At 44.3% G+C, this 144,179-nt stretch overlaps 1 protein-coding gene across 1 annotated transcript; it reads left to right on the top strand.

The window, feature by feature from the left end:
* Positions 1–57,970: 57,970 nt before the first annotated feature.
* Foxo1 (forkhead box O1) lies at positions 57,971–132,612 on the top strand. The gene is made up of 2 exons (XM_032898429.1): positions 57,971–59,000; positions 131,142–132,612. Exons 1-2 carry the CDS (start codon positions 58,389–58,391, stop codon positions 132,477–132,479), a joined length of 1,950 nt encoding a protein of 649 aa, XP_032754320.1. The 5' UTR covers positions 57,971–58,388; the 3' UTR covers positions 132,480–132,612.
* Positions 132,613–144,179: the final 11,567 nt, after the last annotated feature.

The following is a 144,179-nucleotide window of genomic DNA, read 5'->3' as shown; positions in this document are numbered from 1 at the left end:
CCATACCATTTCCCAAAGAGTAAGTTTTCCATTAAGTGCTAAGTGAACAATGGAGAAGTCAGGAAGGAAGAAGAGTAGCAGGTAGGGAGTGCTGGGTAAACTCATCAGGACTCAGCTAGGTGTGCTCTACGTCAGAGATAAATACGGAGTCCCGCCCTTCTCTTTGATAGTCTGCAAAGAGCATGTGTTCTCGTTTCCCCTTCTTTCTGCTACTGAGAGCAAAACAGTACTATCTGCTAGAAAAGAGAAAAGGCTAGAACGTATGTCAACATCAGGACCATTGGATGCTCAAATGCATAGGCACTGCAGCTGGGGAGCAGCTGGGTGACCAACTCAAACTGCTAATGACACTGTCAGAGCGAGTCAGTGGGAGCCAGTGGGCTGCCAGGCATCAAGTCAAACGGGAAGAGGACGATCCCTTAGCTGTAAGTTAGCCGAGATCATAGCTCTGAGCAGTTGGGACCTTTGCGGGGAAAGCTGTTCTTAGCCAGAATTGCTGTGGGAGCTGAGGTATGTGAGAAGCTGACAGAGACCTTGGACTGGAGGACATTTGCAGGCTTTTGGAGAGACCACAGAAATCTGAGGGAGATTTTCAGATGCTAGCAGTGCCCATCTTGGCTGTTTTCCTCAGATTTGTCCCCTTGTGGTGTCGTGAGCCAAGGTGGAGTCTGACTCCATAGGTCAGGGCAATGGTGTGAAGCAGGAAAAGGGAAGAGAAATAGGAGACACCCACCCCCTTTTCTCCCTTTTTAGCTGAACATCTCCTACTCCTCCATTGGTTGCTAAGCAGGGTGACGGTAGTTCCAGATTCCACCAGATGACACCGCAACTTGTCTCCAAGCTCCACTGCCTTGAGCTCACTCGAAGCTTCCAGCCCTCCAAGTCTCTGGATTTTTCACTGTTCTCTGGTGAGCCTCTTGGCTCTCACAGATTTTTGGCTCTCATATCCCCTATGCAATCAATTCCTTTGCATTAGTTATTTTTCTTGCCACTAAAACAAAATACCCAATAGAAGCAATTTAAGTGAGGGGGGATTTATTTTGATTCATTCTTTGAAAGGATATAGGCTATCGTGGTGGGGAAGGCTTGGTACAGTTCACGGCAGTGGGAGTGTGTGGGTGGGACTTCTTACATTGTGGAAGAAGCAGCTGAGAGCTTGCACCAGAACTGCCTCACCCTAACCCTCAAGGCCCACTCCCCAGCCATCTACTTCCTCCAGCAAACTGCCGTCTTCTAAAAGTTCCAAGTCTCCCAGAAAGGCACTGCCAAACTGTGGCCCAAGTGTGCAAACGTGATTCCGTGAGGGACAGTGAGCATTCAAACCATAATCCCTGGAACAAAGGACCTTCTGTTCCTAATTCTCTGATGGCTTTGGTTTCCTGGTTAGGACCTTAGGAAGTGGTCAGCTCTGATTTGGGGAGAGACAGAAGGGCTAGCATAGGGCTGACATTGCTGGGAGAGAGAGCTGTTGGCAAGCAAGACAGCTGAGCATGTGACTGGCTTTGGAGCTACAGAGTCATGGCTTCAAGGGAGACTATGAGGGAGGAATGGCTGGGGATAGGTCAAGGTGAAAGACTATAGGGGCAGGGGAACCATGGTTACTTCTGACCCAGTTTAGATGGGGCCAGCAAGAATGCTCAGTGAGTAAGGGGGCTGGATGGGAAACCTGATGACCTGTTTGATCTCAGTATGTGGGAAAAACCCAGGATGCCAAAAGAAGTCAAAAGGAAGAACAGATTCTAGACTGTTGCCCACCCCCCTCCCCCTTTCTAACACACACACACACACACACACACACACACACACACACACACACACATCAAATTCATAATACTAATAAGTGAAAACATGGTGGTGTCTGTGAACCACAGAATCACTACGGCACACTTGAGCTTTGTCTTATGCACGTACCATGGACCTGGCTTCAAATGAAACAGAGAATAATGTGGCAATGCCACTAATGTAATATTCCTTTCACATTTCCACCACACTGAATTCCCACTAGGACAAATGTATACAAATGACTCATTATAATTTCCCCCATTACCCGAGCCAAGCCACTAGGGCCTCTGCTAGGAAATGGTAAGTGATGAACACGGAACGCAGCCTGGCACCGTAATGCCATTTTTAAGCCATGGAGGATTTCCGAGAGAACCTTTGCTGTGCCGGAAGAGCAGGCTGCCTGTTTAAGCCACTGTGCTTTCCGCTGTAGAGCCTGACAGAGTAAAGCAATGGAAGTAAGCCTTAGTGACTGCTGAGGTCATCGCTTGTCCCCCACTGAATTGGTCACAGGGCTGAAGACATGGAAGAGAGAGAGGACAGCCCTGGAGACTCCGAGACACCAGTATCCCCCTGTTACTCTGTCCAGCAGAGACAACAGGGACAGAACACTTACATCTGGTAGTACCAACTCCCATCTCCACGCTGAGACTTGTGTCACAGGCATCAGAGATGACGGTGTGAAAAGAATGTTGTGTGGGTTCGGGTCCTGGGAGGTTGTGAGTTTTTATGCTGCTGTAAGAAAATGTTTCGTTGCGGGGTTTACCTTGCCAGGCACCACAGATGTGTGGATGCTGATACCAATCCTGTAGAACACCAGAGGGCAGTGATGAGGGTGCAGCTTGGCTGGCTGTGGTATGTGGGAGAAGAGAATGGAATGGTGAAGTCGGTCTCGGCTCCCCTTTCACCAGCAATATGGAGGAGCTTAAGAACACGCCATTGCTACCTGCTGTGAAATGCAGACACTTCTTTCTCTTTTCACTGATGTCATTAAATCCCTCACAAAAAGCAACTTAGCAAAGGCTACTCATTGGTGTTCTCAAAGCTATAAAGGCAAAAGGAGTGTTTATCTTGGCTTAAAATTTGAGGGTGGAGTTCCTCACGGTGTGTGTGGTGGGACGTGCTGGCAGGACTTTGAGGAAGCTGGGCACAGCATCTCTGCAGTCAGAAAGCACCCACCCAGCCTACATGGCAGCTCACAGCCATCTATAACTCCAATCCCAGAGGATCTTTTTCTGACCTCTGTGTACATGATGCACATACGTACATGCAGGCAAAACACTCAAACACATAAAGTAAATATAAAGAAAAAATAGAAATATCTAGTTGGGAATCCATCCTAGTTAGTCATGGCTTCATAGTCACACTAAAATCTGGTGGCTTCAAAGAGCAGGCGTTTTATTATAGCTTGTGGTTTAGGGGGTTAGGAATTCAGGCAGGGCTGGGCACTCGATGTCAGGATGTGCCTTACCTTCTCTGTTTTCCAACTCTGGAAACGCCCTTCAGAGATAGACAGTGTCACGTCTCCTAGATGGTTGTGTTAGAGGTCCTGTCAAGTTGACAATGGGGATTAGCCATCATAACATGGCCTCTAAAGCTCCCATCAGTGAGCCTGGATAAAGGCAAGAGTGACATGTGAGTGTTCCTACCAACTGAGTTTGGAGGAGTGGCAGAGTAGAGACGACTCCATGAAGCTGGTCACAGCAGACCCTCTTGCTAGCCAGATACCCTAACCTGCATAGGCATCTGTTGACCCTGACACCACGACCACACTGTAAAGGCCATGGAGAGATTCAGAGTCCTGGTAGAACGCAGCCTTCAGACAGTTCCCCTGTGGATCAGTGCCCTGGATAAATCAGCCCATTGGCCAGGAAGGGTTTTGATGGCTTCCAGCAATACCTCATGAAGCACATCAGTCAGTTCAGCCTCGCCTGAGCGCCTGATCCACAAAACCGCGAGCCATAACACAATGGCTGCCACTTGGAGCCACCTAGGCTGGCGTGATTGGTTACGCAACAGTGGTTAACTGGAACACAACCTAACTGGTATATTTTTTCTAATGTGACTTGATAAGTGGAGCTTACCAGTTCATCACACTTCCGTGTCAACAGCGTCTCGTAGCTACCGTCTGTGGGGAACCCCCAGTAATGTGGGGATATCACACACAAAGGCTACTCTGAGAACCTGAGACTCTGATAGAATAAAGATGGGATGGCGGTAAATTAGGTCAATGCCTCACAAAGCATCGGCCACACCTTGGTATTTGTTAGGAACGCAGGCTCTCACATCCTAGGCCAGACTCCAAATTAGAAGCTCTGGGAGTGTGCCAGTAGCACACATATAAATAATTCCAACACACAGGATAGAGAGAAAACCCTGCTGGAAAACATAATGGCACATTACCTCATGCATCCCCGTGTCGCCTAGCATTTCTGGGCATTGACATTAAGACGTGGTAATTCTTTGTTGCTTTCCTGTGTATCTTGGGACATTTAGCTTCATCCCTTGCCTCTACTCACTAAATCCCAATGGCACCATTTCACCTAGTTTCAACAACCGCAAATCACACCAGACATTACAAAAATGTCCCCTGGAGGTCTGAAATCACCCCCAGTTGAGAATTGGTACCATGACCCCGTGACATAAAGTTGTAAAATGTCCTCAGGATTTGTGGCACTCATACAGGCAGACATGTAGAGGCAAAAAATGATTGTCACAAGAGAGATATGACAATTCAGCTCCCCTAGATGAGGAGTCCCTAGATGAGGGACTGTATGTAGCAAGACAAGATGGAGCTGGGGTATGAGTAGAATGAGCAAAAATAACTTGTGAGTTAGGGTTACATGTGACAACCAGAACCTTCGTGTCAAATGTCAGATTCATTGTTATGTTATACGTGTGAAAATATCTAGGGTTTGGTGGGTACAGGAGCCAATGGTACCTCAATATACAGCAGCTCTAAGAAGCACAGGGGTCAGTGGATAACAGTAGGCAGCTGTAGAAATCAAACAGTGCAGGATGGAGCCAAGCTATCCTATGGGCGGGCAGTCAACTTACCCAAAAAGACTTCTTCAATGCAAGAGAATGTTCTGGGGGTGACTGCATTGCTGGGGCACACCCTGCATACCACCATTAAAGAGTTTCAGCTGAAGGGGCAAACTGTGAGGATGGTCAGAAGGGGAACTCGTAATGTTTCCTACTATAGACTTCCTGTGTACTATAAGAAAATTACAGAGACTCCCAAGTACATGGAAAAGGTAAAGACTGTCAACAACTGATACAAATGATGCGTCTTTCTGTGCTGCTTTAGTCCTTGGTAATGTATTTTTTAGCATCCCCTTCTCTAATGGATACCATGACCAATTTCCATTCATCTGGATGAGTCACCAGGGTACTTGATCAACGATACCTTCACTGCCACACTCCTGGTCATATGATGACAATACAGGACCTTTCTATGTGATTGTGTGTGTGTTACCATGTCTGTGAAGGCGTCTTATTACATAGATGACATAGTAATAACTCTTGAGTATTTCACAGATTTATAAAAGCATCTAAAGAAACAGACAAGGACATTTAAGTGATGAGATGGGAGATGAATCCAGCAAAGGCTGGGGCGTGTCAATGAAATGTACAGTCTTTTCTATCAAAGGGTTAAATAGGACAGAGCTTTATTTAAGAACTGAAGAGACTGTCAATAGTTAAGAGCAGGTACTGCTCATCTGAAAGACTGGTGCTCAATTACCAGTAACCATACCAGGTAGCTTACAAGGTGGCATATAAGGGTCAACACCTTCTCCCGGCCTCTGTGTGTACCTATATTCACACACACACATATATAGCAAAACATACACACACACACACACACACACACACACACACACACACACACAAAGTAAGTATGCTTTTTAAAATTTAATTTTAAAAAATTATAAAGAAACCACCTAGCAAAATTAAAATTCCTCCAGGGTTAACCCTGCTGGAGACTAGAGCATGTCTCAGGTTGCATCCAATTCTCAAAGTTTGGGGGCAGCACATTTTCAACCAACATCGATTAAGTGATGTTACTTACGTGGCTTTCAAGAAGCAGTGAATATGCTTTCATTATTATCATTTTTACCAGCTTAGCAAACTAGGGCACGGTCAAAGCTGTCACCTTAGTTAGGGTTTTATTGCTATGAAGAGACACCAAGGTAACTCTCATAAAGAACACACTTAATTGGAACTGGCTTACAGTTTCAGAGGTTCAGTCCATTATCATCATGGCGGGAAGCATGGCAGCATGTAGTCAGACATGGTACTGGAGGATCTGGGAGTTCTATACCTTAATCCAAGGTGCAGGAGGAGACAGAAATCCACACTATGTGGAACTTAAACATAAGAGCCCCCAAAGCCCACCCCACCCTCACAGTGGCACACTTCTTCCAACAAGGCCACACTGTTACAACACATTCTTTGGGACTGTCAGCTCCTGAATAATGACACAGAGACTTATATTTGCTATGAATGCCCAATCCTTATAGCTAGGCTTGTTCCCAGCTAGCTTGTAACTTATCATCCCATTTGTTCTAAGTTCTGCCAAGTGGCTCCTTAGTTAGTTACCTTGCCTCCTTAGTCCAGTCAGGCTTCTTCCTCTGAGTCTCCCTGGCGAGTCTTCCCCTGTCTGACTCTCTCCCAGAATTCCTCTCTTCCTGTCTGGAAGTCCCACTTTCCTTTTCTGCCTTTTCTATAGTTCATCAGCTTTTTATTAAAACTGATCAGAAGGTGAGAGAGAGTGTGTTTACAAAAACACTGAGACAGGTGATGCTTAACAAAGTCTGGCCTGTAATCAGATCTCTGCTGGTTCAGGAATCAGCATTACTATAATACAGAGACAATCTTTATACGGTGCATAGAAACATCACCCAACATACACCTACTCCAGCAAGGCCACACCTCCTAATAGTGTCATTCCCTGTGGGCCAAGCACTCAAACATATGAATCTATAAGGGCTAAACCTATTGAAACCACCACATTCCACTCCCCAGACCCCATGGGCTAGTAGCCATAACATTATGCAAAAAGCATTTAGTCCAACTTCAAAAGTCCCCATAGTCTATCATAGTCTCGACAATATTTAAAAGTCCAAAGTTCAAAGTCCCTTCTGAGATTTATGTAATCTCTTAACTGTAATCCCCTATAAAATCAAAATCAAAAAGCAGATCACATACTTCCAACATCACGGGATATACATTACCATTCCAAAATGTCATAATGAAGAAATACTGGGCCAAATCATGACCAAAAGCCCAGCTGGGCAAACTCCGAACTCCCCACCTCCACGTCTCATACACGACTCCTTTCAGCTTTGTTGACTGCAACACGATTCTTTTCTCTTAGGCTGCTTCTGTCCCCCCTTAGCAGATTTTGTTGGCAGTGTCCCGCAGCTCTGCTATCTCTAATATCCTGGGGTCTTCAAGGCAACTTCATCTTCACGGTTTTTTATTCCAATGTCTGGGATCCACCCATCTTCTTCTGGGCTCCTCCAAAGGGCTTAGGTCACTTCTTTAGCTCTGGGAGTGCGGGGGGGTGGGGGTGGGGTGAGGGGGGAGTGGAAAGTTCTATATCTTGACCCAAAGGCAGCCAGGAGGGGACTGGAATTCCACACTATGTGGAGCTTAAGCATAGGAGACTTCAAAACCCACCCCCCAGAATGACATATTTCCTCCTACAACACCATACCTACTCCAACAAGGCCACACCTCCTAATAGTGCCATTCCCTGTAGGCCAAACATTCAAACACAGGAGTCTATGTGAACTAAACCTATTCAAACCACCCACAACTGGTTTTGTATGGGCCCATGAACTAAAAATGACTGTTAAATTTTAACATGTAAAGTATAAATGAGAACTAGGTAAGTTTTTAAGGTGAACAGTTACTCATAAGGTTAAACATAAGATATTTATTGTAGTATATAGCCCTTTGAAGAAAGGGTTTGTCAACCTAGTGATCTTAGGTCTCTAAGGCTAATTTCTTGTATGCTCTAGCCTCCAGTACACGGTTAGGGGAAGGCCTCATTTTCCTAACAGTATTTCAGTAATATCAGCAGCTAGCCAATAAATAATGTGGGTGGTAACCAATCACTAAACTAAGGGAACTTTATAACTTAATTATTTGAAAAAGGTTATGGGTCACATGCTTTTACCATCCTCCAGATGAGAAAGTTGGACCATAAACTCATTATTAAAAATTAAACATGTACATGATACTATATATTCTCTACTCTCTTTGTAAAGATTACAAGTTAGAAAAATTTCAGATTTCATTATGGAATTATATGTTGGTGTAAAACTTTAGTTCTTCGTAGAAAAAGGAATAAAAAGACCAGTGCTGTGTTTGTAAGTCTTCTTGTAGGTTTTAAAGCCTGAACTGCTACTTCCCAAATGAGTAAAGACGGGAAAATCACATGCTCATTCTCCGCTATGGAGTGAGGAGAGTCCTTGGGCAGGAATTGCCCAAGCCACTGCCCATAAGGGCCATAGTTACCTGCACATGAGGTCCATACAGTCAGAAGCTTGGTTTTAGTTTTCAGATTCTTTGATATTAATGTGCAAAAAATCTTTCGCAGATACTGAGACAGAGAGTACAGTGATTCATGATGACTCCAAAAGGCACTAGGGGGAAGGGGGCAGGGGCAGATACACATGTGGATAAAGTGGTACAGGAAAAAGATCAAGTTTATCCTAATGTGGGTGTCGTAGTCAGGGTTTTATTCCTGCAATGAAAATAACATGACCAGGGATGGGGAGATGGCTCAGTGGTTAAGAGCACTGACTGCTCTTCCAGAGGTCCTGAGTTCAATTCCCAGCAACCACATGGTGGCTCACAACCATCTGTAATGGGACCTGATGCCCTCTTTTAGTGTGTTTGAAGACAGTGACAGTGTACTCACAAACATAAAATAAATTAATCATATATATTAAAAGAAAGAAAGAAAACGCCATGATCAAAAAGCAATTTTATTTGGCTTATGCTTCCAGAGCACAATCCATCATTGGAGGAAGTCAGGACAGGAACCCGGAGGCAGGAGCTGATGCAGGGGCCCTGGAGGGGTACAGCTCACTGGCTTGCTTCCCCTGGCTTGCTAAGCCTGCTTTCTTATAGAACTCAGGACTACCAGCCTAGGGATGGCACCACCCACGATGGACTAGACCTGCCCTCTTTGATCACTAATGGAGAAAATGTTTTAAAGCTGGATCTCATAGAGGCATTTCCTTAACTGATGCTCCTTCTTCTCTGATGACTCTAACTTGTGTCAAGTTGACACACGAATCCAGTCAGTAGAATGGGCAATCATCCCACAGGAGATTATAAGGAGTATACTCCTCCACCACAGGAAAGAGCCCTAGTAGTAGATATGGCCAAGGCACACCTTGCATACCACCACTGGGGAGTTGCTCTGATGGTTAAAATTATGAAGACAACCTACTTTTGGGTGACAGAAATGGGGACCTAAAAAGCCTATCTCCAATAAGTTGGGCAATATTAAACAGTATAGACTGCCTAGGGACCATGACACAATTATATAAACCATCAAGGAATCAGAAATGGTAGAGATTATTACCCAGCCCAAAGCCTAAGATCAGGAATTCAAGGCCCATATCTAAACATAATAAAAGCCATATACAGCAAACCAGTAGCTAACATCAAACTAAATGGAGAGAAACTTGAAGCAATCCCACTAAAATCAGGGACTAGCCAAGGCTGCCCACTCTCTCCCTACTTATTCAATATAGTACTCGAAGTCCTAGCCAGAGCAATCAGGAGGTCAAAGGAATACAAATTGGAAGGGAAGAAATCAAAATATCACTATTTGCAGATGATATGATAGTGTACTTAAGTGACCCCAAAAGTTCCACCAGAGAACTACTAAACCTGATAAACACCTTCAGCAAAGTGTTGGGGTATAAAATTAACTCAAACAAATCAGTAGCCTTCCTCTACTCAAAGGATAAATAGGCTGAGAAAGAAATTAAGGAAATGACTTCACAGTAGTCCCAAATAATATAAATTATCTTGGTGTGACTTTAACAAAGCAAATGAAAGATCTGTATGACAAGAACTTCAAGTCTCTGAAGAAAGAAATTGAGGACGATCTCAGAAGATGGAAAGATCTTCCATGCTCATGGATTGGCAGGATTAATATAGTAAAGATGGCCATTTTGCCCAAAGCAATCTACAGATTCTATGCAATCCCCATCAAAATTCCTACTCAATTCTTTATAGAGATAGAAAGAGCAATTTGCAAATTCATTTGGAATAACAAAAAACCCAGGATAGTGAAAACTATACTCAACAATAAAAGAACATCTAAGGGAATCACCATCCCTGACTTCAAGCAGTATTACAGAGCAATAGTCATAAAAACTGTATGGTATTGGTACAGAGACAGGCAGATATATCAGTGGAACAGAATTGAAGACCCAAAAATGAACCCACATACCTATGGTCACTTGATCTTTGACAAAGGAGCTAAAACCATCCAATGGAAGAAAGATAGCATTTTCAACAAATGTTGCTGGTTCAACTGGAGGTCAGCATGTAGAAGAATGCAGATCGATTCGCTCTTATCACCCTGTACAAAGCTTAAATCCAAGTGGATCAAGAACCTCCACATCAAACCAGATACACTCAAACTAATAGAAGGAAAAGTGGGGAAGAGTCTCAAACACATGGGCACTGGAGAAAATTTCCTGAACAAAACACCAATGGCTTATGCTCTAAGATCAAGAATTGACAAATGGGACCTCATAAAACTGCAAAGCTTCTGTAAGGCAAAGGACACTGTCATTAGGACAAAATGGCAACCAACAGATTGGGAAAAGATCTTTACCAATCCTACAACAGATAGAGGGCTAATATCCAAAATATACAAAGAACTCAAGAAGTTAGACTACAGAAGCCAAATAACTCTATTAAAAATGGGGTACAGAGCTAAACAAAACATCCTCAGCTGAGGATTATCGAATGTCCAAAAAGTACCTAAAGAAATGTTCAACGTCCTTAGTCATCAGGGAAATGCAAATCAAAACAACCCTGAGATTCCACCTCACACCAGTCAGAATGGCTAAGATAAAAAACTCAGGCAACAGCAGATGCTGGCAAGGATGTGGAGAAAAAGGAACACTCCTCCATTGTTGGTGGGATTGCGAACTGGTACAACCACTCTGGAAATCAGTCTGGAGGTTCCTCAGAAAATTGGACATTCCACTACCTGAGGACCCAGCTATACCTCTCTTGGGCATATACCCAAAAGATGCTCCAACATACAACAAAGACACATGCTCCACTATGTTCATAGCAGCCTTATTTATAATAGCCAGAAGCTGGAAAGAACCCAGATGCCCTGCAACAGAGGAATGATTCAAAAAATGTGGTACATCTACACAATGGAGTACTACTCAGCTATCAAAAATAATGACTTTGTGAAATTCATAGGCAAATAGAATGAACTAGAAAATATTATCCTGAGTGAGGTAACTCAATCATAGAAAAACACACTTGGTATACACTCATTGGTAAGTGGATATTAGCCAAAAAGCTGGAATTACCTAAGATGCAATCCATAGGCCACAGGAAGCTCAAGAAGAAGGATGACCAAAATGTGGATGCTCCCACTCCTTCTTAAAAGGGGGAAAATATCCATAGGAGGAGATATGTAAGCAAAGTTTAGACCAGTGACTCAAGGAATGGCCATTCAGAGCCTGCCCCACATGTGGCCCATATATATACAGCCACTAAAACTAGATAAGATTGATGAATCTAAAAAATGCATGCTGAAAGGTACCGGACATAGATCTCTCCTGAGAGACACATCCAGGGCATGTCCAATACAGAGGTCAATGCTAGCAGCAAACCACTGAACTGAGAACAGGACCCCCTTGGGGGGAATTAGAGGAAGAATTGAAAGAGCTGAAGGGGCTTGCAACCCCATGAAAACAACAATGCCAACCAATCAGAGCTTCCAGGGACTAAACCACTACCGAAACTATACATGGACTGACCCAGGGCTCCAACTGCATATGTAGCAGAGAAGAGCCTTGTTGGGGCACCAGTGGAAGGTGGTCCTGCCAAGATTAGACCCCCAGTGCAGGGGAATATGGGGGGGCAGTAAGGGGGATGTATAGCAGGAATACCTGTATGGGGGAGGGGGAGGGGATGGAATGGGGGCTTATGGACAGGAAACCGGGTAGGGGAATAACATTTGAAATGTAAGTAAAGAAATATATCTAATAAAAAAAAAAAAAAACCTGAAAAAAAAAAAAAAGTCTAGTATGACCTCTGAAAAAGTCATGTGACTTCTGGGGAATTATGGTGGATTAGAGAGTTAAGTAAAGTAGCCCCAACCCATGCCTTTGTGTCTAACACCGCTGTTTGACAGAATAATTGACACAGTAGTAGGGTCTTCTCATGCTATATTGGCCTTGCTGATGTTTTTTGGTTTTTGTTTTGTTTTTTTTTTTATATCACCTTAGCTACTGAATCCCAAGACTAATTTGCATTCACTTGAAGTCATCAACAGTGGACCTTCAGAGATCTTACCTAAAGTTCCCTCCATGGTGCCATGATTTGTAATGGGACAGTGTCCTAGGACCTGGCTTCTAAAGTCTATAGAAATGTTTCTTCATGTTGATGACATAATGCTAACCCGGGGGTGTTTTCTCAAAGGCAGATAGGTACACCAAAAGGAAGGAGGATAGGGGATGAATCAGATGAATCCACACAAGGTGCCAGGGCTACGCTCTACTGAAAAATTCTTGAGAATATGATGGCTTGGTAAAGGTCATAGGATGCTTGACAAAAATATTTTGAAAATTCTTTAACAGCCGTGCCTATAAATATAAAATATAGATATAATAAAAATCAATACAAATTTAAAAGGTCCTCTTCGGTCCCCTTGGAATATGGCAGACTTCTCTAACACACCTCACCCAAGTCGCACATCATCTGGATAAGTTGATAAACAGGGGTGCCATGTTAGATTTGCCTCAAAAGGTTCAAAAGGGTTTTGAACAGGCTAATACAGCTGTGTGTCTCGTGGAATCAGTGCCCCTTTTAAGTTAGAAGTCCGTACGTAGTAGCTCACAAAGCTGGGAACTCTGGTGCACACACACAAACACACACACACACACACACACACACACACACACACACACACACACACACACACACACGATGATTGATCCAGTGGGTTTTCATTCTTGATCACGAAAGGGTGCAGGATACAGTGTTAGAACAGCCATTATTGGCAATATATAAAGCATTACAACAGACAGGATAAATACTGGCTCTACCCCTTCAGCAGTAAAATCCGTTTATCTAGTTAACAGTTGGGTTGAAAGCCCTTTGGCCAAACTTCTTTCTGGGGTGGCACAGATGAAACCCTATAAAGGTGGCCAAACATATTCACAACAGCATGGTATGGTGTCTGTAAGTCCCGTCCCCAGTACCATAAAGGCTGTTCTAGGTCCTGCCAAGTTTGAATTTGGTGTGATTGTTAATATAAAAACTTCACACAATAATGTCCTATCTGAGTGAGTAGACACATTTCCACAAGAGGGAAATAAAAAAAAAAAAAAAAAAAAAAAAAAACTTGACACAACAACCTCTAGCCCTAACCCTAACTTTAACTCCTAACACCAACCTAACCCTTAGCACACTGGTTCCCTCCAAGACACCTGTGTGTGCTGTGTGGGTTGATTCCCAGGGACACTAGGCGATGACAATCGTACATGTGACTGGAGCTGGAGGCCACCGATAGAAATGGACTAAGTCCCACGCCCAGGCTTCCACTGTGGAGTCACCTGTGCCCTCTGCAGTTGAAGGACAACTGATGCCCTGTCACTCAGAACTGAGGATCCTCCCCTCCGTATTTCAAGTCCCGCCCCACAGACACTTAGACTGATTTGCTTGGTTTCTGGTTTGATTTGTTTTTGTCATTTTTTCCCCCAAATCAACTGCAAGAAAAGCACAAGGAAGGCTTGAGGAACTACAAAACCCAGCGCTCCCTGCCCCTCAAGAGGTAGGAGGGGGAGGCAGAGGGAGACCCCAACTTTGAGCAGTAAGTTAGCTATTTGCTTTGCCTCTGACTGGAGTGGAAGCTCTGACCTCAGCACTGCAGGAGCGAAGTGAGGTGGGGCGGATCCCTGGGCTGCTGAGGAAGTGGCTATGGGGTTTCTTCCAGCAAAAGTTTCCAGTCCATCACACCACATCCACCAGCTTCAAGCTGCCTCAGCTGAGGTTACACCAGGTTGGCAATTGTCCACAGGGCAACTTAAACATTTGCTCAAGGATAACCACTTGCTCAAGGATAAAATAAAGGACACACAAACTCTGCTACTTCATTTTTTTTTTCCAAGGGCCTTGAGCTTGCTAGGCAAGCGCTCTACCACTGAGCTAAATCCCCAACCCCTACTCTGCTACTTCAATAAACTTACTATATATACACATGTATTTGCACACATGCACATATACATATATACACATGTAATTACACATACATATATATCACATATACACGTGTATTTACACATACATATATATCACATATACATGTGTATTTACACACATACCACATACACATTTATACCACATAAGCATGTGTATTAACTCACATGTGTATCACACACACACATTACACACATACAGACATACCACACACATTCTTATACACAAACTCACATACACACATACTTACACACAGACACACACACCACACACAGATTAGACACATACACAAATTTACCACACACATATACACGCATACATATAGTCACACATGCTCACATACAGACACACACACTATACACCATACACACACACCTATCTTGAAAATCAACTTTCATAATACAATCTCAACCCACCACACATCCTACCCATACAAGAGCCCTGTCGCTAATATTATACATTCCATTCAAATGGCAGTTAAGAGAGGATGACAGTCAATGCTCCAGACTCTCTGGTCTTAGCTGACACAGATCTGTCTAAATCAGTTCAGGAGAAAGCTCCTATAGGGCATGTGTCCTTGCCATATTTATCTTTCTGGTTGTGCATCCATTTCTTCCTTTCTCTAAGATTGAAACATTACAGTCTAGAGGGATGCTTCTTTAGCCAGGAAGTAAACAAGTCAAAATAGCTTCAGGAAGTCCCTGAAACTGACCAGATTCTCTATGCCCTTCCTTCCCAAGTGAAAACAATAAAGATTGCTGGAAGTATAGGCAAGCTGCAAAGAAGTCTCTGAGACCAGACCAGTTGCTTAAATAAAGCAGAAACCAGCTGAGCATCCCAGAAAAGAATTAGACCAAGTGAGTCATTTGAAAGGGACACTCTCCAACCTGTTGAGCTGCCTACAGGTTGTATTCCAGGTCCCCAGATTTTGTGAGCTCGTAAGTTTTGGTGAAACATCTGTCTTTGAGTCATTTCTGTACCTGCAAGTAACCTCAATAATACTCATTGGTTCACTGAGATGGATTTTGGTGGTATCTGTAGTTTGGTCCAGCCTCGGATGAGTAGATAGATGTGCTGTGTCTCCTCAGGAAAAGCCTTGTCACACAGTACCCCCCACAATGATAACATTTGTAAACCATGTGTACCCAGTGGGCACTGTACTGGAGATGCTGAACAAGGCTGGGGAAATTACATATCGGCTTTAGGAAAAGATCCATACAATTCCATAAACTAGTCAGAAAAATTTCTAATTCCTGACCTTTCCCAAGAGGATGAAGACTATACAGTTTAGTAGTCACAGGCACATGCATCACCTTTTAATAACGGGTTTATGGTCCAAACTTTTTCATCTGAACAGGAACAATAAAAAGCACCTGATACAAAATTTTGGAAAGATTAAATTATAAATTGTAAGGTCAATGGTCTGCCACCCAGAGCACTTAAGGTCTGCAACTGCTCTCGGTGAAAACACATGTAACAAAAAGTTCAGCTGAAGGGGAGACTGGTGTCTGAATGAAAATAACCCAGGGAGGCAGAAGGACCACTGGGTTGACAAACTTTCTCTGTAAAGGTCTATATACCAGAGCCTTATACTGTAAACATGTAAACATGTTAAAATATGCCAGCCAGGGCTATAACCTCATCTCTTCACCATGAAAGCTGATAAATAGTGTTTGCTACACTTTACATCTGGAAATCGAAACACTATTCTTAGGTGACAAACCACGTGAAGATAGCTAGTTTGCCCGCCACCGAAGACGATGCTAACACAGCCAATGCTCTCTCACGGCAACATAAAGTTTTTATGTCGTCTAAAACGGATTGGAAGTGTGCTTCTTGGCTAACTGTTCCCTTGATAGTTCATTTGGTGGGTCACTACAGAAATGCGCTTTCCACGTCCGTCAGATGGAGCATTCCATCAATAGTCGTCAAGTTACATGTGAGTTATGGTGTGATTTAACTCTGGGGTTTCTGTGTTGATTTTGGGGGCAGGGGGAGTGTGGAGGGCGGCGAGCATTGAGTATCACAGCCATTCACTATTATTGTATCAGGCCTGTGGTGGTTTGAATGAAAACGGCCCCCATAGGCTCACAGGGAATGGCATTATTTGAAAGGATTAGGGCTTGGGGCCATGGTGGAGCAGGTGTGGCTGTGGGCATTGAGGTCTCAGAAGCTTAAGACAGGTCTGTCTTCCTAACGGCTGCCAATCTGGTTATAGAACTCTCATATACTCGTCCAGCACCATGCCTGCGCGTACGCCACCCTGCTCCCCACTGTGAGGACAATGGACTAAACCTCTGAAACCATCAGCCAGCCGCAGTTAAATGCTTTCCTTTATAAGAGGTACAATGGTCCTAGTGTCTCGACACAGCAATGGAACATTCACTAAGACAAGGGCCAATTTGACTTTTACGCTCATTGTTTGTGTTACAAGATTTGGCGCATATGCATTTACATCTGTAAGATCAGCCTAACCCTTTCCTTTATTAAAGTGGCCACCTTTGTCTCTTTTGACTCACCGTAGTTTGTAGTCTGTTTCATCACATATAAGAATAGCTAGTCTAACTTTTTTTTTTTAACTTCACTCACCAAATAGTTCAGTTTAGAGCATTTGAGTTAATGTGTCCATCTCTTTGCTGATAAATATTCTTACTGGAGATGCGGAGAGTCAGATCTTGATGTTCAACCTGGTACTCGGTGCCTCTTCATTGATAAATTGAGACCATTTATTGTTAAGGTTATTGTTAAGAAATGTCTGCCAATTCCTGTAATTTTGTTGCCTTTCTTGTTTATTATGTTATTGTTTGGTCCTTTTTTCTCAATAGTATTAAAGGATTACTAATTTTTCTTACTATACATGATGGATTGATTCCTTCCTAGTTCTCTTTTGTTCATCTGTTCCTCTCCTGAAATTCATTTTCTTTCCCTGTTCTCTCACTATTGGGACTTTGGTTTTTAAATCTCTGGTTATAGTGTTCCTTTAAGTATATTCTGACTAGTGATCATGGTCTATAGTCATTTGTTTGTCCTTAAAATTAACCTTATTTCTCTGACAATTTTAACTTTCAGTTTTGAGCTAGGAAGATAACTGGCCTTGCAAGGACTGAGGATCAGATTGATCTCCAGAACTCACATTAAAAAGGAAAACAGCTGTGCGTGGTGGTACCTGACTAGAACTCCAGCATTTGGAGGCAGACATTGGCAGATCCCTCAAGCATGGTCTTGGCAATTTCCAAGCCAAGTCAGAGACACCTTCTCAAGAAAGTGTATTTGGAGGAGAGAGGGTTGGGGGTGGATTTGGGAAAATGAGATATTGACTAAAGGTTACAAAATTTCAGACAAATAGGGAAATTAAGTTGTGATGAATCATTGCATTACCTGGCAATGTATTTTATCTTTTAAAATAGAGAAAAGAGACAACTAAGTGGAAATAGTTAAGGTTATACTAATGGAAGTGTTTATTAACCTATTTTAGTCATCCAACATTGTAAACACATAACAAACAAAATTTTCCACTCCATAAACATATAGTCTATATCTATGAGGAATAAAATATATCTGTGAGAAATAAAAAATTCAAAGAAGTAACAAAACAAAACAAAAACAAACACACACACACAAAAAGGTGTGTTGGCTAATCATGTCAACCAGACACAAGCTGGTTATCTGAAAGAGGGAGGATCAGTTGAGAAAATGCCTCCATAAGACCCAGCTGTAAGGAATTTTTAAGATTAGTGACTGATGGGGAAGGGCCCAGCCCATCATGGGTGGTGTCACCTCGTGCTGGTGGTCCTAGGTTCTGTATGAGAGCAGACTAAGCAAGTCAATGAACCACACTCCTCCATGGCCTCAGCATCAGCTCCTGCCTCCAGGTTCCTGTCCTGTATGAGTTCCTGTTCTGACTTCCTTCAGCGATGAACTATGGAGTGGAAAAGTCCAATATACCCTTTCCTCCCCTACTTGCTTTGTGGTCATGGTGTTCTGTTACAGCAATAGAAATCCTAAGATGCAAGACTATGATAATATCTTTATTAGAATTTGACTGTTAATATTTAATGATAATATGTCATATATAAATAAGCACATATATCAGACATGCATTAAAGAACTCTGGAAGTGATGCATAACAATGTAGTTAAAAAAATTAAATAATCCTGTCACGGGGTTTCGAACCACCTTAGATCATTTATGTTTCCGGATGAAAGACACACACACACACACGGCCTTTAAATTTTAATATGTCGTAAGCAGCACAATAGCTGGGTAGCTGCCTACCCTCCGTGCTGTTAGAATCTACCTCCTATCTATAACTCGTTATTAATTACTATGTTTCATCTGGGCTGCCCTTAGCTCCAATTAGGCTCCGTAGCCCATGGTGACTCTCTCTGCTTCTCTATCCCATGGCAGCTCTCTTCTCTCCTTCATGTTCTTCTACTTCCATGGCGGCTCCCTTTCTCCCCCTTCATGCTCTTACCCTTTAATGGCTGCTGCTTCTCTCTCTACCTCTCTCCTGCACCTCTTCTTTATCTCAATGGCCGCTCTTCTCCCTCCCATTCCTCCTCGTGGTCTCTTGCCTGAGAATTCTAAACTCCGCCTATTTCTCTCCTTCCCAGCTATTGGCTGCTGGCATTTTTATTTACCAATCAGAATTAACTGGGGGCAGGCTCCCTCAGGCTCCATGCCGACTCCAAATCTTGTAGACCAGCACTTAGCGTTACAATAAACAGTAAAAGACAAAACCTCAACTGATAACTTTCAGTAAATTTGTCTGGGGAGGGAACGAAGAACTGAATTTTATCAGAATACAATATTATGCTCATTAAAAATCAAATAACATAGATATCTTTTCCATATAACTTTCCCTGTATACAGAACCATATGACTTATGTGCGCCCCTATAGTTTACTAACCCATTGCAAATAGTGGATCTCATTTTAGTACTACAATTGCCCTTTAAAATGTTAATATACCACCTGTGGAGTATACATTGCCCTTGTTTTATATTTGATTGCTATAAACTACATTTGATCTTGTTCTCCTGTATACATACAGAATTAACTCATAATTAATGGAAGTATAGTTTTATATTAGCTAATGAGAAATGCAAATCATGAAAATTTGGTTAAAATAACATGTAATAATATACAAAGATATAGTCTAATGTTTTGAATTCACCCAAATATAAACAGTACTGCTAGACCGCAGTGAATTTCATTTTTAAAAAATCAAAAGGAGACTCAGCAGGCAGAAGCATTATCTGGTTAGAACAGGAATTTGTTAGTGTAGTCTCTAATCAGGTATTTCTAACCACATTTCTTTGTGAGGCTGTGTTTATGTCCTTATTCCTCAGACCATAAATGAGGGGATACAGGGATGGGAGGTGCAACTGTGTAGAACACAGCCAGAAGAATATCTAAAAAGGAGAGAATTTGAAGCTGTCTTTACATGGGCAGCGCTACCTGACCCCACATGCAGAATGCAAGTGGAAATGGTTTTGATCTCTTGCCTTTGGTTGGAAACCATGTGGTGGTAGAGAGAATGTGCATGCATGAGAGGGTGATTGCGGCCATGGTTATTACAATGGCTGTGATGGAAACCTAATCTCCTTGATTGCCACCCTGGGCCTAAGAGCCTTGAGCTGTGGAGTATCTCAGAAAAAAAAATGGTGAAGTCTATTGGACCCATGGCATGGTGATGAGAATGCTGCAGCTACATACAGGAACCCAGACATCATCGCACTGAGCCAGGTGTCTTAGTAAGGGTCTCTATTTCTACACAAAACATCACAATCCCTTGGGGAGGAAAGGGTTTATTCAGCTGACACTTTCCACATTGCTGTTCATCACCAAAGGAAGTCAGGACTGGAACTCAAGCGGGTCAGGAAGCAGGAGCTAATGCAGAGGCCATGGAGGGATGCCCTGGCTTGCTCAGATTGTTTTCTTATAGAACTCAGGACTACCAGCCTAGAGATGGCACCACCCACAATGGTCTGGGCCCACCCACCCTTGATCACTAATTGAGAAAATGCCTGACAGCTGGGTCTCATCGAGGCATTTCCTCAAGGGAGGCTCCTTTCTCTGTGAAAACTCCAGCTTGTGTCAAGGTGACACACAGAACCAGCCAGCACACTATAGCATAGCCATTATCTGGATTCAAGCACCTTATAATGCAAAGGCCAGGAGATGGCCACATAGCAGTCATAGGACATCACTGTAAGGGTGGCCGTCTCAGTAGAGTCAAGCCCATGAAAAAGAAGACTTGCAGAACACACCCAAGGAAAGAAATGGAGATGTTGTGAGTACAAAGGTTGAGAATCGATATGGGAAATGAAGCAAGTAGATCCATGTTCCTCCCCACCGCTGGGGTGTAGGACATGCTGCTGAGGAGGCAAAACACAGGAAGTGCTTAGCCATCGGGTGTCGGGCTTTAGGGAACCACTCAGACACGGTTCAGGGGAGTGGGAAACCGGTCTGAGGTTGTGGGGCCAAAGTTGGGGTTTCCTGACTCTCGGACATCTAGTTACTGCTGGAGTGCCACACAGAGGAATCAGGAACAAAGGATTGAGGTCCACAGACAGCGACTAGGAGTCCTCTCAGCTCAGCTGTGAAGGTAGCCACAGTTGTCTGGAAGTTCAGAGAGGCTTTCTATGGGAGACTTAGGCTGCAGCTCTGTAGGCAACGACCTGCTCCATGCTCCCTGTGGCAGTGGTAGATGATAGAGACAGTCTCTGGATCCAAACTGTTTATTGGTTGTTCATCATGGAAAATGGATGCATGTCAACTTCTCAGGATGGACCAGAGATTACATACCTTCGCAGGGAGGAATGTCTGGGAAGGGAAGCTTATTGGCTAAACCCTCAGGGTCTCTAGGTAACTCATTAGCATAGAGAACTCTGTTTGGGGCTATGTGACCAATGTGAGGAGTGTGGACACATGTTCCAGGCCGGGAATCTGACAGGAAGCAGGGAGGTGCCTACCATCTCCGGGATGTACCTGAGTGCTGGGGTCTCAAACACATTCTACCTTACCAAGTTTCCTGGCATGGTCTATTGTCCCACACAGAGATGTAACCAAAGTCCAACATAATCAACTTTCTTAGGAGTACATTGGGGCTTGGTATGTGTTATTCCCAGATCCAAGGATCCCCAAAGACTGCCAGGAGTTGAACTTGTATGCAAAAGCAAAGAGTCTTTATTCAAGGCCTTGAGCTCAGACCCTCAGGCCCCTCTGACACAGCTATGAATGCAGAAGACCCCAAACACCTAAGGTTCAGCCTTTTTATTGTGGTTACAGCAGGGCGAGGGGCTTTCAACTTGGCAGTAACATGATTGGCTAACAGAGATTTCAGTTGGCTTAAGCAATCTATATCTATCTATAGCCTCTGGTACGTTAGGTATTTTCCTGCGGGTGGCCCATGTCTAGGGTGAATCTTTCCTGGAACAGTTTGTGGTTTTTCTAGTAATCAGAGTTTAACCTGAGGACAGGGCCTGGTGTCTAAAATAGAGGCCTGGTTACAAGATGGAGTCTGTCTTGTCAAGTTGGGACCCTTTGTTCTCCCCTTCACAAGTACCTAAGGCAGGCCCAATATGGGTCCAAGGGTTGATGTTGAGACCTAAGGACCATGAATTGAACTTCACTAATCCGTTCTCTAACAAAGTTAGTTAACATGTAGTATTCAAGGCCCAAAGGTGAGTGTTAGTAAGTGTACTACTAGTAGACAAGCAAAGGTAGATATTAAGGTAGTCAGCCAAGAGACCGGTTAAACATGCTTTTACACTATCCTTGATTTTGTTCCATCTCTAATTTTCTGTCCTCCATTCTCTTTCTTAGTTCTGTCACCTTTTCCCTAACTTGGCCAGTCTGGTCTGCATAGACGCCACATTCTTCTCCTAATGGGACACATAGTCTACCTTGCCATAAGAACAATAGATCTAATCCTCTTCTATTCTGTGACACAACTCCAGCCGGGGAAGAGAGTGATTTTTCTAAGGCAGACATTGATTTTTCTGGTCTCTGAACATCCCTGTCAATAGCCAGCCTCAACGACCTGTAATGAGCACCTTGCAATACCAGAGCAGTGCCTACAGCCCCAGCAATACCTATGCCTCAGAGGGTGAACAGGACAATGGCAGTTATAGGTTCCCTTTTGCATCATACATGAGGCCCAGGAGCAAGATGATTAAGACATTTTCTCCTGAATGATACATTATCTTTGGAATGAGTTGAACCAGGACACAGAAATAAGGAGAGGAATTTAAGACTTCATTGCAGATGCATGGAGTTAGACCAGTGGAGCATGCCTGTCCCATGTTATCAGGAGGAACCAACTTCCCTGAACCTGTCTAAACTACTGGGGTGTTACAAAAGAGGGAGTATCTGGGGACACAGAATTACCTATGCAGAGCCCTTGTCTCAAGAGCAACTGCAAAGTCCCTGACATTCTGTTACAGAGCGGTTAAGGGCTACTCCATCATACTGTGGAGGGTTGGCATTCAATCATAGCTGACAGTTCTCGTTAGATCTGTGTGAGAGTGGGTAAGCACTTGGTAGGTGGCTTTGAGATGTAGTAGGCCAGGGTCTATTAGGGGACTCTCTGTGGGAGGTTCGGACACGGATTTGTCCATGCCGTGTGGTGGTGCATGTGGTTGGGATTGTCTGACTGGCCAAGGCCTAGGCCTATAGGTGCAGGTTTTGTAAAGTATTTGCTTATCTAGTTCGATTGTAAAGAGGCTGCCATAGTCCCTGCTTCCCAATCTATCTTTATCATAAATTTGGAGCCCCCAGGTCTTTCCCAGTTCCCATCTGTCAGCCTCTTCTCCCAAGTCTGTAAACCTAATGAGGACGGGGTTGCACTGCCCAGTGTCCGTGACTAATTTGGTCATCATACTTTCAGCTTTCTCGAATGAAGTCCGTCCTGACAGAGGGATCCCACCAAATGTGTCCTACCAAATGTGCAGAAGAAGGATTCAGCTCCCCCCACATTGTTGCTGCCAGGTCTTGTCATGGTTTTTGTACCCAGGGCAAACATAGAAGTGGTGTGTGCTGAGGAATCTATCAGCCCAGGAGAATCCAAGTATGTTAGTCAGGTTGAAGTGGAGGTTGGGGAACCAGGTACAGAGGGGCGCAGTCTTGCTCTGCTGGTGGAGAAGATCACTGGTAGATTCATCACTCAAAGTCCAGGTTCGGTTACAGGGCTGGTGAGGGCTAGAACCAGGGAAAGAGAAGCAACTCCTGAGAGCAAGATGCAGACAACCCACGTCAATGGGCATAGGAGCGCTGGAACGTGAGTTTTAGTGGATTCCGTTAGTCTCAGGAAATGCTCCATCGTGGGGAGATGTCCTCTGGGTCTGGATGTGGGTCTGCAAGACTGGCATGCATGTGATGTATCCAGGTAGCAATCCTGTCAATCTTGAGGACGGTGGATGTTGTTTGGGCCATTGACGTAGGATCCTATCCAGCTAGGGCTCCCAGTTAGGGCTCTAGGGTTTCCTCCCGGTGCCTTCATAGGAAGACCCAGCCAGTCTCCGGGGCAATAGCGGTAGGGAATAGAGGTGGTGTAGCCTCATACATAGCCTTCGGGTGAGGCCAGCGTTACTTTGGGTGTGGGCTAGAAGTTCAGGAGAGTCAAGTAAGTGGCCATCATCGATTTCAGCAAACACTTCAGATTTTTGGTTAGGTAAAATGGGAGGGGGGTTGTCTTCCAAACTAAATTTCATAAGGGGTTAAACCCAATGTACAGGGTATGTTGTAAACCCTATTAAGGGCAAAGGGGAAGAGAGCCATCCCATCCCTTCCAGTCTCTATGGTTAATTTAGTAAGGGTCTCTTTAGAGTTCTATTAATCCTCTCTACATTTCTTGAGATTTGGGACCTGTAAGCACAATGTAGTTTCTAATCCGCCCCAATGGCTTTAGCCATCCCATGTTACCTGAACAGTGAAGGCAGGTCCCTTGTCAGAGCTTAGGAGGGCTGGCATTCCATACCATACCTGGGAAGCACCTCCTCTACTATCTTCTTGATCACTATTTGTGTCATTCCATGCCTGGCGGGGTAGGCCTCAGTCCATCCTGAAAAAGTGTCTACAAGCACTAATAGGTACCTGTAACTGTATTTCCTGGTCTTACCTCAGTAAAGTCCACTTCCCAGTGGGTGCCAGGTTTGGCGCCCTGCAGCTGGATCCTTTATCCTTTGGTTGACTCTCTGCATTAGTGAGCTTCCAGGTCAAGCATTTGGAGGCAGTCTGTCCCACCTAGGACCTGAGGTTGAGGATCTGAAGTCTGCCTTTTTATCAGGTCCTCAGTTTTCCTGGTGCCCAAGTGGGTGTCCATGCTGGAGCAGATTGGCTACCAATTGCTGGGCAGGATTCTTTTTCAGTCTCCAGTGAGCCACCAGCCCTCAGGCTTATGGGAGTTTTCGAATAGAGACAACATCTTCTTTGGAGGATTCAGGCCTATCTGGTAGGATTGGAGCTCCTAGGGTCAGGCGGTTGGAAAGTCAAAGCTCCTACAGGATTGAGAGCTGCTGCCTTGGCTGCCAAGTCTGCCCTGTGATTACCCTTTGCCTCAGGCATAGCTTCCTTTTGGTGGCCTGGGCAGTGTGGAATAGTCAGTTTCTTTGGAAGTCAAAGAGTCTCCAACTGCTTTAGGATCCTCTGTTTGTTTTTAGTACTCTTTCCTTCAGCCGTCAGGAATCCTCTCTCCGGGCCCCACACGGGCTGTAGCAAAGGCATGTGAGCTATCTGGATAAATGTTGAGCCTTTTGCCTTTTTCCAATTTTAGGGCTTCTGGTAGGGTTATGAGTTTGGCCTGTTGTATTGGAGTGCCGATTGGCAGAGCGAGCACCCATATAGTTTCTGAGTCTGTGGCCAGTCTTTTAGTTGTTTTCTGAGTCTGTGCACCTGGCTTAGTATCCCTGGACAATCATGTAGTGGGGCTCCAAATCTGGGTCTGGTAGCAGAGAGGCTGGGTTCAGGACAGCCCTTGGTAGGAAATGGATACACAGGGTGAGCTGTGGGGTTAGTAGCTGACTTTGGTAGAGAGTCATACATGCATTGCTCATCCATGGTCTGGGAGTTGAGAACCCCTTCAATGGCATGGGGAGTGGTAATGTAAAGTTCTTGCTCCAGAGTCAATTTGTCCATGTCCTTGACTAGCAGGCTGTGTCGAGATAGTTTTCAATCAAAGAGTCCGTGCAGCGGCTATGGGGTCTAATTTCTTTGCATGCCACTGGGCAATTCCAGGGGCCTAATGTTTGAGTGAGCTATGCCTTTGCCTTTAGCTATGGTTTGCTTTTATCTATATAAAGCTGGAAGGGCTTGGTGATGTCAGGTAGCCCCAGTGTGGGGAGCCATTAGTAAGGTCTGTTTGAATCTACTCAAAGTGCCTTCCTGGACTCTGTCCATTGGAAGGGCTCCTTTTCCTTGGTTGCCTCATAGAGGGGTTTTGCCAATTCTGCAAAATTAGGGACCCAAAGGTACCAGAACCCTGCCGACCCCAAGAATTCTCTGACCTCCTATCTTATGATGGGTATGGAGATCTTCAAAATGATCTCTTTTGGGGCCTCCAATAACCACAGTTGGCCCCCTTTTAGGATGTATCCCAAGTATGTTACCTCTTGTGGACAGATTTGAGCCTTCTTAGCTGATGTCCCATAGCCTAATTTCCCCAGTGCCATTAGCAGATCCTCAGTACTCTGTTGACATTCTTCCATGGTCTCTGCTGCCACCAAGAGGTCAACTACATATTACAAGAGGGTGATATTGGGGTGTTTCCCCCTATACTGACCCAGATCTTCATTTAGAGCCTCCTTAAACATGGTTGGATCCTTATGGAAGTCTGATCTATATTGTCCATTGAATTCATTTTCTGGGTCATGCCATTCAAAGGCAAACAAAGGTTGGCTCTGGGGGATAAAGAAAGCATCTTTGAGGTCCAATAGTGTATACCAACTCTTGGAAGTTTATGACAAATTCAGGAGAGTATACAGTTTGGTACTATGGGGTGTATGTCTATAACTCTATTTACCTCTCTGAAGTTCTGGACTAGTCTATAGTCATTGGAGTTGGGCATCTTGATGGGGGAGGAGGGTCATCTTCCATTGAGATTGGCAAGGTACGGTATGCCCTGAGGCTTCTAATGTTGGTTGTGATACCTGCTTTGGCTTCTTGGAGCATTGGATACTGTCTTATTCGGGCAGGAGTTGCCCCTGGTTTCAGTTCAATCCAAATGGCAGACCTCCAACCCCATTCCTCTAGTTTCTTCCCAAGCCGGGGGGAAATTCAGTTAACCAAAACTGAGATCTCATCTGGGAGAGAGCTTGATCTTTGGAACAATTTATATTTATTTTCTAGAGACAGGGTGAGTATGTGAATGAGGCACCCCCTGTGATCTGTGACAGAGATCCCTTTTTGATCAAAGGAGATCTGAGCTCCTATCTTGGTCAGCAAATCTTTTCCCAAAAAGGGGTAGGGGGCAGTCTGGTATGATTATGAAGGAGTGGGATACTGGCCTGTTGTGAGATGCACTGTTCTTTGGGTGGTCCATGTATACTGATTCATAACAGTGGCCCCTTGTACCCATGGTTTCCTTGAGGTTTGCGATGGGATTGGATTAGGACTGAATGTTGTGCCCTATGTCTACTAAGAAATTAAAGGGTTTTCCCGCCACTTTAAGGGTTACTTTGGGTTCGGAGAGGGGTTCTGAACCCTGTCCCCACTCATCACTAAGTTCTTCCAACTAGAGGACTTACAAGCACTCCTGGCCTTGGTCCCTCTTTGGAGGTTTCTTGGGGCCTTGACCCCAATGTCCCATCTCCTTATACTTCTTTTGGAGCTTTCTGCTTCCCCTCTTGTTGGGGGCCACTTCCTTTTCCAGCCTCGAGATGGCACAGTTGGCAGTGTTTCTCATCAGGGGTATATGCTGACATGGCTAGAAGGATCTTGGCCAAGTGTCATTCGCTGGTGGTGGTCATGGCTCATAACTGTTTCTTCTCGGGTGTTTCTCTGTTGTTTTACACTTTCTACCAGCATTTCCTGCCAACTCTTATCCCCTAGCCAACTGTTCTCTACAATTTGCACCTGGTATCAAGGGCAGCCTGCTTTACAAAGGCCATAATGACTGCTGACTTCTCAGCTGCCTCTGGGCCTAGGGACGTGTTGGTGAGATAGGCCTCCATAATCCTTTCTAAGAAGGCTTCAGGTGATCCTGTCTTTTCCTGATGCACATTATATACCTTGGCCACTTTGGTTGGTCAGTGTGCAGCCACCCTGAGATTGCACCCATTAGAGTTTGGCAGTGGAGCCGAAGCTTCTTACCTTCTGCAGAGTTAAAAATTCCAGTCTAGTCTGGTCAAGGGACAGCCTACAACAATCAGAGCTTGGTTAGTAGTAGGAGCCCCATTTGCTCCCCGGACTAATTTCTAGGCCTCATTAAAAACCCTCTGTTGCTCCTCGGTAGTGAAGAGGCTCTGCAAGAGCTGTTGGTTGTCATCCCAAGTGGGCTGGTGGGTGAAAAATGACAGAATCTAGTAAGTTGACTAATACAGCTGGTATCTCTGAGAACTTAGGGTTCTAGAATTTCCAGTTATATAGGTCACTGGTGAAGGGCCAGCATTGCATCAGTTGGTTCCCCTCATCGTCCTGCATGCCTTTTGCCCTCGAGGGGAGAATGGTGAACTTAGCCTCGGGCAGTGGAGGCAGCCTTCATTGGGCTCTCCCTCAGGTATGAGGTGGGCTCACCAAAGAGGGTACTTGAGCCCCTCCTGGGGCCTTAGATTGAGGCATTGGGTGATCCCCTATTGGGGGTCAGTAAGGCAGGGGTAAAAAGAGAAGGTCTTCCTCAGTGCCATCCTTTAAGACAAGATAAAGATGGGCCATGGGGTTAGTTTCAGTTTTTCATTTCTCCCTCTTTTCCAGGGCAAGGATGGTGGCTTGAGCCATTCTGGTGGGTCCTGGACCAGATCCTGCTAGGTGGTTATGTAGTCTGGGTGTCCCAATTGACCAAAGATGATGTCCTTGGTCCTAAAAATCATGGGCAACTGCCAAATCCCCTCTGGGGGTCAGCCAACTGATGAAGGTTAGCCATTCATTCCTGCAAAACGCTGCTGGTTTGGCCTTCTTAACATCTAAGCCTAGAGTCGAGGACTAATTTTAGAGTCCTTGAAATGGTCTAAGAACAGCGTTAAAGAATGGTCTAAGTCTGTCCCATGGATCGGTCACAAAGAAATAAGTCAGACAGAGAGCAAACAGAAGGACAAAAGACAATAAGTTAATCCTCTTGGCGATCAGAGGTAAAAAGAAAGGGAGAAGACCGTCTCACATTGCATGATTTGGGAGTGACCAGCTTTGTCTCTTCAAGTCTACGTGGGGGATCCAATCCCCTACATGCAGGTCTGGGATGTCTCCCAAGTCCTGTGGCCCATGGTTGTCCAGTGTGTCTGCTTAGACTGCTTACAGTAGTATTAAGGGTAGAGTACTGAGACAACCAAGATGGAGGACAAACATTCAGACACGTACCAGCTAGGTTTTGACTCAACAGTTCAGGGGTTCTTGGGGGTGGGGCTTGGGGATCCTGGACAAGTCCAAAGATATTATGCCCAGATCTGAGGGTCCCCAAAGGCCACCAGAAGTCAAATTTATATGCTCAAGCTTGGACCCTCAGGCCCCTCTGACACAGCTAGGAATAGAGAAGACCTCACACACCTAAGGTTCAACCTTTTTATTGTGGTTACAGCAGGGTGAGAGGCTTATCAACATGGCAGTTATATGATTGGCTAACAGTGATTTCAGCTGGTATCTATCTATATCTATCTATAGCCTCTGGAACATTAGGTATTTTCCTGCTGGTGGCCTGTGACTAGGGTGGTTCCTTCCTGGAACAAGTTTGTGGTTTTTCCAGTAATCAGAGTTTGACCTGAGGACAGGGCCTGGTGTCTAAAATAGAGGCCTGGTTACAAGATGGCGTCTGTCTTGTCAAGTTGGAGCCCTTCAGTGTGCATTAACTGGCTGTGCCCCACGTTCTGAGGGCCTGCTGTGGTTCTTCATCCTCTGCTTCCTTCCTCTCAGGGTGACCAGATACTGTTGCACACTGAGTGGGCTGGAAGGATGAAGAGAGTCTGGAATGGGTGGGCTTCTACAGGATCTCAGTCTGGCTGGCGGGAGTTGGGGGAAGCTTTCTTTGAATATTACAGCTCCTTTAAGAGAAGGCCTTCTCTGGTGGTCTTCTGTGAAACAGCTCTCTTACACAATCTCAGCTTGTGTGCATACCTGTTTATGGGGTGGGCTTGCATGCATGCACTCTATTCAAGGTGAATCAGGGATATATGTGGACCTTGGAGAGTGGGAAGGAGGAGTTTATGGGGTAAATGAAAATGATTGGTTAGAGTTTTAAAGTTCTGCAAGTGCCTCATTTGTATTGATTCTAAGAATCCTAGGTGCTTGCTGGGTGGTTCTTGTGGAGAAAAGAGGAAGAAGAAAAGAGGAAGCTTAACACATGGGTCGGTGGAGAACTACTTGACCTTTCCCAGGAAGAGGGTGTAGAGATTTGAATCCCTAGACAAGGTCAGAGAAGGGTGAGGCCTGCTGGTAATGGGAGTCCTCCTTTAGTGCCAAGCCCAAATGAGCCAACTCGTCATGGCCGACTTCAATCTTAACCAGCAGGGTTAAGGCCACAATGGCTCAGTGTTTAAGAGTACTTGCTGTTCTTCTAGAGATCCTAAATTCAATTCCCAGTAACCACATGATGGTTCACAACTATCTGTGATGAGATCTGATGCTCTCTTCTGTCTGATGTCCATTTCTATCACGCAGACATAATGCAAATGAAGTACTAATATACGTAAATAAAGAAAGTACCTTGGGGTTTACAGATGAGTGGTGAGCCGAACCATTAGGAGGCTCCCTGTGAGAGCTGCCACATAAACTTGCATGTAAACTAGTAAAAATAGGGGGGAAAGTGCCATCTAAACCTTCCCGGTGCCTGGGAATCCCATAAGGAGAAATCCAGGACTGCTCCCCCCATTGGTAGTTATTCCATTTATTCCTGAGGAAGGAGGAGAATAGATTATAGGGATCAAATGCGGCTCCCCGAAGCAAATCAGTCTGAGATAATTAAATAAAATTGTGCATATGGGAACATAGAATTCTAATCAAATTCCAAGGATGTAACACATCTCGGTAAATGCATTCAGTTATTTGAGGAGGATACAAGAGCTATACACAAAAGGAAGATAATAGGAGTCAATAAGTGTGCCTGAAATGATCAACAAAAATATATGGCATTAACCAAAGAATACAGAAAGGGACTCATAATCTGGGGAAATTCTTAGAATTATTCCCACCTGTTGAATATGCACATTCCTTTATTTGGCTGCGTACTGCTTGTCCAGAAAGGAGTCTAGAGTATGGCAAATGCCTTGTTACAGTTCAAAGGTTCAGTAACAACACACGAGAGCTGGTATTAGTAGTACGTAAACAGTCTTCATTTGTGGTCACCTTTCAAGCGAATATTGAGACACTTGCCACAAGCATACCAATATGAGCCTAGAATCTCATTGTAGGAGTAGTTATGGGATTTAAAACTTAAATGGAGGATCTAGCTGAATTCCAGGTGGCTTCTGGTGTGATCTGCAGCAGCAGAGGGGCCGAGAAAGTATGAGGGTGGGTGTAGTAGAAAGACAAACTGGGGGCTGGAGAGATGGCTCAGCGGTTAAGAGCACTGACTGCTCTTCCAGAGGTCCTGAGTTCAAATCCCAGCAACCACATGGTGGCTCATGACCATCTGTAAGAGATCTGATGCCCTCTTCTGGTGTGTCTGAAGACAGCTACAGTGTACTTATATATAATGAATAAATAATTTAAAAAACAAAAGGGGCTGGAGAGATGGCTCAGAGGTTAAGAGCACTGTCTGCTCTTCCAGAGGTCCTGAGTTCAATTCCCAGCAACCACATGGTGGCTTTCAACCATCTATAATCAGGTCTGGTGCCCTCTTCTGACCTGCAGGTGCATACATGCAGGCAGAAAGCTGTATGATATATACATAATAAATAAAATAAAATAAAATGAAAAAAAAAAGACAAACTGATCTTGCTTTGCATCGTTAGAAGAAACTCATAGAGAACCATTGTGAGCTACATTCAAAGAAACACATATCCGAGTTAGTTTTCAGACTTGCACTTTTCTAAAAAAGATCTATTTATTTTATGTACATGAGCATATTGTCCCTGTCTTCAGACACACCAGAAGAGGGCATCGGATCCCATTACAGATGGTTGTGAGCCACCATGTGGTTGCTGGGAATTGAACCCAGGACCTCTGGAAGAGCAGCCAGTGCTCTTCACCACTGAGCCATCTCTCCAGCCCTAAACTTGCATTTTAAAATCATCTACTAAAAAGCAGTGGGATGAAGTGATCCACAGTGTGGTTATGGTCAGATGTGGGTGAGCTGGAAACGTACTCCAGGCAGGGGCTTGTTCTGGTTCATGATGTGCAACAGTGAGACTATGTAAGATTGAGCGTGGTCAGGACACCTGGTGTGTGAAGGACCCTGTAACTGTTAGCATCCTTCACGCATTTTGTTGTTTTTTGTGTAGTCCTGCAAATGGTATCTGAACTTAGTTCCCAAACTGGAAATGTGAGTAAACCAAAGTGTAGAATATATTCTATCTCATTAGCTTATAAAGCAATAATTTATGTACAAGAAACAGTGCCTGCTTAAGTTATAAAGTCATAGGAGTTTGGAAAGTCATATGTGCGTATAAACCTACCACTTCAAACAGCATAGACACGCTTCTTCGTGCATATCTCCCTTGGTCCATTTCTACTCTGGGCAGCCATGGTGTGCCCGCCTTTCTAGAGTGAGTCAGTAATCAAACAGTGAAAGAACTAAGGAGGTGAGAACTGGTGTCATCACACTGGAGATCTTTATTTCCACTGGTCGCAAGCTCCCTTGTGCTGTTCATCTAGGTACTCGGTTGTACCCTGAGGCAGATGCAGACAAAGGGGAGAGAAATGCCTGCTGTGGCAAAGACTAGCCTTAACGCTTTCACTGACGTTCAGTAGGCCTCACTAAGTCACAACTGTCTACACAGCGTTTGATCGGATGTGATGAATATTATAGTGACATTAGTAAAGCATCTGTGAAACGTGTGCAGTTGAGAAAAGGCATTGGAACTACTTAACTTATTATGAATCTTCTCACGGTTCAGTCAATACAAACATTTTAATACGATCACAGAATGGTCCTTTTATTAATGTACACACCCCAAACTTTTACTGCTGAAAAACTAGCATACAGACAAGGATGTAAATTCCCATTTATCCACGCTGACACCAGTAGCCACTGCTTATTGTCAGGCTCCACACCTGAAACTCTATAAGGGTAATCTATTAAAAATAAATAACATGATTATGGTTTTCTTTACTGCACATAGAATGGTTTCTGTTGACCTGGGTCATCAAATAGTTCTGAATGTTCAAATTTCAAAGTCCTGACCTTTTGTCAGAGAAGTCTCTTTATCTTTTTATATAGCAGATATTATCTATAACCTATAGAATCAATCAATCAATCTATCTATCTATCTATCTATCTATCTATCTATCTATCTATCTATCTATCTATCAATCACACCCAAACAAACACACACACTCGAATGACTTACAGGCTGTGGTCCAGCTAATCCAACAATGGCTGCCTATGTACAGAAGGTCCAGGAATCCATCAATTGATCAGTCTGTAAGGCTGGATGTCTCAGCTGTCTTCAGCGTATGACAGAGTCCTGAGGAAGTAAGCTCTAATGCCAGTGAAAAATGACCTTGCTAGCTAGGCAGGAGCAAGCAAGCAAAGAATAAAAGCTTCCTTCTTACATGTTTTTGTAGGCTCTCAGCAGAAGGTATGGGCCAGATTAGAAGTGGATCTTCCTACCTCAAAAGTGGATGTAAGATGTGTCTGCCCACTTCAGAGATATGGCTTAGAAGTGGATCCTTCCACTTAAAATTAGGCAAAAATCCCTCAGAGCTGTGGCCTCCATTTTTGGGGTCTAGTTAATTCCAGATGTAGTCAAGTTGACAACCAAGAGTAGCTATCACAGTGATGTCAAGTCTTAGAGTGAGATTGAAAAGACCCTGTCATTCTCCAATCCAGAAATATAATGCAGTGTCTAGTTTTTACCTTTTTGTGATTTTGTTTATAGTCTTTGCAAAGCAAGAATGGTTAACAGCCAAGGTCCAGCAAGAGGGGTTTTTCACAATTCTGAGGTCTCTAGAGGTTAAGATTCCTGTTGTTTACAATGCATTCCTTGGGAGAAAGACGCAATTAATCCCAGAGAATAGAAGAGAAGAGAAACACCTTTTTGTGATGCAAGCCAGAAGAACTGAAATTAATTGAACGGTACAACATGCCTCATACCTAGAAGGTAAATTAGAAAAACTACTTATAATGGGAATAAAAGGAAATGTAGTTAATGTTGTGGTCTGATATCCCTCCTCCCCAGAACAGCTGTAGCCATCTTGTTCCATACCTGCCAGCTATTTCATATTGTTGCTATAACATGCCTGCCAGTCACTGACACAGAGAAGTCACTGGCTCAAGGACATGCTGACCACACACCCTGTTTTGGTCTGTATGCTCTGACTGTTCCGTATGAGATTTGCTAATCTTAAAAAATTCCACAAAGCTTTACCTAGGACCCATCACATCAAAGGTCTATATGAACTGTTATATCTAAAATATCTTGAGTCAGAGCTGACCACTGGGCAACCTTTCCTGCACCTGTGAATGAGCTCACTATGGTTTTTATGGGTGACACTGAAGAATGTTCCTAATTAGCCAAAAAGTTATGATTATAACACCCATACTCTGATATCTCAATGTTCTGAAAGTCCCCTGTTCACCACCCATCCACCACCTCCCTACCTTACTCAGGACCAATCAGCTTAAAGGTCAGCTAGTAAGACTTTGCCCACTGCTCTTCTCCTTGCCCTTTAAACATTTGAGCCTGGTTTTTCCTACAAGAAGTCTACTCTGAGAGCAGACTGTACTGCAATTCGGCTACCATAGTCCTTTTTGGGGTCCTGGATGTCCAGTATTAAGGTGTGCATTCAATAAACTATTCTTGCTTAACTGCGATCCGTGTTTATTTGGTCTGAGTGGTGATTCCTGAACCCCAACAGTTAAAAATTATACTTGGAAAATGTTATCTCCATATTTGGTATTTTTGTATTCGTTATTCTCTGCTCTAACATTACTCTGTGCTCTTTCCATATCCCTTCCTGTCTCAAGTCTAGTACATGTTAAGCATGAGGGTTTGTTTGTTTGTTTTTGTATGGAAATCGAATCTGTCGCTTTGTTTTTAGACTTCTCTATGACTTTCTTTGATATTGAAGCCAACACTCGACACAGCCTACATGTATGGCTCTAATTTGACTGTCCATCTCATTAGATGTTACTCCTTACCCAAATGAACAGGGAAGACACAGCTACCTTTTGTGTGAAGTGCTGCTTAAATATTTTCTCATTGTCGGGCATGGTGGTGCTGGTCTTTGATCCCATCACTTGGAAGGCAGAGGCCGGAGGATCTCTTTGAGTTTGAGGCCAGCCAGATCTATGTAGCAAACTCCAGGCTAGCCAGGGCTACATAAAGGTCCTGCCTCAAACACACACACACACACACACACACACACACACACACACACACACACACTCTCACACACACACACTCACACTCACATATTCACACACTCACATTTTGCCTGCATGTATGTATGTATGTATATACCCCATGTTTGCCTGGTGCCTGAGGAGGCCAGAAGAGGGTCAGATCTCCTGGAACTAGAATTATGGATGATTATGAGACACCATGTAGATGCTGGGAATTGAACTTGGATCCTCTGGAAGAACAACAAGTGTTCTTAAACACTGAGCCATATCTTTAGTATTCTAAGCCTTTAGCCATGTGTTCTATGTGACTAAGAAACTCAGACTTACTGTGACCTTGCTAATCTCCACCACAGCCCTCTCTTGATTGGCTAACACGAACTGGGATCATGCTGAACCTAGACAAGCAGGTTTCTTTATTTCTTCCAAGCCAAGATAATTATAAAGAAATTTCACACTATCGTTTGAAAAGAACCATGAAGAAGTTCTGGCCCTTGATGTCACATGATCGCTGAGTTGACCATGTGTGACTTCTTTATGAAATCTCCAGAAGCTGGTGAAGACACTCAGCATCCAGATACCTCAGAACAGGAGCAGGGACCGTTTACTCTCAATGTTCAAGGTCTTTGATCTCTCCAGCCACAGGTTCCAATCGGCTCCTAACACTCTTCTACGTGTGAAGGACCCATTCTTTGTCAAGTGTTAGGCCTCAGATATTTTCTTACGGCAACCAAGAGCAAATGAAGACATCATCTTCCACACTCTCGGCCGTGGTCTTTATGTGCTCATTATATCAGAAACAAAGACTCAAACTTCCAGAAGAGAAAAGGAAGGGACAAGTCCGGATGTACTGCACCTCCATTAGAGATCGTTCTAGAAGTAAGCATTTCACAATCTGCTTCCACGATAACTGCTCTAGTATCCTCTACTACCGTGAAAGGCAGCCTGGTTCCTGGTTGAGCAGGGGCTTGAAACCTGGTGACTTGAAGGGATGGTAGGCATTTCACCTGACTCCCAGGCCCCTGTCACTAGCCACAGCCCTCCAAAGATTCATGGCCATCAGTCACATAAGGGCAATGCTCCAAACCCCTCCATAGGTAGAGGATGTGACCACAGGTCACGTAGGCTCAAGACAGAGACAGATCTACATTATAATGAGGTACCCGAAGGCCTGGAGGCTTAGACAATAAACTTTCCTTCCCAGACACTCCTCCCTGCAACAGGTATTTAATCTCAGGCCCACCCTGAGAAGTGGGGTACTGTTTTACTCATCTACTTTCCGCCATGACAATAAACACCTTAAAATCTGTTTTCATCCGGATCCACCCTAGGGAGCTCTCGAGAAGGCCTTCACCTACAAGAGCCCCCATCTAATCTCCCTGTGATCCCAGCCACCTCCACCGGCCACTGTCCAGCCAAGGACTCTCTCCCTCAGGACCAGCTGTAGCTCCGTCTCTTTCCCCCAACCCAGGGCTACATCCAGCCCTGTGGGCCCCCACTCTGTTCTCAGCTCTTCCGTGGCATCCAGGCACCGCCTGAGAAGCGAAGGCCCCGGCCTCCTTGCAGGCCAGGGGACCCCCGAAGTCAGCTCTTGCTGTGTCCTGCACTTAGACTGTGCTCCCCCCCCCCAAGAGCGATGTCCCAAGGCTTCCCATAGCCCAACACCCACCTGGTGACAGTGTGGGGTAAGCATGGTCAAACTTCCTGCCTCCCCAAGCGTCTGAGCCCTGTGGCAGAGTGGACATGGGACAGCACTAACCTACACACAACCAGCATCGTGTACTTAAATGTGGGATGAGCTTGACCTAATTAGTAGCAGCGAGTCCCTGCTGGACATTTTGTATCTGTTGAGCAGTCATATCCAGGTTAGGTGTGGTGGGTGGTTGTTTTGAGTTTTCTCAGGCAGAATCTTACTTTGCAGCCCTGGCTGCTTCTAACAGTCACTGTGTATCCCAGGTTTGCTTCAAATGCACAACAACAGTCCTCCTCCTACCTCTGCCCCTTACTGGGATTAAAGGTGAGCACTACTGTAGCCAGCAAATATAACAGTCTTTGCAGTGCTGGGGATTGAACCCAGGGTCTTGTGAGTGGAAGGCAAGCATTCTGCCAATAAAGCCCTGTCCTCAGCCCCAAGTTAGTACAAAAGACAGAATTTGGGTGGTGGTGCCCTGTCATTCTTAGGTGTTCTCTGGGCTTTTATATCCATCAGTTATGGTCCAGTTTCTAACCAGCAAGCCTTGAATTGTAATTCTCTTTGGCCTATCCCTATCTGGTACCATAAAGATAGGGGCAAGAAGACAGGTGTGGTGGAAGACAGGTGTGGTGGCACATGCCTGTGATCCCAGGACCACAGAAACTTCTGGACCAGTCTGGCAGACATAATTAATCCGGGCCAGCTGTCTTAGTTAGGATTTCTGTTGGTGTAAAGGCACACCATGACCATAACAGCTTTTATAGAGGAAAACATTTAATTAGGACTGGCTTGCAGTTCAGAGGTTTAGTCCTGGCAGGAAGCATGGTGACACACAGGCAGACTTGGTGCCAGAGAAGTTGCAAAGAGTTCTGCATCTGGGTCGGCTGGTAGCAGGAAGAGAGCCAGTTACTGGGCCTGGCTTGAGCATTTGAAACCCCAAAGCCCACCTCCTAGTGGCATGCTCACTCAACAAAGCTGCATCTCCTAATTCCTGTCAAGTAGTACCACTCCTTAATGATTAAACATTCAAATATATGAGCCCCTGTGGGCCAAATCTATTCAAAGCACCACACCAGCCAAGGCTACATAGCAAGAAGAAAAAAAGGTTTAAACCAGGAATGGAGGAAGATAAAAGAAAGAGGATTAGGAATTCAAAATAAATCTTCAGTTGCATAGTGAGTTTGAGGCTAATCTGATCTATACACAGAGGCCTTGTCTTAGGAAAACAAAATAAATGGATGAGAAAGCAAACTAAAGGTAGGTAGGTAGGTAGGTAGATAGATAGATATCAATAATAAATAGAAGATAGGCAAACAGATTATAGATAGATGGTTGATAGATAGATACAGATCGATAGACTGATCAACAAGAGTTACGTGGTAGGCAAACAGATAAAGAAATGATAGATGATAGATGGCAGGTAGATAAATAGTTAAGGTCACAGGTAGACGATAGATGGGTCTGTGCCTAAGTCTCAATATAAAGAATGAAGTGAGAGCAAGTGTCCCACGGGAGAGGCTCATGAGGTCCTGTCTTTAGTGTCCACATCCTGAGTCACAGCCACCCTGGCCTGATTCCTTCTGTGTGGAATCTCAGATGGCTGGGCTCAATCATAATCTCACTGAAGCTGGTCCTTGCCTGATTGCTGCCCATCACGATGATCTAGTCCCAGGAGAGGAGGAGGAGGAGGAGGAGGAAGAAGAGGAGGAGGAGGAGGAAGAGGAGGAAGAGGAAGAGGAGGAAGAGGAGGAGAAACAAAATGAAACAGACCTTTTTAATTTTTAAAAACATTGCACTATAAAATGTGTAAGTTTTTTTTAAAGAATACTATCATAGTGCCAGTAGAGGGTGATAAAATACTTGTTTTCAATGTTACAAAAGTTGTTTTTAAGCAAAATTTCTTTCTCTTCTTTCTCTCCCTCCCTCCCTTTCTCACTCCTTCCTCTTTCTTTTTGCCAAATAAATTGACTAGGGCATTGGGTGGGAAAGAAATAAAACTAACAATAGGCCATGGGGAGTGGTACACAACTGTAGTGCTGGGATTTGGTAGGCAGAGGCAGGTAGATGGATCTCTGAATTTGAGACCAGCCTGGTCTATGTAGTGAGTTCCAAGTCAGCCTTGGCTACTTAGTGAGACTCTCTCCAAACAAACACCAAAAACAACCCACAAAGTAATAGGAGGAGGAGGAGGAGGGAGAAGAGGAGGAGGAGGGGGAGGAGGAAGAGGAGGAGGAGGAAGAAAAGGTAAAACCAACCACAGAGCCAAGGTGGTCTCACAGCCTTGGGGTGGTTAGAACAGTGCATGGTGCAGAATTAAAGCCATTACTGGCTACGTTGATTCCTTATCAGCTGGCCACCTAGGAATATCTCCGAAACAAGCCACAAGTTACTGTGACCTAAGTTTGCAAAAGAATCATGTTCTTTTCCTTCCTTCCTTCCTTCCTTCCTTCCTTCCTTCCTTCCTTCCTTCGTTCTATTTTACATATATGGGTGTTTTGCCTGGATGTATGTTTGCATGCTACATGCATGCAGTAGCCATAGAAGCCACAGGAGGCCGTGAGATAGCCTGGAACTGGAGTTACAGACAGTTAGAATGTGGGTCCTGGGACTCTGCCATCTAACAGAGGAGTCAGCACCCTTAGCCACTAAACCACCTCTCCAGCCCAGAATCAATCAGTGGGACAGCAATGGTCAGTATGGGTGTGGGTGTCGTGGACACTCTGGTCCAGTATGTGACCATTTATACGTCTGAGGATCTTCCAATTTCAAACAAAGGGCAAGCCATACATGACTGCCATACATTTTGAAATTCACAAGAAATCTGGGTTGAGATGGATTCCAGAGAGGTTAGGGCTTGAGTGAGAAGCACCTGTGGTGTGGCCAGAAGAGCTGTCATGAGTTATCAGACATGGACAGACTGGGAATAGAACCCCTGCTTACTAACTGGCAGCTCCGATCAACCCCGTGAGCCAGTGGACTTTGCTCCTTCAAAAGATGACTATTTGGAGCTTGGACGGCTAGCTTGGTAAGAGAAGTGCTACATAAACATAAGGACCTGAACTGGGATCCCCAGGACCCCGTAAAACCTGATCGGGAGGGGCCAGTGCGAGGGGCCAGCTTTGTAATCTCAGAATCATCGGTATCCTAAAGCCAGACAAATCCCAGGCCATGCCTGCCGTGCAGGCCAATCTGTGAGATCCAGGTTCAAAGACGACACTCACTCACTTGAAAAATAAGGCAGTAAGAGATAGAAGGCATCCTATACTTGACATGGAGCTCTGGCTTCCACACGTACACGCACAGGCAGTGCAGCCCACAAACAGATGCACAGACACTGTACACACACACATAAAGAAACAAATACTGCTGTGGGAGGTAGTGCAGGTGTATGAGTGCTTGCCAGTAAGCCTGGAGTCCTGGATTCAGGCCTTACTTAGCGGTGCTACTGCAGCTCACGTGATAAAACACTTGCCTACATAACGTGCCGGAGACTCTAGTCACCATCCCCGGTACCACAAACAAACCAACAAAAAAGTGAAGCAACAAAACCGAAAACCAAACCAAACAACAACGATAAAAAAACCAACCTTGTGTTTACAGACCAAAGGTACAAGAAGCCTCAAATACACTTTGGAGACCACTAGATGGCAGCCAAGCCCACCTGACCCGCCTGGTCTGGCATTGAGGCGGCTTACAAACGTCGTGCTGAGAGGTGGGGGGAATCTGACCCCCCAGGTATGGCATTGGGGTACCATACTTCAAACATCGCGGTGGGAGGTCGGAGAGTGCAGTTTGGGGGGATTGAATGTGGGGAGCAGAGCCTGGTGTATGGAGGCCTTGCAGCTTACTTGCTGTCCTGGCTTGAATCTGTTTGGTCAGAGGGGTCTCTTCCCAAGTAGGGCGGCTGCTTCTCAATGGGCAGGATAGTTTACACGGGACAAAGACACTGAGCCGACTGGGAAAACTGTGGGATGGCCTAGCCTTGAAGTATTGTAACTTAAAGCCCCGCCCTTGGTTGGCGGAGTCCACGAGAACCGCCTCTCAGCAGAGAACTTTTCTATCATTTAAATGAACGTCTGACTTACAAGATAAAAGACCCTGTAAACAGGCTTGCTAAACCTGGGGCTAATCCTCCACGCAAGCGTCTGTTACTCCATTTTCGGCTTCGATCCCTCCAGCAGGTACCTATTATCGTGATAGTTACTCTCTAAGAGAACTTCCTGGGGGGTGGGGCGGGGAGAATTTGATTGTGAATTTAAACCTCTTGACTTCAGGTCTAATAGCTTGCTGAACTGTCTAGTGTCTGGCGGGTGTGTGAGCGGTCAGTAAGTATAGGTCTAATAATTAAGAGGTAGCCTGCACTGGGAGCTGTAAGTAAGCAAAGACGCCATGGGGTTTGGAGCCCAGCTCTGAGTTGTTAACATGGCCTTGTTGATAGGCTATTTCTCCACAGGTTAAATGAGCCAAATTCAAGCCAGGTTTGAATGTATTAAGGGCAGGTTTATTGGGGAGCTGTGCTTGGGTGAATTCACTGACCCCAAGGACCGAGGCCAGGGAAGTCGTCATGGGGAGGTGGGGGGCACACCGGTGCAAAGAGAGAAGGAGAACGAGGGAGAGGCCAAAATGTCAGAATTATATAGGGAAGAGCCTCTGGAGGAAGGGCAATCCAGCTCCTGAGCTGGATATACGAGATTGGGACTGAGGGATGCTGGGAGACCTGGATGCCAGGTCTGCTTTCATATGTAAAATATGCACCTTAGTCCCTTGTGCCTGTCCAAAGCTTGTAGGGAGAAGTCGGAGAAGTCAGTACAGCCTCTCTCTCTCTCTCTCTCTCTCTCTCTCTCTCTCTCTCTCTCTCTCTCTCTCTCTCAAAATTTGATTTCTTAGTCTCTCACTGAACCTGGAGCTCACCCATTGGCTAGCCTGTCTAGTGAGCAAATCCCTGGGACCTTCCGACTCTGCCATGCGTTGCCATGACCCAGTTTTTACATGGGACCCAGGGATTTGAACTCAGGTCCTCATGCATAGCAAGCACTTTACCACTGAGCTATTTCCCTGTCTTTCATTTTAAACTTACCTTGCCTTGCAAAGTGGCTCACACACTTGATACATTTAATAATCAGCAGGCTTAGGCAGTGAGTCTGAAGACAGCTTGAGCTGCAAAGGACACACACACCCTTTCTCAAAAATCAAAGCCAATCGATCTCCTTAGCTTTATTTTATTGCATTTTTTAGTGTATTTTGTGAATCTGGGGGGCTGAATGCGGCCTTGCTCATACTGGACAAGGGCTCTCTGCCACTTAGTGACACCTTCAACCCCCTTAGATTTTTTTTTCCCCCAGTAAAATAGCCTCTACTCTTATGAAGCCTAAGAAGCTTTATGAAGATAACATGTTTCTGTAGGCAAGTGTTAGGACAGTTCTGATACGCTGTAAGAGCTGTGTAAAAACATTCTTCTATGACGTGGACCCCAACACTGGATACCCTACTCTTAGGACAAAGGACTCTGAAACCTTGACAGATGAACACTTTATTTGCTTAGCTGCCTCTTAGGATCCTCTAGTTCTTAAACGGAATGTGAGAAGTCCACCCAAACCCTCCAAGCAGCTGCTGGCTATTTGGCCACTGTTTTAGCTCAGCTAAGGCTACAATAACAAAATGTCACGGAGTGGGTGGTCTAAACAAACAAAATTAACTCTCAGTGTTTGAGCTCAGGTCTAAAGTGAAGTTGTCTGAAGTTTGATTTCTTTGGGGGTCCCATCCCTCACCTGGACTTGCAGGTGGACCCGAGTTCACTCTGGCGTTTTTTGTCTTTGCAAACGTATCTGTTTACATTTCCTCGTGCAGAGACAAGTTGCTCTTGGGACTACCCTAATGATCTCATTTTAACTTACCTTCTTCAAGGCCCCATTATTTCTATCACCGAGTGTGCTGGCTGGTTGTGTGTGTCAACTTGACACAAACTGGAATTATCACAGAGAAAGGAGCCTCCCTTGGGAAATACCTCCATGAGACCCAGCTGTAAGGCATTTTCTCAGTTAGTGATCAAGGGGGAGGGCCCAGCCCATCGTGAGTGGTACATTCCCTGGGCTGGTGGTCTTGGGTTCTCTAAGAAAGCAAGCTGAGCAAGGCAGGGGAAACAAGCCAGTAAGTAACATCCCTCCATGGCCTCTGCATCAGCTCCTGCTTCCTGACCTGCCTGAGTTCCAGTCCTGACTTCCTTTGGTGATGAACAGCAATGTGGAAGTGTAAGCTGAATAAACCCTTTCCTCCCCAACTTGCTTCTTGGTTATGTTTGTGCAGGAATAGAAACCCTGACTAAGACACCGAGGTATTTGCGGCAGTGGAGGTGGGAAGCAGGCCTTCAGCATAGCAATCTGAAAGGGAACGACTGATTCTTCAAACAGTCAGGTTCCCCAAGCAAATGAAGCAAAAGATAAAAACAAAATCAAAACAAGCACACAGAACAACTTACGTATGCTGTGTCCATCAAAGGATGGAAGGAGCTTTTGTCTCCTTCCTGCAGAGCTGGAGATTGGAGCACGTATGTTAGGGAAGCCTCTAGGAGAGCTGTATCCTCCAGCTCTGATAGATACCGTGTGACGGGAGAAGGCAAGGGAAGCAGTCTTGTCACTGCTGGGTATTAGTGCGCTGTCCTGACATCACAAGAACCTGCACAGACCATATTCTACCCAGGACTTTAAATTAAATGCATCGTGATCTTTAAATCTTCATCATCATTATCATCATCATCACCGTCACCATCATCATCATCATCATCATCATCATCATCATCATCTATAAAATTTTTAGCTGCTCTTTCCCGTGCCTTTCCCCAAGTTGACTGAAATGGTAAATAGAGCACTAAATAGAGGTGAGCCTTCTCAGGAACATGGATGTCTCTTCAGCAGGATCCAACTCAAGAAAGGCCTTGGATCTTCTGAGGATCAAAAGGAGCTTTCTGTGCCACTTGCATGATTTCTCCATCAAGATGCGGGCTTGTGCACACACGCAGTGTGTGTATGCGTGTGCGTGCGCATATGTGTGCTCGCGAGTGTGTATTTCTTGTGTGCAGTAGCACTCCTGCATGTGGTGATCAAGGTTAGAACAGTTGTCTTCCCCAGCTGCTGTTTATCTTGTTTCTGGGCATGGAGGTGCCCACCGTTAGTCCCAGCACTCAGGAGGCAGAGGCAGATGGAGCTCTGTAAGCTTGAGACCCGTTTGGTTTACCCAGTGAATTCTAGGAGAGCCAGGGCTTTATAGAGAGACCCTGACTCCAAATATAAAAGCAAATATAGTTTTGTTGTTATTACTGCAGGGCGGGGCATGAGAGGAGGTCAGAGGGCAGCTCTGTGCCGAGTTCTGAGGACTGGACTTGGCTTGTATAACGGATGCTTTGCCAGAGGGCTGTTTCCCCAGCACCCTCCACCCCCCATTTTCTAAGACAGGAACTCTCGCTGAGCGGCTAGAGTGGCAGCCAGTGCCAGAGCCCCGGGATGTAGCTGTCTTTGCCAACCACTGTGGTCCAGACCTGTGCTGCCACACCCCAGCTGGGAGCTGGAAATGCAGATCTGATGCCCGCACAGGAGCACTGACCCAGCCATCTCTCCACCTCCTGTGGCCTTTTCGACCTAACTTTTCATGATTCTCAGTTTAAGAATGTATTCCCAAACACTAAGAAGGTTGCTGTCAAACCCCAACGCAACTTTAATCTTTTAAGAGTATTTAAACTAACATTTGCAATACAAATTCCTACCTTGATTATATGATGGGACAATATTTTTTTCCCCACTTCAGGTCCTCCTGGTCATGTTTCCGAAGTTCTCGTCACTTTTTATTTAGTGACTAAATTTGTTGTGTATTTTAATTAGGTTTTAAAAATTAGGTGGCATTTTTGGGCTCTTTTAATAGAATATTGCTGTGTGTACACATCTCAGCACGAGTTGCTATTTGGTGTCATAGGACAGCTACTGAGAGTAGCCAGTGTAAGAATAACTGTAAAATAGGATAATACAGATGAGATGCCTTATTAACACAGAAAGAATCCCTTTTAATTTTAAAAGTAAACAGGAAAATTAAGCTGTGGCCTTCTTCCTTGAGGAATATTCAACCAGTTTAAAAGAGAATTAAAGAAAAACCACACAAGAGTGAATGCAGGCCCTGGAAGCCAATGTATTCCAGTTCCCTTTAGGTAATGTAGTGTGTCTGTTGTTGTAACTGTCTGTATGTCTCCCTTCCCTAATCTTTTTTTTTCCTTAGAAATCTGATTTTTAAAGTTTTGATTTGTATTTTATTCATGAAATAAACAAGCCTGAAACCTTTGTTTCTTAGAGGCAACATCTTTTAGGGGAAATATATATAAACAGCCTCCTGTCCCAACGTTATTTTGTGCCTAACTGGCCACTTCTTAAGCCTTCCACCCCCAATAGCCTCCACCTTGAGGTCACTTCTGGAACTGCCCGTGACCCTGACCATGGTCCAAACATACTATGTATTGTCTAGAAGATACTGCTGGGTCTTGTTACTAGGCCGTTCTAAATCCGTCACTAATGTGTTCCCCCAGCAGCACTGGTATAACTTTGGTTTTGTCTTTTAAAATGCAGTATGAGGAGCTTGGGCAGCCAGGGGATTGAGCCTGCTCTTGGTCTGATAAAGGATTCAAATTTTTTAATTGCCTCAGTCAGTGTGAATTCTGGTTCTGTTTTCTAGTTCTGGTTAAATAAACGGGACAGGCCCAGGGAGAGCTCCATAATTAAAAGGAATACACCCATTCTTGGGGAGTTTTCCTCTGGACATTAGGGATGTTAAAAGCTGTCTTCTTGGTTTGGGAAGGCAACTTTTCCCAGTCCTCCACAGGAAGTTGGGATACCAATAGTGGGAGACTCTGCATTCTGGTTCTAGCTCTCATGAGAGATACAGGTTTGCTTGAATAAATAAATGGCCGGCCAAGTATGTAAATGATTAAATGAGTGACGTGACGGACAAGTCTGGCCCAGAATGAATGTTGTTTATTCGATTGATTGATTGATTGACTTGTTGATATTTTTGTTTTGTCTGGTTCCCGCAAAAGGAAGATGATTGAATTTCTGCTGGTTTTCTGGGTTTTGCCAGTAGGTGGCACCCTCTGCACGCCATTGCTAACTTTTTTTTCTTGTTTCCCCCTCTCAAGTCCGCTCTGCGCAGTGGGGAGTCCACACCCAGCCCAAGCTTTCTTAGGGCAAGGTCCCTAGGATCTCCACTCGCCTTGGGCTGCCCCTGTCCTGCCAGCGCAGTAGTCAGAGGAAACACCACACCCTCTGGGTGGGGGAGGTGGGCAGTGATTTAGAGAAAGGGCATCGCCCTTTCCTGATCTCTGTTCCTTTTTCTACTTCAGATCTGTATAACTGGAAGATCCAGACCACCACCACCATCCCTCCCTTTTCCCCCCTCCTGATAAGTCCCAAGCCATAACTGGTAACTGCCCTCTGTCACTCACACCCATCTCCTTACGTGGGATGTTTGCCAGCAATTCTGACTCTGTTTACTTTGGCGGATAGGAAACTTAGTAGGACAGAGCAGGGGCAAGGAAGGTTTTTTGTTTTTTTTTTTGCCTCAGCCACTGGTACATATACTGAAAGCTACTGTCTTTTGAAGCGGCTTATCCTCCCAAACACCCCGAAACACCAGCATGCACGCAGGTTCTCAGGTCCTAGACACTGTACTTTATCATTGGAATTCAGGGTGCGGCTCAAAAACCCATTAATTTGTGTACAACCTCTCAGGTTCCTTAGGGCTCAGAAGAGTCCTGGAGCAGTTCTAAAGCAATTGTGGGGGTCAGGGGTGGGGGGTCCTTAAAATTTTATACCTCTTTTGATCCATTGGCTGCAGAAAATGCTAGAACATTAAATTTGACTTTTTGTCACTCAATCACCTCTAGACATCTGCAAAAACAGAAACAAACAGAAAAGTTAGAGGGATTTACAGGAGCGCAAACTCTCGGTGTACAATGGCCAGGACACTTAAGAGGCGGAGGCAAAGCCAAGAGAGTGCTGGCTGCTGTCCTACAGCTCATCTGAATTCCCCACTGCTTCAACTGCTCACGTCCAAGGGAGAGATCCTAAAAAAAACAAAGAAATGGGGCCAGTTACCAATAAAAAAGATAATAATTAAAAAAAAAAAAAAGATGCTAGTACAAGGGGCCACAGGCACAATTAGAAACCACAACCTAAAAAGAACAGTTAACCTGAGCTACAGGTATGTGACTCACCCCTTCAAGGTGGTCCCAGACTGCCCTTTTCTTCCTTCTGAGCAGAGATGTTCATTGAAGATTAGGCACCACCACTGCCTTTACTCCTCAAAACAAACAAACCCCAAAAAACAAAACAACAACAACAACAAAAACCCTAAAATTTCCTTTGTACCTGCTACCAGCTCAGCTTAGCTGCTCCCCCCGACTCCCACCCACCTCCCGTCTTAAATGCATTTTCTAGTTCTCCCAGACTCCATACCCAAAACAAATCGAGATCCGGGGATCCTGCTCCAGGACCTGCAACAACAGTTTCCTAAGGTCTGGGCTGAGACAAATCCAACAGGCTTGGCACGTACCATCCACCAGCTGTGGTAAGTCTCTTGGCTACAGCCGTGCCGATAAGGGTTCAGCAGTATCCCATAAACCAGAAGACCAGACTAAAAATTGCTCCTCTTATCCAGAGGCTGTCAGAAGCTAACATCCTCTCGCCATGCCAGTTGGCTTGGATTATGCCTTCCCATATTCCAAATCTGTACACTTTGCCCAGCCTCCTCCTGACAGACATCCAGGGCTGGATAGACAGTCTGAATGCTCCCTTCCCCATCCCCCTGGCACCAGTGAGCCAGATCATATTTGCCTTTGACTAGACTGATTCAGTGTCCAGTGAGACTAACCAGCTAACCTGGACATGACTTAAAATTCCCTAGGCTCTTTGGGGAGACATTATGAAAAGACTTAACAGGGTTGGGGATTTAGCTCAGTGGTAGAATGCTTGCCTAGCAACCGCAAGGCCCTGGGTTCGGTCCCCAGCTCCGAAAAAAAGAAAAAAAAAAAAAAAAAAAAAAAAGAAAAAAGAAAAGACTTAACAAGACTCAGGGTGTCGCCCCTTGGCTCCTTTGCACTCCAGCATATAGATGATCTCCTACTGCAGCTGCTGACGCCACCACCGGTTTGAAGCACACGGAGAACTTGCTCCAGCTGCTCCCATTGGGATTGTGTCTCCAGGAAGAAGGCTCAGCTCTGCCAAATGGAGGTCTCTTGTAGGATACTGGTTCACTCAAAGGAGGAAATACTCAATGATACCCCAAAAGGAAGGGGATGGGGAACATTGCAAGCTCTGGACTCCTGGGTTTGCTGCAACAGCCCAGCCACATTATTCTGTCATCTAAAGGCAGGAGAATAGCCTTTTTAAAGGACAGAAACAGGGGAACATGCTCTCCAGAAACTAAAGTAGACTCCAACCAGAACCTCGGTTTTGGCTTTACCAAATGCCATGTCTGCCATGACTTATAAGAAGAGAGGACTAGGGGCTGGGGAGATGGCTCAGTGGTTAAGAGCACCCAACTGCTCTTCCAGAGGTCGTGAGTTCAATTCCCAGCAACCACATGGTGGCTCATAACCATCTGTAAAGAGATCCATTGCCCTCTTCTGGTGAGTCTGAAGACCACTACAGTGTACCTATATATAATAAATGAATAAATAAATCTTTAAAAAAGAGAGAGAGAGGGCTACTGACTACAGAAACAAACACTGAGATGCTGGGAGATGGTTTTGTGCCCTGAGTATTCAGACGCTGAGCAGAATGCCGGGGATCCCCCAGAGGAGGTTCCCTCAGGAGGATGGATGGAGCAGGAGCAGCCAGGATGAGACTAAGATGGTGGGTAGCGGGGCCCAGGGCTGGGAAGCAGGCAACATAGTCGGGTTAGAATAACTGTGAGCCCTGCCTGGATACAGTGCAAGAAGACTTTAGTAAATATAAGGTCTCTATGTCTTTATTTGGAAGCTAGAGCAGGTGTAGAAAAGGCAGAATTACTTTTGCACTAAAACTAAAAGTGTTAGGCAGGCATGTTAATCCCAGCACTCAGGAAGCAGAGGCAGACAGATACCTGAGTTCAGGACTGACCTGGTCTACACTGGGAGCAGGTCTCTGTTCACATCTGTGGGTACCTTCTCAGGTCTTAAATGTAACCCGGAAACTCCACTGAGCTCCCTAACCTCGGAGTTCCAGACAGACAGATACATAAACTGGACTAGGAAGCCTATCTTCTCTAGATTAGTTCTTAGACCCAGTAAAAATAGGCCCAGTCCTTTACCCCTGGCCTTCCTAGAATACCTCTTGAGATAGGATACACTCCCTATTGAGATCATGTTTGGAAGGCTGTCCCTGGTTGCTTTGTTTAAGAGAACCTATCATTGGTGACATTAATAATCAATCCTTTTAAAGTAACTCCAGCCTCTTCAAAAGGTCCAGACTGAGTCCATTTTAGGGTTTGGGAGCCCATCTGTTTCCCTCCTCAGTGCCCTGTTGTTTATTCTAACCCAGGACCAAATGTTCATCCAAAAGTTTCAGAAAAATGGATTGACACATGCCTTGAAAGGACCTCACACTGTCCCTCTGGCGACATCAACTGTGATAGAGGTTGATGGAAGGTCCTGGATTCATCCTCCCATGCCAAGCCTGTTCCAGATCAAAACCAGAATTGGACCATCTCACTTGACCCAGACTCAGGCTAAGACACTCACTCTCTCTCTCTCTCTCTCTCTCTCTCTCTCTCTCTCTCTCTCTCTCTCTCTCAAACAGAACTCCTGTTTGGTCATATATATTACCTCCTTTCTGCCTCTTGGAATCTTAGTCATCTCACTGTTACTCATAACTCAGAGACTTACTTCTCTCTCACACACAGGAACTTGGTTTGCCTGTCCTACTGGACTAGTCCATTGCTTGACCTCAAAACATATCTATAAAAACGGGGGGGAGAACTGTGGGTGTCCACTGTCTGCCTCTATCTGCTAACTTACCTGTTGTAAGGCCCATTTCTCCTCCTTAGGGCTGGAGGACTCAAGGCAGTACCATTACTGGGGCAGCCCTCCTGTACCACAAGTGGGGCAGCCAACAGGGAGAAAAGAGGTGGCCACCTATGGTCTCGAATAAGCGTACACTTGGGGGAGCTCGAGCATGCATAACACTGTTTTATTACATAGCTGCTTCCGCTCTCACAGGAGACTAATAGACAACCACATCTTCAGTGAAGGTTGTTTAATGAAATCTACGAACATAAATTCCTAATCCCACTCTGGTTTCCTTTGTGGCCACGTTTGAAACAGAGAGGAGGCACGAGAATTTTGTTTTGTTTTCCTTTAAATCTTGTCGGTTGCCTCAAGCTGGTGGACCTAGCTCTGACGCCAGCAGCCTAACTGCGGGGTTAGATTAAATGGAACAAGGCCCAATAGGATAAACTTTCATGGGTTTTGACCTCTGGGACTCAGGAGAAAGGATGATTTTTCTATTAAAATAAAATGCAGTAATGATCACTCTCCGGTGCTTAAGGATCTCAGTGTGATTCAGGATACAAAAAGCCAGGAAGGACTTCAGATAAGCCAGCCAACCGGGAAGAGCGGGTTACCGAGCTGTCTCAATAGCCAAGTACTGATGACGGGCTAGGCCCTACTTCATTTCTGTATACAAATGTAAAAATCGTCATTATTGTTGCTTGTATCTAGGCATCTTTTAGTAACGTAAACTGAACTGGGTTTCTTTTTGAAAAAATTATTTTAGCCTGTGGATATTGCTTGCACATACATGTGGACCATATGCATGCAATGCTCACAATGACCAGAAGGTGGCAGAGGATGCCCTGGAACTGGAGTTGCTGGCGGTCAATTATGTGTGTGTGTGTGTGTGTGTGTGTGTGTGTGTGTGTGTGTGTGTGTGTGTTTTGGTTTTTGTTTGTTTGTTTGTTTGAATTTTCTTGTTGCAGGGGTACAGGGTGTGTTCAGGAAAAACTAGGAACATAAATTTGTAACCCCATCCTATTCCCAGAGTAAGTTTTTCTTTAAAAATTCCTATGATATTTATGCTCACTGGGCAGAAGAGGTGGGACTCCCCGAAACCGGGTCTTCGGGAAGCTTGGAGAAGCAGGTATTCTTTTTTTTTTTTTTTTAGCTTTAAGTTTTTATTGAATTTCAGCCTCAGAATTGATAACAAGGTTTCGGTGTTACTGTTTCTAGCCAGTGTTTTCAGATACTTTACATGATTTCTGAAAGTAACTTTTAAGACATACCAGTTTTATATTTGTTAAAATCTTGGTAATTTCTCCAATTTTTTTTCTCAATGTCAAGAGTTAAAAGTTCAAATATTGAAAATTTAGGATATTAGTATGGTGGTCACCACAATATAGAAAAGAAAAAAAATTATATAATCCTAAACTGTTTAAATTGTCCTTAACATTTCCTATAGTGATAGACTATGAATTTCAACCATAGAAATTTCTCATTAAAATGTTCAAGTATTTCCTATTTAAGCATATCTGAAGTTCTAAAACGTTTTGAAATGAATTCGTATTGAGCTACTTAAAAAATAATTGTGGCACTTTAGTAATGCATTAATTTTACTGCATATCTTAAGTACCTCAGGTATAAGCTAATCAACAGCAGGTTACTAGAGAGAATAAAAAGTGCGGGAGAAGCAGGTATTCTTAACCATCGAGCCATCTGTCCAGCTTCTTGACCTGGTCTGTAAGCAGAGTGGAATGCTAATAGTGACCTAAAAGGAGAAGGAAAGTTCCAAATATTATCAAACATCCTCTGCTTTCTGTGCGCTCCATGCTGGCCAGGAACTGATAAAACCTAGACTAGAACTTGCTGCAATTCTTCTGTCTTAGCCTCTCGGGTGCTGGTATCACAGTCTTGAAATGCATTTCTTTCCAAGTGTAAATTTCCTAGAAGAACCATTTTGAGCTATGAAATTAACATTGGATTAATGTCCAGTCCCAACATTTTACAGCTGCAGACGGTAAACTCTGAACGTGGATAGCAGCTGGTCCCAGTCCAGCTTGATTACAGTTAGGTCAGCATCTAAGATAACCCTGTAAGTAAATCTGTACCTGATTTTCATTTCTGTGTAGATCAAGCGTATCAGCCCTTGCTTTACTAGGTGATTTGAATGGTTGACTCAAAATATAGCTGTAAGCTAAGCGTAGTGGTGCACACCTTAAGTACCAGCAACCGGGAGGCAGAGGCAGACAGATCTCTAGGAGTTCTAGGCCAGCCAAGGCTGCATTGTGAGACCCTGTCTCAAGACAAAAACGACAAAAGAGGGCTGTGAAGTGCCTGGCCTATACTTATTGTTGAAAGTCTTTATTGGGATAGATTCAAATATCGCTCTCTTTCTCTCTCTCTCTCTCTCTCTCTCTCTCTCTCTCTATATATATATATATATATATATATATATATATATATTTCCCTCCTTATGTTGTTAGAGTCTCTCTTGTGTGTGTGACACCAATGTGCTACACAACAAGCTTCATATATATATGAATATATGTATATATACTATATATATGATAGTTTATGATTTAAGGTCTAGAGCTAGAACATTTAGAAATAAAACTTGCATGCACACATTTACATACATATATGTTATTTATTTTAGTTTTTGGAAAAGTGCTACCGATTTGAATCCAGGTCCTTGTCTCTTTGAGTGACATCATGTGATAGATTTTCTTGTTTCCAGTGATGCACAAATCAGAAAAACAGATGTCTGCACTGGTTGGTTTTGTCAACTTGACACAAGCTAGAGTCGGCAGAGGGGAAGGGGCCTCCATGAGATCTGGCTGTAGGGCATTTTCTCAATTAGCGATCCACGGGGCAGGGCCCAGCCCACTGAGGCTGGTTCCAACCCTTGGCTGGTGGTCCTGGGTTCTAGAAGAGAGCAGACTGAGCAAGACAGAGGAAGCAAGCAAGTAAGCAGCACCCTCCATGGCCTCTGCATCAGCTCCTGCCCCATGTGAGTTCCTGTCCTGACTTCCTTTGGTGATGAGCAGCAATGTGGAAGTGTAAGCGGAATAAGCCCTTCCCTCCCCAGCCTCTTGGACTTAGTGTTTACATCACAGCAATATAAACCCTGACGCCGTCAGCCTCCAGTGGAGCTTGGTTCTTGTATTACAAAGTATTTCCAAGTTTGAATCTTGTGGTGCTCAAACATGCAACATAACTCAACTATCCTATTTTGAATTTGTTGTTGAAACATAAGATTATTTAAAGTACATATGGCATCCTTTTTTTTTTTCCTTTGAGACAAATTAGTTTCTTTCCAGGCACTCTTTCAGTCTTTTGCTAATTAGAAATTTCATTTTTAAATGTTACACTTAAGTTCAGAGTGAATCCTGTATTTCCTGCCTCCTTGGGAGGTGGAGGCGGAAGAACCAAGAGTTCAAGGCCATCTTCAGCTACTCGATCCGTTAGAGACCAGCCTGGACTACACGACCCTGCCTAGAAACCAAAAAATAGAGCATGTTAAACCTTAGAAGGTAGAACAGTCCTGTGTGTTTCTAAAGGTATTATTTACTACAAAACACACACACACGTGTGTGTATATATATATATATATTTTTTTTTCCTGGCACAAGGGACTTTACATAAGGATGGGTCTTCTGAGTCAGCCAAATCTGATAATTAGTAATTTCATCCCCTCTCTAAAAACATTTAAATGTTTATGGATGTTTGCCTGTGGCATGTTCATGCCTAGTAACTACAGGGACCAGAAGAGGGCGTCCTATCCCCTGAAACTAGACTTACCCATAGTCATGGGCCACTGTGAGGTCCTATGCCAGGGCACTCTCTTAACCTCTGGCCATTTCTCTGGCCCCGGAAATGTGACAATCTATTGTCTCCTGTACATTGTCTCTGACACAGATAATCTGCACATTATAGGAAAACACATGTACTCTTAACTACACAGTCATTACCTCTATTCATCCATCCATCCATCTATCCATTCATTCAGTTCAACAAAAGACAATCAGCATGGTTAATTACTAGAAAACTGGAGCAGGAGGCCCACTAGTAACACGACTGAGTTAACTTTCCTGCCACCAACCCTGGGGAACTGAATTTGATCTCCAGGGTCCACAAGCTGGAATGAGAAAATGGAATCAAGAAAGCACACACTTCCTGCTATGCTTGCTCATGCATGTGTATGCACACACAGACACAGACAGACAGACAGACACACACACGTAAAACAAATGCTAGTAGCCTCTTCTTCAGCTGGTCATTTCTTTGTTACTCTCCTGGACTCTGTTAGCCATTTGCTTGCCATCGCGTTTGACCCCCTTGCCTGGATTGCCGAGTGCTATAGAGACAGGATGCTTAGATTAGAAAAACAAGAAAATGAACTGATGATGATAAAGCAGCAGTTGACTACTTGCTTTGCAGCTTTCCAACTAAAATGCCTTGTTAAAACTTCCTCTCTGCCAAAAATGTACGGCCATCTGTGTTCTACATGGCAACGTTCTCTTATTTAATACACATGTCCTGCTTTTGGGAGAAGCATGGGAGAAAGCTTTAATATGACAAGAAACAGAAATAAGATAGTGAAAACACATTGTGTTTCAAAATGAATGCAAGGTTGAGACTTGCAACTCTATTAATTTTATGGCCATCTTGAGTCCTCAATGTCACACACAGACACACACACACACTCACACACACACACACACACACACACACACACACACACACTTTAAATGCTAGTGTCCAGGAAGTTTGGAGCTCAGAATTGGCTGATTTTAAAGTAGTCTAAAGACCTACTATTTAGTATAGGTTAAATTTCATCAGATAATCCCAAAACCTCGAGCTACCAAAAGTGGTATCACCAGTAGCAGAATGGAAAGCATCATTTTGGCCTGAGCAAGGGGAAATCTTTTTATACCCAGCCCTACTAACTTCTCAGAACTTGAACAAAGCATTTAACTTCTCAGTGCCGCTATCTCTAGTCGGAACCATGAGGGCTGTGTTAAACTGATAGCACAGCACCCATAGGTGATCAGAGAGCTTTCCTAATTGATTGTGTTGTGTCGCCAGCACTGTCGGATATCATCTCTAAGGTTCTCATTTCATCGCCGCGCTAGGGATTAAAGCCGAGTACACATACCAACGAGCTTCAATCACAGCTCAGTAACTGTATGTTATCTACTTACTATTTCCACTTTCCCACCTCACAGTCCTAGGGATTAAACCTAGGGCCTCAGATGGTGATCTCTACCATAAGACTGCATTCCAGCCCTCTTTTTATTTTGAGACAGGGTCTTTGTAAGTCTTATTCCATCTAGACTTGAACTCCTTCTGTAGCCCAGGAAAACTTAAACTTGAGATTCTCCTGCTTCAGCTTTATGGGTTTCTGGGACGTCAGGCCTTTAGTTCCAGCTAAAACATTTGCTTGTTTTTGAGACAAGATCTCACTATACAGCCTTGACTGCCATGGAACTCACAGAGATCCACCTGCCTCTGCCTCCCTGAGGGCTGGGTTTAATGGCTCACACCACTACACCTGTCATGTTTACACGTTCCACAAAAACACCTTTTATTGTAGTATCTCTCTTTTTTCCACTTTCTTAATCCTCCCTTTCTCTTTCTTTTTTTTTGGGGGGTGGGTGGGTGCGTAGGGCCTCATGTAACCCAGGCTAGTTTGGAATGCACCCTAAACTCCTGATCTTCCTGCCACCACCTCTGAAGTGCTGGGGTTACTGGTGTGTACTATCTTAGGAGTGTATGCCCGAGTCCAGGGCACGGCGTATGCTCAGCAGGCCTGCTACTGTCTGGCTAAGTCACTGCTTCCTCAGTCTTGTCAGTGAAGACTTCACTCATCTTGGCGGAATTCAGGTGACTAGAATTACCAAGATGCATGGTTAGCAGGAAGAAGACACACCAGCTACAACGATTATTGTATTGTACACTGGTATTACGGGATGGTTATACTTTTTTGCAGGTGCATTGATACTATTGATGGGAAGCAAGAAGTGGAAGCTCTCACCCTGGCACTGCTCTCTTGGTGGGATGTTTTACTATCTATTAATCAAAGGAGGCCAAAGATAACCCACATTTACTTTCCACCGCAACATTTTTACAGGGTTACCGGAGAAGAATGTTTAACTTGACATAACTTTTATCAAAGGCACTTTGCCTGTTTCTTTCAAAATCCCCAAAGCACATCATGCCTGCTCTCCCAGTGACTCCTATTTTTGCATGCGTCTCCCTACTTGTGAGGACGTGAAATGACAGTTACAACACAAGGTTATTCTTTTCAGACTGGTTTGTGCCAGGGGAAGACAGGAAATGAGTGTGAAAAGATGTTCTGCCATGCCCTATGCTTCAGTACACTGACTTCTTGACACAACCACGAATAATCCCCCTTATCAATTTTTTAAGATGCATTAAAAAAAAAAAAAACCTTTATTAGGGACATTGATTGTACAGGTTCTTAGGCTTTTTTTTTTTGTCTCGACTTAGGGCCCCACACATTTAAGCCTTTGCTGTGTCACTAGCCTATACTATGACATTTAAAGAAACAATTGGGGACAGTGGCCTTAGAGAATTTGAAGATTTGGGGAAAGCATTAGGAAAACTCCCTTAACCAAATACTCTTATCGGTACAGTCCCTGAGAAACTGGAATAGAAATGAGGCTAAGGCCAAATTCACAGCTGGATTTCATTGCCAAGAATGGCCCACTAGTGCTCCGCCTATTTGCAGGGTGCGGTTGTCTGACTGTGGGCCCACCTCAGCACAGTGTGATTACAAAGGAGCAGCCAGGGTTGTGCTTTGTGGTCCTTTTTAAGCTCACCCGTTTACTCAAGGCTCCCCGCGGCTGTCAAAGAAGACCTCACCAGCCAAAATTCATAGTCAAGGTAATGCAGTCTACCCACCTCTGCCCTCAACACCTCTGGTTTAGGATCTCCACTCAAATCTTTTTTATTAGTAGGCAGCCGGTTCCGGAAAAAAAGGGATTATGAATAGGGGCCTGGATTAGAGCCACCGCTAGATGCAAAGTGGAAGGAATAAGAAGTAAGAAGCCCGGTTTTCTTTGGAGCCTCATTTTACATAGAAAAACTCCACGTAAGAAGGAGTGACATACAACAGCAACAAGAAATTAGGAGCTGTCTTTTGGGACATATTTAAAACCCCGATATGCATCTTCAATTCTAAGGTGTCCCTAGTCATTAAAAGAAAATGCCACCCATACTTCTTTGTAAAAGAGAAAGCAAATCAGAAAAATTAAGCGAGGAAATATTTTCTTCAAAATATAAAGGCAAAAAGGATCATTGTCTTTCTACCTCTGGCTCTGCTGATCCTATATTAGATACCCGGGTCTGGGAGCTTAAGAACTGGAGAGACGAGCTGTGCCCCAACACTTGTGGCTTATCTCCTTTTGCGACTTCAACACCTCATCGCTTCCATTCTCAATAAAAAAGAAGTAAGCAACCAGTTAAACTTAATTAGGGGCAATAAAGTGACAAGATTGTCTCTAAACGCTCTCCTCTGACCCTTTAGCCACCACTCCGGTCCTCAGGAAAAAGTGAGATTCTCGTGGCAGGAAAGAGGTTCCATAGAAGACTTCAGATCTGTGGCGCTACTGGATCTAGGTGCTTGTGCAACAGTCTTCTCCCCGCGCCGCACCTCTTTTGGGTTCAGGAAGACTGGAGGCTGGGGGCTGGGGCTGGGGCTGGGGCTGGGAGAACCGCAGAGGCTCGGCTTGCAGGTGTGCACAGGTAGGGTGGGAAGGGGAATCCGGAGCCGCAGAGCGACGGATCTTCACCGTAGGATCTTCGTGCCTGGGGCGGCCCGGGCAGATGCCAGCTTAAGAAAACATTTCTCCAAAACAAACCCCACCGACTTCCCGAGAGCTCCGCGAAGACGCGTGGGCGGAGCGGGCTGAGTGGAATCCACGAGGCGCCCCACCGCCCACGTCGCGTCCGGGAGCGCGCAGCGGCTCCGCGCCATCCCGGGAGTCGGGGTCTGGGCTCTGCCTGGAGTACTCGATTGCACTCCGTAGTAAACAAAAGTATGGTCGCCGCCTCCACGCCGGTTTGCCTCCTAGCAATCCGAACACTGAGGCGCCAGAGACTCAGAAACACTTGAGAATTACAGAAAATAATAACGGAGATTAGAAAAAAAAAGTGTGTGAGAAAGAAAAACACCCCGCTGCCCCCCACCAACCTACTGCCGCCTCCCGGGGGAAAGGAGCTCCCTCCCAGGCCCGCGTTCATTGGTTGCCTAGGCGGAGACTTGGCGCGTCCATTGGTCGCGCAGCCTGTCGGTCAGGGGCGGGGCGGCGCGCGCGCCGCCGCGGGCGGGGAGCCGCTGCAGATCCCGTAAGACGGGAGGCTGCGGAGTCGCTGCAGTCCCCGCCGCCGCCACATTCAACAGGCAGTAGCGCCGCTGTCGCGCGGCCGCGGGGGAGAGAGAGCGGCCCGCGGCGTCCGCCCGTCTGCCCTTGCGTCCGCGGCCCTGTCATCAGGAGCGTGGTGCCCGAGCTGCCGGGCTCCGCGGCCTGGTCCTTGCCCCGTCCGAGGCACGAACTCGGAGGATCCCAGACACCGGTGACCCAGCGAAGTTAAGTTCTGGGCGCGTCCGTCCGCTGCGCCGCGCCTCGCTCCGGCGTGCGTCCGCCGTCCGCGGCCCCCAATCTCGGAGCGACACTCCGACCGCCCGCTCCGCGCCCCCGGTGGCCGCGTCTCCTGGTACTCTCTGCTGGTGGGGGAGGGGCGGGGGGCACCATGGCCGAAGCGCCTCAGGTGGTGGAGACCGACCCGGACTTCGAGCCGCTGCCTCGGCAGCGCTCCTGCACCTGGCCGCTGCCCAGGCCGGAGTTTAACCAGTCCAACTCGACCACCTCCAGCCCGGCGCCGTCGGGCAGCACGGCCGCCAACCCCGACGCCACGGCGAGCCTGGCCTCGGCGTCCGCTGTCAGCACCGACTTTATGAGCAACCTGAGCCTGCTAGAAGAGAGCGAGGACTTCGCGCGGGCACCGGGTTGCGTGGCCGTGGCGGCCGCAGCTGCCGCCAGTAGGGGCCTGTGCGGGGACTTCCAGGGCCCCGAGGCGGGCTGCGTGCACTCGGCGCCGCCGCAGCCCCCACCGACCGGGCCGCTGTCGCAGCCCCCACCGGTGCCTCCAGCCGCCGCGGGGCCACTCGCTGGGCAGCCGCGCAAGACCAGTTCGTCGCGCCGCAACGCGTGGGGCAACCTGTCGTACGCCGACCTCATCACCAAGGCCATCGAGAGCTCGGCCGAGAAGAGGCTCACCCTGTCGCAGATCTACGAGTGGATGGTGAAGAGTGTGCCCTACTTCAAGGATAAGGGCGACAGCAACAGCTCGGCGGGCTGGAAGGTGAACGGCCTCGGGGCGGCCCGGGGGGTGGATGTGTTGGGGCCCGCCGAGGGTCGGCTGTGTGGGTGTTCGGGGCCCGGAAATGATGGGCGCACGGAGAGAGCGGGCGAGAAATGGCAGGTGTGGCGGGGGCTTCCCCGAGACCTGGAGCCAAATTTGGACGAGGTGCAGGCGAGGGAGTTCTAGAGGGACCCCGGGAGGGCTTGTTTGAGAACTTAAGTGAAATGCCAGAGCAGGCTTGGAAGTTGGCTAGTTGTTGGAGTAGAGGGGCTGGCTTCGAAGGGTTCGCCACTTGACACTCCGGATCTGCGAGGGGTCGGGGCGACTCCTCCGCCCACACGCGCACCCACTCTCCCGACCCTTGGCCGACGAGGTTCCCTCCGACCCGACAGCAGAGGTGACGGGAGCACTGGAGACATTCCTCACGCACACGCGGGGCTCCCGCAGCTGATGGCTTAGCTAAACGCGCAGCGTGCTGAGCGCTGTGCGGGCCAGCAGTTGCCGAAGGTTCCCCGAGGCCGGGGCAAATTTGGTTTTTTTTATCTAAAGTGGCCTGAATCGAGCGTTCCCACTCGCTGGGTACGGTTTCCGACGCGCGCGCAAGTGGGTGGCTAAGGTTTTTAGGCTCTGGGCAACCTAAAGTTCAAGTGTGACCCTTGGCCGGGGCGGGAGCAGGCAAGGAGGGGAGGGACCGGGTGTACAGGAAGCCAGAACCTTTAAAGGGCCAGTGCCTCCAGGCTGGGAGGCCACACTTTTGCGCTCAGAGAAGGGCTTCCACAATTGGGCTGGCTTGGGGAGGTATGCTTTTAATTGAAAGCCGAGTCGCTGTTGTGTGTAACCAAATTGTGCATGAGTGTTGTGGAGTGATTTCTCTTCCCATAAAGCTTGGGGCTACCCACGACCTGGTAAGGCTGGGAGCTGTGAGTGAGTATTTGGTGGAAGTCTTAAGTGGGGTGCTCACTGGGGAATTGCCAAAGACGACCTGCCTTGAAGGAGGATTGCAGACCTATAAATTAGGTGTTTAAGATTGTTGTTTGTTTACCTTTCCAAAGGTGGCAGGGAGAGACTGAGGTGACTCAGTGTGGACTGTGGCATCCCTACCTTAGGGGTTTGGGGGTGGTATAAGGGCCTAGGGCATTTTGGGAGGAGAGAATCTTACCTAGAAGTCCCTCTCGAGGTGTGGCCACCCCTGGCTGACAGTTTCTCAGTCGCAGGTGGGACATAGCTTTTCTCCCTCCTGGTCTCTGCTGTATAGCAGAACAGAGATTAGCCTTCACTGCATGCTTGTTAGAGCGAGGTGGTTTCACATACTCTGTCATCCCTGTGGTTAAAGTATCTTAAAGGTCAACTTACTCACCTCATAGAAAGTTCTTGCAGAAAGAGCCAGGGGTGGTTTTATTTTTGCCACAGTGTTTTAAAGATATATACAACACCTTACCCTTGTGTAATATTACCAAGTGTTCCAAAAAGCAAATTACCTATTTTTCATATTCTAAGAATTCACAAAATAGTGGTTGTCTTTAAAATCCTATTTTACTTAACATTTGACTTTAAGTACCTGACTGCTTTACTTGTTTATGGGGCTTCAGCTGCAAACAAAACATCCAAACAAAAAACCCTAAACCCTCTGGGCACCCAAAGTACACTGTGTACTTAACACCATTCTTTTATGTTCTTGGAAAGGGACACAACCTACCTGAGTTTGTGGGAGTGCCTGCTTTAAGGATAAAGGTAATGTTTTGGGGTATTTTCGGACGGCACTGTGAAGATGCTCTTGAGAACTATAACTTGATTTTAGAAATTAGTTCTTAGAAAAATAGGTTATATCATATATCTTTTTAGTTGTTTTGCTCCATTCTTCTGATTTCTTAATGTGATAATGATTTATGTATTAAATTTTTTTTCCCTCGTTGGCACCAAGAACAAGCTCGGGCTTTTTGGGGGGGGGGAGGTGAAGACAGACCCAGCCTTTGCTGCCTGAGTGGCCAGTAAGCTTTAGAAGGGGCCACTGTACTTTGAGAGGAGTAGATGCTTGACTGTAAGAGCCGGTCGGTTGGGGTAGGCTAACCCGTAGCAAGTGTGTTTTCAGTTTGAGTAAAGGGGTATTTTAAGGAGAAACCTGAACGGTTGTAACTCATAACTAGTCTTCTGGTTAACGTTTCATAAGAATGAGTTATGATCCTTGTTAGAACTAAGTTTCACTCTCAGATCTGAGCGTTCATAAAAGGAAGAAACACTATTATGACTTACACTTGGAATCCTACATTGCAAGTCAACCAGAGCTTAACTGAGTGTTAAGGAGGGACGGCCCTGGGATAGGCTACATTTCCTGTGATTGAGAATTATTAAACTGTGTCTCATGATGTGCTTCCTAGGGCTTGCCTGAGAATTTAAAAGTCTTCTGCAGAGGACATAGTAACTGGAAAGCTGTTAGTGTCCACAATGTATTTTTAGAAAGTGGGATGTAGTTCAGTGATAGACTGGTTTCCTAGCATGCAGGATTCACTCCCTAACACTGTAAGATCAACAGGGTATGGTGGTCCATACCATCAGTTGTTGCACAGATATATGGGGAAATAATACATATTTGTATACATAGTTCAAACATGGAGGATAAATTTAAATTTTACAAGTGGGCTTAGTGATACATGCCTGATATTAGGACACTTAGGAATTGGAGACTAGAAGACTGTAAGGTAGATGTCATCCCGTTGTTGTGTCCTGGGCCACTTGGGTCTACGTGAGCTCTTGAGACAAAACAATAGAAAAACAAAGGACAAGAAAATGAAAGAAAAACCCAAAACTTTCAATGTTTAGAGAAGTGTTGAGCATGTGCCTTTCCTATTTTTGGACATGGTATCTAAGTAACATCTGTCTTGAATTGGTGCGAGCTCACATTTGTCAGCTGGTATGCATGCATGTGTTGGGAGTCTAGTGGGACGTCATTCTTAGTCTCTGGGTCTCTTACTGTGGCGCTTACAGGTTTGGTCACATTGACTTGAGGTGAGCTCCAGGGACCTGCCTCCCAGAAATGCATTACAGGCTGTTTTTTATGTTGGTGCATGAAACCAGAACTCAGGCACTCAAGCTTTAGAGGCAAACGCTTACTGACCAAGCTATCTCCTTGGCCTCTTAATTTTAGTTTGATTTTGGCAACACTGGTCATGAGTAAGACATAGAGTGGGACTTAACTCCGGAAAACCCAAGATCTCTTAAACACACACATACACTGTTTGTAAATAGTGAGACTTCATTTCCATGATCTGTTTTCCTGCACAGAAAATTTCCTAACGCCTGGGAAGTAGCTTGTGAGTAGTACTTTTTCCATTTTTTTTTTTTTATTTAAAGTGGTGGTTTTGAGTTGACTTGTTTATTGTTTTGATAGACTAGGGGTATGGAAGAGTGCAGTTGCTGGTGATCGGAGTCTGTGAGAAGTGGGGGCAGGAGGATAAGTTCAAGGTCATTCTTGGCCATATATGCCCTGGGGTATATGAGACCTGCTTCAGCAACAACAAAATTATTTGACTGCAACATTTAAGATTTATTTATTTATTTTTTTTCGGAGCTGAGGACCGAACCCAGGGCTTTGTGCTTGCTAGGCAAGTGCTCTACCACTGAGCTAAATCCCCAACCCCTTTAAGATTTATTAAAGAGGGTTTTTAGTTTTGTTTTTTTTTTTTTAATGAACTAGTTCAGCTACTTGCTAATTCCTTTCGTATCAATAAAATGATAGTGGTGTAGTGTGTTTTCTTTATTTTTAAATTTATCTTTAGTGTTCAAATCAGTCTTTTACTGTATAGCTACAGAAATCTGACTGGGAGGATGGCTGCTGTATTGTATACACTGACCATTGAACTAAGAGAGACTTCCCTTCTGAGGTGGGTCTGAGGACTTCATGGTATCTTTCCTGCTTCTAGTTTATTATTTTTAAAATACTTACTGTAAGTGTGCCATCTGTGTGTAGGCAGCCATGGAGGCCAGAAGAGGTGTTGGATCCCCTGGAACTGGAGTTACAAATGGTTGTGAGACATGATTTAGGTACTGTTAACCAAAACGTGGTCCTCTACAAGAGCAGGAACTGTTCTGAGCCACCTCTCCAGCCCGTTTCTAGTATCTGTTGCTTTTTCTCTTCCTAGTCACAAATTGCCTTAAAACGGTTTTTATATTCAGTCAAAACCCTCAGAACTATACTATACTAATTACGTGGAGACAGGAAGATGAAGAAAGAATGAGCTGAGTGTGTGTGTGTGTGTGTGTGTGTGTGTGTGTGTGTGTGTGTGTTGTTAAATACTAAACCATTTTAGAAATTTGAGTCATGGACCTAACCCCACTTGGAACACCATAGATAGCAAGCCCATCCTCTCCCCCACCCCCAACAGAAAATAAAGTATAAGAACATTATTTTCTTCACCTATGAACTTTTTCACAGCAGGAGGACCTTCCATGTTTACTGCTTTTTTTATTGCACTTATTGCATACGGATTTTTCATACATGTGCATGTATAGGTTTTCTTTCCCTCCCCGTCTCGCCAGTGCTTTCCCCGTCCTAGCGTCGTGTGCTGTGATGGGAAAGGCACTTAGTCTGTTTAGTGCTTGCTGTCTATATGTGCATGGGTATAGGACTGTCTGTTGGAGCACTGGTAGCTTCTTAGGACCTCATCCCTGAAAAAAATTGACTCTCCTTCCCCAAATAGGCATCGGCTGTCAATAGCTTCTCAGCTGAGAGTGAGGTCTTAAGAGCCCCTTCCACTGCCACACTTGGGGTTTGGCTGACTTACCTTGCGTTGGTCTCATGCGGGTAGTCATAACCACTATGAGTTCATGTGTACAGTGGTTCTGTCATGCCCAGCAAGTAGCCATTTTGCTGTAGATGGCTACTTACTACCTGTCCCCTCTTCTGAGATGAGAAGCAATTGTGAGTGTTGAGAGATGAATGAATCTACAGTTGTAGAGGACAGTTTATTAGTATGTTCTAGATTCTTCCCTAGAGGTCATGACCATGGGATTGGCCCAGTTAATAGTACCAGGCACAAGCTCCGTTTTAAATCCAGTGAGAAAGTGCTTGGTTGCTCCCACACAATTCATGCCAATACTTGCCAGGCAAGTCATTGCTTTAGCTTTCGGAATGAATGTATTTTGCTCTCTCCTAATAGTGTGCATAGAACCTTCCAGCACTATGGAGCTAGCCAGTAGGAATGAAGTGTCTGGCTTGATTTCTTCATATCCGGTGACCTAGATATGTAGAGTCTTGCTGTCAAGTTCTGGATGGTAATGAAAAGCAATGGCAAGAACTATAGTCTCCTGCTTCAGGGAAAGGGGCATCTGTGGAACAGTGCTGACCAACAATTTGATGTGAGGTGCTTGGTACCTGGCACTGAATTTCTTTTCTGGATAGCCCAGGTATCTAGAAAAGGCATTGTGCCCGCCACCTCTGCTGTTCTAGGATAGTACCCTGTAAATAAATGTCTTTTATATGTGTATTTGTAGGAGTCCTCTGCAGTCGTAGGTTTCTCTGTGACGTTTTCACATTTCACATGTCTTTCCTGTCCCCTCCTCTACCCCTGCCCTCCTACCATCGCCACGTTTGTGACTTCCCTGTCTGCCTGCATACATCTGAGCTCTGTAAATAATTATTAAGATAATATAGAGGACAGTTTATTAGTATGTTCATTTAGCATGATAATTCTGGATTCTTCCCTAGAGGTCATGACCATGGTCATGGTCATGTCATTTCTCTTGAAATCTAAACCTTCTGTGGCCCCTTGCTAATTCCCTGATTTCTGTAATTTCCAGTTTAAACACACAGGCATCAGAGATTCACAGCTAGCCATCATGTGTGGAAGAGAACATTCTGCTTATCTTTCTGTGCCTGTCCCTCAGTCAGAATGGTTATTTCCAGGTCCATCCGTTTAGCTGTAAATTTCGTAATTCAATTATTCTTTATAGCTGAAGGTTTTTTCAGTGTATATCTGCACTGTTCGTTGGGGATGGATATGGAGGCTGCTGAGTTTCCTAGGCATCGTGGATTAGCAGCGGTGAACGTGGTGAACAGATGTCTCTAGTGGGATGCAGACTGCTTGAGAATAAGCCCAAAACTGGGATAGCAAGATGACATGGGAGAGCTGTCTCCAGCCTTTTGAGGAAACCACACTCCGCCATAGTGGATGTCCCAGTTTGCACTCTGATTTTCTTTTGTTAAGACAGTGTCTCACTGCGTATCCCAGGCTGGCCTGGGACTGACTGTACAGACCAGGTTGGCTTCCAACTCAAAATTCACCTCTTGTGCCTCCCAAGCACGAGGATGAAAGTTGTACACCCTCATACCCAACTGTAATTTGCCTCTCGTCAATAAAATTTATATATATTGGTCATACCAATTGGAGTAAGATGAAATCTCAAAGTAGTTTTAATTTGCATTCCCTGATTGCTAAGGATGTCACACATTTTAAAAACTATTTCTCAGCCATCTGTATTCCTTTGAGAACTCTGTGTAGTTTCATGCTTTAATTTTTAATTGTTTTTGTTTTTTGTGTTTAGAGCTTTTCTTGGTGGATTGAAGGATGTTGATTTTTTTTTTTCCTTTGTGTATTCTAAACACCCTATGTCAGTCTCATAGTTGTTAAAAATGTTTTTTCCCATTTCCTCCTCTGGAATGATGGTGTCCTTTGCTGTATAGAGTGTTTTTAGTTCATAAAATTTCTTTATTAATTGTTGGTCTTAATTTGCCTACAGTCTTTTCCTGGGCCTATAAGTTGAAACAATCCTACTTCCCCCTCTAACCAGGTTCAGGGTATCTGGTCTTATTTTGAGGTCCTTGATCATTGGGAATTGAATTTTGTTCAGGCTAAGCATCTGGTTTCATCCTTCAACATTGAGCTATCTAGGTTGACGAACACCCTTTGTTGACCATGCTGCCTTACTCCAATGTGTATTTTTGACCTTTTTGCCTAAAATAGATTGGCTGTAGGAGCTTTGTGTTCTGTTGATGAATGTGCCTGCCTGTCTCTATGTCAGCACCATGCCGTGTATTACTATCGCTCTATATTATAACTTGGAATCAGAGATGGTGAGACCTTCCATGTTTTTATTATTGAGGATTGGTTTTGCTATCTTGGGTTCTTTGTGTTTCTTTGAGTTTTGAGATTATTATTTCTCATCTTTTGAAGTTTTGATGGGGATTATATTGAATCAGTAGATTGCTTTGGGCAGTGTAGCCATTTTCTCATTAATTCTCCTAGTCTGTGACTATGGGAGTCTGTTATGGGTCTCATATTATGGCTCTGTTTAAGTTATATACTTCATCTTGGATTAACTTTGGTCCTATGCAGCTAGAGATTCATACATTTCTTTGTAATGGCTCCCTTTTCACCTTTAATTGTATTAATTTTGGTCTTTTAGAATTTTGACCAGTTGAGCTAAAGATTTGTCAATCTTAATCTTCATTTGATTCTTTGCATTGCTTTTTAATTTCTGTCATTAATTTTAGCCTGATTGTTTTTCTGGCGTGTCAAGTTACTAACTTGGGATCTCTTGGTTTTTTTATAAAGGCATTTTTAGTTCTATCATCATTGTGTATCATAGATTCTGGTATGGTGAGTTTTGATTTTCATTCAGTTCCAGGAATCTTAAAAGTTTTCCCTTGACCCAGTTGTCATTTAGTTTTCATAAGTTTGTATGGTTTCTGCAGTTGATTTTGCTGTTGACTCCACTGTGGTCTGATAGACTGACTACAGGATGTTATTTTTAGTTTTCCCATGTTTAAGAGTTGCTTAATGTCCTGATATGTGATTAATTTGGAGGAAGCTCAGTGGCTGCAGAGAAGAATATGTTTTCACATTGGTTACGTCTCTGTTGCTGTGAAAGTGCATGGAGAAAGGGGAGTTAAGGAAGAAAAGGTTTTGTGCTGGTTAGCTTTTTTGCTAACATTTTACAAAATAAGGTCATCTGGCAACAAGGAACCTCAATTAAGAAAATGCCTCTACCAGATTGGCTTATAAGCCACTCGGTGGGGCATTTTCTTGTTTAATGATTAATGTGGTGGGTCCTGCCCACTGTAGGTGCCGCCACCCTTGGGCAGGCTGAGCAAGCCAGTAAGCAACATGGATCCGTTGACTCCACTTCAGTTGCTTCCACCAGGTTCTGGTCTGCAGTCCCTGCCTTGTCTTCCCTCGGTTGGCTTCATGTGTAGGTTTTTTGTCAGTCAGTGATGGAAAGACAACTTAGGGAGGTTTGTGTTGCCTGCGCTGGCAGGAGGGCAGAGCTGATCATGGTGGGGAGGGATGGTAGCAGTTAGGGAAAACCGTTGTGCGTGAGCGAGCAGGAAGATGGCTGATGACATTTCATCTACAGACAGGAAGAAAGAAAGCAGAAGGTGGTGGGGGTAAGGCTATAAACCTTCAAAGCACGTGCCTGCTAATGTCCATCCTCCAGAAAGACTCCTCCCCCCCTTCAGGTCCATTACCTCCACAAACCACCAGCTGGGGAACTGTTGGACTCATTGTTCTGTTGCTGTGCAGAGACTCCATGACCAAGGAGAGACAGAGACAGAGACTAGACCTGGCATGGGCTTTTGAAGCCCACCTCCATTGACCCAGTTCTTCTAACAGGGCCACACCTACTCCAGCTAAAGGCTTTACGCTTTAATCCTTCTAAACCTTCCAAACAGTTTTACTCCCTGATGAAATAAGTGCTAGGGAGCCATTTTTATTAACTCACGACAGGGAGTGAGTGTTTAAATTCAGGGACATTTTGCACTTTTTTTTTTGTTCTTTGTTTCTCTGCTCTTTTCCCTCTGTCCCCATCCCTTCTCTCTCCACCCCCACACCCCTTCCCTCCACCGGCCCCTCTCCTCCCCTCTCCTCCCCTCCCCTCATTAAACATCTCCATGTGGAAAAGGAAAAGAAACTACAGTTAACTCTAATGTTTGGGTGGGATGTTCTGTAAATGCCAGTTTGGTTCGTGATGCTGTTAATTTAACATGTTGTCTCTGGTTAGGTTTTTTTTTCCTAGGTGACCTTTTTTGTTTGTTTATTTGTTTGTTTGAGTTTTATTTATGTGTATGGGTCTTTTGCCTACATGCACAAATACACCGTTACATGTCTGCTTTGATGGATCCCCTGGAACTGGAGCCAGACAGTTGTGAGTTGCAGTGTGCGTGCTGGGAACTGAACCCAGGTCATATCTAGAGGCACACCCAGTGCTCCTAACCACTAGGGGACCATTTTATTGGGGTGAATGGGATATTGAAGTCACCCACAGATACTGTGTTTCAGGTCAAGTTTTATATCTTTTGTGGAGTATGCAGGAGTTTAGTTCATACATGTTGTAGTGGCCGGTTTTGTGTGTCAACTTGACACAGCTGAAGTTATCACAGAGAAAGGAGTCTCCCTTGAGGAAATGCCTCCATGAGATCCAGCTGTAAGGCATTTTCTCAACTAGTGATCAAGGTGGGAGGACCCAGCCCCTTGTGGGTGGTGGTTTGGGTTTCTAAAAGAAAGCAAGCTGAGCAAGCCAGGGGAAGCAAGCCAGTAAGCAGCACCCCTTCATGTCCTCTGCATCAGCTTCTGCTTCCTGACCTGCTTGAGTTCCAGTCCTGACTTCTTTAGTGGTGAACAGCAGTGTGGAAGTGTAAGCTGAATAAACCCTTTCCTCCCCAACTTGCTTCTTGGTTATGATGTTTGTGCAGGAATAGAAACCCTGACTAAGACACACATCTAGAATTGTAGTATCTTCCTGGTGATCATCCTTATCCCCTCTGACCAGTTCTTATTTGGAGTCTGTTTTGTCAGGAATTATAAAATAGTTACTCCTCCTTGTCTTTTAGTTCTGCTTGCTTGGAATGCCCTTTTCATCCTTTGAATGTAAGTTGGTAGTGAGGTGTGTTTCTTGGAGGCAGCAAGAAATCATAGGATCCGTTTTCTAATCTAATCTTACATTCTGTAACTTTTGTTGGAGAATTGGGACAATTAATATGAAGTTACCACTGAGATGTGTATTCACTCCTGCCATTCCGATGGTCTAGTGTTTTCTCAGACCTAAGTACCCTCTGTAGAGCTGGCTTTAGTGTTTCCTTTAGTTCATTTTTACCATGGAAAAATTTAATTTTTCTTCAATTTAAAAAAAAATAGTTTTGCTGACAGGATCTTGCAGATTGGAAGACATCGTTCCAGGGCCTTCTGGCTTTTCGTTTCTGTCATATAGTCCAGTGTTACCCTGACGGGCCAGCAGTCATGTGGCTCTACCTGTCTCCTGGAGCTTGCACTACCCTTTCTTCATTCGGTGCCTTCAGTGTTTTACATGAGGCCTGGGGAGTTGTTTTCTGGTCCTGTCCATCGGGGCTCTGTACCTGAAGGAGCATCTCTTTCTTTAGAGTTGGGAGATTTTCTCCTATGATTTTATTGGCACTTATTTTCTATGCCTGTAATTTGAAGGTTAGGCACTTTGGTGGTATCCCAAGGCTTTCCCATGTTCTCTCCATATCTTAAGGTTCGCACATTTCTCATTGGCTTACTGAGTGAGCCAGTTGCTTTACTTCCTTTCCTGGCTCCGGACTGTTTGTTGATGACGCTCTCCGCTGGCAGGTTTATTTAGCTTACTGTTTCGTTGTAGTATCATCGGAAATTCAGTGCGAGCTTCTTCGGGTCTAGCTGTGTCCCTATCTTCAGTTGCCCTCCCTTTGTCACTCATCTGTTCTCTAGCTTGTCTTGGAGCACACACATGTCTTCTTTGAGTTGTTTGGACAGAGTTCTAATCCTTTCTTAAATTCTTCTGAAGTTGAACTTCCAGGGGCTTCTTCATTATAAGCCATTACTAAGGAGTCATAATTTTTGGAGACCATATGGTAAAGATTATTTAAAGATTATTGGTTTTGTTATTTGCTTGGGTTGTTGTTGGTTTTTTTTTTTTTTTCCCCTTGAGACAGGGTTTCTTTGTGTAGCCCTGGGTGTTGCCCTGGGTGTTGCCCTGGGTGTTCTGGACCACAGGGTGGCCTTGAACCGAAGAAATCTGCCTGCCTCTGCCTCCTGAGTACTGGGACTAAACAACTGTGCCTGACCAATGTTTGTTCTTTTAGAAGATGAGACATTTCTTCTTTCCCCTCTTCCTCCCCCCTTCCCTTCTTCCCCCTATTTTATTTTATTTTATTTTTTATTCTTTTAGAGTAGATCTTATGTAGGCTACACTGTCTTCAAAGTCAGTATGTAGCTGAGAATGGCCTCAAGCCCCTTATTTTCTGACATCGCCTCCCAAGTTTGAGTTAGACCGGCACACTGCCATACCTGGGTGGAAAAGAGAGACTCTAAGTTGAAGTTAGCAACCTCAAAATAAATTTGTGGCAGTTGGGTTTACAATCCTGAATGGACTAATAGAACACCTTATAATTTAAATGTGAGCTGTAGTTACATTAGTGATAAATTGGATGTCTTTGATACCTTTCTCATTACAGTGTATTATTTTATCCACTAGCCTGAGTGTAAGTAAGAATGAGATGTTTCAGTTGATACTAAAGCTGTTAGATGTGGTTAGGCCAAACCTCAGAACAATGCTAGATGACCCAAAGCGATGCCAGTTGACTACAATACGTTCAGAATACCTGAGTAAGTCTAACTAGTTTGTGATTGTTTGTGTATACTGGGCAAGCACTTTACCACCGAGCCATATCCCAGTCCTTCTTGAATGAATGAATGAATGAATGAATGAACCCCTATCTCTCTCTCTCTCTCTCTCTTCTCTCTCTCTTAAACAGGGTCTCAAGTTTGTGGCCCAGGCTGACGTTGAACTTAAAGACTCTCTCTCCTTCAGCCTCCCGAGTACCTGGTGTGTATGTTACCTTCTACATAGAGAAGACAGCTTTTAGGACACATTAGCTTACTGCACTTCCATGATGGTTTATTATACCAGACTAAGGGAATCCACTGACTTAAAGATTTGAATATTTGTTTCTTAGATCTAGTGCAGTTATGAATTTCAGCCTGTTCCCCTACCCCACCCCACTCCTTCACTCTAAGTAGAGAGGTACCTCAAGTATCTTTGACCTTTAATTTGTGTCCCCTTGATTGTAATCTGCAATGGGAAAAAGTATAGGGTATTACCTGCCTCAGGGAGGGGAGGTGGAGTCAGCTTGTAGATAGATCTAGGGGGAGGAGGACATTTTCTACCAAGAGGCCTGCACTTGTGACATTTTTAGGTGAGGTCCTTAATTGTTGGGATAAAGGCACACCTACCTCTGTAGATGGTGGCACCTCTGGTGTCCTGTCCACAACAAAATCCCCATGAGAACTGCTGCTGTATGCAGGAAGCTCGACTTGGCCACCTAGGGGAACTTTGAGGTTGCCCCTTTTCTCACAGTGATTTAGTTTCAGCTATTTTAGTTCTCTGGGGATCAAGACTTTCTGCCTTGACGAGATATTTGTCTTAATTACAGTGTGTCATTCTATGCGGCACAAGTTAAGATCTGATTCTGATGACATATCCAGGACCTTAACAGCCCAACTCATCTGATCAGGGGAAGCTGTGGGTAGGAGAAGGGCGAGGAGAGAGGAGGGGTGGGGTCTGCTTCCAGCCGACTGGGGGGTGGGGGATAAAGAGAGTTCTTGACTACATAGGGTTTCCCAATTGCTGCTCCTCACAAATCTGGAGAACAGGTAATGTTTTGTAAATCAGACCAGAAACTTTTATTAAGTATTCAGTTGGAGAAAAAAAAAATTTCTGTTTACAACCATGTTTCTCCCCATCTTTAAGTTGTGGAAGTATTCGTTTGGCTTTGTGAGGTGCCTTCGTTATTGAGTTTTCCAGTTACTACTCTGTGTTGTAGTTAAGTGAGCCTAACGTCTGATCTCACACAGCAGGCTCCCTGTGGTAGCTGCTCTGGAGGAGCCAGCGAGTATGCTGTTATCCTCAGCGTCAGGTTCTGGGAGGAGCCTCAGGAGAGAAGACAGGCCAGGGAGGAAGGGAGTGAACTGGCTTAAATTATGTGGGGGAAAATAAAGATTATCTTTTCAGTGGCCCCACACTGTGAGGAGCTAGCTGAGGCCTTGAGATAGTTTTTCCTCTTTATGAGCTTCCCTCACGGTCCCCCACCCCGCACCCCCTTTTGGTTGGTTGTTTTAAGATTTATTTATGTATGTGTCTTCAGACACACCAGAAGAGGGCATCGGATCCCATTACAGATGGTTGTGAGCCACCACATGGTTGCTGGGATTTGAACTCAGGACCTCTGGAAGAGCAGACAGTGCTCTTAACCTCTGAGCCATCTCTACAGCCTCTTCCTTCCTTTTTATATCTGTTTTTCATTTAAACACTTTAAAGACCCCCCTGAATTTTATGTGTGAGTATTTTACTGCATGCATACAGCGCATGGATCCCTTGGGACTGGAGTTACAGGTAGTTCTAAGCTACCATGTGTGCTGGGAATTGAACTCAGGTCATCTGCAAGGGCAACTTGTGCTTGTAACTGCTGGACCATCATCACTCCTTCTCTCTGTTTTCCCTTTTTAAATCTGGAAAACTATTGTCTTCCCATCAGTGCTTTACACTAGAAGTCTGCTGTGCAAGTGGACGAGGGGAAAGCCTTCTTGCCTGAGTGGGAAACCTTCACTCACATAAAGGGTCTTTGCAAGGTGTCAAAAGCAGGAATTAGAAGACATTGCATTCTGCATCTGAGGAGCACTGCATTGAAATTTCTAATTTGGGGAGAGAAATTACAGAATCACTCAATTTCCAAAGTTACAGGATATTGTATCCTTGAAAGTTTGAAAGCAAAACCCTGTGAACATTTGTAAAAGTGTCAAATACTTGAGACAGTTTGGTTGCTTGGAATCAAGATCAAAGGATACAGTTTAACTAGAGATCTTAATTTTTGGCAGATTCTTGAGTTAGTAATGGTCAAAATTTGGATTTTTGGCTCTTTATTTGCTAAGTTTTAGTTACTTTCCCATGACCTAAGTATAGGGTTGCAAGGGACGGTAGAGAAGTGGTCAGTGTTCACTGTAACTTTTACCAGATGATACAGCTTTGCAACATGTTGTCACAGAAGCGAGTGCGGTGCCCTGGGGCTTCAGTTCTCCTTACTTGTTCATTTAATACAAAAGCCCAACAACTTTAAGATAAGTTACTAGGCTTACTCCTGCAGGTATTTCTATGGGGATAATTCCTGGGGACAGGGCAAGGATGCCAAGGAGAGAGACACTGGCAGGAATTGCAACTATCTACAGAGGTAGTTTGTGGACTGGGTTGCTAGCTGGTTGTATCTAAACTTAATAAAAAATATTACTCTTTGAATAGGTAAATATAAAAAATCTACATATCATAAAATCTACGTGCAATGTAAAAAAGCCCCCTGCATACCGTCTTACAGCCCCTCCCCCATAATGCATGATTGAGTGGCTCTCCTTCAATCAGTATATTCAAATTTAATTTCCTCCTTGATGCTGTTATGGCATTTGCATACAGCAAATGTGAAAGGTCCTGTACTTTAACTTTATATATATTCATTCTCTCTCTCTCTCTCTCTCTCTCTCTCTCCCCCCCCTCTCCCCGTGTGTGTGTGTGTCTGTGTGTGTCTGTGTGTGTGTATAGCAGTTTTTGGCTGGATAAGGTGAAATGGAATGATTTGTATTGCTACAAAAGACATAAGATTATTGTAGAACACTTATTTTTTTATTTAGACACAGGGTCTCCCATTTGTTTTGTTTTTGACAACATTGCACATAGTAGTTCTTCTGTAGTGTTCTCTCTCAGTGATCCAGGATGCTGCCTTGAGGTGCTTTCTGTATTGTCTCTATCTGAGGCAGGGTTTCTCTGCAGTTCTGGGAGGCCTGCTGTTGCTATTGCTAGCCCAGACTTGTATAGCCCCATCCTGGCTGTGACTGGTAACAGAGTGCACCCCTAGTATTGCAAATGAAGGTACCTCTGCTTCCCTTTGTTCTGTCAGAATAGATGTCAAGTAAGTTGTGTTGAGCTTACTTGTTTGTGGCTTGTTGAAATTATTTCAGGACTCACCTAGAAAAAAAAATGATTTGGGTAGGAATGTAGCTTGTTAGTCAGAGTTTACTTGTGAGGCTCTAGGTTGATTCCCTAGGGTTCTGCTTAATGGCTGTACACTTAGGAAGCTCTGAGAAGCCTTTTGCTGAAAGCTGACTTTGGTAGGGAACAGACATCCTTACTCAGGTGGGTTACCTTTGCTGTGACCTCAAGCAAGCTGCAGCTATCTGTCTTCTAAAGGTTTTAGAACACATCAGGTTAAAAAACCCACTGTACTCAAGCAAATGAACTTGAGTAATCCTAGGACAGCATACTGAAATAGGCTGCAAAAACCTAATTAATCTTCAGTTTTTCATAAGCTTAAAGCTTTTGAATTTAGTTTCACATTCCATTTATAAATACATTGGTAGTGTTTGGGACAAATACAGGGCATAGCATTTAGTGTCCTGCCTAGGAGTCTGACATTCTTCAATTTAAGTGGAATTCCCTTTTTTGTTTCCTATGATAGCAAGGGGGAAATACACACTTTGACTTTTCAACCAGAGGTGGAAAAAGACGATGATGGGGGGCATAAATGTGACTTACATAAGGAAAGTATTAATGACATTACTGGGTGTGGTGAATTGGCATACATTGCAGAAGTTTGAGACAAGAAAAATACTTGGTTAAGTGCAGAATAAAAAAATTCCATAATTATATTTGGTTTTATTTTGATTTGGAATGATATTTTTAACTGGTTAGACTTTTGAAGTTCTTGAGTTGTTTTGTATTCATGTATATATGCGTGTGCGCGTGCGCACACGCACGCGCACACACACACATCAGTAAGAAATGAAATTTGTCCTTTGCCTCCTATCAGCAGTGAAAGAGCTGTTTTGATGCTATACCACAGAATTGCATCTGCTTCCTAAATTAATCAGAAGCACCACAAATGATTACTTTTTAAAATTGTCTTAAACTTTAAATATATAGAATTAGAGACAATTTGTTAAGCCGGGATTCTACAGTTACCCTCTTTAAAAATATCACGAAGCCAACTTTTGCTAAGGTGCTTTGAACAGAAGGTGTAGTGGTTCTGCATCGCCGTACGCTGTGCAGCAGTGGACTGCTTTTTGCTTGTTTCTCCATTTCTCACCCCAGACTGATACTGCAGGTCAAACCTGGTGAACATGAAGGTCCACAAGCCGTCCATTTTGTTCTTAACCGCCTGCTCAGTGTGGAATGTCTGTCTGTAGCCAGCCGATGGGCTTTGGAGAATAGAATCTGGGTGGATTTGTAGTAAGTGGAGTTTCCCCCCACTTTGCTGGCTCCGTGGCTTTTAAATTTCACGTTGCTGGTTGCTAGTGTGAGTGAGCTATAACACCACTGTCATTATGTCATTAATACAGTTAACGGTTCAGAGCCAGTTGGAAGTAAAAGGCATAGTTTGACTGACTGGCGTGCTGGGTTCGTTCCTACTTGTTCGCTCATTCCTAGGGTTTGGTGCGAGGGCCTTTACACTTACCCAACTTTGTAGTACAAGATATGATGTCATGGAGTCAGCTTAAGCAGATTGTTTTGTTTGAGGCAGGATTCCTCTTGTGTAGCTCTGGCTGTCCTATAACTTGCTCTGTAGACCAGGCTGGCCTCAGACTCACAGATAGAGATCCACCAGCCTCTGCCTAATGACTTTTCTTTTTAAGTACATGGTCTCATGTAGATCATCTTAGTATACAATTTTCTATGTAGCTGAGCACGACCATGAACTCCTGCCTGTTCCTTGAAGGTGCTAGAATAGCAAGCATGGCTCACTGTGATGGCTGGAACACACTTTTACTTTATCGATAAGGTCTCATTGGCTGTCTTGGAAATCAGTTATGTACCCCAGACTAGTCTGGACTCTGGGGGACCCTCCAGCATTAGTTAGCCTACTTAATGGTTTATTACTGATGTGAGTCACCATACTTGGCTTGAACAAGATTTATTTTACCATTTTTTTTTAATGATTTAGTTTTATTTTTTATGTGCATGCATGCTTTGCCTGTCCACCATGTGTGTCTAGTGCCATAGAGGCCAGAAGAAGACATTGGGTCCCCTAAAATTGTTGTAGACTGTTGTTAGCCCAGTTATAGGCCCTGAGAACTGAATCTTTGTCCTCTGTGAGGAGCAAGAGCTGTAAACCACAGAACCATCTCTCTGTCTCCTTTTTATTGTGTGTGTGTGTGTGTGTGTGTGTGTGTGTGTGTGTGTGTTCATTCAGTTTTGAACATCTTTTTAATCACTTGAGGCAGTATATCTTTTGCTTGGTTGGCCACTCGAAGACTTTTGAGAATACCTATCTCTACACTGTGTTAACAAGAGGAACAGTTAAAACAGACACCGTGGGAGAGCCTGTTCCTCACTGCTGTAGCCTGGTAAGTTGCCTGCGTGCTAGTATGTGAGCATCTACTCTGTTCTGGGAGAAAGAGGTGGTTAGCTGAAAGAAGGAGGGTTTCTGTAGGTAAAAGTACGTTAATTCGATCAAGATACATAAATTTGCAGATGAAATTGTTCAAAATGCTAGCCAAAACAGTAAATAAAAGCCAATTGTGCTTTACTCCATTGGCTTATTTCTCCATAGATTACCCGTTCTGCACATCCTGCTTTGGAATAGGAAGCTACATTGAGTTTGCTTGGCTGATTCTCGTTAAGTGCAGCCTGAGTTTCCTTCTCTCATTGGCCAGTTTGAAATCCCACACGTTCCTTTGAGAACATGTGATTATTATTGTCAAATTGTAAGACCCCAAACAGAAAATGTTGACATGGATTGTGTCATCTGCCTCCACACTTGGAAGTTTTAGTTTTAATTTCTGGACTATAAAATTACAAGACCATAGACTGGGGAATTTCTTATGTTAGCAAAAGGAGGCAGAGTGTACAGGGAGTTTGTTTTCTGCGCGTGAATGTCATGGGAGAGAGTACTGCCTTTGTTTGGGGTGAATAAGTCCATAGATAATTTACAGATGAGCGACAAAGGTTTGGTGAAGCATAGCTGGCTGTGTATATGGGCTCTCCAGTGCCTGCCTAGGGGTCTCTGCTTCTGTAAACCGCTCCATACTCCACCTGAGCTGCAGCGTCTGCGTGAGGACCTGGTGTATCTATCACTCAGCACCGCAGTGTGCTGACCTTCTCCTTACTCGGCCACCCTCTGGTGTGTCTGTGTTCTTACATGTAGAATCCTCCTGCCTCTGTCTCCTGAGTGCAGATCACAAGCAGGTGCCACCCTGCTTGACCTGTGCAGGCCTTTCTTGTTCCAGGTTTCTTCCAGTTCCATTTGGATCCTGCTCTCACTCTGCCTTTCGTCAGCCTGTTGTTCACCCCGAGCGAGGCCTTTTAGTCTTTCTGTTTGAGGCAACAGTCTTCACTCTCACCATCACTCCATTTGGGAGCTTTGGCTGTTGGGATGTGCATTTCAGACTCCTGCCTTTTCCTACTTATAGTTCTGAACACTGATAATTGGCCAGTCAGTGTCAGCATCTCCAAAGCATGCTTAGAGGTGTTTGGACCGAAGGTGCTGTGGTGTTCCAAAACCTATGTTAGGGTCTCTTCAGAACTACCAAATTCCTTCTAGCGTTTGCTTTTTATAGTACTCTCAAGAGTTTCCCTCAGAGCTGTAATTTTGTGGTAAATATTAGAAGTCTTAGTCTCTGTTTCTGGATTGCTAACCATAGATATCATTCATGTTTTGACAGTCAGTAGTAGCAGCAGCAGCAGCATCCTCATCTGTAAAGTGGGTTAATTCTCAGAAACAATGTAGGACAAGTTGAGATATCCCAAGAGACTGTGCAGTTATGCTGTATCATGCATTTTAATATTAGCCAAAATATTTGGGCTTAAGAGTTAAAAAAAAAACCTAAGTCTAGCAGCTCCCTGGTTTTATGGAACATTTTCAAATATAAACAAATCATAACCAGAAGAATAACCAAGACTACACAGATATACCTTCCCAATTCTGTATCAAGTCGTACCCCTGTGGGTTTGTTGCTATTTGTTGGTTTATTTTTTACACAGGGTCTCACTGTGTAGACCAGCCTGGTTTGGAACTCAACTATATAGTTTAGGCTGTTCTGAATGCTGTTCACACCTGCTTTTTGGGTTGGGTTGGAGAATACCTGAAAGTATAAAAAAAGGAGGATTATTTATGTGTTTATAGTTCTGCTGTCTTGAGGCTGAGGCAGGAGGAACACTTGAACACCGGAGTTTGAGACTAAACTGGACAATGTGTTGAGATCTCATCTCAGCAGGTGGGTGGGGATAGAGGATGGAAGTGTATGCAGTTCAGTAGTGGAGAACTTGCCTAGCATGTGGAGGGCCCTAGGGTAAGTCCGCAGGGTAAGAGAGCAAGACTGAGTGTAAGCTGATGGTAATGTGTGAAGTATTGTGGCCACTTTGTGTCTATATCAGAAAGAAAAATTATCTTTGGAATCTTAGAGAAAAGGCTAGGATTTAACTTAGAAAGATTCTAAGATACGATAAAATTAAAGTATAGATAATCAGTTAACACTTTACTAACAGTGTTCTGTAACCCAGACTGGCCTTGGGTTTTGATTATTGTCCTGTCTGTCCTAGCCTTCCTCATAGCTGTGATTGCAGGGTTGGGCCTGACCATAGATGTTCAGTGGATTCTCGAGCTAAAAGACTAGAGTTTGTTGTTGGATTTTTTTTTTTGTTTGGGTTTTGCTTGCTTGCTTTGTTTTCCTTATTGGTGGTAAAGATTGAGTACAGGGCTCGATGCTTGGTGAGTAGACACTGTCTCTAAGCCATTAACTAGATGCTGAAAGATGAAAAAAGTACTTTAATACACCAAGCTTTGGATTACTGGCTTTTCTTTTCATGAGCATTTGTGGTGATGATGAAGTCACTCTACCAGATGAATATCTACCTCTCAAAGGTAGAGCAGAGTGTTTCCCTCGTGGATGGGCTTATTCCTACTGGTGCTGTAGGGTCGGCAGGTGAGTAACAAGCAGTAGCCCAGAGAGGTGAAAGCACTTTGTTCTTGGGATGAACTTAACTTTAGGAAGCCCATCCTTCTGAGGCTAAGGAATGCACTGTCATCCATATCTAGTGTTCCCTGGTGTGGTCCCTCCTTGCCATTAGAGTACTGCTTTAATCTCTGTCCTTTCGTACACTCTGCCTTCTGCATGGGTAGGAAACCAGGGTCACGGTATCCTAAGAGCCTTGCTGCTTGGCAGGTCCTGGGTGGGTGGGGCTCAGACTTGGAAGGTTCCAGAGTCACCTTTGTATTAGATTAAGGTGTGGTCTCTATGCTGGGTGGGAGTCTCCCTAGCTGAAAAACTTTCTTGCTTTTGCTTTGAAAGCTACGTGGGGGGAATTGTGTGGTTAGGGGCCAGTGGCTGCTTGGACGCCACAGTCTCGTCTGGTTTTGTGTAAGACCCTGTTTCTGAGCCCTGCCCAAGCACCATTTTTCCAGAATGGACTTTCAAAATTCAGGACTCAGTAATTCATCCTTCTGAGTCATCCTACAGAGCATTGCTTTTGAAGTGGCTGTATGTTACCCTTTATATTTTGTTTTGTGAAGTTTGTTGAGAGTTGTTTGTTTTGAGACAGAGAATCTTTGGGTAGCCCTGCCTGCTCTGGAGCTTATCCTGCTGGACTCCAACTCACAGACATTGGCCTGGGCCTTCCTCTGCCTCTGAGGGCTAGAACTAAAGGTGTGGGCCACCAGCTCCCAGCAAGTTGTTTGTTTTGTTTTGTTTTGTTTTGAAGACAGGGTTTCTTTATATAATCCTGGATGACCTGGAACTTGCTTTGTAGACCAGGCTGGCCTTGAACTCAAAGAGATCTACCTGCTTCTGCCTCCTGAGTGCTGGGATTAAATGTGTATCTCGTTATGCTTGGCTACTGTTTTTTTTTTTTTTTCCCCCGGAGCTGGGGACCGAACCCGGGGCCTTGCACTTGCTAGGGAAGCGCTCTACCACTGAGCTAAATCCCCAACCCTTGGCTACTGTTTCTTGAACTAATACCAGCACACAATTTGTACCTTTGGCATACGCATTTCTAGAAGGTTATTGGTGTGGTTTTAATTGTAAAATAGTAGGATTTCTGTTTACTTAAGTACAAGATCTCTGTTTACAAAAATCCTGTGATGTTTAGAGCCTTAATCATTGTCACAAAATCTAGCCAAAATTAATGAGCTTAAGCTTGAACCAGTTAACATTCAACTCTTGGTCTCTTTGTCTAAAATGAGACCACTTCTGAGATTTCGGAAGATTATGACATGGGTTTCCCATGAGGACAAAGACTGCTGTTGCCTCTTGTTCTTATTTTAATTGTAGATTTTTCAAATAAAAGGGGAAAATAAAAAAAAAAAACTCTCTTTACGTATGTCTACATTTTTTTGTCTGCAAAAGAGTAGGCGAATAGTTCTCAGTTAGGTTCTGTGTTCCTCTACCTGGTACCCTAGCCTTTTGTTTGTCTTAACTTCTTGGGAAGATGTCGTTTGGTATTGGCATCTAGTGACAGGTACCAAAGATGCTGCTGAATTCCACAGTGCATAGGGCCAACTTCCCACAGTTAGGAGTTACCTGGCCTGAAGAGTTAGAGGTTGAGAAACTCTGTTCTTTGGGGCAGGAGAGGGCAGGAGAACTGGCTCAGCAGGTGAAGGTGCCTGCCACCGAGCCCGAATGTGACTTGAGGGTCCCTGGTAGAAGGGAAAAGCTGCCTCCTGCAAGTTTGTTCTCTGCCCTTCATCACCTAAAATTAGAGGAGGAAGCAGGACCCTAGTGTTTAGTCTCTAGGCAGAGCCATGAGGTAGATTGTCGTCACAGAGGTCAGAGAACTGTAACCTCTGCCACGTGATCTCTGCTGTCCCCACTTTCTAAAACATCCATTGATTCAAGTTTTTTTAAAAAGTGTTCAAACTACTGTTTTGGATTTGTTTGAGCTGCCTAATCCCTTTCCTAACCCTTAAGCCCCAAATAGGAAACAGTAGAGTGGAAATGTTTAAAACAAATTTACTTTCTGAACTTTTTTTAAAAAAATATCTTCTTGTTATATTTACCCCTTTCCTATTCTTTCAAAGGTTTCTCTTGTTTACGTTTTAAATCAGCAGATTTTTTCCCTGTGCTTAGTGTTTTAGACAGCCTGACTATCACATAACCTCCCTCTCTCTTGCTTGGGATTCCGCATCCTCCTGCCTCAAACTTTTTAATACTGAGATTACAGTATGAGAGCAATTGAACCCGAGTTCAGTTCTCAAAACCCAGAGTAAAGTGGTCAGACAAACTCATTCATAGGTGACCAGTAGACTGCTGGTGGTAAGGGACGAGCAGTCATGCAATATGGCGCTTCTAGAACTGCAGTCTCATTTGTAATGCCCGCTCCACACATAAGTAGATGTTTTAGTTTTGATTATTTTAACTATACATTTCAAAGTTCTCCCTATAAAGCTGACACAGTCAGTTTGGATGTTTGCAAGTCACAGTGAGTAGGCCATTAGCATTTAGTAGTTCTCTTACTCTGGCAATCCAGCGACATTGCTTTTCTCCGGTAAAAATGTAAACAACCGGTGGGTTTTTATTAGAATTGAATAATTGCTAACTGTGTTCTATAGTATGTAAGACGTGTTTTATAAGTGGAAGCTATTTTTATTACTATTTTAACATGGAACAGTGTGTGTGTGTGTGTGTGTGTGTGTGTGTGTGTGGTGTGGTGTGGTACTGGGGAGGTTGAGTTGGTTAATGTTTCATAGGAAGGCTTAGGTTGAAATCCCAGTGAAGGGACTGTTTTAGAATTGTACACTGGGACCAGTAAGAGCTATTATCTTTGCTTTTGAATTTTGAATCCAAATGTCCTTTGCTTGTGCTTGAAATTCTGTTTTTTTAATGTTTTAAGTTAGATTAAATTGTGTGTGGCTATGCATCCATAACTGTGTGGTGTGCAGTTCATCGTGCTTGTGTGGAGCCAGGACCACTTGGAGGAGTTGGTTCTTTCCTCCAGGTAGCTCCGGTGGTTGAACTAAGACTTGATCGTGTGAGCCTTGTCTGCCAAGTCATCTTGCTGGCTCAAGTGCTCTCTGTTCTTTATGCTTCAGTTTTTTTTTCATAAGATAGGCTAATACTGAGGGAGGCTTGTGTGGTCTCATGTGTGTGCTGATCTGTATGTAGTGCTTAAAGAACAGTGTCTGAGCATTGTTTGTGATGCTGGGTGTCTGAGGCCAGCCAGCGTGCTGGGGCTCTGTATGTAGGTGTTCTTTCATTCTCACAACACACTTCTACTGTCATCAACGCTAGGTCAGGAAAGGGAGCTCTACAGCAAACCAGGATCTTGCCCAAGGTTGTGTAAGCTTGTTTGCAGAGATTAGCTGGAGCCCCTGCTTCTCCTGTGGACCTGTGCTCCTGTGTGTCTGGGGCATGCGCCTGTGGATACCCAGGAGAGGGAGGGGCAGCAGTGACTAGCACTGCTCATGGGGCTACAAGGGTCTGGGTGAGGGATTCTCTGAAGTGTCACTCCCCACCCAGACTGTGCTTGCAGCCCTTCCTCAGAAGTGACCTGCTGACCCAGTAGTAGAAGGCAGTGATTAGAGGTAAGATGTGTAGATGAAAGGATTGCTTAGACCATAACATTATCCAGATTTTTTTTTTCTGTAAAATACTGTGCCAGGATTTCTGTGAAGAGTTTTCATTATTGTCACAGCAGACACAGTATTTGTCACAGTTTCAGTAGTGTTTGACAGTCAGATTTTGAGTCGAGCACTGGGATTGCAAGCTTGAGCCATCCTGTGTTTTCTGAAAGATTTCCTAAACGGTGTATATAATGCATCTTCCTCTTTTCCTCCCATTGGACTGTAATGTTCAATTACAAATCACCTCTCTAACTAGTAACATTTAATTGATTTCCTACTACATGAAGCTGTCATCGTCCTGGTTTTATGAAACTGCTGATATGTAGTAGCCTACAACAACATTTTCTCTTTAGTTAAAACATCGTTATTTTTTGTAGGAAGAACCGAGAAGTCAGAATTGGAAGCAGTATTTTTCTAAATTTGTTTGATCAGTGTCCTTCCTTGTTTGCTTTTTTCTTGCTGTCAGAAAATAGCAGGACACTGCCCTCTAACACTGACTGAAGGTGACATACCCCTTTAATCTCAGAGATAGAGGCAGGCAGACCTCTGATTTCTAGACCAACTTGGCCCACATGGTGAGTTCTAGGCGAGCCAGGATGACACAGAGACCCTGTCTAACAGCAGTGACCCTGACACAAGCACTTAAGGGAGAAATGGTTTGTTAGGTTCACAGCTCCATAGAGGCAGGGAAGTCAGGACAGGAGTCAAGGGATCTGGTAACATTGCATCTGCAGTGAAGCAGAGTAGAGGGGTGCTAAGCTGCTGCTGGGCTCCCTCTCTGCACTTACGTCATACAGTGTCTCAGCCTGGGAACGGTATTGACGACTCATGTAAAATTGGCAGTCGGCACTGATAGCCATAGTGAATGTGAAGGGAAGTCTGTGGTATCTCACCTCAGAAGAGTGCTTGTGAGCTGCCTCCTAGGTGCTGGGAACAAAATTCAACTCCAGTCCCCTGACAGCAGTAGGAGTGCTTCATGCGGAGCCTACCTTCATGCGGAGCCTACCTTTTCAAGCCCTTGCGCTGTCAGAGTAATGGCAGATGCTCCTCCAGGAAGATGTTTAATTGGTTAAGAATCATAAATGGTATGAGTTGGGTGTAGAGGCTTAGGTTTTAGCAAATGTTGAACTGACAATGAATCTGTAAAGGGGAGGCTATATGTGTGTATGTGTTTTGGTTTATTGGAACCAAAGCCACCTTTGTTTTTACATTTAAAATGACATACTTGTTTTTCCTTCAACTTCTTAGGTTTACATTTTAATTTATTGAATATGACACTGTTCATTTATTAGTGTCTTTGCGAGGTTTGTTCTTAGTTATGTAGAAAGCCATTTATTACTCGTCTTTCATGGTTCTGTAGACAGAAAGCAGTTACATTGCTGAGCCCTGGGTGGCAGATGCTTTGAACAAAGTGAGTCTTTCTGGGTCACTAGAAAAGTCCTAAAGTGAGGGCACTTTGTCTCGGACAACTTGTCTAGAAAACTGAAGCTTCCTTAAACTTATGGTAAATTCACCTAGCAATGGAGCCACAATTTCTAGGATTGCCATCTACCTGTGATGTAGACCGAGGGCTTCCCTGCTGTTCAATCAGACTGAGTGGACTCCTCAGAATTTAATCTCTAGCCCTTCCACAGTAAGCATCTTCTCTCTCTCTCTCTCTCTCTCTCTCTCTCTCTCTCTCTCTCTCTCTCTCTCTAGTAGTTCTTCTGTGTTTTGCTTGGGTTGTTTGAAGTGGGGTCTGGCTCTTTGGCTCAAGCCTGGAACCTGAAGTGTTTGTGTCTCAGCTCCTAAGTGCAGAGATCGAAGACTTGTGCTGTACGGCCTGACTGTTTTCTTTAGAAAATGTAGTAAATACACAGAATACACAATGTCAGCCATTTTGCCTTGTACTGTTCACTAGCGTTAAGTACTTTGCACATCATCTTGAAACTATCAGTACTATCTATATTCAGAACTTTTTATCTGTTTTCCCAAGCTTTGTATCCTTTAAACAGTAAATCCCCTTTCTTCTTCCCAGCTTTTGCAATTTTTGTTGGTAAACTGACTCCCCCAGACACTTTCCTTGGGATATGCTAATACATGTCTAATCATTTGAGGAGCCACCCAAGAGCTGTGTGACTCTGTTCAGCCTGCCCGTGGCCCTCCCCACCTTGGGCAGGGCTTTAATGGCAATAGAAAGAGTGGTCTCCACATTGTCAGAAACCATATGTGGCATTGACTTTCCCTTAAAAACATTTTAAATTAGTATTGCCTTATGTAAAGTTACCACAAAATCGTAATACCACTTTCCTGTTCATGGACTGTACTGGCTGGTTTTGTGTGTCAACTTGACACAAGCTGGAGTGATCACAGAGAAAGGAGCCTCAGTTGAGGAAATGCCTTCATGAGACCCAGCTGTAAGGCATTTTCTCAATTAGTGATCAAGGAGGGAGGACCCAGCCCATTGTGGGTGGTGCCATCCCTGGGCTGGTGGTCTTGGGTTCTATAAGAAAGCAAGCTGAGCAAGCCAGGGGAAGCAAGCCAGTAAGTAACATCCCTCCATGGCCTCTGACTAAGACATGGACATTAGAGTCTTGGGCTATATTTAAACCAATAGAAATTTGAGTATTATAAAAAGCTCTGTTTAACTCTGAATTTTCTGCTGAGTCACATGCAGATGTTCTGCCTCTGTTCTCCTCCGCTGTGAGTGGTCTGAAGTCATGGACACTCACTGAGCAGCACTTAGAATTTGCAGGTAAAGAACTGGCATTGGACATTACCAGCAGTGTTAATTGTTGATACCATTTTAATTTTATAGAGATAACTTGGATTAAGAGGTTTTGCATGACACACATTTGGTACTATCACTAATAATTTCTTTGCATATCAGATTAGTTCTATATCAAGAATTAATAATCACATTCCTTAAAGTATACTAAGAGAGCCGGCTGACTTAGTCCTGAAGATGGGATTTGGTTTTTTTCTTCAGCTTCGTAGGTTTATAATTTAGTTTATTGATTATGGCATTGTTCATTTGTTAATTTCTTTGGGAGGTTTGCTTTTAGTTATGTAGCAAGCCATTATTACTTGTCTGTTACGTAATTCTGTAGACAAAAAACAGTTGGATTGCTGAGCAGTTTACAGCATAAGGGCTGTAAGTTCCTATGACCTGAAAGCTGTACTTGATCAGTGTAGTCAAAGACCACAACACTTTCCTTTTCCCGCTGTTCTTTATCCTGTAAAACAAGTCTTAAGATTTGTTCATATTGTTTGTTTTGGGTGATGGGACTCTGATGCATGGGCTTGTCCTCTTCCGAGGTGCCTATACCCCAACCCTAGGAGATATGGTTTAAATTAGTGGTAATCCTTAGTAAAAGATATTTCAGTTAATAATTTGCATAGATATACCATCGGTAATGTGATAAGGTGATTGGTATAGCCTTACGTCTTTGAGTCATACCCTTGACTTGGGAGAATTTCCTTGGTAATTGCTTCTTACATAATGAGCAGAGCATCCTTCAGGTAGACTGAGTAGTTAGGTTAAAAAGTGCAAGTTAAAATCAAATGCAAGTCTTTCCCTGATGTTCAGTAAAATGACAGTCTTCTCTCTGTGTTCATCTTTATTCATCATTACTTAATCAACCACTAAATTCTGCTTTGTAGCATAGATTGCAGCCCTTAGGAGCTGGAGTGAAGGTAAGCTTGGTTGAGTGCTGTGTGTCTTATTCTCTAAGCCTGGAAATCCTTTGAAAAGGTTACCTGAAACAACAGTCTGCTGTTTTAGCAAGCATGTTATGGAGTCATTGTTTCATCTCTGAACAAGTGAGGCCTGAAGTGTGCAAGCTACCCTTTTTGTTCTTTGTAACCTTAGCCATGAGCTCTAGAGCCTCCCCTCCAGAGGATGCGAGATGTATTAGATTTCATTTGTTATACTTACATATTGTAGAGGGAGTTAGACTTGAATTATAAAGGAGATCCTCTCATTTAAACAGACATACCTGTGTTTCTACTGCATTATCTCCCTGCTCTGATGAGATACCCTTCATAGCTGTTTCTGTTACATCTTAACCAAGTCCAGATCCCTATGACACATTGCTGGTAAACACAGTAAATGCCATGAACGAGCGTGGAGGCCCACACCTTTCAGCCCCTAAAGCTGTCAGCACAAGGCACCCATATTTACAGCTCTTCCTAGGAGCCTCCAATCAGGTCTTCATGGCCACAGTGCTAAAGCAGTTTCTGACTCAAACTTTGACTCAGGATGGCTTCTTCACACAAGTGGTTCTAACAGGTACCATTGGTGACAGCCTTCTACTTCATTCTTACTGTTCGATGTTGTTACTTGACACCTCCCCCATGTGTTTGTGTGTGTGTGTATTTATATGTACACACACATACACACACACACACACACACACACACACACACACACAAAATCTCTTTTTCAATTTTCAGATCCTGCCCACCAACAACGTGTTACTCCCTTTCACAAACAGAAGTTAGGAGAAGAGGGGTACCAGTGTCTTGAGGCTTGTGGCCATGTGTCCCCATGTGGGTTTAGATTAGTTTTCTAGCAACTACAGATAAATTACCTGTCCTTTATTACACAAGTTCAAGCTTTGAAGCAGCCTTAGTAACTGTTTACCCCTCTGATTCACTAGGGATGGGTTATTTCCCGAGTGCCATAAGTGTGTTTGATTTGAAAAGCATCCCCGAATACCGGTCAGTCATGTGTAAAGCCTGATGGTGTGGGGACAGACTGTGTGCTGAGAGACGAGGTAGAGCAGAAGCAGATTTGTGTGGGCGTGCCTATTTGCCCTGAGAACTGACCGCTACCCACTGATCCCACTGGCCCAGGGTTGCACACGACCTGGCCGAGTTATCTGCCCCATCTTCACCTGTCCTCCTCTTTCTGGCTCCCAGCGTAGACCACCTTGTAGTGTTTGTTATTTTTGTCACTTGGATCTACTTCCAAGTCTTACTTCTCCGTGCCTTCTTCCTGCCACATTGCCTTACAGCTCTGAGGCACAGCTTCCTCTTCCTGCATTTCAGCCTTGTTTATCTCCATCTGTAGTAAGTACAGCTGCCCAGTGTGGCCCTCGAATGAACTCCACCGTTTCTGTTTCTTCCCCAATGCCCTGACAACTCCCTGTCCCCCATGCAGTTTGTTCTCTGTACTCGCTGAGTTTCTTTTCCCATCTTTTCACTAGACTTCGCATTGTTTAAGATTCATTTCCTCCATAGAACTCAATGGAGATAGCATCTGTGGTTCTCAGTTTTTCCTTACATGCTTGGGTTTTTTTCATCTTTTGGTGCTAGGAGTTAAACCTTGGCCTTGCATGTGATTGGCAGCAGTCCGTCACTGTTATACCTCCAAGCCCATTTACCATTACATATCTTGTTTTGTTCTTTGTGATTCCTGTAAGCAGCGGTGCTTCTTTTCCTTTTCGTTGTTTGGTTGGTTTTCATTGAGTGCGCAGCATTGAACTAAACATACTTGTTTTGGGGAGTTACAAGCAAATATTTCAAATAAGTAAAAGCACTTACTAATTTTTCCAAAGAAAGACTAGGCACATTGTAATTGTCAGAAGATTCTATGATCTTAAAGTTAAAGTTATATGTTGCCCGACAGTGGGATAGGTTAGGAGGAATGGATATTGATTTTTGTCATTGGAGAACCAACTGACACCGCTGTGGTGTCACAAGGCCATCACAGTGAGCCACAGTCTCATGTGTGCTCCATCGTTCACTGCAGCTTTGTTGGGCAGCACCTGACTGTGCTTATACTCTTTTGAACTCGCATCCCATCCATGGCAGCCCCTGCTCCATCCCATCATAGTTGCCACCAGTGATCACTCTGCCATCCTCTCTCAGCTGGGCCAAAGGACACCTCGCTTCATTCCTTCTCTGGGGCCTGACTGCTGTGGCTTTCCTCCCCTGCATATCCTTGTACTCACCTGTCAGACATGCTTCCCCTGGCTTGGGGCTTTCCCGCTGTCTTTTGTCTGTCTGGAACAGGGAGTTTGCCTTTCCTTTTAGCCCATCGGCATGCATGCCACCATTTTAGTGCAATCTTCCCAACGTTTGTACTCCATGTTGCCATCCATTTTGGGGACGGTATTTGTTGTTATTTTCATTTTTTTTTTATAGGAGGCAGGACCTTGCAACAGTAGTCTCCACAAGGACAAGCATCTTCTCTGCTCTGTGTATTCCTTTACTTAGGATGTAGTGGGTACTGGACAGATACTGGCACACAGACTCAATTTCATACGCTTTTGAGCCCCTACTTCACTGGGATAACTGGAACTGGTCAGGAGAATCTTGGCTTATAGAGAGAGAGTGTTTCTGGCATATTGAAGATCCCTCTTCAGACTGCCTAGATAGATCTCCCAGGTACTTACCTGAGACTCTCAAGCTAAGAGGGGGAGGGGCTTCAGAAAGGAAGCTGAATGAGTGCGTGTAAAATAACCGGCTCTCATTTCCTGCACAGTTCAAAGGCAGCAGGGGTGGGGGAGGGTTGGAGAATTGGAGGTCTCTGCTGGGGAGCTCACTGGACTCTCTTCAGTTTGTTGACAGAGGCTGAGGTTGTTGGAGGGCTGGCCAGCAGATGAGAGCTGCTGCTGTGCTGGCGTCCTCTTTGCAGGCTTGGGGCCGGGCTCACCGACTGCCCACACAGGAGTTTGTAACTACTGTCAGGACCAGATGACATCACATGAAGGTGGGATGCCCTTCCTTTCTTACCCTGTCTGTTCATAAAATGAAGTGGGCGCTCATGTAAAAATTCATGGCTTTTACAATTCCAGTGACCTTGTTGTGTAGGTCACTTTCTCAGAGTAGGTAAAGCTGTCATAAGAATTAAATGTCCTGCCATCCTCTTGGAGGATCGTATTTTGAAATGCTGTGAGATCCTGTTATCTGTTTGTTCTTGCCTTTTCCAAGTTGACTGGACTCATGGTCAGCACATACCTGGTGGGCAGATGGGTTTAACCTTCAAATTCAGGCTCCTTGAAGAGGTGAAGAAAGTGAGACCCAATCATATAAAAGGTTTGGCTAGGTGGGCTTGTATAGAACTGCTGCCCCAAGTTGTCCCCTAGGGCTTCTTGTAGTCCTTTCTGTATTGAATTTTATTCTTCTTTCTGTAAGAGAAGCCACTGAGATCAGGAACTGAAATTGCTAGAAAATACTTTTGGGAACTTAAATTGCAAGGTAGAGACAAGGTGACTGCCAGTAAGAAAGCTGAACTGTGTACTCCCAAATCTTCTTTTCTCTTTAGAGGGGTCAATTTACTTTCTCTTTGCCACTTGAAGCATTTTATGGGGTCCTAGAAAAATGTCACCCACCTCCAAGGTCCAGGTAAATCTTAGGGAGGCTGCCTTGGGTTCTGATGGAACATCATGCAGCCGAGAAGGCAGCTAGCAATGTTCTGTGTGAGCCTGGCCACTCAGATAACCTGTCTTGTTTCCTCTTCGAGTCTTAAACAAGGTCCTAATGCCTCATAGCCATGTTAATCTCAACTACTGAGAGTCTGGAAATTCAGGTTCAGTGTCTGTAACTGGCTATCCTAACCATGCACACAGCAGAGAGTCTAATGAGAGCGTGGACAGGCTGAGGTGTATATGGAAGCTGAGTGGCTGTTGCTAAGGGACTGCACCTCATGTGTGAGGCTTAGGTGTGATTAAAGTCTGTGCTAACTCTTCATTCTGCCCCCTTTCCTTTTCCTTCAACATCAAACAGAATAAAAATTGATTTAGAGAGATGGTTTGCAGAACCATCCCCGGGAGGAGGCCTCTTACAAACCACACACACCTGTGTCATCGATGGCCTTTATTACCTGAAGAACAGAGCGCTGATAGACCAGGGTGCTTTGCGTTTCCTTCTTTAGACCTCTGTTTCTCCTCACAGTTGGAGCACATGTGACGGTGTAAGGAAGACTGCTCTCCTTTGCTGTGCTGTGTAGGCTGGATGGTAGGACTGGCAGAGAAGTAGTGTCTGCCTGCTCTGATTCCTGTGATCATGTCGCAGCCTTTTTAGAATTGTGTCTGAAATGAAGCTGTGTCTTGATGACAGAAATACAGAGACAGGAGAGGTAGACTGTGGGTCATTTGCTCTTTAAACAGTTGCGGTAAGTGAGAAGCATTGGTGACTGGGTTGCTTAACTCTGCCTCAGAAGCTGTTTTGCCATTTTTCTTTTCTCAAGGGAATCTTAAACTAACTTGCATGTTCGCATGTATGTGAATGCATAGTAACACAGAGTGAGGGACAGGGAGAAGGGGTATATCTTGATTTGTTTTTTTTTCATTCAGGCTGAAAACCAGGTGTCATCCTAAAGATTTCATGGAGAACTTGGTACAGTTTTCCCTTATAGGTTACACATTCTTCCTTTAATATCTTTGTTCTGTTTTATATGGCTGTTGTTTATAGGATCCCAGATTTCTGTCAAGAATCGTAGTTTTGATTTTTTTGTTTGTTTGTTTTTTGTTTTTTGTTGTTGTTGTTGTTGTTGTTTTAAATCTGGAAGATTCAAGTCCTGACCCCTGGGGAATGACAGCTAACATAAAAGGGGTACTGAAAACATTGTCACTGCCTGTTCTGGCAGACCTCTAAGACCCTGATGCTGCCCTTGATCAAGGCTGCAAACCTGCAGGATGAAGCAAGCGCAGCTCCTGGTTCTTGCTTTTCACCATTACTTCCACAGTGCATACAGGACTCATTAAGAAGAACATTTTCTGCTTCATAAACTCTGACCTCACCACAGCACATCTGCTGTTTGCCATGTTAAGGGTTCTTCCCTGTTAGCTTCTTCATGCCAGACATATACAGAAGGAGGGGAAGGTAAGGGGGTGGGAAGTCCTCTAGAAAGCCTTCTCTTCAGGTTGGTTTGAAGAAAGGTAAGACAATCTTGGCTCAATTCTTCATTGTAATTTTCAGAGAAGCTATAGGTTTGTCTTTATACTCATTATACATGTTGTATACCAAAAGTTATCTTAGATTCTTAAATGTTCTAAAACACTGTAGCAGCACCCTTCGTGCTTTGAGTAAGAAGTAAGTTTCCATTCTGAAATGTGTCATAAACATTTTCAAGACCCACAGTATCTTAAGACACACTACTGCTCAGCTGCCATGGCTTTTGTAATCCACAGAAATCACATTACATTTGCAGCAAAGACGTGGTTAGATGAGCTTTCTGGGGGGAGTGGGATTCAGCCTATCCGACTCTAAAACCTCCTGCCTCATCTCCTTGTTGCTGACATTGCAGCGTGTACCTCCAAGCCCTCGAAGCATTTGTTTTTGACAAAGACCTTTCCTCTAACACTGGGCTGAGGGATTACAGTAACAAACATTGTGGTCCCTATAACGTCTGCACTATACAGGAAATACATGCACAGAACCTAGAGACCTCACTGGCCGGTGGAAAGGCCTGCCTGCTGTTTGAGCCAGGCTATCAGTTGGATAGTCTCATGTGAGAAAGAGCAGTGCTTTATCTGGATGAAGCGAATGCCCTTGATTGGTCATCTTAGCATCACAGGCTGTTTATTGGTCGTAAACTTAGTTTTCTGGTATTTATGTATTTTTCCTTCTAGATATTATTAGACTGTTGTCTTATAGCCCATACTGAAAACATGCTGTTCCTTTTTTAAATGGATTATCGCTATCGCTATACAGCTTTGTTAATAAAATTTTAAATGTGAGGCAGAATAACAGTTATTTTTCTATTTTCCTGTGAAAACAACCCCACAGGGGAACTGCAATGAACAATGATGTATTTCCTCCATCGTGATGGAAAATAAGCCATTATTATTTCTGCTCTGAGTCACAGTGAACTTGCTGACACTGAGATGTTTTAAAATCATAATCATAAGGAACAGGTTAGGGCAGAAATTTAGATGCTAGGCACAGGATTACCTGCTTATTAAGATGTTTTACAACTCGGATGGTTCAGGCTTTCCGGTGTAGTGTCTGTCCCTAAGCCTTACACACTAAACACTGTTGCACAATTATTGCTCGTGGTTTTAGATGGTGCCAAATGGGCCAATGCCTCACATAATTACCATTTTAAACTTCATTGTTATAGAATAAACACACACCACACACACACACGCACGCGCGCGCACACACACACACACACACACGCACACACACACACACACCACGCATGCACACACGCACGCACACCGCTCTTCTCCCTTTCCTCAGTACACTCAACTTCTGTCCCATAGAAGAACTCCAGTTGTCCAGTTAGTAAGTGTAGGCACCGTAGAGCGCAGATGTCAGAGCTGGATGAGCTGTCGTTAGTGTTATAACTGACTCATGGGGCTGCAGAGAACGGCACTGACAAAGTGTCTAAGTACACGTCCTAAAGCTGCCACGTGGTTTGTTCTATCGATGCTGTGTAATCAGATTGGGTGGTGGCAGGTGATGAGGGAACCTACTGTGAACTGTGGGAAATGTGCTAGGGATTGAGGTGGGCCTGAGGCATGTGAGGTGTATGTTGTTAGCAAACAGTTCTAGTATTTTGAATTTAGAAATTTTTCATTGCATTTGCGGGGTGTGTGCATTCATGCGTGGGGTACGAATGTGCGTGATTACCACAGCGTGTGTGAAAGTCAGAAGACAGCTTGCCTGATTTGGTTTTCTCCTTCCAATATGTGAGTTCCAAAGAGGAAGGAAACCAGGGTCTCCTGATTGGGCGTTAAATACACTTACCCATGAGTTGTCTTGCCAGCCCAGCTAGTACTTCACATTTTTGACAGCAACTATCACCTGAAATAGATCTGCTTATTTTTGTTTTCAGTGCATGGTGGTTCTGCTTGCGTGTATGCTGTGTTGCCATGTGTTATGTGCCTGGTACCTGTGGAGACTAGTTGGAGTTACAGATGGCCAGGAACCATTGTGGGGGTGCTAGAGATTGAACCTGGGTCCTCTGCAAGAACAAGTGCTCTTGACTGCTGTGCCGTCTCTCAGAAATAAGTTACTTAATTGTGTCTGTCACAGACACCACTGGTATTTGCTACCCGTCAAAAGGTTTTGGGAAAAAAAAAACATGTTTTACTGCCACTACCACTACCGCTACTACTACTGCTACTACTACTGCTACTACAACTGCTACTACAACTGCTACTACTACTACTGTTGTTGTTGTTGTGTGTTGTGGCTGCTGCTCACCAATCCCATGTTCTTCCAATGGGGTCCAGTAGTCTATGGCCTCCAGGGACTTCCCTTTCCTATGAAAATTTCAGACATTAGATTAAATATATGCAAATGGTAAAGATCATCCAATTGGTCCTGTGGTTCTAAGCCACAAAGATTGTGTTTTCTTGGCCAAATTCTAGTTAGTCTATGGCTCGAGGGGAAAAATGAGACTTAATTTTCCTTGGAAAACCACTAACAAACATAATGTCAAAAGGTAGACAGACAAACACCGGGGCTAGAGAAATGGCTACTCCCCATCCCCTTTAAACTTTTTATTAATTCTTTGTGAATTTTATATAAGGCACCCCAGTTTCCTATTCTTTTGTATCTGTCCTTTGCCCTTGCAATTCTCCCTCAAAAGAAAACTAAAAACATGAAAATTAAAAACAAAACAACATAAAAAAACATCTCGGTGTGGAATCTGTAGCGTTTCACGTGTGTACCACAGCACACCCTCTGTCCACTCGTGTCAACTTGGAAAGGTTCATTGCAGGAGTCATTGGTCTGCTTCTGCTATGCTGTCAATGCTGGATCCTCCCTGGGACTCCTCCAGGATCTCCTGCTGTTGCCCTGTGTCGTGGAGACCCTGCAGCTTCGGATCTATAGGATCCAGGCCTTTTCTCTTACAAGTTCCTGCACCTGTGACTGGTGTCCGGGATCCAGTGGACCCTGTCTCTGGCCTCCTTGGGGGCATATGCTCAGGCCCACACATGAGCCCACAAAGCTAAAAAAAAAAATCTTTAAAAGATGCTTTTGAAAATGGAGCTCTAAGTCAGGAGCAGCACACACTTGAAGGAGGAGGAGGATGTTGCTTTCCAAGTCTAGCCTGGCCTAAGATGCCCTCCATCCTAAGGCTCTCCTTCCCCTGAAAGCAGTAGATCTTTTCAATCTGTTTTCTGTGGTTCTGTGACACAGATGTGTGACACTTACCCATGACTATATTGTATAAAGTGTTTGTATCAAAAGGTAATTTTATTTCAAGTTACCAAGCCTCAAAACTTACAAATGATTCTGATATTAAATATGAGTGGTTTAATAGCGTTGAGCTATGCACTAGTCAGAACCGAAAAACTTTTGCATTTGCATTAGCTGTCATTGTTTATTGTCACATCTCTAAAACAGCAAAAATACATTTGAACATTTATTCCACCTGGGGGTTTTAAAGCAGCCTTAAAAATATCCTTGCTACCTACAGTGAAAGACGCACATGCTCCTTCCCACCGCTCAGGAGGACCCATCACAGCAGCTGAAAGTTGTCTTTTAAAAACTGGTCGTGACAAATCTTAATGCTTTGCAGAGAGGAGGAGGAATTTGGTGAGGAGATTCTGAATGGAAAATTTTCTCCCACACTCTTACATAATACTTTATGAACCAGAGAATTACTTAGAGACAAGGCTTTAATTTGGAGACCTGTTCTAATAAAATGAAATAAAGTAGATTAAGAGATGCCACATTAGCATTGAGCTGACCTCCTGAGCGGCAACATGAGATAACAGAAGTGTTTTTGGTTTGAGGATGCAGCCAGCTTTGCTACATAACAGCAAGAAGCCAGCCACATCTTCTTAGTAGCATGAAACTTGCATATGTCTGAGTTCGCTTGGGCAGTCCACTTTGTGGTCTGTCTTTGGGGTCAAGGCTAGAAAAAAAAAGTGACTTTCGGGTAAGTTTTCATGAAAGTGTCAGGTGTGTAAGAGCAGGGACTTGTTTTGTTTTTAGTTGTATTTTTTTAAGATTTATTTATTTATTGGGGGTCTACAAAAGCTTGATAAAGCCCAGCGTCAACAGAAATGACTTTAGTAGTCAAATGCAATAAGGCAGCCAACCAGAACAAGGACATTGACTATAAGGACATCTATTACTTTTGTGCACTGCTTAAAATAGTGTAGAATGTTGAATTTGGGGGAGAGGAGATTGAAGTGGGGTTCACAATGGAGGCCTTAGACTCATGTGTGGCCTGCACTGATCTGTAAATCCAAAGTCTTCTTGCCTCAGCTTTCCCGGTGCTAGAGTTTAAGGTGTGAATCACCATGCACAGCTTGGGTAATAGCTCTTAACTGTTGTATTGGGCTAGAGAAGAGACTCTAAGCCTTATTGTTCATTCATCTATAGCTCTGTTGTAGTCTCTGCCTGTGACAGTTATAAGACATGCAGAAGACACAGATGAAATACCCAAACAGGGACTTTGGGGTGAGCACGCTGGTGTCCATGATTAACAACTAAGGTGGACAGCCATCTGGTTTAGGGTGTTAGAATGCCCATGTAGTCCAAGGATTGAAACATCAACTCAGACCTTTAAGTCTTTGGTGTGTATCACCAGCAGTCTTTTGCTTGCATCCACGATACATATCTTAAAGGCAAACATGAAAATAAAGTTACACCACCTGTGCCAGTGCCCTGAAGAAGACAGAGAAAACTTTGCAGAGATCATCTTGGGTGTTCTTGTCTTGACTGAAGGATGGGAAGAAATAAACTAGACGGTATGGATAGCCTTCTGGGAAATTAGAATGTCACAATAAATTTGGAGGGCCTTAGCATGGTCTGAGGGAGAGGACGGATGAGACGTGGGGCTACAGGGAAGGCAGCAGGATTTAAAGTAAAGCTGTCTGAATGTGATCACTTGTGAGGTTCGGGCCATGCTTCTGGGTAGGTAAACTGGGCTGGGCACAACATTGGGCAAATAGCATCTCATGTGAGCAATGCTCACAGGCCTGAGCCCTGCCTTCTCCCATGTCCTTGCATGAAAGAGAGTACAGCATACTGTCACATAGAACTCCCCTTTCATATGCTAACAAGCTGTCACATTACTCCTGGAATGTGGGTTCCTGTAATAACTGTTCCAGGGTCACTACCTAGGCAGCCAAGCAAGCAGGTGTGCTGGTAGGTAGCATGTTAGGACTGAAGAACCACAGAAAGAAGCTTGGTGTGGACAATTGTCAGCTTGGTCACCAAAGTAATGGATGTTTTGAGATCGGATGTTTTGAGATCGGATGTTTTGAGATTGTAATATTTGCTTTATTTCAGTTAGTAATATTTAGAAAATCGTTTTGACTGTAGTGTGGCTGAATGGAACATGCCTTTAGTGACTCCCTGTATCACTGTGTCAGAGCAGTTTTCCTTTTGTGCCACGTTTGCTGATTCTAGATTATAAGATTGACTCTTAACTGCCTTTAAATAGTTGTCAACTGATAATAAGAATCATTTAAATTTTTTATTTTACATGTTTGTCTGAATGTGTGGTATCTTTGTTCATGTGTGTTTTAAAAGTGTACACATGAGTGCTTGCATTTGGAAGCCAGTGGAGGATACTGGATTCTCTGCTCTATCACTCTTCTGAGTGTTTCTCCCTAACCATGACCAGGAAGCCCCGAATGCCCTCCTCCTCACTGCCTCCAGAACTTGCTTCTGAATGCTTACACACAGCATTTACATGGACGCCAGGGATTGAAGCTACTGTTTGTAGCAAACTGGTTAGCTGCAGCATGCCATGGCGAATGCAAGGACAGGGAGCAGGAGCCGTGTTAAAGATGAACACTGACGCACAGATGGAGTCTCAGCTTCGAGATAGCAACGTAGCAAGTAGCAGTCTACTGGGGAGAGCAGGTAAGCAGCGGGCGGGGTGGGCTGTTGAAGATGGGACAGAGACTGAGGCTCACGTCTCCCCAGTGGCGTTAGAAGGTAGAGAACTGCTGAGAGCAGAGCCTCTGTATACTGAGAGATGACGAGTGTAAGATACTGACTGAGGGACTGCAGCACTGAGCGTTGTGAGAGCATCTACATTTCCTTGATGACTTAAAATGAAGACCAGTTGAGCTGAGAGCTCATATTTATACATACATGTATGTACATGTATAAATGTTTGTTTTACTATTCTGGGTATCAGATCTAGAACTTTGTGCATACTGGGTAGCCACTTAGTCCATCATGCTTGTTAACTTGTTTTTTTAAAGACAGACAGACAGACAGCCTTGTAGCCCAGGCCAGCCTTGAACTCAGAGAAGTCCTTATCCCTTACATGGAGAGCTAGAATTACAGGAGTAAGACACCGTCTTTTTGGTTTTTCTTGCTTGGTGTTTAACTTATAATTCTTTTCCTGAGAATGTGTGTCCTATTGCTGTAACTTGCCGTTTAGGTTGGGCCGAGACAGGCGTCATTGTAGCTCAGGCCTCGTTGCTGGGATTGCAGTGCTGTGCCACATCTGCCCAGTCCTTGCACTTACAGAGTTAGTGTAGATTTTTAAAGGTTTTTGAAGTTGATTTTTGTTGTATATGTATAAGAATTTTTGCTTACATGTACATTTCTGTCCTGAGTGTGTCGTCCCCCCAGAAGCCCAGGACTTCTCGGTTCCCTGTGAGTTGTGAGGCACTGTGTGGGTGCTGGGAATTGAACCCGTGTGTTGTCCTCAGCAGCAGTCTGCTCACGTCAGAGCCCAGGCGGGGCTTGTGCTCACTGTCCCCTTCCAAGTTCCCAGCCATGGATTCAGCTTTAAATCTGATAAATAAAGAGTAAATAAGGAAAACTTCATTTCCTACTTTTGTTTGATTAAAGAAATAAATACTAGTTTTTAAGTTCTAAAGACAAAGACTCCAGGTTTCTATGGAGTTGAACAAATGTGATTATTCATAGCAATATCTGCATTCCAGAGGCTGATTTCCAAAGGAAATAATATAGGTCAGATGAGAGAACCAGCTGAATTCTAGAAAGAGGAAGCTGATGTCTAACTGGTTTGCCCTCTGTAACATTAAATAAATACACATAGTTTTATCTGGAAGAAAACAGTGTCTCAGTCTGGTGGCAGGTGGCTTGCTCTCATGCATACAACTATAGGGATAACAATATTTGCAAACTAAAGAATAAAGAGATAAAAAGTCTTATTTTTCCTGTTGCACATTTTTCAAAGAAGAATACTCTCACCAGAGACTGGCTGTGGTGAGTAGCGTTGTCTCCCAGTGTCTGTAGTAGACATAGGTATCTCTCTGCCGTTCTCTGCTGGTCACCTGGTATCTTGCCTGGTGCCAATTTCATGATTGGCTTGAGGCATCTTAAACAATTCTGATATAAATGGGGAGATTAAACATGTTTATATAATGACATATAATCCATACCGTATATTCCAAATATAAGTGGAATTTTAAACTTACTGATATCAAGCTACTTGTGAGATAATTGGAAGTTACACGTGGTCATATGTATACATTGATTAACATTTACATATACTGTCATCATTCTGTGTTTGCCAAAGTGTTTGTATTATCAGTAAAATCGAGCACTCTACACTGTTTATTGTTTTGTTTGTTGAGACAGTCTCTGGCTTCCTGAAACTCACTTTCTAGACTAGATTGTCCTTAAATGTACTAAGATCCACCTGAGTTCTATCTCAGAGTGCTGGGTTAAAGGCATACTCCACTCATGCACATTGAAAGAATTGATTTTACTGCTTCTTCTGTCTCAGTTTTTATGCTGTGATGAAACAACATGGCCAAAAACACCTCCGGGGCTGGGGCTGGGGCTGGGGCTGGGGCTGGGGCTGGGGCTGGGGCTGGGGCTGGGGCTGGGGCTGGGGCTGGGGCGGCAGTATTTTATTATAGGTCTTCACGTCATCACAGGAAGTCTTGGCAGGAGCTGATACAGAGGCCATGGGAGAAATGTGTGCTCCTATGACTTTGCTCGGCCTGCTTTCTTCCAGCACCCACCACCACCACCAGTCAGCTATGGGAGATGTGGTCAATTAGAAAGATGCCTTGCGAGCTTGCCTACCAGCCAGTATTATACGGGGGGATTCTTAAAATTCTATCTCCCGAGGTGACCCCAGCTTGTATCAAGTGGACTGAAAAAACTAGCTAGCAGAACTTCTTAGGTAGTGAGTGTTGGGTTTTTATTTTATTTTTAAAGAGAAATTGCAACGATTGTTTCTATCACAGTCAGTACAGACTACATTATTAAAACATCCTGGAGGCAAGAGAAGTGGCACAGCAGTTAAGACCCGAGTTCAGTGCCCAGCACCCACAAGGTACCTCTCTAACAACAGGGCACCTGACAGCCACTTTTTTTGACATCTGAGGGCACCAGACATGCAGATCATGCACATACATGCATGGTGTCTTTAAAAGACAAGGGAAACAAAACATGCTGAAGCTGTCTTTGATTTTGTCCTCTCTGGTTGCCCTCCCTACCTGGTGTCTGTTCCCTAGCACTAAGCATACTCAACCGCCAATTCCTTCCAGCCCCTCTTGGGGAGCAGGGTGAGCCGCATGAGCTGGACTGGCAGCTTCCTTCTAGTTGCTCTGGACCAGCTCTGCCTTTGTAAGGACACTCGTTCTTTTTGTTGTTGTTGTTGTTGTTCATTAGTTTTTTGAGACAGTGTCTCTGTTTTAGCCTTGGTGTAAAGCCACCTGCTTCTGCATCCTGAGTGCTAGGATTAAGGGCATGGACCACCACACCTTTATGTAATAATAACATCAATAATAATACTATTTTCTGTCTATTATTTGGACCTGGAGAAATGGCTCAGCAGTTAAGAGCACTGAATGTTTTCCCAGGTGACCCAGCATCCACCTTGTGTCTCACAACCAACTGTAGCTCCAGCTCCAGGAACTCTGACCCTATCTTCCTGCCTCCATGCATTCTGCCAGTGAAATTAGTGCAGGCAGGCGAAACACTCATACACAAAATAATGTTAACTGCTGGATGCTTTATCTAACCTATGTTATTTGAGAATTGTTCCATTTCTTCTCATGGCGTAATGACGAAATTGATTATGTACAAATAAAGGAGCAGTCGTCATGAACAGTTTAAAGAATCTTAAGGGACAGTTAATTGCCAGTGCCACAGATGAAAACTGATGAAGTCTCCAGCCAGCTTCAAACCCCCTTAAAGTGACGTAACTTACTGAGGCGGTGAGTGGGTGTGTTCGGCATTTGTCTTCATGTCCATCTTTAATATCAACAACTGTAGAGCTTAGTTTGTCCCACAGATGTGTCCGGGGTCTTCTTCACATGTGCCAGATAGGTCTCTGTCATGATCCTGGAAAGCCTAGAATGGCCTTCAGTGACTAACGTGGTGTGTTGGGGGTTTGCAAATCAGCCTGCTGGACAGAATGGAACTCACCGTAGTGGAGTGAAATGGAAACAGTTGTAATGTAAATGATCACGAACAGAAAGCATGGGCATTAAAAGGGCTGTATTTGCTCATGAGGCGTTTTTCTCGCTTCTGTGTCGCCTATGAAATATGATTCTTGAACAAATATGTTAAATATATATTTCTACCCTCCACATCTAATGTCTTATGCTTTAAATTGGGTATAATTCTTCCAAAGTGACACTAGAGAGAAACAAAAAAGGTGAGCTTTTACAGTTTTCCATCTTATGAAAAATTCTCGTAAGCAAACATAGTGGAATTTTTGGTTAAAGGCGAGTGCGTGAGAGAGAGAGAGACAGAGACAGAGACAGAGAGACTGAGAGACTGATTTAAAAGCCCAAACCCCCTGTTCCTTAGTTGTTCATGTCCTGTTCTTGTGCTCTTGTGCTCAGATTTGCCTTTAGGACATAAGGGAAAGAAAGTGTAATCTTTAGAATTAAAATGTAAGTTGGTTGGTGAATTTGGAGACTCAGTTTTTAAGTTCAAAATGTTAATTAGTTCCTTTCATAGATTCTGCTGTGTGTTTTCACCCAGTGCATCGTGGTGCTAAAAGCTATGCATATGTAATTTTGCTACAGTAGGAAAAGTATTCATATCCTTCCTAATCTTTCATCATGTAAACAAGCCTCTCACTTGCTTTGTAGCAACACAAGCTCTTCACTTGATTCTCCTGCCTCAGCCTCACGTGTGCTGCCATGCTTGTCTAGGACTGAAGAGCTTGATTCTTTTTCCCCCAAACCGGTCTTACCCTGAGTGTGTTAATCAAGTCCTCCATCACTGAACTATGCCTGCATGTATGAGAAGTCTTTCAATTATGGTTGTACAGTTTTACATGATAATAATAAACAGTAAAGCAAAAGTCTCGATCATCCTGGGCATGCGTGTTAGAGAAAGTGCCGACGTGTTTAACGTGATAAGTAGATCAGAAGGCTGGACTTGTTCAGATTTGTTTGATGGCTTCAGCAAGTTTGGTTTTAAATTTGTGTGGGTAATTAAAAATCAAAAGCAGACTAGAACATTTTAAACTGAAAATAATGTTTTAGGAGTGTTTTCTCTTTTTCTGTACATTACTATTTAAAAGTAACTGCTTAATGTGCTAGAACTTGCAAACTTGATTTTGATGTACAGAAATAAGTTCAACCAATGAATATGTACAATACCTTGGCCATGTGACTTGAGCAGATTAATCTTAGTTGTTTTTAAAAAGAGATTTTGTTTTATGTGTTTGAGTTTTTTACCTGCATGAATGCGTGTGCACTGTGTGCATGCCTGGTGTTCAGAAGAGGGTGTCGGGTCCCACTGAACTAGAGTTAGGACCCGAGCCTCTGTGTGTGTGTGTGTGTGTGTGTGTGTGTGTGTGTGTGTGTGTGTGTGCGTGTGCGTGCGTGCGTGCGTGCGTGCGCGTGTGCATGTGAACATGTGCATTTGGGTCAGCTGTGTCACATGTCTGGAGGTCTAGGAGATTGAAGAATAACTTTGTAGAATTCATTCTCTCCTTTAATGTTTCAGGTAGGTTCCAGGGATCAAACTCTGGCAGCCAGGCCTGACAAGCAAACATCCTTACTTGTTGAGCCATCTTGCCAGTTCCTCAAGCTGACTACTAAAGAAAAGGGCTAGGGTCTAGTTCAGTTGGTAGAGTGTTTGCCTGGCATTCATAAAGGCCTGCCTGGTTTTAGTCCCCAGCACCGCATAAGCGGTGACAGTCAGCTTGGTGACACATGTCTATATTCCCAGTGCTTTGGAGGTGGAGACTATAGGATCATAAATTCAGAGTCATCCCAGGTTGTGTAGGAAGGTCAAAGCAAGTCTGAACTGCAACAGAAATTGTGTTCTCTGACCCGAAGAAGAGGGATGCTTTAGAACCCAGTTGCCTTAGAGCTAAATTCTCCTTTTGTCGTTTTGTTTTACCTATTCAGAGAAACACACCTCCTCTTGAATTCTCATTTAATGCCTTCCAGACTGCCTTAATGAGCAAGTTTATTTTTATTTCCTCATGCAGGGAAGTTAATGCAGTACGGAGAGATGGGAGACGGGTGCAAAGAAGGGAGTCACTTCACATACAGTAGTCTTAGATCCCACCTGGATTCATGGTACTTATTTCCTTATTTTTGTAACAATTGTGTACCCCAGGCTGGACTGGACCTTGTGACCATTATCCCTCAGCTTCCTGAGTGCTGGGACCACAAACATGAATCACCAACTTGGTCCCTTTCCACCTTTGATTTGTAGAGGATTTCTTGGTGAAGGGAGTGCTGTTCATTGGTTGAAATCATCTTAAGATGCATGAAGAAACCTAAATGAAGAATTTGTTAAATGCAGTTGAACCAGAAAGTTTAGTGGAGTACTTTAAATCTCACTGGTGATTTGTAAATTAAGTGAGAGCTGACATACCAGAATTATGCTAGGACTAAATTAGAGTTTGGAAGCCCCATTAACTCTTTGAGAGTACTGGGGTACTATTTAGTCTTCCCAAACAGTAATTTACTAAGTTTAGCATACCCTAAAGGAACTGGAAGACTGAGCAAGATGCAGAGCCCTTGTGCTTTTGGGGAGACTGACTCAGCAGTCAGAATGGGGCTTGAGAACAGGCAACTTAGACTGAGCAACCTTGTGCAGAGGTGTTGCTCGCCCTGAAGCTGCCTTGTTTTTATCCTTGTCCCACTACGTCCGTCCCCGCCCTGTTGTGTGCTCTCGTTCATGGTAGTGCTTTGCTCTCATAGCAATCAGCCCGACACCCCAATATCCACAAGCCGTCTTTGGAGGCCTGTGCAGTTCTGTCCAAGCCTCCACTGTCGCTGTCTCCACATCTCCTCCTCAGCTTTTTTTCTGGTTTCTGTTGCTTACCACTGTTGCACGCATAGTGTGAATAGTATTCACTACTACTTTTTTTTAAATGGCTTTCAGCGTTAAGAGCCTAGGAAACTACCAGTTCTCTCTGCCTTCTCTACCTTGCACCACATGGTTTCATTTCACACCTGATCAGACTCTAGTCTTCCTGTTTTGAGTGTTCTCTGCTCTAGAAAGAGCACACACATGGCTTTGCTTTCCTTCTGTCACTTGTCCCCTCACATCTTGACATGTGGCACTGCCTGAAAATTAAAGTCCAAGACCATTTAACCCCCTTTCCTGAGTTTGCCTTCTTACGTCCTTCTAGCAACCATTCGCTACTCTCCTACCTTGGAGTGCCCTCCATACTGGATATTTTATTTATCTCTTCTTTGCAATCATACTGCTCTTCAGAAAAAGAAGCCAGGCTCCAGAAGGCGCACCACCCATAACTCTGTGTGTGAGAAAGGATGTATGCTAGCACTGGCTATCTGCGAGGAAGAGGGCTCCTGAGGATAAAGTAGACTAGGGTTTTGTTTTGTTTTTTTTTTTTTTAAGTTGGCTATTTTTTATTTACATTTTAAGTGTTATCCCTCTCCCTGTTTCCTTCCAGAAACACACTATCCCATCTTCCCTCCCCTGTTTATGAGGGTGCCCCCATCCACCCACCCACTCCCTCCTGCCTCCCAGCCTTACATCCCCTATACTGGGGCATGGAGACTTGACAGGACCAAGGCCCCTCTTCGAGTTGATGCCTGACAGGGCCACCCTCTGCAGCTGCAGCCATAGGTCCATCTCTGCGTACTCTGGGGATGGTGGTTTAGTCTTTGGGAGATGGGGGCGGGGAGGGGTCTGGTTGGTTGATATTACTGTTTTTCCTAAGGGGTTGCAGACCCCTTAAATAATAGAGTTTCGAGAATGGTCTTCGTAGTAGCTGCAGGAGACAGCTGCTCAGGAACTGCCTGGTCACACTTGCGTTTTTGAGTGTTGTATAAATTAAACCTCAGTGAAAAAGGGTTTATGCTCAGCATCTAAAATGCTGTCATGCGGCTTACGTGTTGTTACTTATACAGTGCTGAAGGTGGTGACTGGCTTGTTGTAAGGGAATACCTGTCTCTTGAAAGAAGGAAAAGGTGCTTGTCAGTTGGAGATGCACAGATGACTTACTCCCTTCCTAGACTGACTGCATATGGCTAGGATTTGCAGACTGGCAGCGCTGGGACAGAATTCAAGACACCACTTCACCGTGAGCTGCATCCTGGGCCAGAGAGGTTCTGTTCGCTTTTCACTGTGCCACTCACTGGAGGTTTATTGCTATTAGTATATTTTGTTTGATGGCTATTTGCTTTTATTTATGATTATGGTGTATTTTGTTTGTGGTGATTTTGATCTCCAGTAGAAATGGTGAAGTGTGACTTAATAAATTAAGCAGTTACCTCTTAACTGTTTGCATATATTTTTAAAGTACTTAAGGGTCAGAGAGATTGTCGGCAGGTAAAAGTCGTTACTGAGCAAGCCTTGTGACTTGAGTTAGGTCCCCAGAAGAAGAGAAGCAGTTCCACAAGAGCTGTCCTCACCTCCCTCCAGGTGTGGTGGCATGCACAGCTAACCACACACACGCCACATTACGTGCACATGCGATACGCCGCACAGTCATCATAAAAACAAAGTACTGAAGGCAAGCTCAAGATTCTTGTCCAGAGGTATTTTAGGTAATAAAGAAGGATTTTGTTGCTGGGTGATGGTGGTGCACAGCTTTTCTCCCTGCACTCGGGAGGCAGAGTCAGGTGGAGCTCTGAGTTCAAGGATAGCCAGGGCTACACAGAGAAACCCTGCCTTGGGGGCGGTTGGGGGGTGTTGTTTTGTTAGAGAGGTGTGTCCTTGTACCTTGGGCTGGTGAGGTGTTCTTGACTCACCTTCCAGGTGCTAAGACTACAGACACACACTCACAGTGCTCGGTTGTAGGGAGCATCCTTGAAAAGAGGACTTACAGGTGAGCATGGTACAACTTAGTGCAGGACATGTACCATATGTTACAGTAATGTGCATAGCAACATACTGCAGGAATGTTTTGGACATGAACTGTATGTTACAGTAACGTGCCTAGCAACATCACTTTTTAAGGTGGGGTTTTTAGTTAGCATAGGAAAATCCTTTTAACAGAACTCTTAAAATTACCCTAGCTTGTTTAAATAATGAAATACTGTTTTAGATGGCTCCTAAACATCTAGACTGGCTCCAAGGTCCTGCCTAAGCTGTTAGTCCTTGTGCCATGCTTGCAGTAGTCCAGAGTTAGGAGTGATCGCTTTAGAGATGGGACATGTGAAGAGCAGAACAGGAACTGAATTCACAAAGCTACCCCAGTCTGCGGGAGCCATGACCATGTAAATAGTCTATTCAAGAAACGATTAGCACTTAAGTTTGAGTATTCTGTGCTGACTTCCCCCTCCGTAACAGCAGATCAGACTAGTCAGTTTTGTTGGAGTGTTGTTTTGTTTGTTTGAGAAGACCTCACTGGTTTGGAACTTACTATGTAGACCAGGCCAGCCTTGAACTTACCAAGATTCACCTGCCTCAGCCTCCAGAGCACTGGGACTAATTAAATAAGTGAACCACCATGCCTGATGATTTCATTAGTTTTGCTCCCTCTTCCAAATAATATACCAATGGAAAGGGTTATAAATTTAATCAGAATGTTTATGAAAAAATAGAGAAATAAGTATTGTTTGTGAACACTTCCAAATCTAAACCAAGAAGTTCCACAGCATTTGTTACTGTACCCCAGACACAGCTTGACAAAATATCCCCAGTAAGCTAAAGTGAGCCAGGCTTACAGCAGTGTGCCTGCCCACTCACTGTAGCAGGTTTCCATTTGTCCCTAGTGGCAGCCTCCTGATTTCTCCTATTCTTCTCAATTCTCTAGAGAATGGCTTGACTGTCTTCAACCTCTGACAGCTTGGTTTGAAACAGAGAGACAGTACAGATTGAACCTAGAACCCGACTCTGAAGTTGGGAGAGCAGAGCATTCTGGGAATGGATCCCTCACACTCCTGCCAGCTTTAACCTGCTGAGCAGGAAGGACAGGGCTCTGCCCACTGGCTCCTGGGCACACAACTTTCTGTTTGGGTTCTGAAGTACCAGACTTTGTTAGTGAGGATTTTATAGCACCAGTCTCCTAGGCACTCTGAAAGGCCCTTTAGCTGGGGATGGCGTTCATGCCATGGAGAGAGGAGAGGGGCTTTCACACCATCCAGAAAGGGGCTGGTAGATATGCACAAGGCTTGCTCAGTAAGAGCTTCACTTGCTGACAGTCTCTCTGGCCCTTAAAATGCAGCTCTGTGGCTTCCTATTAGCTCAGAGTTGCTATTTACATCCAGACAGAGGCCTTGTAGAGGCCATGGTTAAGTTGGCCAGATGGTGACGGGCTCTCATTTTTAGGTTCTGGCCTTTTGTGAGTGTACCTCAAACTAAGAAAAACAAGCCCAGGAGACTTGAGTATCAGACCTGTGTAGGGATTACATGGTGGTTCTGCTAGCAGCCATTGTTGTGTTCCTATCACCTCCCCACTGGTAAGATCTCAGAGAATGAGGGAAAGGTCCCAAGTCTACATGGTAGAGTTTCAGTGGCTTCTCCTTGGTAATGACAGTCCCAACTGTGTCACAGGGCACTGTTAACAGAGGCCTGTTAAAAAGGGAAAGGCTGGGTAGAAAAGCATTAACAAAATGTGACTATGTGTAAGCCATGTTTTTAACCTCTTGTCTCTGACATCGTCCAGTGGTGGGCTGTAACTTGTAAATATGCCTCTGTAAACCCTTTCTCTGCCTAGTTCCTTTTGTCTCAGGATATGTTATCACGGAGCCAGGAGAAGAAACCGAGAAACCTCTTATCAAGGCACTAGTACTTTTGTACTCATTTCCCCATGTTTAGGAGGCGGACTAGAGTTGACTTAACTCTTTGTTAGCGAAGTTAGGAAGTCTTAAGTCAGCTTTTATAAAATGGTATGTGTTGTGGTGACAGGGTACCTCAAATGCATCCCCAAGTGCAGATTATCTCAGGATATAAAGCCCGGGTTGTCTGCTATATTGTAGTAGATTTTACTGGAACCCCGAGGATTCTTTAGATAACTAATGTTTGGGGAGCTCTGCTTACCAGCTAGATAGGAAGGAAGGCTCTAGGATCCTGTCCTAGGCCTCAGCCTAGGTCGTTACTCTCCACTGTGGCCCCTCTTCAGTTGGTCTGAGCTGAGTTTTCTTTCTCAGCCTGTGGGAGGAAGTCTTAGTACCATGTGTTCAAGTGGAATCTCTAACCAGAAAACTGTCCCCATCACTGTAGGGCAGCAGCAAGTTACCAGCCGTTCCTTCTCCTCAGTGGACTGCAGAGTGGCACTGCCAGTCCCATCTAAGGTTTCTTAGAGCTGGAGAGCATCATGCTTTTCATACACAGATGTTAAAACCAGAAAGGAGAGGGGTGGACTGTAGAGAGACAGTGATTGAACCCAAGAGACTGTTAAAAAGCCAGTGTATGAAGTAGAACTTAGCTGGAAAGATATGATCTTAACAGTTAATAGTTTTGAAAGTCTGACTGTGAGTGTCCCACCAAAACGTCAGATGAAGTATCCTGCTGCCCTCGCATCAGTTTACTTGTAATTGATTTAGAGAAAAGCTGCAGAGAAGGCATTCCTTGTGATAGGTATATTGTTAAAAGTGGAATGGCTCTTAGTGTGTGTCACTTCTGTGCCTACTAGGCCTCTGCAGAGAGCAAATTTGTGTCGGCAGACTGAATTAGATAGAGCCTTTGGAGTTCTGGCTCTGTGTTAGCATTGGTTCATGCTTGGCATTTCAGAGTTCCGGTTGTGAGCTTCCATGTTCTCTCTCTGGGACCATCACTTGTTGGTACAGAACACTACCCTTATTTCCTCTCTTTTGGTTGGGTTGCTAAGAAAGGGCCTTCCCTAATTTCTTAATTCTGGTGTTGGTAGCGTTTAAAGTTTCTTATATTCTAAGTTGAATAGGACACTGAGTAGCAAAAAGGCTCCAGCAAGTCACTGGCTGGAGAATGCCTCCTGGTTCTTAGCTGCCCGGGCAGCTTCCTGTCTTAGACCCCATGCTCTTTCCAAGGTTGGCAAGAAAAGGGGAAACTTGAGGCAGTCTCTCTCCTCTGTACCTTGTCAAATGACAAGTGTGTCTCTCATACCCTTGACTTAAATCTGGGAGGAGGTGCGTTTTGAGGAATGATCATTTTTTGGGGGAAAAAAAGTGTTTCAGGGACAGTGGCCCCCTAGAGTCTTCATGTAAGAAGTAGCCCTGAGTCTCCACAGAAGCTGACTGTCCTTAGGCCACAGTGGAGGCTCTTCCTGTAGCCTTGTTTGCTTTACTTGGCTTAGACACAAGATGCTACTCAATCCAGCTCATTGTTATGTAAGAATAGACCTAATTGGTCATCTTATGCTATTGACGGTTACTCTTGGACAGAAATGACATCTTAGAAAACATTTTGTTACATTTTAGTACCTATTGTATGCACAGGTCCAGGCATGGGGGGGAGTGGGGACGGGGACGGACGGACTCTGAGGAGCCAGTGCTCCTTCCATTGTGTGGGCTCTGGGGGTTGATCCTGTGGTCAGGCCTCACAGCAAAGTGTCCGTTCCTACTGAGCCATCCTGCTACCACAGAGATGACAGCATCTAAAGAGTATATTGAAGACTTGTTTCAGAGGTGTTATTCAAGGGGTAAGGGGTAGGGCAGGAATCTTAAGGGCTCATTTTGATATATAGACTTCCAGGAAAACTTTTTTTTTTTCCGTAATTGCACTTTGACAAAAGAGCAAGGCTTTTGTAACTCCTCTATGCTATTTCCTTCCTCACCTCTTTGTTTCTGAGCAGCCTTAAATATTTTGGTTTGGGCGCTGTCTAGGCATGCTCCAAGGACTGGCCCAGAGACTGTGAGCTCTGTGCAGCCCACCCGAGCCAGTGGAGCTCCGAGAGCTGCCCTGCTGCACACGTGCAACACACATTTCCTGTGTCCCGGCTCCAAACCAGGCTGCAGTGACGCTGTGAGATCGCTTTGAAAGACTTGGTGATCTGTTCTGATTTCTTTAGGAGGTAGTGGAGTCATTATTTGACTTATGTTACTGGTTAATTACCCAAACTGGAGCATGTTTCCTCTTTCCAAATTGAGTGTTGAGAGAATAACAAAAACCAAATATTTTACAACACAGATCTTTGAGTTTAACTCTGAAATAGATCTTTACTTTGCAGTACTTCTGGTTTAGTGACACTTACTACTGTGTACTGTCTATTTTTAGCAAGCCTTGAATTCTAAGTAAATAAAAAATTAACTAAATTGGTTTTTAAAATAATACAGACTGTACTTTTTTTACTTTCTCTGTCCTAATGGAAAAGAAGGTCTTACTTGGGATAGAAATGCAAATTTTGTGCCAGTCTCTTCTTTGAAATTGGCAAGCGTTGTATTGAGTTGTTTATGAGACTAGATAGAAGTGTTTGACATTTCTTTTAATGCACATTCTTGCTGTCATTTTTTTAATTGACATAAAAATTGTACACATTTAAGAGGCACCGGGTAAGTGTGTCCATATACTTGCGTTGTGTAATGTTCAAGTCAGGGAAAGAAAAAGAATTTCTTGTCTCTTAAATATTCTTTCAAAAACATTGAAGGTCTTTATTGAAATACTCAGCATAGGGCTGGAGAGATGGCTTAGTGGTTAAGAGTACCGACTGCTCTTCCAGAGGTTCTGAGTTCAAATCCCAGCAACCACATGGTGGCTCACAGCCATCTGTAATGAGATCTGATGCCCTCTTCTGGTGTGTCTGAAGACAGCCACAGTGTACTTATATATAATAAATAAATCTTTAAAAAAAAAAAGAGAAAGAAATACTCAGCATATTATCCTCATGTTTTGTTAGCCTGCCACCCAGAATGTTTCCCCCTTTAAGCTATAATTTGATACTTTCTGCCTAAGGCCCTCCTGACCTCCAGTAACACTGCTCTTTCCGCGTCTGTTGAAACCAGCGTTTTTATATTCCATTCCCTGATGAGACTGTATCTGTCTTGGCTTAATATAATGTGCTTCAGTCTGCCCATGTTTAAATGGTTTAAAAGGACTTTGTCCTTTTTATAGCTGAGTAATATTCCGTGATGTGTATACCTCATGTCTTTATACGTCCATCAGTCACCACCTGTCTTAAGGACAGTAGATATCAGTGGTACTTTGAGAGCGTTTGTGTTTGCTCTGTTTGTTACTGATTTAGTGTAAATTTAGTGATTTAGAAAAGTCACAAAGTGCCCACTTGACTTCATTGAAGATTTATTTAAGGCTTGGCTTGATTAAACCTGGACTTTGGAGTTAATAGATGAAGTGAATAGAGGAAATTTTATTGTGTTCTAGTCCTTTTAAATGGTTCCATCTTTTTTGTTTTTTCTATTTAATTTTTTTAGTCCAATAAATACAGTTTGATCATATTTTTCCTCCCCCATTCCTCCCTCCCAGCATGTCCACCGAGTTTTATATTCCCCTCCTCACTCTCAGAAACAAACAAACAAAAAAACAAACCAGAATCCTCACAAACCAACAAGATAAAAATATGCTAAAACAAGACAAAAAGTCCTCAAAAGAGCATGGTTTGTTTTGCATTTGCCAACTACTCCTGTACACTTGGCCTGCTCTGCGGTGTGATTGATGTGCCTGCGACACCTGTTGGAGAAAGCATTTTTTTCCCTTTGCTAGCAGATATAAATTGCAAACTGCTTCCTGGTTAGAGGTGGGGATAGAAGCACCCATGTCCCCTTCCCACTCTCAGTCCTGGGACCCCGGCTGGTTTGAACTTATGTGTGCTGCCACAGCCTCAGTTCACATGTCTGTCAGTCCTGTTACATCTGGAAGACAGTTCCCTCAGAGCTGTCCTCAACTCCACCTCCTGCCCTGTAGCTCCCTGGGTCTGAAGGGGAGGGGTTGATGACAACAGTGCATTTAGGACTGGATGGATGCTCCAGCTGGGCATGGAGACGCACGGCTTTAATGCCAGCACTCAGGAGGTAGAAGCAAGCCAATCTCTTTGAGTTCAAGCTCCAGGCCAGCCAGGTCTACACTGTGAGACCCTGCCTCAAAGAGTGCTCGAGAGTCTCTCAGTCTCTACATGTTGTTCACGTGCATTCTCTGTGTTAGGGTATGGGAGTATGTTCTTAGGAGTCTTGTTTGTTTGTATGTATGTATGTATGTATGTATGTATGTATGTATGTATGTATGTATGTATTATTTAAAGCAGAATACTAGGCCTATTTCTCACCCAGTCTTGGGTTTTTGGCCTCATCTTATAGTCACCTGTTAGCTTAATAAGTTTCCCTTGAATACAAAGATGTAAGATGTGTTCGAGTAAAAATTGTTTCATGGTCTTGATTCTGTTAGATGTTTTGGTTTGGCAGTTATGAAGGAGTGGAGCCATTTTTCTTTTGTTTCTACTTGGTGGACAAGAGAGAAAGGAGCGTGGGTTCCAGCTTGTCTCGCTTGAGATTCTCTTGCAGTGTTCAGGTGCTGGCACAGAGGCGAGTCTTGCTAGTGAAGTAGACAGGTCTGCTTTACAGGCACCTCTGGCCTTGTTGGGCAGATGGTTGAGGGACTTTTGTTTGGCCTGTTTGAGGGACACCCTACCATTTGGACAGGGTAAAAATGAGTTCTATGTTTTTCTACACGTAGCTTCTGTAGTTTAAATGGGTTTGTACAAAAGTGGAGTATTCCATTTGGCTGAACCTTCTGTTAATTGTTCAATGCTTAATATCCTCAGACCTCACTGATAATGTACTTTCTATGTCCAATAGTGTAAAAATCATCTCTGTCTAGAAAAAGTTACTTTTTGGTTCTCATTCAGAAGGGATGCCCCATGGCTTGTCCTAGGGAATCAACCTGAAGTCTTACAGAGGCTGGAAGCCATTTCATTCACCCAAATTCAGTTTTAGAGATGAGGGCAGAATACCTCAGCTGCTAACTAAAGACAGCACTTTAATTGGATAGATTTGTAGTAAGTATCTGTGTAAGGAAAGATTTTTGTTGTGTTTGCCTTTCCAGAACATGTGATAGAAATTGAAAAGGAATGGGGGAAGAACTGAGAACCAGGGCAGAAGCCTACAGGATAGAAAGTGATCCACACCTTTGTGGAAGAGTGGCTTTCTGCAGCTTTAGAAGGAGACGCTTTGAGCCATGCTTATGATCTTTATGGCTAATATTCATACCCGCTCTGTTTTCCATTCTGGGGTCCTCCCCCACCCCCAAACAATAGTTTTTAATTGACTCTTCAATCTAGGGTAATCCAACTTTTAGCGAGATAAATGACATTTGGGGTTCTCTTGCTCATTTATCCTTTTCTCCTTCCTTATTTGTGTCTGAAAGGAAAAGATTAAACTTTTCTAGTCAATTTGGATAATTAGGACTTTTGCTTGTCATTATTGTGTCTTCTGCGAATAATCAAAGCTCCCACTGCCTTTTAATGCCTACCTTTAACTGTGATCTCCACTGTTTCTTTGTTTGGAGCCCTTCTAGGCTAAGGTCAGGCAGGTACACATGCAAGCAGGTGGTAGGAGAAAAGTGTGGAATAATAAGCATTTCTGACAGGATCCATCAGCTCAACGTTGGTGCTGTGGGTGGAGTTATTCTTAGAGCCCCAGTTTGAAGATGGTTGTGCAAAAACCCATCTGTACTGCTGGTTGCCAGCATCTCTGGTACAAATATTGTCGTTTGCTCTTGAGGCAATCTGCTATTTCAGTCCTAGATTCAGTTTTATAATGTGCTGAGCAAAATAGCAGAGGGGGGGGGGTACCTTAAGTGGTAGTGTAATCTTGAGTTTAAAACACGCAGCAGCCGTGTTTCCAGTACAGGGTTGTTCATTGTCTCTCCTTAACTCAGCCGTAAGCATAATCCATATTCATTTATTCGTGCTTGCCTGAGGCCTGCCTCCCTTGTCCTGACTGCAAATCAGTTCTGTACCTGCTGAGAGGAATGATGGCGCTTGAGCTGACACAGAATGTTTACATGGTACTTCTTTTAAGATGTACTCTGTAAGGTTATAATGCGCCAAGCTCTTTTGGCTGAAAACGTGAATGCACTCAGAAACTAGTGGGCGTGTGAGTCAACTTTACACATAGTGAAGAAGGAAGGCAGCACTTCATAAAGAATATAGGCTTAGCTCACAGTCTGGGAGGCTGGAAGTCCACAGAGCGTGTTACAAGGTCTGCTGACGGGCACTCCTTCCCTCTCTGTGTCCCATCATGTTGTATAAGTATGTCTTCTCTAAGTCACCAGGAATCAGTCTTGGGTTTTCTGCACCTGTGACCTAGTCTAGTCCCTTTTCAGATGCCATTCTCTAGTCACCACAGTCTGCGACTCGCCTTCTTAGCATGAGTGTGAGGGGCAAAACATGATTGAACTGTGCTGTGTCCATAGCACTTAGTTAAAAAATTGTCAAATGTGACACTGCACCACTGTTCTCTCCTGGTGTCTTTCACTGTCCTGGCTTTGAAAGTTACAACTGTCATGGAGGCCACCAAACACCTGGCAGAGCTCTGCACAAAGCCCTGTAGCGGGAGTGTGGGGTCTCTAGAAACTGGGCATGAGGTCTCACTGCCATTTGCTGGAACTTCGTCACAAAACTGTTTAGAACGAGAAAGCACATCGTCATGTAGGAAGTAGTATGTTTTCTTCTGTTTCTGGCACTTTCTTTCCAGCCTGATGCACAGTGAGGGCCTATCTGACTCAGTACATGTATGACAGTATGATGTATACTGTATGACAGTATGACTCAATACATGTACACACATAACTCAGTACCTTACAGAACAGTGTCACACTTAGCCTTCAAAAGTGCTGGCCCTGAGTCTCTAAGTAGATTTTTATGACTTTATGGATTGTGATCTAGAGTTTTAGCCTGGGGCAGCCCACATTTTTCCATGACCTTCAAGTGTTGGCCACAGCCCTGAAGTCAGGAGAGAGGTGAATGCATCCATATATGGAAGAGTCATCCTGGGACAGAAACGGGAAGGGACTTCACAGTCTGCTTGAAGACACGTCAGAGGATTTAGCTAGTTAAGTCAGTAGTCACTCTTGGTCTCAGACATGGAACTAGTTAAAATTACACAGTAAACCAGGCAGCTCTGAGAAACACTTTAAGTCCTCAGTGACAGACTAGACATGATAGTTTGATACTTATATTTGGCTGTTTAAGGAAGGCCACTTTCCTGACCCTGTGGGACCCCATAACTAGTTGTCTGCAAAGCTCCAATCTTATGAAAGTTAATTCCACTTCATTTCCTCAAATATGAATCCCACCTTTAACCTAAGTTGGCTGGGTTTTCAGAAATACAGAAAATTTTGGATGTTGGTGATAGTGCTTACTTTAAAAAGCAAAAACAAAACAACAATAACAAAACAATTTATTCCTTAATATCTTCCTGCATTGTGAGACTGTGAACTGATGTGATTGGCTGGGCTTGGACTGGCTCCGAGAGCTTTCTCCCACAGGCAGGTTTTTGCTGGTTGGCATAAGCAGCTGTGATCTTCTCAGACTCGGTGTGAAGTTAGCTAGCTCTGGGTTGAAAGGAAACTGCACATTAAAAGGGAAAGCGGGGGAAGACAATTCCAGGAAATTGAAAGGTGAGTTTGGCATTCCGCATTCATTAATGTCGCTCCTAGTGTTCTTTCTGAAAAACAGTGATGATTTCAGAATACACTGGCTTCCATCCACTGCCTCGTGATTGTATTCAAGGATATCCCTTCTTAAACATCTAGTAAATTCCTTTTACTGTTTGATACTGACTAGTAAAGAGTTCTGCTAACCTCATGCTTTGCAGAGTTGACGGCCATGTGCTCATATTCACTTAGGAATATTCTAGAGTTTCACTTTTCTTCCTGTGAAACACAGTCATGTGGAAGAGCATGGCTGCTCTGAAAAGAGTCTTGCACATGAAGCTGTCTAAACCCAATGGATATTTAGTACAGATTCCCGGTCTTACTCCATACCAATTGAATCCTAGTATCGGAATGTCTCTATAAAGCTTTCTCATCATTGCCTAGACTGGTAACCGCTCAGTTTGAAGCTGAGGAAAAGGAAATTTGATTAGTTGTGTTAGGTAATTGGGTTGGGAGTAGCAGGAGGAGAAACTGTCTTGTGATGGGGGAATGGGGTAAGGGTTGGTCTTAGGAAGCCCTGGGCGAGGCCCTGGGCGAGTGGCAGTTATGTTTGGGTGCTGACGATGAAGGTGAGCTGAGCAGTTTGAAGATAGGAAGTAGAGCTCCCGGCCTAGAGGTTTGTAGCTTCTGCAAAGGTGAGTTGTGTGGTATCGCAGTCTTGGGGATGTGCTTGAAGCTTCCGAGTGCTGCTCCACAGGCTCATCTGTGTCAGCCTCACCAGGAGTCAGAGCAGCTAGAACTCCTGCCTTTTGGCAGCCACTAAGTTCAGAGCAGAGGCTCTGGGGCTGCTTTCTGAAGCCTGGGCCATGGCTGAGCTGAGGGATGTGGGCCCTGAAGTCCTTTGTAAAACTGCCCAGCCTCTTTTAACTCACAAAGTTGTTACTTAGTACAGATCTCATTCAGTAATTTAATTTTCTTTTTTTTAAAAAGCATTATATTTTTGAAAATTTTCCAGGTCTCATAGTCAACACTAAAAGCAGGAAATCAAAGCCATACAGATTGAAAACCTTTCCAAATTGCAGTGGAAGGAAGCTTTGAAAATGGGAGAGATACAAGAAGCTGATGGGGAGTTTTGTTGCCTTTTTAGTATAGAGCATTGGCATTGTGGGAAATTATTAGTTGACTAGTCCAGTATTACTTACGATATCAATTGCAATTTCATAAGAGGAATTGTTTCTGCTCACAGTGAGTGCAGTTGCTCCACTTTAATCCAAACAGGTGACAGTTGAAATACGTAGCATCAAACAGGAAGCAGATGGGGGCTAATTTAAGTTCTGTTGGTGATGAAAGGGTGACTGACCAAGGAGCAGCTGGTTTACAAGTTTGATTCATGCTGTTGTATAAGGGAAGCCCCTTCACATTCTCCTGACTCTTGGGGGTCACAGCCTGTGTCTCAGCAGTAACTAGGAAGGCTGTGTGGCTGTGTGTACTTTCTGTGCCTCTGAAGCACTCTCTTCAGGGGTCATGGGGAAGGGGTCACAGCCCAAGATTCCTTGTCCTCTTTAGCATGTTTTGGCACCCGATACCCTACCCAGATAAGATAGTGGTCTTTTCTGTACCCTCCAACAAAGTGCGTGTGTGTTTGGCCTTAGGTTTGCTCTGTCCCAGTCTCAGTCTTCTCTTACAGTGCTGTCAAACGTGTCGGTGTCCTGGCCTAAGCTAAGGCCTATGTCTGCCTAACCAAGCACAGTGTGATCCTGAAGCGTGCGCCCAGTGGGGCTGTGGCTGAGAGGTTAGAGCTCCTGTTCTCCATTGCAGCTTCTGTCCCCTGCTAGTACTGCCACATAAGCACAAGAACAAGGTCCTGTGTGGGCTCTGTGGACCGTGTGCCAGCGACATGAAGGGAGTAATACTAGGAGGTGGAGCCTGTACTGTGGTTTGAAATCTTGCCCCAGTACTGTAATAAGTGTTAAGTGCACATGGGGAGATAGAAGCTTGGCGAGCAGCCGAGTCTGGGTTTGTCTGACATGTCGGTTTGCCAAAGGGGGGGATGGGGTGGGGGGTGTTTATCTTCACAAGCTCTGTAAAATTCTTCCTCCTCTCTCAGCTTACAGAATGTCTGCTGTTTCTTAGAAAAGTAAAAATCTTAGGATACAGTTTGCAAAGGACAGCTTTTGCTTGATGATGCATACATCATATTCTTGTTTGATTTTGAGTGTACAAATTCATACATGTGTTTCACCGCATTGTTCTGTTTGATAGGCACTGTTTCTGAATGATTGAGGAAAGGGGATAGGACTTTTTTGTTCTTTTGGTTTTTTTCTACACTATTCTGTCTATGAAAGTTACACATGAATTAATGTTTTCACAGCAACAGGACAAACATCCACAGAGGTAAACTACATAGTAAAAGTTCTCAGTACATTCACTGTACAGAGGCTTGTCATTGCTGAGGTGAGAGGGGGTGTGCCGGGGAAAGTGGAGGACTAGATCAAGATACACTGTGTATATCTGTGCAGATGGCAAGGAATAACTTGAAGTATAAATAAATATATATGTATATATAATTCTTTTTAAAGATTTGGGCTGGGACATGGCTTAGTGAGTTAGACACCTGCTACATGTGGGACATGCATTGGATTTCCAAGATGCACATGTTGGCATGAGAAACTTGACTGCCACAAACTGCTCTTTGACCTCCCATGCTTGTCATAAGCATGTGCCAGAGACATACAGACATAATTTTAAGAGGTTTTAAAGATAATTTTAAATAAAAGAATTTCATTTATTTTTCTTGCAGTAAATGGTATGTAATAGAGATGTCATGTTGTAGTAAAGATGTTGTGATTGATGCCCACTCTCAGATATACAGAAACTTCACAGAATCAGAAGCCATTTTTGCCCAGATTTGTTCTATTTGTCACTGAGGGGAAAGCCTGCCTGTGGGCTCCTTTTCTTCTGGGCTTAATTCCCATGACCCCAGAATCCACCACTTAATGCATAATGACATTCCTTTCTCTGAATATTGTCACAGTCGTGGCTGTTTTGCTATTTGTGCTGGATGTTTTAAGATTCTTTGTATCATCCTGCCTTTTCAGCCAATCAGTTAAACAGTTTAACATAAGCTCTTAAAGAGGCAGAAGAGAATTGGTCTGTTTTTCTATTAGAGTCATTGATGTTAGCCTAGTTTCTTGTGTTTGGGGAAGGGCAGATGACTCCTTCCCAGTCAGTAGTGGGACATGCTTGCATTGACTGGGTTGTCTTTGTCCTTCACAGACCAATAGGCGCCACTCTCTCATTTGTGCCATCAAGGTCCACACAGTACTCAGGCTTCTTAGGTACCGAGGTCAGGTGTGTGTGTTCTTTGATAAGAAACTTGGGCAATTCTGAGGCATTGCAGCTGGAGACCCCCCTTCTGCTCTGGGTATACTTAATCTCACAAATGCCTTTGAAACACTTGTGTCTATTACAGTTAATATCTCTTGAGGGCAGTTAGGGCAGGCACGAAAGCAAAGCATAAGGTTAAAAAAAATTATCCAAAGTCACGACTACAAAGAAGATAAAGTCAGGGTTAAAGCTCTTAAAACCACTTTTATTAGCATATATTAATTATATATGAGTTCTATTACAATCTTTTATACATGTACATAATGTATTTTCATCATAATCCCTGTCTTGATTAGCACCTATTAGATCTCTTTTTTCTAAGATATGTGCCACTAGATGTTGGTTTTGAAATATAGTAGGTCATGAAGAGCAGTTAGAGAAACGACATCTGTGTGTTTGTACTTGCACACACTGGCAGGTTATTAACCTGTCTAAACTCTATACCTACAAAACAAAAAGCTGTAAATTAATAGTGCAGTTTGTTTAATTTTCTTTGCTTTATATATAAATTAGCACAAAACAATTTATCAGAGCTTTATTTTAAAAATAAATAAACCTCATTTAAGTTTATATCTCAAGTAGGCTTCCTTAAATGAATTCTCTTCACCACAAAAGGAGCCATTACTTCTGAAGCACACACGAAAGAATGCTAGACCATGGTGGGCTGTTTCACGTTGGAAGTACTAGAGGAGGGAGAGCTCTCTCTTGATGGTTAAAGAAAAATGTGTTCTTTGGGAAACAGGGAGCCCACAGGGCACACTTAGATGGTCACTGCTGGGAGCTGTTTGTCAGTGGAGACAGGCCTGACCACAGGCTGGCCACAGATAGTGTTTGTCCTGTCCGTGGCAGCCTCTGCCTCTGTTATGTTATACCAAAGGGGAATTTAAATAGAACCCACTAACATTCTCTGTCTGCTGCAGAACCAGCATTCTAGGGGGGGCATTTATCAGGTCGCTAGGTAAAGGTGCTTGGCAGGTGTTGCACCTGAGGGTTCATACCTGCACCAGACCAGGCCGATCCTGTGCACTTAGTGCGGTGCATGATGAAGCACCTTCCCCCACACAACATCCTCACTGCCGCCACCTTCTAAGAAATACTTAACATTCAACTTGACTTTAAACTGTTGTCTTGTCATTTAATGGGGAGCTTCCAAAAAGGTCAGCTGAGGCCAGTTTTCAGGAGTCAGTTCTTCCCATCTACTTCTGCATCTTGAAGTAAGTTTCCTTAGACCAGACAGAAATGATATGACATGGCGTTACTTTGCAGTGAAGACGCAAACCAAATACAGTATCTTAGAACTGATTCACAGTCTCCCGTCCCTGTTCCAGAACCAACTTGCTTCTCATCCACGTGAAGTTGTTGCAGGCTTTTGTATGTCACAAGTTTTTTTGTATCCATTTTTGAATCCCAGAGGTAGAAATCTTTTACTTGTTATTTTGTGAGATAGGGTCATATGCTAGAAGCCAGAATCCTCTGCTGAAGCCACCCCAACATTGGTGTTGCATCTGCACCACCACATCAACTAACAACTGAAATGACGGGAGTGAATCGGGCGCTCCCTCTCGGCACATGCTCAGCTGTCATCGTGAGTTGACCTACAGTTACAAAATATTTGAGCTATTTCTTAGAGTCTCTTTGTTTGATGATAGCTGTGACTTTTGGGTGTCCCTGCTTTGTGGAAGAACAGAGGAATGACGTCAGAGGACAGGCCTCCTCATGACAGGCGGGCAGGCGAGCTCTCGGCTGAGGAAGGTCCCTGCCACTGCCACTAGCTTTTACAGTTGGATTCTGCCCGTGCACTTGACAAAGCTGCATGAGGGAACTGAGGAGGATGCCCATCTCCATTGAGACTCACTGGTCCAGGCCAGCCATGAGTCTGTCTTGATCTTAGATTCCTTTCAGGAGCCTACCAGAGTTTGTTGTCAATATGTCCATTTGTGATAAATAAGTCGATGTTACGTTGTAAGGCATTATTTACCTGATTTCCTTTAAGCTGTTCAAAAACACCTGAAAGATTTGGGCACTCCTAGATAATAACCTCAAGAAACAAAAACGAACCATCACAATGTTAGAGCGGAGTTTGCGTGCCAGGTGTTGAGAAGAAGAATAAAATGTTTGAAAACAGTAGACATCACGAAGGGAGGTTTTTAAACTTGTTTTCAACAAATAGTCTCCACTCCAGCATCGCCATTTTAAACGTGAGGGTGGGTAAGGGGGAACAGAGCCTAGTCTCATAAGCCATGAGACAAAAGGTGAAGGCCAATTGAACATAAACCCACACCATTTTCAGTTTGTCAGTGCTAAGGGTGGCCCTGTGCCTGGAGCCTATCCTCTTCACACAGGCTACACCGACATGCTTAGACCAAAGATGCGTTTCAAGTTGGAGACAGCAGTCTTCTTTTTAATTACTGTGTGTGTGTGTGTGTGTGTGTGTGTGTGTGTGTGTGTGTGTGTGTGTGTGTGTGTTGGGGGTGGGTGGATACATGGAAGAGGGCAGAACAATTTTGGGGGCATTGGTTGTCCACAATGTAGGATCCAGGGATCAATCAAGCTTAGGTCATTGGGCTTATAGACAACTGTCTTTGCCTGCTGCGCCATCCCACCCAGCCATTCTTACTCCCCTGAGATCTGCATTTCATAGTACAGGGAGGAGGAGGAGGAGCAGACCATCTGCCGTTCATGGGCACTCCTTAAAGGTCCCCTGCCTTTTCAGTGCTCATCCATATCCCTAAGACTAATCTATCACACGGACAAACCACATCTCCTGTAGCAGATGTTTTACTAACAAGAGATCTGTACATTAACATACACATACATACATACATACATACGTACGTACGTACGTACGTACATACGTACGTACGTAAATTTGGACAATGAAAAAATGGCTGGCTTTTGTAGAGAGGAAGATGGTCTCAGTGAAGGAAGCTTGTGTTTGGTCATTTACGATTCTGACTGTGCATTATAATGTTAGTGGCTGGATGTAAATAAGTTACTTTTCTTGGTAATGAAAGTAATAGGTGGAGATGAGCATGGTGGTGCCAACTGGTGATTCTGATTCGTAGGAGATAGAAGCAGGTTCAAGAATGCCAAGGCCAAGATGGTCTCAAAAAGTTAAACAAAATAAATGTATAAACACATCTTGATGCAGTCTCTTAATATGCTTGGAATTGTTAGCATTTTTACATTTATGGTAGACTTTGTGTTTTCCAAACATGCTCAGAGGATCTCTGTGACTGTGACATACCTAGTATATGTGGAGTGAGAATAGTACCTAGCTCAGACTCACATATAATGAGCTAACTGGTACAGACTAATTCATGGTTTGAACTACATTGCCAACAGTATGTATGGGGGTGTGTGTGTGGGGGGGGGTGTGAGTGAATTTTCAGAAGTTCAGAGTATTCTTGACTATAGCTTGGAAAAGATGTCTAAAAATTACACTGTTTGCTAGATGTTAGCCACAGTGGTAATCATTCTGTTTAATTCAGAGCAGTAGCAGTGAACAGTGTGGAGTGAAATAGCAGAGAAAACAACTGGAGAAGCAACAGTACTGGTTGTCAGACTGTGGAGCTGCATGACTTGCCACTGCCTGGATTCATCTTAAGGAATGGTCATCCGACCCTTGGTCATTATCCCTTAGCAAGTTATTCTGTAACAGGTTGGCCTCAAACTCAGAGCTCTTACCTGCCTCTGCCTCCCAAGTGCTAGGCTCAGAGGCATGCACCATCCAGGGGAGGAGGGGGGAGTGCAATGTTAAAGTCAAGAAAAACTGTGCAGCGGTGAGGCCAGGGCTCCTGGCAGGACCTCTGATGGATGAGGCCCTTTGCCTCCTCTTACTTTCCCTTATCTCAGCCTAAGGTCGTCTGGGTCTGGCCTAGGCATACTGTACTTGGTTACTTGCTGGCCCTGGGGAAGAGCCTTCCTACCTCCTCTGGGGAGGGGCTGATGCGCCTGACCTGAGAGCAGCTTGAGGCCCCATGCCCCAGTTGGTCCTTTCATCTTCTAGTTCTGTTTTCAGAGGTAGAAATGCTGCGCACAGCCCGGTGCTCACTGTAGGGCAGAAACTAGGTCTTAAGAAAGAAGCAAAAGTGACTGGGAGGCCTGGCCTTCAGTGGGCACCATGTGGAAACAGCTGTTTGCATAGTGGTGCTAAGGGAGCAGCAGCTCCAGGCACACTGCCTTAATGTCTTTGGGAAATCTGCAGACACCCCTGGCTTGGACACATGTGGTGGGGGGGGGCATCTTGTCTTTGGGACAGTTCTGGACCCAAATAGCTCTGTTAATACTGGGTCAGCCAATGAGTTACTTTAGTATTTGATTAGAGACAAAACTTTAGGAAGTTGAATAAAGGTGGTCCCCAGCAGTGGCTTAGCAAGCATGAGTCGCTGTTGCCAGAATAGCAGGCTAATGGGAAGATTCTCTGTAGTCCCCACAGGAAAACAGTACACTGCAGAGAATTCACAATTAAGCATTGTACTTGGAATTCATTATGCTTTTTTAATGGATATTGTGTTATTAGGATTCCAAAACAGGAATTAAAAAGAAGGAAAGAAAAGAAAGGAAACAAATAGCAGCTGGCCAGTTCTTAGTAATCAGACTGTGTATCTAAAGCGCTGGTTCTTCCTCAGAGAGGCAGCAGCATGTTTAGGGTAAAATCCTAGGCAGGACATTCTGTGGATGAGGTACTGTTTTAATCCACTCGGGCTTCATTGTTCCTGTCTCTGACTTTATATCAGTCGCATGTAATATTATAATATAAATAACTTGGGGCACATACTTCCGACATAGACAGTGAGCAGTGTAGATGGACCCATAGCTGTTAACTTTGACAAAGTTTACTTTTGTCTTTCTAACTTCCTAAAAACCTTAAAATTGATCTGAGCCTTTCCGCTGTGCTTGCTTTTATACCCAATTCAAGTTCTTTATCAGAGGAAAATAGGTCCTAATGTGCTACTTGGTTTAGATTTTTATTTTGTTTTTGTTTTTTTTAATTCTTGGAGCCAAATAGATAGGGTAGTTAATTACGTTTTAATGCTTTGTGTTTATACAACCATTTTAGATTAGGGGGAAAAATGGTATGGCCTGTAAAATAGACAAAGATTTTCATTAGGAACCAGCAGAATCACTTTAGCTGCAAATGAGATTCCTCTTAATATCCTCCTGCAGTGGGGCCCTGTGTGTTTAAAAGAGCTATTTGCCAAGAGCAACAAAAAAGATTTCTATTGTGAATAGCCAGTTAAGTGACATTTGAGGCTGGAGAAATTGCTCAGTGGTTGGGGCACTCATTTCTCTGACAGGACCTGGGTTCAGTTCCTAGCACACATGGCTTCCCATTGGCTAGGTCCAGCAGCCCACCATTTTCTTATAGCCTCTGTGGGCACCAGACACAGACATCTACACAGATGTACTACAGGCAAAGTGCCCATATACATAAACAATTTTAATAGACATGTAGGGGAGTTATAGTTGACTGCTGTGGGCTTAGCAGTACTTGGTCTCTGTGCCTCCCTGAGGGTTAATGGCTCTGGGGAACACCTGCATGGTGGAAGGAAATGGAATTAATCCCAGGAGACCAAGCTTCCTTTTGAAACAGTTTTAAACCCATAGATCACTTTAAAAATAATAACAATTGCAAGCTAGGGGAGACCAAGCTCTACTATGGGGACCTTATTAGCTAGGGTTAACACTAAATAAAGTTGACCTGTGGGGTATTGTGGCATTAGATCAGAGCCTATAGAATATCAAGCAGTTTGTTCCCCAGGTTAGCAAGCATAGGACAGTGGTGAGTGGCTGGTGGGTGGACTAGAGGGAAAGAGCTGAAAGAGCTGTTGGTATCAGCCTCACCTGCAGTATGAGCCTTGTCTTTGGGAGCACGTCATTCCTTTTCCTCTCTTAGTCTCTCTGTGTGTGGTGTAGACCTATCAAGGCATGTTTGTGGCAGTCAACAAGACAAGCTTGGATACTGGCCCTTGTTTAAGACAGGATCTCCTTTTGTGTTCTGCACCTGGTCAGGCAAACAGGTCCACAAACCTGGGGGGTCCCATCTTCCTGTAGAGCATTAGGTTTGCATGTACAACTGTGTCTAGGTGTGTGTGGGTTCTGGGGATTCAAACTCAGGTCCTCGTGCTGTACGTTAGGCGCTTACCACTGAGTCATCTCCCAAACCCAGCATTTCATTCCTGGGAGTGGACAAAGCACATCATTAGAATTCATTTCACATCGGAAAACGAAAAGTTTTGTTCTTTCACAAAACTGGTTTCCTCTGAAGAAACACTTCCCTGTGGCACACAGTTAAATTTTATGGCAAAGGGGAAACACCGCTTGTTAAAACGTTCTACCTTCTGAGAAGCAAAAACTTGGCAGAATTATTATCATTAAGCGCATTTCCTCAAATATTAGGATATTAGGTCTGCATTAAGCTTGTTGGCTAAAGAGCTGGTAAGCTGTGGACACCTTTATTCTGTTTCAGAGCTTTCTTCTGCTTTTGAAGGTTGTGGCATCTCCACTTTCTATCTTTGATTTTATTAGTAATTTGTCTCCTCACCAGACATGCTTGTCTTGCATTTCTTTGTATGTTCATGAATGCTGCTTATTGTCTTAGGGGTTCTTAAGTGTACCCTTTAAAGTTAAATGGTCAGGGTATTAGAATATATGACCTTTGCCATGTCCTGCACTGGTTGAGTCCCAGAACCCTGCCTAGGGGCCACAAGGGAGTGAAGAAAGGATACATATGGAGACAGACAGACGACAGACAGACACACACACACACACACACACACACACACAGTGACTCTGGGATCAGATGGGGTTCTCTAATTTTACCATTACCAGCCAACCTGAAACTTCAGCATATGTATTAATTACATAGAGCACAGGGGGAAGGGTTAACTAGTCTGGGTAGGGGGTCTCCGTCAGGCTGTAACCGCCCTCTGCTTGTGTGTGTCAGTCCCCCCACCCCCACCCCCACCCCCCCACCCCACCCCGGATTATGAAGCCACAGTTGCTAGTCCTTGCACACACTGATAAGTGTTGGTTCATAAAGATTCATTCTTAGACTTCCAAGAAAGCTTTGCCAGTTCTCTCTTGCCTGGCCCACAGGGGTAATGGCTTTGCCAATTTCCCATGAGCCAGTTGGTCTTGGAGTCCTTGACAGGCAGTGCCTGTGTCAATATTCCTTTGCTCAGGATTTCACTAACTCAGGGCTTCCTCAACTCCCTTCATCTCCCTGTCCTATCTTCACACGTAGTCGGAGGCAGGTTCATCTCAGTTTCCACACTAAAGATGGTATACCAACAAGAACAAGGAATGTTCTACGTGTTAAAGTGATTAAAGCCCAAAGCTCCTCAAGGACCATTTCTGTAGTATTAGCAAGAGAAACAGTCTAATGGCGAGCCCTTTGTGTTTTTAGGAAGTGTCGGTACAATTGGACCACATATTTGCTACATTATTGAGTCCAACCAGGAGACGGACCCAAACCAGTTCCCAACTCTGGTTTTACTTGAAGACAAAGATATCAAAACTACACTAAACACTCCCAGAATTAAATCTATAATCTATGTAAGGGGAAGAAAACACAGGATTGCAGTTCAGCTGTGAGAACATGGAAATAAGCCTGAGGAAGCCCGTTAAACAGGAAGTTTGTGATGAATGACTTAATCAAGTTGGCTTAAAATTCCTGTTTATATATTCCTTACTTCCTATAACAAAGTAGCCAGTTTTATTTCCCTCAGTTTGTGTCAACTGATAGCCGGGCCCTTCCATGCATACATACTACCCCACCCTACCCTTTGGTTCTCCTCTAGCCACTGACAGGTGTTAAGAGCCAGTACTCATTGAGACCCTGACCGACTCATCCCAGGACTACTACCTTTGGTTCTACCCCATCAGGCATCTCCCAGATGCAGGAGGCTTCCCATGCTACCCATGAGTCCCCTCACCTCTCTCTTGCTGTTTTACATGACAGTGGACTCTCCCCCATTCTGTGCTCAGTGGAAGATTACTTTTGAGGAATTTTCTTTACTCTGGAATGATTTGAATAAGATTAAGCACTTTAGAGCAAAATGTGAGTCCACAGCAGTTTACTAATCTACAAGTTACATGTTAGGTGGCCTAGAAGGAAGGTCATGTCTTATACTGTACACCAGATGAATTGCTGAGTGTTAGAACTTGTAGGACAGCTTTGAGATCGCCAGAGATTCTCGTGCCAAGACTTTAGTGTAGACAGATTATGGCTTAGGAGGTATTCAGGTGAGAATAGGGCTCTGAAAAATGAAATCATCTTTATGGAAAGACATGGATTAACTGTCCATAGTAAGTCTTCTGTTAAAGCATGTTTTTGAGTCAAATAATATGCACACTATTAACAATTTATGTCTCTAAACACACGAACTGTTGAGTAAATGTGACATGATTTCCTTCTCAAAAAGCACACTGCACTATTTTAAGTCATTTTATTAGTAGCTCAAATCGGAACTCTATTAAATAGTGGTTTTTGCTACTTTGAGTCTTTAGTGTGTTTTCGCTTGGGGAAGTGTAAGAAAGGAAGCATGAGGAGGGGATCCATACTTGCTGGGTATCTGTAATAGCTGTGCACAATTACAAAGTTCAGATGTGAGGGAAGATCTAGTTTGTCTAGCATTTTTTAAAGAATTTGTAAGTTTTCTACAACTGGTAGCTCTTTACTCATATGGCCCAGACTCTGAACACGAGGTTTTTTGTGTGGGTTATCTATACCACCTATGCAGTCAGGGGGTACTTGTCAGCAGATGAGGGTCTCTGGGGACCACTTTATTTTCCTTGTAAGTCCTCAAAGCCTCTTTATGTAGGCTTTCCCTGGGACAGTGCACACCAGAGATTCAGTATAGCTGCTGGGGTTTTCTGTCATAAAGAAGAGCCCCACTGGGAAGCAAGTCATAGTGTTTAAATTTATTAGCCATGAAGGCAGACTATGGGTTTTGTAAAGTATAAGTGGAATTATCTCTGCTCCCCCAATGTATATTCCTATACAAAGAGGTAACTTTTGCCAACTTGAGCAGTGTTGTGGATAAGCGTCACAAACCACAAGGCCTTGTTGAGTTCTGTCTAATGGAAGGGGGCTTCTTTCTGCTTTAGTTTCCCCTTTTTGAAGTGGGACCAGCAGCATCTGTCTGCATGAATGCCTAAGAGATGTACGCTAAGTCACATCTTCCCTGTAATGTTTTTGGGGTGTCAGTTAACACGTTTTTATTGAACTTATCTGTGTAGAGCATCTATTAGAGGCTTTGAGGTTAGAAACTTGGGTTTGATCTGGGGTTTAAGGAACTCTTAAGGTCCATAGGGGCATGAGTAGTACTCAGGAGCAGAGCGGGGTTGAACATCAGTGCACCAGGCTTGTGTCTACTTCACTGCCAGAGCTTGTCCTCTCAGCTTCCTTAGAATGTGCTTGCCATTCAGGAAGCTTCAGAGCAGGAATGTGCCTGAGGCTTCACCCAGCGCAGAAAGCCAGCAGGGAAGTATGGCTGCTGCCTTAGCTCTTCTCCAGTGCTATCATACAGATCAGGATTTGTGTGTGTGCAGCACTTGGGCCTCATTCCCCTTCTGTTTCCTCACAGACTGCTTGTTGGGAGAGAATGTTGAGAGCACAGAATCTCATAGCTCTACTGCTGCAGAGAGCCGTGGACATAGCCCCTCAAGCCTGCCCCTCTGCAGTGTCCTACTGGCTACATGAAAAACAGGAATTTATGTAACAAGCCCTGCACAGCAAACGTTTTCCTGTTGTGGGGGTGGGTGGGTAATTGTTGGCAAAGTGAGTATTCAGCTCTATTACTCAGAGTGACCTGAAATGTCCTTAGAAAAGTATGTAGTGTGATATTTTGATAAGTAAAGGATTGCTATGGCCAACAAAAAAAACCAACAAACAGAAGTCCAAGCATTTAATAGATACTAGCCCTGAAGTTAGTGAACTATTTTTAAACTTTTGAGGAGATTTCTTTGCTATTACATCTTCTTTGGTCCTGGTGAAAATGCCCCTCCCCTGTGTGTGCTCGCCACAGTCTGGCAGAGCCACCCTGGGCTTATAGAGCTGTGCCCCTTTCCCCTGTTAGTTTCAGACAGTCAGGAAGCTGATCTGGAAGGATCTCCTCCCCTATACTCTCTTTATTATTAACTAAATGGGACAGGCCAGGAGTCCAGCTTCCTCTCTCTGAGAGCCTTTATCAGCGCTTATCTGTGTGTCTACTGTGTTTAAAGACCACAGTTGTCCTGATGGGACCTCGTGCAAATGCGCAGACTCCCTCCTTCCCTCCCTCCCTCCCTGAATGCAGTTCCAGGCGGGCTGCTCTCCAGCCCTGCCCAGACTGCTGCTACTGCTGCTGCTGCGGCGGAGGAATTGGAATTCTGCTCACTGGTAGTGGTGGGCACAGTGGCCAAAGCTCTGGGTGTGGGAGGGGGAGGGGGACAGGGAGGTGGGGACACATGGGATTGAGATACTGCATGAAGAAGTGTATTCCTTAACCTTTTGGGAGATATTTGGAGTTAAAGACCTTGCCCTTCATAACATGCCTAGATATAGTATAACAGATCATAAGTGGAAGAACAGAATGAAGCCTCAGAAGAGACCACTACTGCCACATACCCACATACCTGCCTGGCATCCAACCAGAAAGTTCCTGTTGGGCCATGTCTCATCCGCCCTCACCATGCATCCTGGCAGAAGGACTTAACACATAGCTGTTGTGTTGCAATTCTTGGAGGGAATGTAGTGCAGAATACATTTTGAAATAGGGGTTTCTAAGCTCTCTTTGGGCCTCTGTCTGACTTTTGTCTCTTTTTAGAAAATGAGATTACCACCATGCTCATTTTGTTTTCCATCTCTTGTTGAGAAAAGGCACGAATGTGCTCAGGGTCATGGAGAAGTCTGACCCTTTATATTGTTCTGGTCTGGTACAATGGTTGGCACTCTGAGCACCTTTATTCCCTGTCAACAACATGAGGATGTGGGCATTGTGGCTGCCTCCTTGGGTGACCACAAATCTAATTAGAGTCTTTTTGTGGTCCAAGAGGGGTCACAGAGTATTTGGGCAACTAAGCCTTGCACTTGGTTGGCAGAGAAGTTGGCCAACAAGTGGAGAAGCCAGGGTTAAGTTATCCAGAATACTGCCCTGGACTTGGTCCCTTCAGAGCTGCAGATGAGTACGGAGCAACCAGACCAGGACAGAAAGCTTAAGACAGGTGCCTCTTTGGCCTAGATGTCCTTCGCACTCCCAGATTTGTGCCACAGGATCCCCCAAATGTCAGATGTCACACTGGGGTTTCCTCATCTTCATTTAAGGACTAAGAGACTGACCTATATTCTCCTGTGTGTTTGCAATTTGCACACATTTGTTGTAGCTTTGTTGTTAACATCCTGTCTACCCGCACGTGCCCTGAGTAGGAACAGAAGGGCTTCAGCTAGGGGAGCTCTCTTCACCCTGGTATCCCTTCTCTGGGTGGCATACTTTGTACAGTGTCCTGAAGTTAGTGGTTTGGTTAGAGCTGAGTTTTCAAATTTGAATGCTGCATTTTATGGGAAGTTAACTTTCTCAAGAAAATAACTTTTCTTTATGTTTATTTTTATTTGCCTGATACAAAGACTGATGGTATAAAAGAATTTAGGTCTTAACTTTTGGAGGAATCTATCTGTCTGTCTGTCTGTCTGACTGACTGTCTGTCTGTCTATCTATCTATCTATCTATCTATCTATCTATCTATCTATCTATCTATCTATCTATCTATCGGGAGGGGGGTGAGTTAGATAGTTTAGACTAGCCTCAGATTCACTCAAAGTCCTCCTGCCTTTTTCTCCCATCAGCTGAGATTATAAGTAGATATTGTGTGTTGCTTTGGGGTTTTTGTTCCTGAGTAGGGATAGATCCTGCTTGATCTCCTTTTCTGTTACCCTTTGGGCCTGGTAACAGAGGATGTCACTTTATAGGAATGATGTTTATTTCACGGAAAAAAAAATCACTTTGTTTTTAGTCAGGGTCAAAATCTGTATAAAAGAAATTTATGTAAATCAATATATGTGTGTATGCATGTATAAAAGCTATTGAGCTTATTTCATTAGGGAAATAAGTGCCCTTTTTTTAGATGCTATTCTTCCTACACCAATTTGAGACCTTTTATAGTGAGTTTATTACTACAGTTTAGTGCCAATGAGGTGGTGGCTTTTGTTGCTGTACAAGTTAGATCCTCAGAACCCAAGTAAAGGTAGAAGGTGAGAAGAGACTGCAAACGTTATCTACATGCATGCGTGCATGCGCGCGCACACACGCACACACACACACACACACACACACACACACACACACACACACACACGACCCATGTTGAACAGTAAGTTGTCCAAGGGGGAAGGAAGTGCTGTACTTCTAACATATTGTCTTGCTTTACAGAATTCAATTCGCCACAATCTGTCCCTACACAGCAAGTTTATTCGAGTACAGAATGAAGGAACTGGAAAAAGTTCTTGGTGGATGCTCAATCCAGAGGGAGGCAAGAGTGGGAAATCACCCCGGAGAAGAGCTGCATCCATGGACAACAACAGTAAATTTGCTAAGAGCCGAGGACGGGCTGCTAAGAAAAAAGCGTCTCTCCAGTCCGGGCAAGAGGGTCCTGGAGATAGCCCTGGGTCTCAGTTTTCTAAATGGCCTGCAAGCCCTGGGTCCCACAGCAATGATGACTTTGATAACTGGAGTACATTTCGTCCTCGAACCAGCTCAAATGCTAGCACCATCAGTGGGAGACTTTCTCCCATCATGACAGAACAGGATGACCTGGGAGATGGGGATGTGCATTCCCTGGTGTATCCACCCTCTGCTGCCAAGATGGCGTCTACACTGCCCAGTCTGTCTGAAATCAGCAATCCAGAAAACATGGAGAACCTTCTGGATAACCTCAATCTTCTCTCGTCCCCAACATCTTTAACTGTGTCAACCCAGTCCTCGCCTGGCAGCATGATGCAGCAGACACCTTGCTATTCGTTTGCACCGCCAAACACCAGTCTAAATTCCCCCAGCCCCAACTACGCAAAGTACACGTACGGCCAATCCAGCATGAGCCCTGTGCCCCAGATGCCTATGCAGACACTTCAGGACAGCAAATCAAGTTATGGAGGATTGAACCAGTATAACTGTGCCCCAGGACTCTTGAAAGAGTTGCTGACTTCTGACTCTCCTCCCCACAATGATATTATGTCACCAGTTGATCCTGGAGTGGCTCAACCCAACAGTCGGGTCCTGGGCCAAAATGTACTGATGGGCCCTAACTCAGTCATGCCAGCCTATGGCAGCCAGGCACCTCATAACAAAATGATGAACCCCAGTTCCCACACCCACCCTGGACATGCACAGCAAACTTCTTCAGTCAATGGCCGTGCCCTGCCCCATGTGGTGAACACCATGCCTCACACATCTGCCATGAACCGCTTGACCCCAGTGAAGACACCTTTACAAGTGCCTCTGTCCCACCCCATGCAGATGAGTGCCCTGGGCAGCTACTCCTCTGTGAGCAGCTGCAATGGCTATGGTAGGATGGGTGTCCTCCACCAGGAGAAGCTCCCAAGTGACTTGGATGGCATGTTTATTGAGCGCTTGGACTGTGACATGGAGTCCATCATTCGGAACGACCTCATGGACGGAGATACCTTGGATTTTAACTTTGATAATGTGTTGCCCAACCAAAGCTTCCCACACAGTGTCAAGACTACAACACACAGCTGGGTGTCAGGCTAGGAGTTAGCGAGCAGGTGAGTCTATTCACTCCAGTATCAAAGCCCTGTGAGAAAGGGACACAGTACCATGTGTCTTCATGTTTAAACATTTAAGGAAGAAAACCCAACAATTAAAAAACCCCAGTTAAAGACAGGGTCTTCTGTAACCAGCCTCCCCTTCCACACGTGCTTGCTTGGTGCTAACCCAGGGCAGCACTCTGACAGAGCTACACCCAGGGCTGTGCTAGGCTTTGTTCTAGCATCACCTGATTGTGCATTGCCAGGAAGTACCTGTTACTATCCCTGTCCACTCCTCCCCCCTTCCCCCCCCTTCCCCTCTCTCCCTGCCTCCTACCCTCCCTCTGTCCCTCTTTGCCTCTTGAGGGTAAAATGGGGTGCGGCTTGCTTTAGCAGCTTCTGAGACTCTCTCTTCACTGTCGAACAGCTCGTCTTCCTTCCCACGCTCTTAAATAAGCGAACACATTCCATACCTAGCAGACACCAGAGGTCTTTTTTTTTTCTTCCATTTTTTTCAATTAATAAAAAATTTACCTGTTAAGCGATTTTGAGGCTGTTTGAAAAGGCTATAGCTTCCCCCACCCCAATTTGATTAAGTAAATTGAATTGAATATGACTATATTTTCATTGTGTGTGTTTCCCCCCTTAGGCCACATTTAAAAGTCCTTCAGATTGTCTGACAGCGGGAACTGAGGAGCAGTCCAAAGATGCCCTTCACCCCTCCTCTTAGTTTTCTTGATTTAAAAAAAAAAATCCTTTTTCCTTTCGTCAGACTTGGCAGCAGAAACACGTTCCTGTGCAGGATGTTTGCCCAGCGCCCACAGGTTATGTGCTCCTGTAGATAAGGACTGTGCCATTGGGAATCATGACAGCAAAGTGCCAAACTCACTACACCACTTAACTGCAGAAAAGACTTTCCGATCCTGGCGTGCTTTCAAGTCTTGTATATATGCAGTAGATACAGAACCGTATCTGTGTGTGTGTGTGTTTTAAATCTACTCGGCCCAAGGAAAGTTTATACTCCTTTGTAATACTGTGATGGTCTCATGTCTTGATGGACTTGGCTGTGCACTGCCTGTGCTCTGCTAAAGTGATGAATCATGAACTGAGATCTCCATTCTGCACCTCTGCTGAATGACTGAACCTGATCGTCTTGCCGCAGGATTCGGATGAGAACCAAGTAGCCGGTGATCAATCTGCTGAATTAATGGACTTGTCAAACTTTGGGGCAGAATAAGATTAAGTGCCAGCTTTGTACAGGTCTTTTCTATTATTTTTGTTGTTTATTTTGTTATTTGCAAATTTGTACAAACACCTTAAAATGGTTCTAATTTCCAGATAAATGACTTTTGATGTCATTGTTAGGACTCAACATTTTTTGGAATAGATACTGAACTGTAATGTTTTCTTAAAACTAGAGTCTACTTTGTTACATTGTCTGCTTATAAATTTGTGAAATCAGAGGTATTGGGGGGCCGCATTCATAATTTTCATTTTGTATTTCTAACTGGATTAGTACTAATTTTATACGTGCTCAACTGGTTTGTACACTTTGGGACGCTACCTGATGACGTTTCTGACTAATCTTAAATCATTGTAATTAGTACTTGCATACTCAACGTTTCTGGCCGCTTGGACAGGAAAGTGATGTATAGTTACAGACACTTTGTGTTTTGTATGTAGAAGATCTATGTATGTATTTTAAAGAAATTTCACCTGCTTCTATTACCCTGTGAATTGTGTACAGCACCTAGCACCAGGACTTCAGGAGATGCCCCATGCCACGCTCTTGCAGTTCCTCTAGGGAGGCCCTGCCAGATGACGCCCTGTGTCATGCTGTCACAGTTCCCATAGGGAAGCCTCCTGTCTGTGCTCAGGAAAGGGGAACTTTTTCTAAGGTGATGTTCTTTGTCTAACTGCGTGCGGTTCTCCTCATACTCGGAGCTCTCTCTTGGCTTGTGTCCAGGATGGAGGTGGCATTATGGCTGTGTCCTGAAGAATCATGTCGCTTCTCAGTCTCCACCTCTGTTCTCTTGGCTCTGAACAGTGTAAATCTAAGGAGGAAGTTTGCAAAGAGAACTTCAGTGATTTATGGAGTGCTTTGTGTTCTTAAGTACAGACAGTGGCAGAGTTAGTTAAAAATTGAGACAATAAAACTTGAAAACCAGCCAGCTATAAATGCACATTTATTTTGAAATCCTTAGCTTAAGAATTTGAGTATTTTCCAACCTTGAGCGGCCTAATCTGTGTCTCAAACATTAAGTTTTTATACTTTCTATTTACCTGAAATTCTAGCAGGCCAGGATAATTGGCTTTGCCTCTCATTCCGTCCATCAGCATTTCTGAGTCATATTGAATTCTCGAATCCCTCACAGTTTGAGGAACAGGTGTACCACAGTATCCCTCTTTGCCTTCCTGAAGGCCTGGTCTCCATGTAGAAACCCAAATCGCATTTTTTAAAAAATATGTTACACCTCCCCTACCCCTTTCTGTCTCCCTCCCTCTCTCTCCCTCTCCCTCTCTTTCTCTGTCTGTCTGTCTGTCTCTCTCTCTCTCTCTCTCTGTGTGTCTCTGTCTCTGTCTCTCTCTCTCTGTCTCTCTCTCTCTGTGTGTGTGTGTGTGTGTGTGTGTGTGTGTGTGTGTGTGTGTGTGTGTGTGTAACAAGAATAAAATGTCCCTGGTTTTCACAGTTGGCCAGCTTTGTCATAAGCTTCCCACCAAGACTCTTACTATTTTTTTTTTCGGGAGCTGAGGACCGAACCCAGGGCCTTGTGCTTGCTAGGCAAGCACTCTACCACTGAGCTAAATCCCGAACCCCGACTTTTACTATTTTAAACATGTATTGAGCTACTGCTCCTCTGACCATGTTTATTTGGGCACTCCAAAACAGGGCTTATTTTAGAAATAAATTCCTCCAAGCAAAGCCTCCTGCGAATGCAGTACAACTTACTGGTGTCAAAGAACTCAGGTCTCCCTTTCTGCCTACATCTGCCATTTCTTACCATTGCAGAAAGAGCCTCTGCATGTAATCGTTCAACAGAGGCAGCTCCCTGATCAGTGACTTGCTGAACGGCACTGATGTGGAGGTGGCCCTTCCTTCGGAAGCTGTAAATTTCAACAGCAGGCCCCGTATTCCTTTGTGTTAAGATCCTAGAGTGAATCATGGGTAGTTGCCTGGGGCACAGTGAAGTCCAGGAAAGGCTTTGTGTCTGTTTTGAAAACAAACATCAAACATGTGACCTCGGAGAGTCCTTTTCTGTGAGAATGTTCACTTTCTAGTATATTATTGTACATGATTGCTCTGTGAAAAGACTTTGCCTATGCAGCCTTGTTTGATTTTATTTCCTTTGGTTTGTACTGTTGTTAAGAGCATATTGTATTATAGAGCTATTTGGATATTTTAAATATAAAGATGTATTGTTTCCATAATATAGATGTATGGAATATATTTAGGTGATAGATGTACAGCTTGGAAAGTTCTGCTTGGACAAACTGAGTCCAAGTTACTTAGCAAATATTATATCCTGGTGAGCAGTAAGTCCTGGAACCCAACAGTAAGAGGTTATAAAGTCACTTAAAATGGAAGCAGTTCCCCAAAGGTGTACAATTGGAGCTGTTCAACTGCTTAATATATGGCTCCCCTTTCTCCCCAAAAAACCTGGAAGTCTTAGTTTCAGCTCCCAAAAGTTACTGATTTCAAGTGAAAAGTTTCCCTGTGGTTTCAACTGGGGAGTGATCGTTCGATATAGTGTGCATTGTGCTTTATGCAAACAAAACAGCCTGGCACTGTGGCCAGGGATAGACAGCCTTGTAAGTCCCATCAGGATAGAGTCCCACCCTCCCACACACTTTACCACCGGAGTCGAGTGACAGTGCAGATGCCTTGTTCCTGCTCCAGTACTAACTGAGAAGTGCCTGAGGATGATGATGATGATGATGTGCTTACAAACACAAGAACAATCCTTACTATAAGTTGTATAAAGCCATAAATGTACATAAATTATCTTTAAGTGGCTTGGTGTGTTTCTTTCCTTAGTGTTCAAAAGTTCTTGAGCAACCCATGTTTTATTTAGCTATCAAGCACTTGAGTTAGACCGTCAACCCCAGTGTTAATGGTGTGTTCGGCTCTGACATTTTCTTTGCAAGAAAGAGGGAACCGTCTCCATGTAACCAAACCATGGCCCCTGATGTGAAGAAGTGCAGTCTATGTGGTTCTCCATGTATCAGATGACCCATTCACAGAGACTGCGTGTCACATATCCTCAGTCATAGCATTACAATTCATAGCAGCCAAATTACAGTCACGGATAAACAACAAAATTAGTTTTGTGGTTGAGTGTCACCACAGCTTGACAAGGTGTATTTAAGGGTCTTGGCATTAGGAAGGTTAAGGACCACTGGTCTAGACTCTGGCCTGGTGGCAGATGTCTTTAGTCCTAGCACTTAGTAGTCGGAGATAGGTAGATCTGTCTTAGAGGCCAGCCTGGTCTATATGGCATGTTTCAGGATAGCCAGAACTATACAGGGAGACCTTATCTCTAACAGTCTAGACGTTTTCATTCATGCAATATCTGGAACCCCACTTAGGTCAGTAGTTATAAGCATGAAACTTTGCTTAATACCAGACTGAAGGCAAACTAGGGAGGGATAAAAGCAGGGTCGTGATTAGTGTAAACACTAGGTGTCTGACAGGGTGGCTTTCCCAGGCCAGATGACCCCAGACTTACATTTTGTTCAAAGAGGAGGGACTCCGTGACTGTAGAGCAGAGAGGTGTCTTTGCTCTTGCCAAAAGTTTTTAAAAAACGGTTCTGACTTGTTTCCTTCTACCAGACAAGCACATGAGTTAATGCAACAAAGAAATGGGGAATTCTAGTGTTTTATTGTTTAGATAGCAAAAGGTCAGATGCCCACCCCTCATCTCTCACAACAGAACCTTTACTTTGAAAATGTGGTATCAAAAAGCCCAGTATATATAACCCAAAATCAAATGACAAACCCTGAGGCTGGTGCACACAGTTTTGAAACCTTTTGATCTGGTCTGAATATAGAACTCCTGGATTGGTATATCCTAACAGAACTCACAACCCTACGGCTCCACTCCCTAAGTCACTTCATGATAAATGACTGAAGACGCAGGATTTTCAACAGCATTTGAGTTCTGCTGTGGGCTAGAGATGACCATAGTCTGTCAGTACATGTATGCGTTAGGTTTTTATCTTGATTTGAGGACCAGCTATCTTTGTCTTGGCTTCTATTTATCCTTAGCTGTCAATGGTAGAACTAGTTCACCTTACAGTGGTTCATACGGTTGGAGTAGATAGGAGGGCTGACCCCAAGAGTTGTACTAAGAACAAGTCCCTGAAGCACATACTATCAAACTACATTTAACAGTGCTCAGGACAAGCTTGTGGACCTGTAACTGGGATGTGGTGACATTGTAGGAGGGTAAGTAAGTAAGGGTAAAAACAACTGCACTGCAACCTCTAGTCAGTGATTTCCACCCCCCACCCCCATAACAACCAATTAGAAACGACACCTAAACAGAAGAAAAGGGCTTTTATGTGAGGTGTATACACGGGCTTAAGGTGCTTTCAAGTCAACTAACTAATGGCTAAAGAAGGAAAGAGGGAACAGGTAATTAATCGGGAAACCAGGCATTAAAGGGGGGCCACCAAAAAGAAAGCAGTACCCAAGGATCCTTTAGCTCAGTGGTGTTGGTCTAGAAGGGGTTCAGTGAGGTGGCCGAGCTCACAGCTGTATGCCGCCCCCATGTCTGGTGGGCGTTCAGTTTAAGTCAGCAAAGGTGTCTGTGTTGGTGCCTGAGGGCGAGCACACTGAGAAGACATTCAAACTGCCCCCAAATGCTCCTCATGAGCTGATACCAAATACAATCCCAAGCCATGAACATGTTCACATGCCCCAGAAATAAGTCTTCAGCGTGCTGGAAGCTGCCAAGTGAGGGGATAGACTAATGGCCTCTGGGAAGAAGGAGGGCACCTCCGCAACAGGCCTGTTACTTTCTGGTATTTGAGAGACACGTAACAGCAGAGACAGGCTTAGAAGCCATGATTCTCCTGCTTCAGCCTCCTGGGTGTTGGGGTTATGGGGGTGCCCCCACTATACCAGCACTTACACTTTACACATTCCCATAAGCTCCAGATTTTAGTCAGCAGCTTTCTGAATCCTCTCAGAAGTGTATAAAATCACTGAGATTTTGTTGCTGAAGTGACAAGATTTTGGCTCAGCAGTTTCGGGAATTCCTCTCATGCTGGTGAGGGAAGTATGGCGGCTAAGCAGCATGCCTGACGGTGCTGGTGCTCCCCCCATCTTCTGGATCCCTTGCTCACGAGATGGCCAACCTCTACCTAAAGACTAAACCCTGCTACCCTAAAGACTCTCACAGACAAAGCCAGAGCGGTAGGCATCACTGACCTTGGTTGGTTGGAGCTCCACCCAGGCCGTTGGTGCCAGGCATGAAGAGCTCTATACTAAATTAAATCCAAGCCTATCCTAAGTGGTTGGAAATGCAGTCGCATTGATGAGGATTTACCATCACCGTGCAAACAGATGCCGTATTGGGCTCTCAGAGTTACTGGAGTTTCTGTATTGTTCATTTACTGAAATTTCTGCCATAAATGAGTTGACCTTCAATGAGCTTAATCAAGTACATATTTTACAGAACCATTTTAAGCCAGTTTTCTAACTGATGATTGGACAGAGGCCTTATTTGCACTTCAGTCCTTGGTGTCAGATGTGTCACAGGTGCCGTGACTTGGGAAACACATTGGAGCCTCTGCATTAAAAAAAAAAAAGTGGTGCCCGGGTGGTGATTTCCTGCGGATAGGTTACCTGCCTCAGGTTTGATGTGAAGATTAACGGGTGAGGTAATGTCTTCCATTGACTTCCTGTGTCAGGAAGAAAAGACGGCATAGTTGTTTTCATAGCTTAGGTCATGGTAAACTTTGAGGGATATGTTTCTTTAAGGGCCCCTGGGATGCTCTACGTCTCCCCACATTTTAAGTGGGGAAGCTGACTGGTTTATTGGTTGGTGTCTGGTATTTTCTGTCTTCTCATTTGCTGCCTCCATCATGAGTGAGGGATTGTGTAAGCAGTTTGCAAGACACATACTCCAGGACAGTTTAACAGTCTTGAGACCTCTAGAAATACCCGTTACAAATTTTAAGTCGATTACATCCCAATTATGAAGTAGGGGCATTTGTTTCCCAAAAGCTTCCTCACCGTGGGCTTTTGAGAGCCACACAGGCCTCCATAGTCATGCCTTCACTCCAGTCTAGAGTAGGCTCAGGATTCCCACCCCTGTGTGCTCTCTTCCAGTAGTTCTTCAATATGGCAGAGAACCAGGAGAGAGAACAACTGTCCTCAGGGTCGCTATGGGCTATCGGAATCTATGCAACTTCACAAGAACAGACGGCTAGACTGTTGAGAATCTTGCAAGCTAATTTTAAATACTCAAATTCTCCACCATTTAGTTGTATGCATTTACTATCAGTTCGCCTACAATGCCGACTGGAGCAGGACTGAGGTGAGTTTAGGGCCAGCCTGGGCTATAATGTGACCCTACCTCCAACAACAGAACTCAAAATCCTCCTGTGAAACTCAGTTGACTTGATGGACTTTACGTCGAGGAGAATTGGTCATTTGTAAGTTCTCTTTTGTGTTAGTGTCACGTAAGAAGCATGTGAATGTGGTCACGCTCGGCTCTACAGAGAAGATCATGGAGCCTTTACCTGCGCACCACTGACTGGCGGTTTGGGTGGTCCAGGTGTGAGAGAATGGGGATGAGGGCTAAGAATGGGAGGCAGGGGGCAGGGTTGAGGTGGCAGGCGGTGCGATATGGAGTTCCACTGCACTTCTACAGGTTAGACAGTGGTAAGGCCTCAAGGCTGCACGTTGTTGGCTCATTAGATCTGAGAACCAACCAAAGGGGTAGAGAGCGTCCTTCCGTGTACCAGAGCCTTTGTTGGGGGAGAGAGCCATGCGACATTGCAGAACAGTGACCAGGGAAGGCACACAGTGCAGTAGCTAGTTGATAGGGTGAAGGTGGAAGGGGAAGCCTTTGAAGTTGGGCTATTCTAGAGGATGGCAGTTCAGGTGTTGAACCTGACTGTAAATAGAATTGTCACTGCTTGCCCAGTGACTGTGTTAATAACTGAGCTGACCCCCCTCATGGTGCCCTGCACTTAGCAAGGCCTCCCCTCCAAAATTAGAATTGGTCAAACATTCCGGTTTGCCCGAGACAGGCTGTTGTCTGTCTGCTCATCATATAAACAAAAGTCTCTTGTATTAACTGATCCTAGAGCCCTCACAGTGTGCGCAGACGCTCCATGGGGTGAAAGTCCTGAACATGGCTGTGGGCCAGAGGTTATTCGATAGGAATGGTAGCCTGGCTTTTCGACCTGGGCTATGGTTTAAAACATTTGTGCCTCCAAAGTTCACAAGTTGAATCCTTGCCCTCAATGTCACCATACTAGGAGTCAGGAGCTTTGAGACCTGTTTAGATCGTGGTGATACAGTATGGGACCTCACAAATGGGATTTAGTTTGACTTTATGAGACCTTCAGAGTTAGACCCTTCACCGTGATAGGACATGGTGAGAAGGCACAGCCTGTGAGCCAAGAAGTGAGCCTTTGACAGACTAAGGATCTGTTTGAACTTGACCTTGGATTTCTCAGTCACACATTCGCATCATTTTAACTCAGTGTTTGTATGTGGAGTGCATGCGTGTGTGCATGTGTTTCTCTCCTAGGGCCGTAGGGATCAAGCTATCAAGCTTAGCAGCAAATGTCTTAACACTGTGGGCCTTCTTAGCAGTCCCACATTTGTATTTTTATAAGCCGCCATGCTGCATTGTATTACAGCAGCTCAAGTAAACTGAGACACCATGCCAAGGCTCTCCCAACATCCCTTTGCGTTTGCCTCCACCTCATGCATGCATCCCGGCCATTACCTCTCTGGATTCTGTCCTTTCCAAGTGCCAGACGGCCTCTTAATCAGGAATGCTTTGCCGCGCTCTCCTAGTAGTCAAGGTCTCATCCTTAAAAGGTACCAAGCCCCTCAGAGTAGCTACCCAGGTGGGGTGAATGAGTACAGGACCTCTTTTTTAAATACAAGGCTGTAGCTGGGTTTAACTCTGAACTTGTAGCAAAGGCTGTTTAGAGGTAACCCCACGGCATCCCACCAAGACCGCAGGGCCAGGCCTGATGGACTCAGTGAGTCCAATCAACCGCCAGTGACCTTGACCCTGGACAAAATCAAAGATGTTCGTCTTCGGAGAACCAGTCTGTGTCTGCCAACTTCCCAACAAGTTAAACGCAGGACAAGAAACCAGGATTAATTTGACAAGTCTGGAACTGCAGCACACTTCATTCCACCAAGGGAAGGAGAAAGACAAAAGGCCAGACAGCAGATGGGGCCATGCCTAGGAGGAATCTTTGCCAGTCCTGCAGTTAACCACCTCCTTTGCCATATAGCTTTGCTTTAACCCTTGAGGACAGCCAGCCTTTCACTTAGCTCTTGTCTCTCAAATTGCTATTAGCAATGTCTGGGCAGTGAATGCCACTTCATCTGCTGCCCCTCGGGATTCATTTCTCCAGAACAAAACCAAGGTATGCTGTCCCAGGCCCAGTCAGAACCTCTGAGTTAAAAAGAAGCAGGCCTTAATTGACTTGTTTCTACATTACGCCTCAGTAAAACATAAGCACTATTAATTATGGCTATTTTCTTTCTTTTATATTTCTTTCATGTGCGAAAGAGTGTGTGTGTGTGTCTGTGTCTGTGTGTCTGTGTCTGTGTGCGCGAGTGCACACGCAGCATGAGTGTATCATCTTTATTTGGTGCTTCACCCTTGCCCGCTGAGTCATCTAACTGACCCCATTTGTAATCTTTGCCCGGGGTTATCATATTGAAGTATTCCCATGCTTCTTTCCAACCGAGAGTAGATAAAAATAGGTAGATTTTATATTCTGATATTTTAAAAATACCTTGAGGCATTTGGAAGTTCAAATATATTTTTTAATATTTTGAAGTATTTGGGGTAAAGTAATTGACTCCCCTTCACACGTTTTGCCTTCTTTAGAATCTCACCATTCCCACACAGACAGACAGCTACGAGGAGGCGACTGTGAGGTTGTGGTGAAGTATACCCTGGGTGGAAATTGTCGTTTATTCTTATAAACACATCCAAGTCCTCAGGAGTGCTGAGAAATTTTTTTTTAAAGATTTATTTATTATATATAAGTACACTGCAGCTGTCTTCAGACACAACGGAAGAGGGCATCAGATCTCATTACCATGTGGTTGCTGGGAATTGAACTCAGAACCTCTGGAAGAGCAGTCAGTGCTCTTAACCACTAAGCCATCTCTCCAGCCCAGTGCTGAGAAATTTATGGATTAGATTTTAAATCCATATTTAAGTTTCTAATGTCTTCTGACTCATTCTATTAAGAGCATAGATATGACTTTCTCTTTTTTTCAAAGATTTATTCGTTTATTATATATAAGTACACTGTAGCTGTCTTCAGACACACCAGAAGAGGGCATCAGATCCCATTGCAGATGGTTGTGAGCCACCATGTGGTTGCTGGGATTTGAACTCAGGACCTCTGGAAGAGCAGTCAGTGCTCTTAACCACTGAGCCATCTCTCCAGCCCATATATGGTTTTCAAGACCTTGGATGGAGCTGGCTAGAAACATGCCAGTTGTCCAGAAGCTCATATGACCATAAACCGTTTTGGAGGTGGGGGAGAACAACCTGAGCAATTGTCCTTGGCTTTTGTAAGGCAATCACGTGATTACAAAATAGATGGCTAGCAATAAGCGATAATTCTGTTACTGCTTGGCTACTTGAAGGAGTAGAGAGAGGAAGAAAACTGCTCCCTTGGAGCCCTTGTCAAATGGTCCTGGAGCAAATGACACCCTCTGTCCTTTGTGAGTGAAAGGACTCTGGAATGTTTCCAGGTGGTGTATTCTCTTGTGCAATACTCTCAAAGTCTGTGTTATCTTATTTTGTTCCACTGTTTCTCAAAATCTACCCATCTTCCTGATACTGGATGTGAGTGCTGGGTACCTGGTATGAATTTCCTGAATCAAAATTCAGTCTGGTGGGGACAATGATGCCCCTTTGAGGAGGAGAAGTTTTAATGCTTCTCCACAGCAGAAAGGTTTGCATCAGCCTAGGGTCCCAAAGGCGCTCCTCTGACCTCCATGGGTACTCACTCTGAGATAAGGCTCTTGGCTCTGCCCCTGGTGTTAAACCATAGTGAGAGACCTGTGGCCTTGTTTGGGGGAGACCATCACTTTATAGATTTCAGAGGAGTACCACAAAAATGAAGTACTTTCAAGTAAGGCTTGACCAGCAAAGACATAAGCATTGGAATTGGGGGGTTTCTCTTCAAAACACGCTGTTTGCTTTTATATTTCTAGTACAGCTCCAAGACTTGAGGAAAAGCTGTAATGGTCAAAAGGGACTATCAAGATGACTCAGGGGCTATAAAGCACTTGTGCCAAGACTAATAACCTGAATTTGATTCCCTAGAACCTATGCAAAGGCAGAAAGAGAGAATGGCACCTCCGTCACATGCACACCCAGTAACACCGAATCACCATCTTAAGTGAATGGACTGCTAGGTAAGGCTTTCTGGCTTTAGAGGCACTTACATTTGTGACGCCTCTTGTCAAAAGGAC

This window comes from Rattus rattus, chromosome 3 (assembly GCF_011064425.1).
Source record: "Rattus rattus isolate New Zealand chromosome 3, Rrattus_CSIRO_v1, whole genome shotgun sequence".
Classification (NCBI taxonomy): Eukaryota; Metazoa; Chordata; class Mammalia; order Rodentia; family Muridae; genus Rattus; species Rattus rattus.
Note: the sequence above shows the minus strand (reverse complement) of the source record. Positions and strands in the feature narration are given on the sequence as shown.

Bases quoted from the DNA above. Each gene is read 5' to 3' on its own strand.
- Foxo1 (XM_032898429.1), top strand. From the start codon at position 58,389: ATGGCCGAAGCGCCTCAGGTGGTGGAGACCGACCCGGACTTCGAGCCG. The intron at 59,001-131,141 runs GTGAACGGCCTC...CTTGCTTTACAG, and splicing joins ACAGCTCGGCGGGCTGGAAG to AATTCAATTCGCCACAATCT.